At 43.5% G+C, this 133,281-nt stretch overlaps 7 protein-coding genes and 1 pseudogene across 15 annotated transcripts; 3 read left to right on the plus strand and 5 right to left on the minus strand.

Annotated features, from left to right (window-relative positions):
• Positions 1 to 14,324, minus strand: part of LOC135553825 (potassium channel subfamily T member 2-like) — a 98,362-nt pseudogene extending 84,038 nt beyond the window's left edge.
• Positions 14,325 to 19,137: 4,813 nt separating this feature from the next.
• LOC135554490 (queuine tRNA-ribosyltransferase catalytic subunit 1-like) lies at positions 19,138 to 24,410 on the minus strand. The gene is given in 10 exon segments (XM_064986821.1): positions 19,138 to 20,624; positions 20,714 to 20,798; positions 21,187 to 21,281; positions 21,283 to 21,297; positions 21,501 to 21,576; positions 21,707 to 21,845; positions 22,068 to 22,262; positions 22,363 to 22,501; positions 22,769 to 22,837; positions 23,981 to 24,410. Coding segments are annotated over 10 exon segments (1,254 nt in total). The 5' UTR covers positions 24,269 to 24,410; the 3' UTR covers positions 19,138 to 20,471.
• Positions 24,411 to 24,567: 157 nt separating this feature from the next.
• Positions 24,568 to 64,827, plus strand: LOC135554489 (dynamin-2). 9 transcript variants are annotated; one of them, XM_064986819.1, is made up of 22 exons: positions 24,568 to 24,632; positions 24,753 to 25,039; positions 42,995 to 43,068; positions 43,432 to 43,581; positions 43,829 to 44,032; positions 44,688 to 44,786; positions 44,856 to 45,016; positions 45,305 to 45,447; positions 45,520 to 45,655; positions 45,832 to 45,899; positions 46,402 to 46,540; positions 49,298 to 49,384; positions 49,819 to 49,889; positions 51,297 to 51,348; positions 52,769 to 52,780; positions 55,975 to 56,085; positions 57,790 to 57,899; positions 58,102 to 58,216; positions 58,754 to 58,918; positions 59,175 to 59,398; positions 59,733 to 59,975; positions 63,764 to 64,827. In XM_064986819.1, exons 2-22 carry the CDS (start codon positions 24,879 to 24,881, stop codon positions 63,795 to 63,797), a joined length of 2,559 nt encoding a protein of 852 aa, XP_064842891.1. In that variant the 5' UTR covers positions 24,568 to 24,632; positions 24,753 to 24,878; the 3' UTR covers positions 63,798 to 64,827. The 9 variants fall into 9 exon arrangements, with proteins under 9 accessions (XP_064842891.1, XP_064842884.1, XP_064842886.1 ...); XM_064986812.1 differs by lacking the exon at positions 63,764 to 64,827 and adding an exon at positions 60,425 to 63,067; XM_064986814.1 differs by lacking the exon at positions 63,764 to 64,827 and adding an exon at positions 60,425 to 63,067 and having other exon boundaries at positions 58,105 to 58,216.
• On the plus strand, positions 63,984 to 66,008 carry LOC135553826 (uncharacterized). The gene is made up of 2 exons (XM_064985761.1): positions 63,984 to 63,999; positions 64,564 to 66,008. Exons 1-2 carry the CDS (start codon positions 63,984 to 63,986, stop codon positions 66,006 to 66,008), a joined length of 1,461 nt encoding a protein of 486 aa, XP_064841833.1.
• A 1,980-nt stretch (positions 66,009 to 67,988) lies between these two features.
• On the minus strand, positions 67,989 to 69,794 carry LOC135553827 (uncharacterized). Its single transcript, XM_064985762.1, has one exon. The coding sequence runs from the start codon at positions 69,792 to 69,794 to the stop codon at positions 67,989 to 67,991; it is 1,806 nt and encodes a 601-aa protein (XP_064841834.1).
• Positions 69,795 to 70,947: 1,153 nt separating this feature from the next.
• Positions 70,948 to 78,936, minus strand: LOC135554492 (transmembrane emp24 domain-containing protein 1-like). Its single transcript, XM_064986824.1, has 4 exons — positions 78,464 to 78,936; positions 71,779 to 71,876; positions 71,363 to 71,549; positions 70,948 to 71,168 (listed from the first exon to the last, which is right to left on the minus strand). The coding sequence occupies exons 1-4, from the start codon at positions 78,653 to 78,655 to the stop codon at positions 70,950 to 70,952; spliced, it is 696 nt and encodes a 231-aa protein (XP_064842896.1). The 5' UTR covers positions 78,656 to 78,936; the 3' UTR covers positions 70,948 to 70,949.
• Positions 78,937 to 82,284: 3,348 nt separating this feature from the next.
• LOC135554491 (tumor necrosis factor ligand superfamily member 14-like) lies at positions 82,285 to 87,413 on the plus strand. The gene is made up of 4 exons (XM_064986823.1): positions 82,285 to 82,937; positions 84,278 to 84,311; positions 84,862 to 84,948; positions 85,140 to 87,413. The coding sequence occupies exons 1-4, from the start codon at positions 82,737 to 82,739 to the stop codon at positions 85,532 to 85,534; spliced, it is 717 nt and encodes a 238-aa protein (XP_064842895.1). The 5' UTR covers positions 82,285 to 82,736; the 3' UTR covers positions 85,535 to 87,413.
• A 12,963-nt stretch (positions 87,414 to 100,376) lies between these two features.
• On the minus strand, positions 100,377 to 110,599 carry LOC135553753 (uncharacterized). The gene is made up of 4 exons (XM_064985697.1): positions 110,116 to 110,599; positions 109,519 to 109,569; positions 102,779 to 102,845; positions 100,377 to 102,665 (listed from the first exon to the last, which is right to left on the minus strand). Exons 1-4 carry the CDS (start codon positions 110,470 to 110,472, stop codon positions 102,301 to 102,303), a joined length of 840 nt encoding a protein of 279 aa, XP_064841769.1. The 5' UTR covers positions 110,473 to 110,599; the 3' UTR covers positions 100,377 to 102,300.
• Positions 110,600 to 133,281: the final 22,682 nt, after the last annotated feature.

Below are 133,281 nucleotides of genomic sequence, written 5' to 3' on the forward strand. Positions count from 1 at the left end.
TTATACAGTATTATTATGGTACAGAGTATGGAGGCAGCCCCAGCATTATACAGTATTATTATGATACAGAGTATGGAGGCAGCCCCAACATTATACAGTATTATTATGGTACAGAGTATGGAGGCAGCCCCAGCATTATACAGTATTATTATGATACAGAGTATGGAGGCAGCCCCAGCATTATACAGTATTATTATGGTACAGAGTATGGAGGCAGCCCCAACATTATACAGTATTATTATGGTACAGAGTATGGAGGCAGCTCCAACATTATACAGTATTATTATGATACAGAGTATGGAGGCAGCCCCAGCATTATACAGTATTATTATGGTACAGAGTATGGAGGCAGCCCCAACATTATACAGTATTATTATGGTACAGAGTATGGAGGCAGCCCCAGCATTATACAGTATTATTATGGTACAGAGTATGGAGGCAGCCCCAGCATTATACAGTATTATTATGGTACAGAGTATGGAGGCAGCGCCAAAATTATACAGTATTATTATGATACAGAGTATGGAGGCAGCCCCAGCATTATACAGTATTATTATGATACAGAGTATGGAGGCAGCCCCAGCATTATACAGTATTATTATGGTACAGAGTATGGAGGCAGCCCCAACATTATACAGTATTATTATGATACAGAGTATGGAGGCAGCCCCAGCATTATACAGTATTATTATGGTACAGAGTATGGAGGCAGCCCCAACATTATACAGTATTATTATGGTACAGAGTATGGAGGCAGCCCCAGCATTATACAGTATTATTATGGTACAGAGTATGGAGGCAGCCCCAGCATTATACAGTATTAGTATGGTACAGAGTATGGAGGCAGCCCCAACATTATACAGTATTATTATGGTACAGAGTATGGAGGCAGCCCCAGCATTAAACAGTATTAGTATGGTACAGAGTATGGAGGCAGCCCCAACATTATACAGTATAATTATGGTACAGAGTATGGAGGCAGCTCCAGCATTATACAGTATTATTATGGTACAGAGTATGGAGGCAGCGCCAAAATTATACAGTATTATTATGATACAGAGTATGGAGGCAGCCCCAACATTATACAGTATTATTATGATACAGAGTATGGAGGCAGCCCCAGCATTATACAGTATTATTATGGTACAGAGTACGGAGGCAGCCCCAACATTATACAGTGTTATTATGATACAGAGTATGGAGGCAGCCCCAGCATTATACAGTATTATTATGGTACAGAGTATGGAGGCAGCGCCAAAATTATACAGTATTATTATGATACAGAGTATGGAGGCAGCCCCAACATTATACAGTATTATTATGGTACAGAGTATGGAGGCAGCCCCAGCATTATACAGTATTATTATGATACAGAGTATGGAGGCAGCCCCAGCATTATACAGTATTATTATGATACAGAGTATGGAGGCAGCCCCAACATTATACAGTATTATTATGATACAGAGTATGGAGGCAGCCCCAACATTATACAGTATTATTATGGTACAGAGTATGGAGGCAGCCCCAGCATTATACAGTATTATTATGATACAGAGTATGGAGGCAGCCCCAACATTATACAGTATTATTATGATACAGAGTATGGAGGCAGCCCCAACATTATACAGTATTATTATGATACAGAGTATGGAGGCAGCCCCAACATTATACAGTATTATTATGGTACAGAGTATGGAGGCAGCCCCAACATTATACAGTATAATTATGGTACAGAGTATGGAGGCAACCCCAACATTATACAGTATTATTATGGTACAGAGTATGGAGGCAACCCCAACATTATACAGTATTATTATGGTACAGAGTATGGAGGCAGCCCCAGCATTATACAGTATTATTATGATACAGAGTATGGAGGCAGCCCCAACATTATACAGTATAATTATGGTACAGAGTATGGAGGCAGCCCCAACATTATACAGTATTATTATGATACAGAGTATGGAGAAAACCCCAACATTATACAGTATAATTATGGTACAGAGTATGGAGGCAGCCCCAACATTATACAGTATTATTATGATACAGAGTATGGAGGCAGCCCCAACATTATACAGTATTATTATGGAACAGAGTATGGAGGCAGCCCCAACATTATACAGTATTATTATGGTACAGAGTATGGAGGCAGCCCCAACATTATACAGTATTATTATGATACAGAGTATGGAGGCAGCTCCAACATTATACAGTATTATTATGATACAGAGTATGGAGGCAGCTCCAACATTATACAGTATTATTATGGTACAGAGTATGGAGGCAGCCCCAACATTATACAGTATTATTATGGTACAGAGTATGGAGGCAGCCCCAACATTATACAGTATTATTATGATACAGAGTATGGAGGCAGCCCCAGCATTATACAGTATTATTATGGTACAGAGTATGGAGGCAGCCCCAACATTATACAGTATAATTATGGTACAGAGAATGGAGGAAGTCCCAACATTATACAGTATTATTATGGTACAGAGTATGGAGGCAACCCCAACATTATACAGTATTATTATGGTACAGAGTATGGAGGCAACCCCAACATTATACAGTATTATTATGGTACAGAGTATGGAGGCAGCCCCAGCATTATACAGTATAATTATGATACAGAGTATGGAGGCAGCCCCAACATTATACAGTATTATTATGGTTCAGAGTATGGAGGCAGCCCCAGCATTATACAGTATTATTATGATACAGAGTATGGAGGCAGCTCCAACATTATACAGTGTTATTATGGTACAGAGTATGGAGGCAGCCCCAGCATTATACAGTATTATTATGATACAGAGTATGGAGGCAGCTCCAACATTATACAGTATTAGTATGGTACAGAGTATGGAGGCAGCCCCAACATTATACAGTATTATTATGATACAGAGTATGGAGGCAGCCCCAACATTATACAGTATTATTATGATACAGAGTATGGAGGCAGCCCCAACATTATACAGTATTATTATGATACAGAGTATGGAGGCAGCCCCAGCATTATACAGTATTATTATGGTACAGAGTACGGAGGCAGCCCCAACATTATACAGTGTTATTATGATACAGAGTATGGAGGCAGCCCCAGCATTATACAGTATTATTATGGTACAGAGTATGGAGGCAGCCCCAACATTATACAGTATTATTATGGTACAGAGTATGGAGGCAGCCCCAACATTATACAGTATTATTATGGTACAGAGTATGGAGGCAGCTCCAACATTATACAGTATTATTATGATACAGAGTATGGAGGCAGCCCCAGCATTATACAGTATTATTATGGTACAGAGTATGGAGGCAGCTCCAGCATTAAACAGTATTATTATGGTACAGAGTATGGAGGCAGCCCCAGCATTATACAGTATTATTATGATACAGAGTATGGAGGCGACCCCAACATTATACAGTATTATTATGGTACAGAGTATGGAGGCAGCCCCAACATTATACAGTATTATTATGATACAGAGTATGGAGGCAGCTCCAGCATTAAACAGTATTAGTATGGTACAGAGTATGGAGGCAGCCCCAACATTATACAGTATTATTATGGTACAGAGTATGGAGGCAGCTCCAACATTATACAGTATTATTATGATACAGAGTATGGAGGCAGCTCCAGCATTAAACAGTATTATTATGGTACAGAGTATGGAGGCGACCCCAACATTATACAGTATTATTATGGTACAGAGTATGGAGGCAGCCCCAGCATTAAACAGTATTATTATGGTACAGAGTATGGAGGCAGCTCCAGCATTATACAGTATTATTATGGTACAGAGTATGGAGGCAGCGCCAAAATTATACAGTATTATTATGATACAGAGTATGGAGGCAGCCCCAGCATTATACAGTATTATTATGATACAGAGTATGGAGGCAGCCCCAGCATTATACAGTATTATTATGGTACAGAGTATGGAGGCAGCCCCAACATTATACAGTATTATTATGATACAGAGTATGGAGGCAGCCCCAGCATTATACAGTATTATTATGGTACAGAGTATGGAGGCAGCCCCAGCATTATACAGTATTAGTATGGTACAGAGTATGGAGGCAGCCCCAACATTATACAGTATTATTATGGTACAGAGTATGGAGGCAGCCCCAGCATTATACAGTATTAGTATGGTACAGAGTATGGAGGCAGCCCCAACATTATACAGTATAATTATGGTACAGAGTATGGAGGCAGCTCCAGCATTATACAGTATTATTATGGTACAGAGTATGGAGGCAGCCCCAAAATTATACAGTATTATTATGATACAGAGTATGGAGGCAGCCCCAACATTATACAGTATTATTATGATACAGAGTATGGAGGCAGCCCCAGCATTATACAGTATTATTATGGTACAGAGTATGGAGGCAGCCCCAACATTATACAGTATTATTATGATACAGAGTATGGAGGCAGCCCCAGCATTATACAGTATTATTATGGTAAGAGTATGGAGGCAGCCCCAACATTATACAGTATTATTATGGTACAGAGTATGGAGGCAGCCCCAGCATTATACAGTATTATTATGGTACAGAGTATGGAGGCAGCCCCAGCATTATACAGTATTATTATGGTACAGAGTATGGAGGCAGCCCCAGCATTATACAGTATTATTATGATACAGAGTATGGAGGCAGCCCCAGTAGTATTATTATGATACAGAGTATGGAGGCAGCCCCAACATTATACAGTATTATTATGATACAGAGTATGGAGGCAGCCCCAACATTATACAGTATTATTATGGTACAGAGTATGGAGGCAGCCCCAACATTATACAGTATTATTATGGTACAGAGTATGGAGGCAGCCCCAGCATTATACAGTGTTATTATGGTACAGAGTATGGAGGCAGCCCCAGCATTATACAGTATTATTATGATACAGAGTATGGAGGCAACCCCAGCATTATACAGTATTATTATGGTACAGAGTATGGAGGCAGCCCCAGCATTATACAGTATTATTATGGTACAGAGTATGGAGGCAGCCCCAACATTATACAGTGTTGTTATGGTACAGAGTATGGAGGCAGCCCCAGCATTATACAGTATTATTATGGTACAGAGTATGGAGGCAGCCCCAACATTATACAGTGTTATTATGATACAGAGTATGGAGGCAGCCCCAGCATTATACAGTATTATTATGGTACAGAGTATGGAGGCAGCCCCAACATTATACAGTATTATTATGGTACAGAGTATGGAGGCAGCCCCAGCATTATACAGTATTATTATGGTACAGAGTATGGAGGCAGCCCCAGCATTATACAGTATTATTATGGTACAGAGTATGGAGGCAGCCCCAGCATTATACAGTATTATTATGATACAGAGTATGGAGGCAGCCCCAGCATTATACAGTATTATTATGATACAGAGTATGGAGGCAGCCCCAACATTATACAGTATTATTATGATACAGAGTATGGAGGCAGCCCCAACATTATACAGTATTATTATGGTACAGAGTATGGAGGCAGCCCCAGCATTATACAGTATTATTATGGTACAGAGTATGGAGGCAGCCCCAGCATTATACAGTATTATTATGGTACAGAGTATGGAGGCAGCCCCAGCATTATACAGTATTATTATGATACAGAGTATGGAGGCAGCCCCAGCATTATACAGTATTATTATGGTACAGAGTATGGAGGCAGCCCCAGCATTATACAGTATTATTATGGTACAGAGTATGGAGGCAGCCCCAGCATTATACAGTGTTATTATGGTACAGAGTATGGAGGCAGCCCCAGCATTATACAGTATTATTATGGTACAGAGTATGGAGGCAGCCCCAACATTATACAGTGTTGTTATGGTACAGAGTATGGAGGCAGCCCCAGCATTATACAGTATTATTATGGTACAGAGTATGGAGGCAGCCCCAACATTATACAGTGTTGTTATGATACAGAGTATGGAGGCAGCCCCAACATTATACAGTATTATTATGATACAGAGTATGGAGGCAGCTCCAACATTATACAGTATTAGTATGGTACAGAGTATGGAGGCAGCCCCAACATTATACAGTGTTATTATGGTACAGAGTATGGAGGCAGCTCCAACATTATACAGTATTATTATGGTACAGAGTATGGAGGCAGCCCCAACATTATACAGTGTTATTATGATACAGAGTATGGAGGCAGCCCCAGCATTATACAGTATTATTATGGTACAGAGTATGGAGGCAGCCCCAACATTATACAGTATTATTATGGCACAGAGTATGGAGGCAGCCCCAACATTATACAGTATTATTATGATACAGAGTATGGAGGCAGCCCCAACATTATACAGTATTATTATGATACAGAGTATGGAGGCAGCCCCAGCATTATACAGTATAATTATGGTACAGAGTATGGAGGCAGCTCCAACATTATACAGTATTATTATGGTACAGAGTATGGAGGCAGCTCCAACAATATACAGTATTATTATGGTACAGAGTATGGAGGCAACCCCAGCATTATACAGTATAATTATGGTACAGAGTATGGAGGCAGCTCCAACAATATACAGTATTATTATGGTACAGAGTATGGAGGCAACCCCAGCATTATACAGTATAATTATGGTACAGAGTATGGAGGCAGCTCCAACAATATACAGTATTATTATGGTACAGAGTATGGAGGCAGCTCCAACAATATACAGTATTATTATGGTACAAAGTATGGAGGCAACCCCAGCATTATACAGTATAATTATGGTACAGAGTATGGAGGCAGCTCCAGCATTATACAGTATTATTATGATACAGAGTATGGAGGCAGCTCCAGCATTATACAGTATTATTATGATACAGAGTATGGAGGCAGCCCCAACATTATACAGTATAATTATGATACAGAGTATGGAGGCAGCTCCAACATTATACAGTATTAGTATGGTACAGAGTATGGAGGCAGCCCCAACATTATACAGTATAATTATGGTACAGAGAATGGAGGCAGCCCCAGCATTATACAGTATTATTATGGTACAGAGTATGGAGGCAGCTCCAACATTATACAGTATTATTATGGTACAGAGTATGGAGGCTGCCCCAACATTATACAGTATTATTATGGTACAGAGTATGGAGGCAGCCCCAGCATTATACAGTATAATTATGGTACAGAGTATGGAGGCAGCTCCAGCATTATACAGTATTATTATGGTACAGAGTATGGAGGCAGCCCCAGCATTATACAGTATTATTATGATACAGAGTATGGAGGCAGCCCCAACATTATACAGTATTATTATGGTACAGAGTATGGAGGCAGCCCCAACATTATACAGTATAATTATGGTACAGAGAATGGAGGCAGCCCCAGCATTATACAGTATTATTATGGTACAGAGTATGGAGGCAGCCCCAACATTATACAGTATAATTATGGTACAGAGAATGGAGGCAGCCCCAGCATTATACAGTATTATTATGGTACAGAGTATGGAGGCAGCTCCAACATTATACAGTATTATTATGGTACAGAGTATGGAGGCAGCCCCAACATTATACAGTATTATTATGGTACAGAGTATGGAGGCAGCCCCAGCATTATACAGTATAATTATGGTACAGAGAATGGAGGCAGCTCCAGCATTAAACAGTATTAGTATGGTACAGAGTATGGAGGCAGCTCCAGCATTATACAGTATTATTATGGTACAGAGTATGGAGGCAGCCCCAGCATTATACAGTATTATTATGGTACAGAGTATGGAGGCAGCTCCAACATTATACAGTATTATTATGGTACAGAGTATGGAGGCAGCCCCAACATTATACAGTATTATTATGGTACAGAGTATGGAGGCAGCTCCAACATTATACAGTATTATTATGGTACAGAGTATGGAGGCAGCTCCAGCATTAAACAGCATTAGTATGGTACAGAGTATGGAGGCAGCCCCAGCATTATACAGTATTATTATAGTACAGAGTATGGAGGCAGCTCCAGCATTAAACAGCATTAGTATGGTACAGAGTATGGAGGCAGCTCCAGCATTAAACAGTATTAGTATGGTACAGAGTATGGAGGCAGCTCCAGCATTATACAGTATTAGTATGGTACAGAGTATGGAGGCAGCTCCAGCATTAAACAGCATTATATGGTACAGTATAATTTAAACAGTATTAGTATGGTACAGAGTATGGAGGCAGCTCCAGCATTAAACAGTATTAGTATGGTACAGAGTATGGAGGCAGCTCCAGCATTAAACAGCATTAGTATGGTACAGAGTATGGAGGCAGCTCCAGCATTAAACAGTATTAGTATGGTACAGAGTACTCCCCACTGGATGTTGAGAGGAGAGGAGAGGAGAACACATCAACATATTTCATACATTAAACTGAGACCAGGTGAGGTACAAAACACACTGTTCTGATACACAACATTCCTACTAAGAGACGGGATATGGCTACAGTATCTTATACCTAGCAGAGAGGAAGACCCAACATTACACAATACGAACCCGAGTATTCCCCACTGCATGGTGAGAGAAGAACACACCAACCAACAACATGGGCCAGGAGTCTGCCTAGGTTCTCTACCTCCCTGATAATTTGATTTCTGAATGAAGGCCTGCCTCCTCCGTTCAGCCCAGGCTGTTTAATCTGTCAAGGCTGAGATGCCCACCGTGCCTCAGCTTCAGGGCTAAACATTGTGGATGATTCTGCCTGCCAATTGAAAACCTCAACCAAATTAATTCACATTAAAACTGTTTTTTGTTGTTGTTTACTTTGATGCTAATGTTTACCTACTGGGTGTGTTGGAGGTTTACCCAAAACACTTCACATCAATCAGGAAGCTCATTAGAGCTTTGTGGACTCTGACACCCACAATGCCCCTCTCACCTCCACCACCTCCTCTCTCCCTGCCTCAGATCTGATCACAGACTCCATCTGTATCTCTGTATCACTCTCTTTGTACTATTCTGTCCCTCGTATCAACCATTTGTGCTGCATAATTCTCTGTAATGCTGGATTCCTTATTGGAGAATCACATTAGATGAGTTAATTTACAAGATGTTAAACCCATCTCAGATCTAGATATTGAGCAGCAACAGATCACTTCCTCATAGTGATCAGGGAGAAGCAGACTATGAATATTAGCAGTTTCAATGGCTACTAATCATGTTCCGGTTCTTTCATCCTTTTTACTGAAGTTGCTGGGAAATGACTGACAACACAGCTCTTAGCTCCCTCAGTAGATGGCTACTGGAGAACTTATTTGTATTGCGTTTAATCTTTTTAATGAAATGATCTTATTAACACTGTTCTAGCTAGCTATTTGTGTAGGTAGCTATCAAGTAACCCCAATGAGCCAGAAGGAGCTGGAGCGTTGGAAGAGAAAATAGCAGAGATGTGGGTGAGATTGAATGAGGGATGATGGGGGAAGGCGACAGTCAAAAAGAGACAAAAAGCTCTCATTTGTATGACAATACCAGACTTTGCTCCAAGCCCCACTGAGACTGGCTGCTGTGATGAGACTGTCTCATTCCACTCTAAACAATTCAGCCAAGCAAGTCATACTGTGGGGGAGATTCCTTTCCCTCTGTGTGTGTCATAAACTGTGTGTGTCATAAACTGTGTGTGTCTGTGTGTGTGTGTCATCCAACCTCAGACTGGCAAGTGGGTGTTGGAACGAAACATTGGCACTTGAATAGATTGCCATGCCATAGTGAGCGCCAAGTAAGAAGGCTGCACAGACATTATTCTTGTTGTGTATAGACAACCATCAAACAAACACTTGATGAAGTATTTAGCTCTGGGTTGTGTACAAATGGTCCATCAAGTGCTTGATTCAAGACCATCACTGCTGTACTAATGAAAGGAAAATATCCTTGTCACCGCTCACATGGAACAACCAATGAGGGAGCAAGTCCAGCTCCCTTCACCTGACCTATACGATGATGATAGGTCAAACAAGCGAGGGAAGCAATTGTAAAGGTTCACTCTGAGCTGAAAGGCAATAATCGGCAGAAAATAACAAGGGTTTACAGCTGTACTTCAAGCTGTAAACCCTTGTCTGTTGTGGTGATCATTGCATTTCATCTCAGGATGAACGTGTATAATACTTGTGTCATACCTGCTGACAGAAGGGACTGTCTGTAACAATAGTGTTCACTGATAGTTGACAAATGAATCTTTTTAGCATATCACAGCATAAACCATAAAATATCACCACTGCTGTAGTTAAATTCAGAATTCAGAATCCAGACGAGAGGCCTTGAGCGGCCTTGTAAGCCGCCTGATCTCGCGAGCTTACAGGAATGTTTGCTATGAGGCTACTTCAGTGGAAGTCTGAGTAGAGTGTTTGTGGTGTGTGAAGACAAGAGGCACTCCAGCAATCAAAACAAACATGGAAAGGGGAGGAAAGGGGAGGAAAGGGGAGGAGGGAGTTCAAGAAGGGTAAAGTAACGACATGGAACTATGTGTTGAGGAAATAGTGAAGGGGAAGAGGGTCCATGAGCGACAGAGTGAGTGGAGGGGGAGTTAAAGGGCTCAGTAATGTGTGTTTTCCCAGAGCACAATGTGTGTGTATGTGAAAAAAAGATAACTTACGCGTGCAAGATGTGTGAACATGTGTGACTATGTACGTAGATGTGTGAACATTCTCTGGTTGTGTGTGTGTGTGTAAGTATGTGATATGTATGTGTGCGTGTGTGCATATGTAAGCATGTGTGTGAGGATCCTAGTGTGAGTATGTACGTGTTTGTTTGTTTCTGTGTGTGTGTGTGTGTGTGTGTGTGTGTGTGTGTGTGTGTGTGTGTGTGTGTGTGTGTGTGTGTGTGTGTGTGTGTGTGTGTGTGTGTGTGTGTGTGTGTGTGTGTGTGTGTGTGTGTGTGTGTGTGTGTGTGTGTGTAAGTGGGAGAGTGTTGAAGCATTGATTAATAGAGCAAACATTGTGACATGCAGGACAAACTGTCTGTGATTCAGCCTGGGAATTAAGCTGTCTGTCACCATTAATCAGCCGACTCTCCTGCACCGAGTCCATTTTTACCTGGTAATACTCCCACAGCCATTGGGATCAACACCATGAATCAGGATAGGATAAAATGCCCTGCATCCCTCCTTCTCGCTTTCATTCTGTCTCTGTCTTTCGCTCACTTTTTTTCTCACTAACTCTCTCTCACATGACCACACACACACACACACACACACACACACACACACACACACACACACACACACACACACACACACACACACACACACACACACACACACACACACACACACACACACACACACACACTCAAACCCTTACATTCCCATCACCACACCAGCTTCAAACATCATTTAGTCACTTTTCTCTTATTGAAACCCAGTCCCATTGAATAGGAGTGGCACTCAGTTCCAACTGCTGGGTGTGTGATTAGAGGAGGGTTATGTACGTATGTGTGTGTGCGTGTGTGCGTGTGTGTGTGTGTGTGTGTGTGTGTGTGTGTGTGTGTGTGTGTGTGTGTGTGTGTGTGTGTGTGTGTGTGTGTGTGTGTGTGTGTGTGTGTGTGTGTGTGTGTGTGTGTGTGTGTGTGTGTGTGTGTGTGTGTGTGTGTGTGTGTGTGTGTGTGCGTGAGAGAGAGAGAGAGTGTGTGAGAGAGTGTCTGCTGCCACATTCACCAAAGAGGAGTGCAGAGTGAACATGAAGAGATCCCACTGTGTCGCTCTGAGCAGCACTGTGCCTGCTGAAGCATTTGGAGTGATGAGCACCCAGCCATCTCCACTACAGCAGGGAATACATTATACATAAGTAGTACAACAATGTGCTCTCTCTGGGAGCAGCAGTTGAAGCACATCTGCTCAGTGTTCCTGGAAGCTCTCAGCCATGCAGACAATGGAGACAGTCCCAATGTTTATGGCCCTCATGTTCCCCACTTAATGTCCACTTTGTTTCTGTCATATGCATTTTCCATCCTCCTCCTCAGACATTTGGCTACGGTGTTTTAGTTAATACCAAGAAGACTGATCTTCTACTCTTTCCAGGGGTTGGATGGACAGATATCTATGTAGATCACATTCTAACTGCATTCCGAAGAAAGGAAAGGGCCTCACTGTGCTAAAGACAACCTTGACTTTCACCACTGAACTGTAACCAGGATGTATCTTTCTCCCCATCTGAGTGAGGTTACACATTACAAGAGGCTACTGGTGAGAGGATGACCATGCACAGACCACAAGGCCTGTACTTCACACTTAACAATAAGACCTTTGGGAGTTCATGGGAAATAATAGTATTGTAAGTGAAGCTAGGGTCCTTTTCAGCTCTGAGAGACAAATACGATTATAACACCCCATTTGTGACATATCTCAGATATAGTTTCAGTAATGTTATAGCATGACTGTTTATTTTTGCGACCAGGGCCAATCAACCGTAGTATTACTGCCTCTGTAGTATTGGATAATGTTGATTAAATGGAAGCCTTCTTCAACACTTTTTTATTCTGAACAAAAATATAAATGCAACATGCAACAATTTCAAAGATTTTACTGAGTTATGGTTCATAGGAGGAAATCAGTCAATTGAAACACATTCATTTGGCCCTAATCTATGTATTTCACATGACTGGGCAGGAGCGCAGCCATGAGTGGGTCTGGGAGGGCATAGGCCCACCCCATGGGAGCCAAGTCCACCCACTGGGGAGTCAGGCCCAGCCAATCAGGATGAGTTTTCCACACAAAAGGGCTTTATTACAGACAGAACTACTCCTCGGCCGGATGTGGAGGTCCTGGGCTGGCGTGGTTACATGTGGTCTGCGGTTGTGAGGCCAGTTGGATGTACTGCCAAATTCTCTAAAACGACGTTGTCGGCCACTGATGATCAAGATATGAACATTCAATTCTCTGGCAACAGCTCTGTTGGGCATTCCTGCAGTCAGCATGCCAATTGCACACTCCCTCAACACTTGAGACATCTGTGGTATTTTATTGTCCCCAACACAAGGTGCACCTGTGTAATGATCATGCTGTTTAATCAGCTTCTTGATATGCCACATCTGTCTGGTGGATGGATTATCTTGGCAAAGGAGAAATGCTCACCAAGAGGCATGTAAACAAATTTGTGCACCAAATTTGAGAGAAATAAGCTTTTTGTACATATGGAACATTTCTGGGATCTTTTATTTCACCTCATGAACAATGGGACCAACACTTTACATGTGCGTTCATATTTTTGTTCAGTACATATAGTCTTCTTAAATGATGTGATTTTAAACACCCACTCAGGAGGAAGACCACAAGCAAGTGTTTTGGTGCAGGTTAGTGTTTTTCGTCATGAATTTTGACTTTGCAGCTGGCCTATCTATCGCAAATCGCTCAGTTATGCCTCCAGGACAAAACTCAGTCCAAAAAAAACGTGAACCTGCTATTTTGGTCCTCATTTCTCACCTCCCAACCAGGGGTCCAGTTGTGAAATGGTGGATCAGTATTGCATTAGTCCCTATAATGAAATATCCACACCAAGTGTGGCAAGCATACTCCTATTAATAAATATGTATGGGGAAACCATAACAAATACATTATCCTGAAAATGGATGGTTAAGTACAGGTTAACAGACACTCTTGGTAGGGCCATATGTTCTGCTTTTGGAACAGCCCTGACCATACCTAGCCTGGCTAAAGAAAGGGAGCATGATAAGTCAACCCAATCTAAGGCTTGATCAATAATAGATAGGTGGTATAATGACTAAATTAATGGCTGCCAGAGGCTGACATTACTACCTAATTATTAACACTTTCCCAAATATACGTTCATAATTATAAATATCAAAATGGATTTGACATGCCTGACTTCCACCCATGGACAATATGCATAGCTGAAAAAACCTAATGCCTATGCAAGCACACGCATGCACACACACATAAGCATTAACATGGAGTCTGTGCATTTAGTTCAGTCTTTTCCATTATGAAACCTGTTGCTGCTGCACAGTGGCTCGTTGTAGCCTATCCTCTTTCACAGCGCCATCAACAGAGCCAGATCAATAAAAATGACATTATTACAGTAGCATACGTGCTCTTTTTTTGGTTGCGATGGCAACGTAAAGACGAATTTCTTAGCTTAGTGAGGGACTGCAAATGACGATTATTTTAACTTGTGAGCAACTACAGGGTACCATGGGTAGGCTAGATTGTTGTGCGCCAACACAGGTTTCTTCAGGATAAACAAGTTGGAATAGATGTCCTACCTGTCATCAGCCTGCCAGTCACCCAGCAACAGGTCTCGGAACCGGTACCGTGGAGGCAGCGGGAGCACCTCCTTCTCCAGCTCTACCACTACCATGGTCTCCTCCTGAGCGCCGAACACACCAGCGCACAATGCCAGAGATTGAGATGCGAACAAACAGAGACGCTTCTAGAGGGGCTTATCGAAATGAACAATTATTTTGTTATTCAACTTCCAAATAACACATACCTGTATGAGCACCCTAAAATGTTGTTAATTTATTACTGACACAATGTAATATCTTTCTTCTTCCAATGCAACAGGTCGAGGATGCTCCGCCGTGACATGCACGTGAGTACTTTTGGCTTGACAGGATGCGGAGCAACTGGTTGTCTCTTTGAACATCCGCTGGCTCTTTATGGACGCAGCGAAAGCAGACCCATTTGCTCGAACAATTACATAACCTACGAGCAGTAGGTTACAAGCCCAAATCCCCGCAGGGCACATTTTAAATACTGAACAAATCATATTTGCATGAGCTTTATAGTGATGTGTTGTCGTTTTATTGAAGATGCCTTGTTTATTTAGTTCATTTATTCAGGTCATGCTCTAATTCTTGTGAATGTAAGCTCAATAAACCATTTATGAGTCATATGCGATATTAAATTAATCCATTTAAGGACCTAATTTCTCTATAAACTTTCAAATGACTAAAACCAAATCAAAACTGTGTAGAAATGATAATGGACTTATATTCATACTGGACGGTCAGTCAATAAACTGACTACAGTTGAAGACGCAAGTTTACATACACCTTCACCAAATACATTTAACCTCAGTTTTTCACAATTCCTGACATTTAATCCCATTAAAAATCCCCTGTGTTAAATCAGTTAGGATCACCACTTTTTTTAAGAATGTGAAATGTCAGAATAATAGTAGAGAGAATGATTTATTTGAGCTTTTATTTCTTTCATCACATTCCCAGTGGGTCATTAATTTACATACACTCAATTAGTATTTGGTAACATTGTCTTTAAATTGTTCAATTTGGGTCAAACGTTTCAGGTAGCCTTCCACAAGCTTCCCACAATAAGTTGGGTGAATTTTGGCCCATTCCTCCTGACAGAGCTGGTGTAACTGAGTCAGCTTTGTAGGCCTCCTTGCTCACACACGCCTTTTCAGTTCTACCCGCAAATCTTCTATAGGATTGAGGTCAGGGCTTTGTGATGGCCACTCCTATACCTTGACTTTGTTGTCCTTAAGCCATTTTGTCACAACTTTGGAAGTCTGCTTGGGGTCATTGTCCACTTGGAAGACCCATTTGTGACCAAGCTTTAACTTCATGACTGAAGTCTTGAGATGTTGCTTCAATATATCCACATAATTTTCCTACCTCATGATGCCATCTATTTTGTGAAGTGCACCAGTACCTCCTGCAGCAAAGCACCCCCACAACATAATGCTGCCACCCCCGTGCTTCACGGTTGGGATGGTGTTCTTCGGCTTGCAAGCTTCCCCCTTTTTCCTCCAAACATAATGATGGTCATTATGGCCAAACAGTTCTATTTTTGTTTCATTAGACCAGAGGACATTTCTCCAAAAAGTACAATCTTCGTCTCCATGTGCAGTTTCAAACCGTAGTCTGGCTTTTTTAATCGCGGTTTTGGAGCAGTGGCTTCTTCCTTGCTGAGAGGCCTTTCAGGTTATGTCGATATAGGACTCGTATTACTGTGGATATAGATACTTTTGTACCTGTTTCCTCCAGCATCTTCACAAGGTCCTTTGCTGTTGTTCTGGGATTGATTTGTACTGTTAGCAGCAAAGTACGTTCATCTCTAGGAGACAGAACGCGTCTCCTTCCTGAGCGGTATGATGGCTGCGTGGTCCCATGGTGTTTATACTTGCGTACTATTGTTTGTACAGATGAAGGTGGCACCTTCAGGTGTTTGGAAATTTCTCCCAAGGATGAACCAGACTTGTGGAGGTCTACAATTTGATTTCTGAGGTCTTGGCTGATTTCTTTTGATTGTCCCATAATGTCAAGCAAAGAGGCACTGAGTTTGAAGGTAGGACTTGAAATACATCCACAGGTACACCTCCAATTGACTCAAATGATGTCAATTAGAAGCTTCTAAAGCCATGACATCATTTAATGGAATTTTCCAAGTTGTTTAAAGGCACAGCCAACTTAGTGTATGCAAACTTTTGACCCACTGGAATTGTGATACAGTGGATTATAAGTAAAATAATCTATCTGAAAACAATTGTTGGAAAAATAACTTGTGTCATGCACGAAGTAAATGTCTTAACCTACTTGCCAAAACTATAGATTGTTAACAAGACATTTGTGGAGTGATGGAAATACACTTAGGTTGGAGTCATTAAAACTGTAAACTTCCAACTTCAACTGTACATTCATACAAATTCTTAACTGTCTAGCTCAATAATAGGCTAATCCCCAAACATTCAGAGAGCACAGAACATTCCCAAAACAATGGATAGTCAAATATGTTTTGTACATTTTGATTACATGGAAATATAACCCATTTTCAACGTGGCCCGCTGGATCTCGTTGAAGACCGAATGCGGCCCCTGGGGCTATATGAGTTAGACCCCCCTAGTTGTTGGTTTTTACCAAAGTACATTAAGAAACAGTTAAGTTGTATTTGTTCACACTTGTCACGACTTCTGCCGAAGTCGTTGCCTCTCCTTGTTCGGGCAGTGCTCGGCGTTCGACGTCACCGGTCTTCTAGCCATCATGGATCCTTTTTTCATTTTCCATTGGTTTTGTCTTGTCTTCCCACACACCTGTTTTCAATCCCATTCATTACCTGTTGTGTATATAACCCTCTGTTTCCCCTCATGTCTTTGTCAGAGATTGTTTTATTGTCAGTGTAGTGTGTTTGTTGTATAGGTGCGCGTCGGGTCCTTGTACCCATGTTTGTTTGTTATGTACTTTTAGTGTTATGGAGCATACTCCGTGAACTTTATTAAAAGACTCCATTTTACACTCCATTTGACTCTCCTGCGCCTGACTTCCCTGCCACCTTTTACACCTATGCATGACAACACTTGGTCGATTCTGCATGGCATGCCAATTGTTATGCAGGCAACTGTGCAAAATAAATAACTGTGCAGCTGTGTACAGTCATGGCCAAAAGTTTTGAGAATGACACAAATATTAATTTCCACAAAGTTTGCTGCTTCAGTGTCTTTAGATATTTTGTTACTTTTGTTAGATGTTACTATGGAATGCTGAAGTATAATTACAAGCATTTCACAAGTGTCAAAGCCTTTTATTGACAATGACATGAAGTTGATGCAAAGAGTCAATATTTGCAGTGTTGACCCTTCAATGTTTTTTTCAAGACCTCTGCAATCCGCCCTGGTATGCTGTCAATTAACTTCTGGGCCACACCCTGACAGATAGCAGCCCATTATTGCATAATCAATGCTTGGAGTTTGTCAGAATTTGTGGGTTTTGTTTGTCCATCCGCCTCTTGAGGATTGACCACAAGTTCTCAATGGGATTAAGGTCTGGGGAGTTTCCTGGCCATGGACACAACATATCGATGTGTTGGTCCCCGAGTCACTTAGTTATCACTTTTGCCTTATGGCAAGGTGCTCCATCATGCTGGAAAAAGGCATTGTTTGTCACCAAACTGTTCCTGGATGGTTGGGAGAAGTTGCTCTCGGAGGATGTGTTGGTACCATTCTTTATTCATGGCTGTGTTCTTAGGCAAAATTGTGAGTGAGCCCACTCCCTTGGCTGAGAAGCAACCCCACACATGAATGGTCTCAGGATGCTTTACTGTTGGCATGACACAGGACTGATTGTAGCTCTCACCTCGTCTTCTCTGGACAAGCTTTTTTCCGGGTGCCCCAAACAATCGGAAAGGGGATTCATCAGCGAAAATTACTTTAAACCAGTCCTCAGCAGTCCAATCCCTGTACCTTTTGCAGAATATCAGTCTGTCCCTGCTGTTTTTCCTGGAGAAAAGTGGCTTCTTTGCTGCCCTTCTTGACACCAGGCCATCCTCCAAAAGTCTTTGCCTCACTGTGCGTGCAGATGCACACACACCTGCCTGCTGCCATTCTTGAGCAAGTTCTGTACTGGTGGTGCCCCGATCCCGCAGCTGAATCAACTTAGGAGACGGTCCTGGTGCTTGCTGGACTTTCTTGGGCGTCCTGAAGCATTCTTCACAACAATTGAACCACTCTCCTTGGAAGTTCTTGATGATCCGACAAATGGTTGATTTAGGTGCAATCTTACTGGCAGCAATATCCTTGCATGTCAAGAACTTTTTGACGGCACGTGTTTCCTTACAGGTAACCATGATTGACAGAGGAAGAACAATGATTCCAAGCACCGCCCTCCTTTTGAAGCTTCCAGTCTATTATTCAAACTCAATCAGCATGACAGAGTGATCACCAGCCTTGTCCTTGTCAACACTCACACCTGTGTTAACGAGAGAATCACTGACATGATGTGAGCTGGTCCTTTTGTGGCAGGGCAATGTTTTTTGGGGATTCAGTTCAATTGCATGGCAAAGAGGGACTTTGCAATTAATTGCAATTCATCTGATTACATCTGATTACTCTTCATAACATTCTGGAGTATAATAAAATAAAATTTGATTTGAGTATATGCAAATTGCCATCATACAACCTGAGGCAGCAGACTCGGTGATAATTAATATGTGTCATTCTCAAAACTTTTGGCCACGACTGTAGATAAAGGCAATATTCTTAGAGAATTCATCCAATAGGACTACAATATCCCATAAAATAATCTAATTCAAGTGACACGTACACTTAGGTAAAACTGTGTCAAATGTGTTGAGTCATGAAAGAATAACTTGCTCATTACTATTACATGTTTATTATTATTATTTGTTTAGCATTATAAACTAATAACTGACAGGTATTAACAATTACAACCCATGTATAAACTCTGTAGCCTATACAGGGTGGCTTTATTTAAAGATCTTGTCTCTCAACTAAAGGCAACAGGTGCTTTTACAACTGCAACGTAGCCTATTAAATCTTTAATTACATTACATTACAATGAAAAACTGAAACAGAAAGGACCTCAATTTCTAATAGAAAAACAGGAACCAATCAAACAAAATGTTGTTTCTGGAACAAAAACCTAAACATTGGAATCAACAAAAAAATATTGCCTATTGTTTTCCAATGTGTCTTTGATCCTGGTTTGCTTCAATGGCAGATTATGACACCCAATTATTCTCTGTCCTCCGACTGTCTTGACTGCTGGAACTCATTGTATTGGGTGTCATTTTTTGTTTGAGAAAGTAGCACTTCGGAGACACAGAAAATTGTGATCCCCTAAGCAACTTCCTTGAGAATTGGTTTGCCACTACTCTGTCTGCCCTCAGCATGCAAATCTGACTAAACCATACATGCTCTACTTCTCTGCTTTTGAACCAAAGTGGGTGGGTAGAATTCCCATTCCTACCTATGAAACTTCTCCAGCATGTCAACTAAACAGATGGTGTAATCTGGCTCACATGCATTTTCATCAGGTTTAGAATATTTTTGCCCTCTAGTGGCCCAAAGTCAAAAGCACACAAATGTGGGTTCCTGTGACCTCATCTCTTGCACAACAAAACAGAACTCAATTATAGAAATGTATTCGCTTCCTCCTGCTGGTAAAGGTCGATAATAAGCCCTAGGAAATGTTCCAAAATCTCTCTAATTGTTAGTTCATGACACATTTCTGTGTTAGAAGTCATGCATGGAATTTAAAGAGGGTGGGCCGCTGGTCTGTAGCCATGGTAACAACTAAAAGTGTCTGAATATATCAGAGGAGACAGTTCCTGGACTTCAACAACACTACTCTACTCCTACATTTTCATACACTGAAAAGGTCTGCAGAGTGAAAACTGGATGTCACAAAGGTACTGTATGTCTGACAGGAGTTGAAAGCAGTACAATGTAAATTCAGAACTTTCAACCGAATGTTTAGCATATAAATGACAAAAAAGAAACTAACCATACTGTAACAAAACATGAACGGAACTAAATCATAAAGACAGTAAAATATCATTGAACGTCATTGAACCATTCAGGAGTAAGTCTGACAGAATATACAGGCAGAAGCAATTACCCAAGTGAAGCATAAAAGTAGAAAAGGCAATTTCATAACAAACCAAACAATTTTTAAAAAGGAGATCTGATTTCTCATATAAAAGGTCTTATTGGGCATTTCAGAGGAAGTCCCAGGCTGTATAAAGCAGTTTAATTCAATGTGATGTTGACTGTTCCTAGAGCATCTACCGCCCAGCCTGGATACTGTTCAGGAGAGGGGAACATTCTCTTCATGAATGTCCTCACAAAGTCTGGGAAGCGACCATCTATGATGCTCTGTCTCATCGACCGCATCAGAGTGAGCTGAATGCAAAGATAGAGGATAAGGTTGTTATCTCATCTATGGCAAATAGTAACAAAAGGAAACTATTAACCATTATAGAAACACAGACCTGGTAGGAGATGTTGTGGATGGTAATGTGATGCATGGCTGCGGTGTCACTCTTGAACAGAGCATGCAGATAGGCCCGACTGTGCCTGGAGTCATTGGGGAGAAAATGAAAAGTGATAATGTAATTTTTTTAATTGATATATTTAACCTTTATTGAACTAGTTATATTATTTACAATGATGGCCTAGGAACAGTGGATTAACTGCCTTGTTCAGGGACAGAGCAACAGATGTTTACCTTGTCAGCTCGGGGATTCAATCTAGCAACCTTTTGGTTACTGTTCCAACGCTCTAACCACTAGGCTACCCTGACACCCCATGAGAAAACAATGCTCAGAATCATTCAGCCTACAACTAAAAACATCCATTGAAGAGAATTGAGATTTGTAAGCCAGTTTCTCTAACCCCTACATACTCCATTCCTTCAACCCTCCGTATTCTGTCCCTCAGTGTACCAGGGTTAATATGCCTTTACCTCCGGCAGGTGGGGCACTGGCAGTCTGGATCTATTGCCTGTAGGTCCTTGGCAAACTGTTTCTTGGTAATCGTCAGAGATCCCCACGGGACCAGAGGCTGAGCCAAACCTCTGGGATGAAAGGAAGAAGATCACTTCATTATCATCATAACCATAATCATCGATATAATCATTATAAAGAAAGTAGTACTGCTATGGACTAAATGATAAAAGAAGCTATTGGGTTTCTCTGCACTTATGATAAGAATATTTATTTTGAAGTCAATTAATAGAGAGTAGGTGACTCATAATATGTAAGAGAATGGAATACTTACTGCAGTGCGTGTTGGGAAGACACAGTCAAACATGTCACAACCCAGAGCAACACACACCACCAGGTCTACTGCATAACTGTGACCCACAGCAAAACACATGAACCACATACATAGAAATGTCTGTACGGCACGACAAAACATTTGCAACTTATGCCATTTATGGATGTAAATGTGCTGTTATAACATAAGGAAGATGGCAGCCATACCCAACCCCCATGAGGTAGCGAGGCTTCTCCCGAGGCAGGTGGTCTGTGCTGAGTGTCACCATCCTCCAGAAATCATCCTTCTCCTCACCTCCGCTCAACCCACCGATAGCAAAGCCAGGAACATCCCGTTTTGTCATTTCTGTAAAAAGCACAGGAACAGAAAAATATTTTTTACATTTCACGAAATTTGGTATCAGCATCTGCACAGATAATGTATTTTTCATTAGCTCTTCTCCACTGTATTTCCAAAATAAGATGTTAAACTAATTAGCATGAAGACAGAGCAATTTTCTGTGCTGAATGGCTTTGAGGGAGGCTAGTCATCGATAGACATAGATGAAACAGGGGGGGAACATCTTACCGTCTAGACAGGCTTTGCGCAGCTCTGCGTTCAGGCCCCCCTGGATGATGGCAAACAGGTTCTGTCTATCTGGATTCTTATTGGCTGCAATGCAGCGGTCCAGCCAGCGAATCGATCTCCACGTAGCCTCCTCCACCCGCGGCCCAGTCACCGTACTGCTGACCACATCATCCAACTGCATCATGATGTCTGACCCTGGACAAAACAGAAATGGTGCGATATTAAAATTAAAATGAGTGGCTTTACTTTCCAGACTGATTCATTTGGAGTGGATACTGGATTGTGTCCTTCTTACCCAGACTGTTCTGTATGGCGATTGACTGCTCAGGACTCAGAAGGATCTCCTTCCCATCGTAAGGAGATTTGAACTTGACTCCCTCCTCAGTAACCTCAGATAGTTCAACAAGAGACACCATCTGAAAGCCCCCACTGTCCTATGTAGAAATGGTGGGAATTCAAGGAAAATTCCAACCAAAAACTATCTTTTGGTTTGTGTTTCAATATACTGGAGTCCCAAAATGTTTTTCTTGTCAGCACTCAAGTTTTCAAGATATGTGACCTTCAAAATACAGAAATCCTCCTCATATGATGCATTTTGCATCATATGATGCTCACATATCTTGAAAAGCAGACATTTGGGTGAAAGGGACCCTTGTTCTTTTTAGCCCAATTAAGCAGTCAACACATTAGCTGATACTCACAGTCAAAAGGTTTCTTTTCCAGTTCATGAAGCCATGCAGGCCATTTGCTTTCTCAATCAGCTCAGGACCCTGTGATGGGACAGACAAACACCATCCTCACTGTCTGCAGCACACCAGACACTGACAACAAAGAGCTGTCTACAAGGTCAATCATCTTTGATACACAATGTGAATAGCCCTAGCACCACTTAATGTAGCCATTGATAATGACTCTCAGTTCCATTACACATGAGAGTTATTGGACGAAGACGTCTTCTACACAGGGGAGTTGTGTTAAGAGCCCTGAAGCTCAGTCTGAACATTAACACGCATCACTTGCAGTACAGTTTTGGAAGCATAAGGACCTTATATCTTTCATATTAGCAATAATCATTTTCAAAAAACAAAAGGTTAAATTTATACACAGCTTTATAGGGTTATACACAGCTTTCTAGGGTTATGCACAGCTTTATAGGGTTATACACAGCTTTATAGGGTTATACAACACTTTATAGGGTTATACACAGCTTTGTAGGGTTATGCACAGCTTTATAGGGTTATACACAGCTTTCTAAGGTTATACACAGCTTTTTGTCACTGAAAAACACTGTTGGCCGCAACTGTGTTAAACCAGTTAAACAAGTAAGTGTGCATTTGCTCAATTATTTTGATGTGATATGAAAGTAGGGGGATTTATGTTTCTAGAACCGTACCGCAAGTGAGAATCATTTAACGTTTAGATGGAGTATTTGGCTGTTTTGGCTTCCTGGGCAAATTTGCCTTTAAAGTGCAAATCAGCAGTTGAAACAATAACAAAAAAGCCTCTCCACCACTGTTTCACTAAAACGCTGAGGGATGGGGCTGGAGATATGTAACCATTCTCAAATTCATAGACTGAGCTATGGATGCAAGGACTGACCATCCATGATATCAGAATTATAGCTTTGACCATGTTTTGAGGCTATACTGTGTTTGTTTACATTAACTTTGTTTACAAAGATTGGAGTAAAACAAAGTTATATTGTATATATTTTGGAGGTATGACAGTTGAACTAAGCTCATGAGGCATTTATAAATGATGTTCTTCAAGAATCAATGGGTACATATCATTAATGTATAAATCCAAAAATGGATGTAGCAAATTCTGATTGCCCCTTTAAACAGAACATGTAAGGTCCTTGGACTATAAGAGTAACGTTAGGCTCCTTTCTTACATTATTGGGCTACACTTACCGGCCTCATACCCAAGTGGTATGTGTTGCCAAGACAAATCTGACATCCCAGATCATCGAGTTGGTCCACTGTGATTCCCTTCATCGTGCCTTGTGTACCAACAGGCATAAACACTGGGGTGCTGACCGTACAGTGAGGGAGTTTGAGATCACAAGCCCTCGCTTTGGTCACTGGACATTCGGCGATGATTCGGAGAGCAAGAGGAGCAACGATGGAAACGGCTTTCTTGACAACTACGCCTGTTTCAAGGCTGCTCGTTGCAGCTTTTTTGGCTATGGGCGCAGCCATGTTGTTGCACACAGACGACGTCAACAAGCACGTGACATACCGGAACTACAGTAATCTAATATTTGCATTGAGTTGTAAAACAAATATGTCTTCATTACAATATAATTGACAGCAAACTCGTAGAAGCTATCCTTGCATGTCTTGTCATTTAATAATTGTATCATCAAGTATTAATTTGTCCATTGAAGTAATGTCCAGAGGTGAACACACCCCTTTGACGTTGAAAACAACTAGCCAATGAAAGGAGAGTGATTCGAGACGAACAGTGAGATTGACCAATTATTTAATTGACAGGAGGCGGTAGCCTTATCACCGGTTAGGTCGGATGTCGATTTGCCTGACCGGATGGTGGAAGTTTTGTTTTGTGAGTTTTCTATCCGTTTCGTTGACTTTGAGTATTTTTCGTGTTTATAAGAACACATTACTGTAATCCCACTAAATGTAAAGTTACACAATTTGTAAGCAGCATATTTTCCTTTGACAGAGTGAAGACAGGGCGGCTTGGAAGGTGGAATTCAACACTTCGGAGTAACCCGAGCACCTTGCTAACTCGTAACGTTAACGTAGTAGGCTAACGTTAGTTCGGGAGGGGAGCCGATCCAACGAAACCATGGGGAACCGGGGGATGGAAGATTTGATCCCCCTTATCAACAAACTTCAGGACGCTTTCAGTTCCATCGGCCAGAGTTGTAACTTGGACCTACCGCAAATTGCTGTGGTCGGTGGGCAGAGTGCTGGAAAAAGCTCGGTCTTGGAAAATTTCGTTGGCAGGTTGGTGGTGCTCACTCAACTCAATTTGCAAAAGCTCCCTGGAGTCAGCTTTTAGTAAGAAATTTCGCTAGCTCGATAACCAGTTGGTAAAATTGTGAGATGATCCGTGCTCCTAAACTGGTATTTGGTCACATACTCATTTACGCACTTGGCGTAGGCAAACAAAACAAAACGAAAGAGGAGGAACGAAATGTTGACGTTAGATGCGACGTTTGCGTGGCAAGCCAGGGCGGATGACATGTTTCAAAGGAAATCGTGAAAAGTTGTCTGGGGGCACTGGTCTAGGACCAGAAATATTACGTAGTAGTATCTATTTCTGTAAGGAAATAAAACTAAATGCAATAAATATGGACCAAATAACTTTGCTATCCAGCGTTTTGGGGGCAACTTGCTCCTGCAATAGTGTCAGCGGTTGTCAGCAGGGCCGAACACGGAAATTAAAACAGGCTACTTCAGTCGACTGATCAGTAGATTTGTTAATTTAATTATTTGTGTATTGTAGATTGTTCCCAGTACACATTGAATTGTTTTACATTTGAGATGTATGTAATTTATAACTCTCTGGGTGACATGATGACATTACACAACAGAACACAACTAGCTACAGTAGCTGCTTGTTTCAGTCTGGCATGGCTATGTTGGGCATAATCTGTATGGAGTGTAGTCTAGAATTTAGGTATATGAAAAACATTTAGTTGAATATTAGGCTGCTTGTCCCCCTTTAATCCACTTAAATATGATGCTGCACTTGGCAAATTGGGGTGCCACAAAGAGGCCAACAACATTGGTTTCCCAGAGGTGTTTGCATAGGATCGATCTGCTGTTGTGTATAATTTCTATACCCTTATGAATTTTATACCCTTTGCCTGTGAAAAACAAAAAAATATTACCGGTAGTTAGGCAATGTATCCTGCGTAAATACGCTGTATAGTTTTGTGGGGTCCAAAGAACTTGTTTTATAGTGGGTGAGTACATAGATAATAGGTGGGTGTAGTGTAGACTGGAGAAAAATGTATTTTGTGTGATGTCACACTGGTGTTTAGCCCTTGAATGACTCCGTTCCATTACACAAGTCATTGGAGGTTAATATCCCCAACGCTCGGTCTGAACATTAACGCCTTGATCACACTGACAGTATATTACATTTTGGTACACCAGGAGTACATTAATTTCCAATGGAACACTGCGTTTGCCGAAGGTATGCGTCCAACTGTACGCATAGACAGCTTGACAAAAATGTTAGCAGAAGGTGAATGTTAAACTTTTGTTGCACAGCATCCAGATGCTGCAAACCATTTTGCGCCAGACACTGTAGGTGTGATCGAGGCGTAACGTGCATCGCTTGCGTACGGTTTTGGAAGCGTACGGACCTTTTCTTTCATATCAGCGGGAAATAATTTTCTAGAACGAAAGCATAAATTGATATACACCTTTTTAATAGGGTTAGGGTTACTGTTCTCACAACGCCATATCTCCATGTTACAGCGCATTTTTATGTGAGACAGATGCTAATTAGCTATCTAGCTTGCTATGAACACCTGTGTGTGATGGAAGATGGCTGCCAGAAACGTGTTGTCACTGAAAATACTGTCATGTGCAACTGTGATAAAGCCTGCTAAAACATTGTATAGTAAGCGTATGTTTTGCATAGTGAAATGATATTGGTGTAACATTAAAAGTAAAGGGCTTTGTGATTTTAGAATCAATTCACGTTTAGATGGAGTTTTTGGCTGCCAAAGCCAGTCTACCTCTGAAAATAACAACATAAGATCCTTGGACCTTAATGAGTAATGGTAGACTTCTTAAGAGTACATCTTGGGCTAACTGGTGTTCTGCCCTTGTTTCAAAGGGAAACCATGTTGTAGGCTGGTCTCCTGGTCTCCCACTGGTCTATTTATAAGTTCCATGCCACACCCGGAAATCGGCAGCGGGGCAGGACCCACTATGCACCACCTATATTATGTCAGTCTATCACTAGGCAACATTCTATTATTTTCTGTTGCACATAATCAATCGCCTTGGGCCTAATAATTTCCCCCTGTGAGGCTAATGAATGAAAATATGTACTCTATACCTGAGCTGCACCAGTTTTGTTCATTTATAATGCACTGACTGTCCCTATCACTCACTAACCCAGTTTAGTGTTGGCTCTGAGGAGACTGTTGGATAGGATGTGTGTATGATGTATAAACAACAGGTGTGTACCTGGCCCTGTGGGGTCTGTCATCATTTCCAATTTTCTCGCTAGCCTAGTCTGTTTTTAAACAAAAATGATCTATCAGCAAGAAATAGGCATTCAATAGAATTTCATGACTATAGCATTGTGTTCACTCACAGCTTATTGCACAACTCATCATTTCCACTTTAGTGCTACCTCTTTCTCACCCCATTTCATTGTTTTCCCATTTGCCTGTTTGTGTTGTGCACTCTAACCCACAGCCCTCTTTAACAGGCTGGTCCTGTCTCTGTCTCCCACATCAGCAGTGTGTGAGATCACCCTTCATATAAAGACACAAAACAAGCACCCATGAAAGCCGCTTGTTAAGCAGGTTTTCCCAATTCAAAGACTCACTCAGAAGAATATTACACACACACACACACACTTTTTCTAGCTATGCATTGCCTTGCACCTCAAATACATGGAGCATTTCCATAGTCAAATAGGAACATACTAGATGACCACTCAACAAACACATGTAGTTTCAGATGAGGGACTTTGCGCTCAAATAGCACTTGACAGATGTCTGCTGTAATTAACGTTAGTCATTTGCTGCTGACCTCAATTTTCCTGCCAGAAATGACCTCCCACATTCTCCTGTTGACAGCTCTTAGGGAAGTAAGCTCACACACAGGTGCACACTCAAACATGCCTACACAAATGTACAACAAAGCATTTAGAGTTATGCCCATATGAGAGGGACGTGTAAAGGGGGTCAGTGTGATGCTAACAGTTTAGCTTCCTCCACGGTCCGACTGCCCTTGCCTGGCTACCCAGACACTTTGCTCCAGCCAAATGCTACGCCACACCCACGGACCTTAGATCCAGACCCATTGCTGAGAAGGAACTGAGTACCTCTCTGACACTTTACCGAATTTGAACACATTCTGGGCTGTCTGATTGGTCCTGAAACCGATGGGTTGGGCCAGAGCCAGAACACGAGGGTAAAGCAGCTGTTTAAAAATGTGTCATTGGCTTTGATACTCTGATTAGAGACGATCCAATCGATGATGGCTTTGTTTTGTATGAGGCCCCTGGTCACCACAAATGACTTCAGTGATGGCAGTCTCAGACTAAACTATGTAGCGAATCACAGAGCAACGGAACAATTTAGTATGAGTTGTCAGGCCCATACTGGGCTTGAACCTGTGATCCTCTGCTTTGCAACACATGTGACCGCCCTCAACAACCTTCCAACTGGTTATGCCACCCAAAATATATCCAAATTGTATTGTTACCACCACATCATCAACATTAAGGGACATGGGCAGCTGTGAGGAGGAGGTTTTATTCTCCAGGTCTTTAACTGTTTTCCAGAACTTCTTGGTTAGAACCAAAGAGCGAGAATTGCTCCGTAAAGTAACTAACTTTGGCCTTCTGGATGGCCTGAGTGCACTTATTTGTCATTTGCCTGAACGAGAGCCAGTCAGACTGAAGATGCTTTTGCCGAGACTTTCGCCACATGGAATTCTTGAGGTGGAGTAACTCTGCCTGAGCAGTCGAACCAGGGTCTGAATCTGTTTTTAATTCTCATTTCCTTTATGGGGTGTGTTTGTTAACAATACCACTGAAAATATTTAAAAAAAAACAAGGTACAACCGTCTTCGACAGGGAATCAAGTGGATTCTATACAAATTTAGAGTCCAGGTCATAAAGGAAGGCTTGCTCAGTTTTTTTTTTAGTCAAGCTTCTATGGCAAATCAGAACAGGTTGTTTTGCTGAACAGCCATTGCGAACACAGGCTGTAAAACGGTGATCACTAAGGTATCATTGATGTTTTCTGTAATGACCTATCAGGATTATTTGTGAGGATAACACCAAGGAGAGTAGCCATTGGGGCCTAGTGTTTAGACTGTTGGGACAGTAACCGAAAGGTTGCTAGATCGAATCCCTGAGCTGACAAGGTAAAAATCTGTTGTTCTGCCCTTGAACAAGGCAGTTAACCCACTGTTCCTAGGCCGTCATTGAAAATAAGCATTTGTTCTTAACTGACTTGTGTAGTTAAAAATAAATAATAATAATAATACAAATTTGGGTGTTTGGAGTCATACCTTGTGGGATTGGTAATAATCTGAAAGTTGTAGCGAGTCCCATTGCTTTACGAGTTGGTCAGGTGATTTAAGCATGTTCCAGTTAAGGTCACCTAGCAGGACAAATTCAGACTTAGTGTAAGGGGCCAGGAGGGAGCTTAGGGCAGGTAGGGTACAGGTCGGTGCTGATGTTGGCCAAAAACATCCAGCAATAGTCAACGGAGCTATTTGAAAGTTTAATGCTGAAAACCAGAAAATTAAATTGTTTAGGGACACACCTGGTAAAGTTTGCCACTCCACCTTTGGAAGATCTGTCTTGCTGAAAAAGGTTATAACCAGAAAGGTTATAAGAGTGTTCAAAACACTCTTTCATAACCACGTCTCTGGATCGGAGCTGTGAACCTACACTTTCAATTGATACATTTTAGGCAATAAGCTTCTAGTGTTAACGTGCAGAAAACCCAAGCTTTTACGAGAGTAGAAATCAGTGAAACCGATATCAGTGCACAAGTCAGAATTGGGGCTAGCAACAGTAGATGAGCCAGGGTCTACATGCACATTTCTAGATATCATCAGCAGTAATAGTCGGCACGGCAGAGGACAGCGAGAGCTCTGCAATGTTGATGTCTTGTGACATTTGAATGTGCATCAGATGGCAACAAGATCATATTGTACAATTTCATCAGGTAACATGAATATAAAGCCGACAAGAGATGGATAGGATGGGGTGCCAAGAGTCCATGTAACCTGTCCCACGGTTGGGTAAACAAGCAAGTTCATAGTCAACAAAGTGTGCAGGAGTCATGAGGCAAATAGCATAAAGCAGAAGAAAGAAATATATAAGGACTTGGGGCTAGCCGTTGTAAGTTCAGAGTCACTTGCCCCAACAAGAGCTTGAGAGAGTAGCTCTCTGAGTCCAGTAGGCTATAAAAGTATGATAGAAAATAAATCAATAGTAGGCCTATCCTAGTTAATTGAAGTGTTTCTGAGTAAGGCTAATTGACTATCTAAAATTCTGATCAGTCCAAAGTCTGCAGTGTGTGTAAGTGCATGTGTGTTGGAGGTGAGTGAAAGCCTGGAAGAGAGGAGGGGAGTGTGGCGGGGGTACCTATAACAAACAGGGGGAGACAGGCTAGGGCAGACCGTGAACAGATCGCCAGGTGGATTCCAAGCAGCAGTGCAGCAGGCAACGGGAGTAGGTGTCACACCCACTTGGAAGAAGCTTTTTTCGGGAGGCAGATTCCTTGTAGAAAAATGCCAGTTATCTACCTAAAGTAGCTAGCAAGTCTCTGTCCACCAATCTTAACATGGAATTGTTTGGGTCCTGATGCCGATCACTCACTATGGCATTTAGGCTGTTCTAAATGTTTTCTTCTGTTTTGATGTTGTTTTTGGGTATCTTTTTGGTACATAAGTTCAAATCAACATGTATTCGTCATATGCACAGGATACAGCATAAACGGGGCAATACATATTTTTTCTTGTGGACTTCCTCAACACTGCAGTAATAATACCATTACCAGTAAAACTAATACTGTCATTAATAGTATAAAAGTTGACAAAGTAATTTAAAAAATCAAGTAATAACTAAGGATTTATTGTAAGCATTTACAGAATATACTGTGAATTACAAATGCCAGTGTGCTGATATCAAGTTGTTGTGTTAAGAGGTGCTTAGGCTATATGAAGTGTTTTAGCTCTTGGTTTGAGACAGGATTACTTAAAGTATGGCTCTGTGGCATAATGCAAGCTACAGAAGCAAACATACATGACATGTGGGAGAAAGAGAAACCTGAGAGGAAGTGGAGTATTTGACAAATTTTTCTGAATATTCTTTAAAGTAGTGTCATACCATCACAGAAGTTCTTCTGGGGTGAAGATGGTCATTTCTGTCAGTGTAGACACGGAGACATGCCAAAGAAGTATAATGACAGACTGGTTGTGGAGGTTTTTCTCTCTCTCGCTCTGTGTTGGGGGGGGGGACTGGCCGTAGTATATATCCTCTGTCTACAGCAGCAACAATGAATGAGTCCAGCAGTGGGAATACACCCTAGAAATTAGAGCAGCTCTTGTTCTGTCCCGCCTTGGCTGCCTGCCTCCACACTTTTGTTGTGCTAGGTGAATTCCGTTGAGCTCTGATGTCATCTAGCCTAATGGTTGACTGGCAGCCGCTTAAGTCTGACTCTGACTCATGCGTTCCTCTTCCATTGATTATGACGTTTCACAATATGCAAAAGTCAGTTCGGATGTCAGTGAAATGTACCACCGCAAGATATCTTGTACTGAGTGGTGTAGCAGAATTTGAAGTAGGCATTTCATAAGGCAGTCTAATTGAATGTGGACCTCCGTCTTCCAGGTGCCCTGCTGCTATTGACTGTCGCTGGTCAGGAGGGATGGCGTTTGCCCGTGGTATTTTGTTCATGTTGGAGGCGTGATCGACTTTCCTTGTTGTTCCCTGAAACTGACTAGTGGTTGTTTTTTGTGTGATTTTTAAGACATGTTTATACATCGACTCTAATTACGCTGCAGCTAGCGACTGGAATGAGCTGCAAAAAACACTCAAACTGGACAGTTTTATCTCAATCTCTTCATTCAAAGACTCAATCATGGACACTCTTACTGACAGTTGTGGCTGCTTCACGTGATGTATTGCTGTCTCTACCCTCTTGCCCTTTGTGCTTTTGTCTGTGCCCAATGTTTGTACCATGTTTTGTGCTGCTGCCATGTGCTGCTGCTGTGTTGTCATGTTGTGTTGCTGCCATGCTGTGTTGTTGTCTTAGATCTGTCTTTATGTGGTTTTGTGGTGTCTCTCTGGTCGTGATGTGTGTTTTATCCTTTTTTGTTTTTAATCCCCCATCCCTGCAGGAGGCCTTTTGGTAGGTCATCATTGTAAATAAGAATTTGTTCTTAAATGACTTGCCTAGTCAAATATAAAATAAAAACACTCACTCACTCAGCAACTGTGTGTCTATGTACATAAGGACAACCAAAGGGTTCATATCAGACTTTTCTGACACCCAGGAGGATATTTTGAAATGCTGGTTAAAAGCTTCTGTGTGTTTGAGCATGGCAATAAGCTAACTTAGATGACCTAGGTTCCTGTCCAGGGTAGAGGTCGACAGATTATGATGTTTCAACGCCGATACCGATTTATTGGAGGACCAAAAAAACCGATACCAATTAAATCGGCCGATTTTAATAAAAAAAAAAATAATAATAATAAAAAAATAAAAAATAATAAAAATAATAATAATATTTAAAAAATAATAATAATTTAAAAAAGAAATTGTGATAATGACAATTACAACAATACTGAATGAACAGTTATTTTAACTTAATATAATATGTAGATCAAATCAATTTAGCCTCAAATAAATAATGAAACATGTTCAATTTGGTTTAAATAATGCAAAAACAAAGTGTTGGAGAAGAAGGTAAAAGAGCTTTCTTACATTGCAAACTTAAGTTCCTTGCTCAGAACATGAGAACATATGAAAACTGGTGGTTCCTTTTAACATGAGTCTTCAATATTTTTACTTTATTTTTATTTTACCTCTATTTAACTAGGCAAGTCAGTTAAGAACAAATTCTTATTTTCAATGACGGCCTAGGAACAGTGGGTTAACTGCCTGTTCAGGGGCAGAACGACAGATTTGTACCTTGTCAGCTCGGGGATTCAATGCTCTAACCACTAGGCTACCCTGCCGCCCCAGGTATTCCCAGGTAAGAAGTTTTATTTTGTAGTTATTATAGGACTATTTCCCTCTTGTATTTCATTAATATTAGATGTTCTTATAGGCACTTTAGTATTGCCAGTGTAACAGTATAGCTTCCGTCCCTCTTCTCGCTCCTACCTGGGCTCGAACCAGGAACACAACGGCAACAGCCATCCTCGACGCAGCGTTACCCATGCAGAGCAAGGGAAACAACTACTAGAAGGCTCAGAGCGAGTGACGTTTGAAATGCTATTAGTGCGCGCTAACTAGCCAGCAATTTCACTTCGGTTACAGCAGCCTCGTCTCGGGAGTTGATAGGCTTGAAGTCATAAACAGCGCAATGCTTGTCGCACAACGAAGAGCTGCTTGCAAAACACACGAAAGTGCTGTTTGAATGAATGTTTATGCACCTGCTTCTGCCTACCACCGCTCAGTCAGATACTTAGATACTTGTATGCTCAGTCAGATTATACGCAACGCAGGACATGCTAGATAATATCTAGTAATATCATCAACCATGTGTAGTTAACTAGTGATTTATGATTGCTTGTTTTTTTTCAGAAGCTAAGTTTAATGCTAGCTAGCAACTTGCCTTGGCTTACTGCATTCGCGTAACAGGCAGTCAGTCTCCTTGTGGAGTGCAACGGTCATTATTGCGTTGGACTAGTTAACTGTAAGATTGCAAGATTGGATCCCCCGAGCTGACAAGGTGAAAATCTGTCGTTCTGCCCTTGAACGAGGCAGTTAACACACCATTCCTTGGCCATCATTGAAAATAAGAATGTGTTCTTAACTGACTTGCCTAGATAAATAAAGATGAAATAATGGTGTAATTTTTTATATTTTTTTAAATACAGATTTCCGATTGTTATGAAAATTTTAAATAGGCCCTAATTAATCGGCCATTCCGATTAATCGGTCGACCTCTAGTCCAGGGTGAATTAGTAATAGAGGGGCCCTAGCCTAACCCTTGTTGCTCACCTTCTCAGAGAGTCATCTGACATGGCTGCATCTATCAACACCTGTACTCGAATAAACAAATACCACACTAAGGACAATAAAAACGCTATTAGCAGATGCTGCCATTAAATGGTTACTACTCTGCTTTGGGTTTCTGTAGAATGGTTCTGTGTGCTGAATTGCACTCTGTGGTATTAATAAAATCTAATTTTCCATGCTTTTCTCTTTTATGTGTATGTGTGTTATTGGACTATGAATAACTTCATGTAGATCATTGAGGATCTTGTGGTCTCCACTCTGGCTCTCTGTGTGGCTGTTGGACTGTGATGTCATTGTCCCTGGGGGCGGGAGTATGGAGGTCATATCTAGCTGTACAAGCTGGTTGGGGCTGGGCTGTTATCTGATTTGCTGTGCCAGTGCTGGCAGCGGAGTAGAGGAGACTAGTGGACTGTGAACCTGGGAGGTGACCAGGAACTGACTGACTCACATGGTTTGCGAATTGGAAGGTTTTGCCTAAATGGTAACAAATTAAGGGGAAATGATGCAAACTGCTTGGAGGGAAAAGCAATAGGAATGTTGACCATCTAAAATCTGTCTTGTACATCAAGCTGCATCTTTGCAAAAGCTCAGTCACACACTGTCCACTCAGCTTTTGTAGTCTATTTGATTCTTGAAAGTGGACTGAAAGTCTGGCGAGGCAGTCAGACTTGAGGCTGTGAATGTGGGAACCATAATGATAGAGGTCTAAGATGCCACATGAGTTAATCCCACGCCTCTCACCAAACCTCAGACCCATGTTTGTGTTCCACACCCCTCCTGGTAAACCATACAGTGACCTCAACATTTCAGTCTACTACACAGTCATCCACGTACAAAGTCTACTACACTGTTTACTACAGCTTCATCCAGAAACAGTCTACTACATTCATCTTAACCTTTTTGCATCTTAATGAGAACAGAGAAACATTATTAATAATATTTATGAATTGAACATGCTTACCTTTTGTCTTTGTTTAAACATTTTACTATGGAACCGTTTTATATTTAGACCAGGCCAGTCCTCTACATAGACCAGCACACCATAACCAGTCAGAGCTGCAGTAGGTCTATGTGCAAATAGCCATTGCCACATGGATCTGCCATTCACTTTTGAACTGGACTGTGTTTACAGCATGAGCGTTCACTAGTAGATGCACTTGTTTTGAGATCAAAGCGAGAGCTGCATGTTGCCACCTGTGCACATGTGTTCATATTCTTTGCTAGTTAGTGAGTTATTATCCCAGTTATAGCTAACTTTTAGTCAACAATGGAGTGGTTGCTTCATAGAAGAGTTCAAAATGTGTGCATTTCTAGCCATCTTTGAAAAGCGAGTCCATTAAAGAGCTTTGGTCTTAAAGGGGCAGTGTTGTATTTTGAGACTGTATTGAATAAGCTAAGCGGAATAAAAGGCAGAGGGTAGCATAATTTGTCTGATTCTCTGTAATAATGGTATGGGAATAATGCATTTTATTTTCTAAAGGGGTTTCTTGCATCAAACAACACATTTTCAGTCACCTTATCTGAAGGACAAGTGAATAAACAGGTTAATGTAAGGCCCTGCATGTATTTTTCAAAAGTCTCATGGAATGTTCAGCATTTGCTCCACTAAAAGTTTGCAATTATGCTGCGGGACTTGGAGGTAATTTGTGTTTTAGTGCAGTACCTTGCGTCACCACTTCATTGCTCCAGACCAGCGAATGGGGGAGTTAGAGCACTGATTATGCTTTTGGGTTCTACTGTGCTTTTGGGTCCTACTAATGAATGGGCAACATAAACCTAAATGGAAACTGATAATTGTGCACAACTTCAGTATTACTTACTAAAACACTTGTTACACTAAATTTATTTAATTTTGTTGGGATTATTTTGCTTTTACTGTAGGCCACTCCTGACCGGTCATGTTGTACAGCGCCTGAGTGGCGCAATGGTCTAGGACACTGCATAGCAGTGCAAGCTGTTGCAACAGATGCTGGTTAGTGTGCCGGCTTTGACTGGGAGACCCATAAAATGACTGCAGGTTTTGGTATCTCTCCCTCTAAAACAGAAATAATTCTAAATGACAAACTGGCTTTATTTACAAATCACTCCATGTTCAAGAATGGCCTTTTTTCTCTCTCATTTTACGTAATATGAAAACAACTAAATAATATCCAAAATATTGTTATTTTTTTTTAAACAAAGCGACTATTATTAATTTAGAATGATATAAAAGCCTGTTGACTATTATCATAGATTTATTATTATTAATCCTCTTATTAGCAGGACAATATATATTGGTTCCCAAGGGGGGGCATTGCATTGCGTTGCACTCATAATGGCGCTGACTAGGGAAACGTTCCCGTTGTTCTGTTCTTAGTGCCAGTCTGCACTTTCAAACTAAAACAATGTAACTAATAATGCTTTCGTTAATAAAATAGTGATAAAAATACTCTTTCAAAATGCCAACATTTGTTTAGTTATGGATCCATAACGAATTACTATGGGAATAAATATCCCTGAATTTCAGAAATATTGGAACAAAGTTGTCTAATGAAGGTAAACAAATTGTTGTTTACTGTAATATACTCTTTCAAACGCATACGGTCACATTGTAAAGCACCATTATGGATATTAGCAGGGCTATATTTTGGCTTTTAATGGGCAGCGCACAATTGGACCAGTGTTTCTCTCCCTCTAAAAACAGAAATAAATGTTTTGGCATTTACAAATATTATTTTAACCTTTTTTATTCAGATTACAATCCCTTATGTTTTTTTGTTTGTTTTTTTAAATGAAATAACCTCAAATATTGTCATCAAATTGATAAAATATAACGGTCATATAGACCAGCTCCTACATAAAGCGGAGTGACTCACTCATTCATGGCTTTGGATCAAAATAAATAAGTACCAACATGCTTTCTCATAGTCTTTAATAAAGAAATGTTTTGGCCTGGACACCATGTGCTGTATTAAAATAGCTGATTATGGGCTATGCCTTCACCAACACCTCTCAGTATTTTGATATATTGTGGATGGGGGCTTCTGCAGTGCAAAATGCTTTGCTACAGATGCAGGTTCGATACCCGTGCCGGCCACCACCGGGAGACCCCATGAGGTGGCGTTTGGTTTTCATTTAGATTCCTCCAATCCTCTATATGTAAATATTGGTGGAGAGTCATGTTATATTTTTTTATATACTGTAGGCCTACCATAGACAACGTGAGTCTCACTAGTGTTGAGTAATGTGCTGTTAAAAGTGGTGTAGGTCTTATTTATTTAAAGAGCATATTGAAGTTCGAAGCAATAGGATTTGAAGCAATTAGCCTACAACTATTTTAGAACCATTCCCGCTGCTCTGAGACAAGCATGGGGACTGTTCTTGATATATCAATGAGATTTTTATTTTCTCCGAATCTCTGTGTATTGGTTAGACTAGAATTAGAAAATGTTATGTTCTTAGTGTAACCTTTTATTTAACTTGGCAAGTCGGTTAAGAACAAATTCTTATTTACAAGGACAGCCTACTACTCCTTTAGCTAAATTTAGCTAGATTCTATAGATAGTACTGTACTCCAGACCGTCACGTTGTACAGCGCCGTATTTTCCTTTTTGTCCTAATGGAAACCCAGAGTTTTTCTTTTCTTGGAATAGAAACACCATAATATTAATTAGGCAAGTACCAGTCAAAAGTTTGGACACCTACTCATTCCAGGCTTTTTCTTTATTTTGACTATTTTCTACATTGTGGAATAATAGTGAAGACATCACAACTATGAAATAACACATATGGAATCAGTTAAATTCTTATTTACAAGGACAGCTTACTCCTTCCTCCCCGTCAGGGAATTGAACCCCGGTTTCTCGCATGCCAGCACGACACAGGGATTCTTTAGCTAAATAGACCAGTACTGTAGCCTACTCCCGACCATCACGTTGTACAGCGCCAAATTTTTGGTTCCATCCTAACGGAAACCCAGAGGGTTTTTTGTTTTTCTTGGAATAGAAACACCATTTTCAGAAATGTTGCTTAATTCATTTTCTTAATATCATTCACATATACTATATTCTTACAAAAAGGTTTTAAATTCTCTAGTACAGCCACTATTGAAGGCTATCAAATGCTTCTCAAAGATGCCCTCTGGTGGTCAAACTAGCACTAACTAGTGTCAGTCTACTACACAGTCTACTACAGTCATCCAGTGACAAGGAACTAGAAGCACAAACATTTCGCTACACTCGCATTAACATCTGCTAACCATGTGTATGTGACAAATAAAATCTCCTACACAGTCGACTACAGTAATCCAGGGACACAGTCTCCAAAACACAGTCAAGTAGTCTACTGCAGAGCTGAGAATATTTTAGTAGGCCAGTCAGTCTATTACTGTCATCCAGCCTACTACAGTACATAGGCTACTCTGAACCAGACCATGCCGGGCTGCTTCCAGCCTCAGTATAACAGTCAGGGTTGGTTGAAGTTGGGAACAATTTAATTTCTGTTAGTAGATTTATTCCATAGGGATCCTATTCAAACCCTGATCTTGAATTTAGATGGAATTCACCCCAACTCTGATGGCTGTGGAATCCCTGGTAGTGAGAGGCAGATCAGAGGCAGGGGAGTGTTCAATGTTGGTTCTGTCTGACCCTTCTCTTTCATTGTATCTATTTTCTGCAGCATTGAAAGAGGGAGGCTCAGAGACTGCTGGTCTTTGCTTGGCCTATTCATAATGCATAGAATGATACACAATCTGTTCAGCTCCTCTATCATTTACAGCACATCAATAATGGACATGCACCCACATGTCCTCACTTCCCTTCGAGTGGGGGCTTTTATGGCTGTATATCTCTGGATATGGTGTGTGTGTGTGTTGTTAGGTCATGTGTTTCTTCTGTTCACAGGGTGCATGGACTCACAGAAGTATCTTGTTCTGGCTGTGTCTCTGACTATCTGTGTGATACTGTGATCATTTGTCTGTCTTTGTCCAGTTGAACTGATGAAGTGTGTGTGAATGGAGAGGAGGACGGGTCCAGTGAGAGTGGTGGGGATGTATAACTAGTGTAATACATTAGAGGTTGACCGATTTTAATTAGGGCCGATTTCAAGTTTTCATAACAATCGGAAATCGGTATTTTTGGGCTCCGATTTGCTTTTTATACCTTTCATTTAACTAGGCAAGTCGGTTAAGAACAAATTCTTGTTTTCAATGACGGCCTAGGAACAGTGGGTTAACTGCCTCCTTCAGGGGCAGAACGACAGATTTTCACCTTGTCAGCTCACTGGATCCAATCTTGCCACCTCAGTTAACTAGTCCAACGCAATAACGACCTCCCTCTCTCTTGTTGCACTCCACAAGGAGACTGCCTATTACGCAAATGCAGTATGCCAAGGTAAGTTGCTAGCTAGCATTAAACTTATAAAAAACAATCAATCATAATCACTAGTTAACTACACATGGTTGATGATATTACTAGATATTATCTAGCGTGTCCTGCGTTGCGTATAATCTGACTGAGCATACAAGTATCTAAGTATCTGACTGAGCGGTGGTAGGCAGAAGCAGGCGCATAAACATTCATTCAAACAGCACTTTCATGCGTTTTTGCCAGCAGCTCTTTGTTGTGCGCCAAGCATTGCGCTGTTTATGACTTCAAGCCTATCAACTCCCGAGGTGAGGCTGTTATAACCGAAGTGAAATGGCTGGCGAGTTAGCGTGCGCTAATAACGTTTCAAACATCACTCGCTCTGAGCCTTCTAGTAGTTGTTTCCCTTGCTCTGCATGGGTAATGCTGCTTCGATGGTGGCTGTTGTTGTGTCCCTGGTTCAATCCCAGTGAGGAATGAGGAGAGGGACAGAAGCTATAATGTTACACTGGCAATACTAAAGTGCGTTTAAGAACATCCAATAGTCAAAGGTTAATGAAATGCAAATGGTATAGAGGGAAATAGTCCTATAATTCCTATAATAACTACAACCTAAAACTTCTTACCTGGGAAAATTGAAGACTCATGTTAAAAGGAACCACCAGCTTTCATATGTTCTCATGTTCTGAGCAAGGAACTGAAACGTTACCTTTCTTACATAGCACATATTGCACTTTTACTCTCTTCTCCAACACTTTGTTTTTACTTGAGGCTAAATTGATTTTATTGATGTATGATATTAAGTTAAAATAAGTGTTCATTCAGTATTGTTGTAATTGTCATTATTACAAATACTTTTTTTTAATCGGACGATTTTATCGGTATCGGCTTTTTTGGTCCTCCAATAATTGGTATTGGTATCGGCGTCAAAATCATAATCGGTCGACCTCTAAAATACATTAACACTTGGAGAGGTCAGCCCTCTGATCCTCAGCTCCCTCTCTCAACACGTCCTCAGTCTGCTCTGTGTCCACTCCACTTAGGCAAGTCCAGCTCTTGCTTTCCCATTTCCCTCTCCCGCTCTCCACCATTCTCCCGCTCCCCTATTCCCATTCTCCTTATTCCCTCACGCACCATCTCCCTTTTTCTTCCCTCTCTCTCCACCTCTCCCCATCTCAGCCCCTGCCAGAGCTTTTCTATACCGGCATCCCACTCTCCCAGTTAGACAGGCTTTCTCTATGACAAACAAAACACACTACATGATCTGCAGCACATAACATCAGTGCTGAACTCAGGCCATCCAGAATGTTCCCACTGTTCAACAGGTTGAGTCAATAGTGTGAGTGCCTCTGTAATAGTCAACAGTATGGCTCCATCCTGTTTGTCCTGTGTGTGACATATAGCTTCTAGTCTAAAGCAGACTGACTATCTCCATTCCCTCCGGCGTCTTTCTGCATGTGGCGTTAGATGTTGAGTTAGAAAGAGGGAGGTAGGTTTGTCTTAATAGAATGTGCTGTACCAGGCCCAGAGTTCAGTGTTATTACAACCAGATGTAGATGTAGGTTTTCTGTTGCACATTTTATTTACCCTTTTATTTAACTAGGCAAATCCGTTAAGAACTAAGTCTTATTTACAATGATGGCCTACCCTGACCAAACCCTAACCCGGACGACGCTGGGCCAATTGTGCACCACCCTATGGGACTCGCAATCACAGCACTTTAAGAGGGAAACAGACTAAATATACACAAGAAAGAAACAACTCTATGTACAGTTGCACATGGTCAGGCTTGTCTGCACTGTAGGCCCATTATCGTCAGATTAAAGTTCAAATAAACTCAGCAAAAAAAAAGAAACTCACTGTCAACTGCGTTTATTTTCAGCAAACTTAACATGTGTAAATATTGGGGGGGGGGTCAAAATCAAAAGTAAGTCAGTATCCGGAGAGACCATCAGCTGCATTAAGTACTGCAGTGCATCTCCTCATGGACTGCACCAGATTTGCCAGTTCTTGCTGTGGGATGTTACCCCACTCTTCCACTAAGGCACCTGCAAGGTCCCGGACATTTCTGGGGGGAATGGTCCTAGCCCTCACCCTCCGATCCAACAGGTCCCAGACGTGCTCAATGGGATTGAGATCCGGGCTCTTCGCTGGCCATGGCAGAACACTGACATTCCTGTCTTGCAGGAAATCACGCACAGAACGAGCAGTATGGCTGGTGGCATTGTCATGCTGGAGGGTCATGTCAGGATGAGCCTGCAGGAAGGGTACCACATGAGGGAGGAGGATGTCTTCCCTGTAACGCACAGCATTGAGATTGCCTGCAATGACAACAAGCTCAGGACGATGATACTGTGACACACCACCCCAGACCATGACGGACCCTCCACCTCCAAATCAATCCCACTCTAGAGTATAGGCCTCGGTGTAACCCTCATTCCTTCAACGATAATTGTGAATCCGATCATCACCCCTGGTGAAACAGAACCGCAACTCGTCAGTAACAAGCACTTTTTGCCAGACCTGTTTGGTCCAGCGATGGTGAGTTTGCCCATAGGCACCGGTGATGTCTGGTGAGGACCTGCCTAACAACAGGCCTACAAGCCCTCAGTCCAGCCTCTATCAGCCTATTGTGGACAGTATGAGCACTGATTGAGGGATTGTGCATTCCTGGTGTAACTCGGAAGGTTGTTGTTGCCATCCTGTACCTGTCCCGCAGGTTTGATGTTCGGATGTACCAATCCTGTACAGGTGTTGTTACACAGTCTGCCGCTGCGAGGACGATCAGCTGTCTGTCCTGTCTCCGTGTAGCGCTGTCTAAGTTGTCTCTCAGTATGGGCATTGCATTTTATTGCCCTGGCCACATCTGCAGTCCTCATGCCTCCTTGCAGCATGCCTAAGGCACGTTCACGCAGGTGAGCAGGGACCGTTTAGGTGTTTTTCAGAGTCAATAGAAAGGCCTCTTTAGTGTCCTAAGTTTTCAAAACTGTGACCTTAATTGACTAAAGTCTGTAAGCTTTTGTTGTCTTAACGACCGTTCCACAGGTGCATGTTCATTATTTGTTTATGGGTCATTGAACAAGCATGGGAAACAGTGTTTAAACCCTTTACAATGAAGATCTGTGAAGTTATTTGGATTTTTACTAAATATCTTTGAAAAAGGGAGTTTATCTATGTTCAATGTGCACTGGCTAGGACTAATGAATCATCTTAATTGTCAGATAAGTGAATGTATTAAATATACTTCAGCTCAATGTCAAGTATCAAGGCTACTATGGGCGTAATCTTATTTTAGGCGGTATCTTACACATTGACACAGCCAGCTTGCAACACACAATCACTTGAAATATTCTACTGAATGTATGCGCCTCGCCTTGCATCCTCATCAAGAGGCTCTCCCCTGTTCCATCGTGCTGTGAGACCACGAGTGACCGAGTGCATCGTTCTAAATCGCCACATTACCTAAATCTATGTAACCGTGGCAACTAAGTGGCTGAGCAAATGAATTGATCTTCAGGGGCATCAGAGTAATTTGACTTTCTCTGTTTTTTCTGTCTGTCTGGGGCTCGCCCCCTCACTTTCTTGGTCTCTTTCTCTCCCTCACTTAATTTTTTCCTAATTTAATTTCTCTCCTTTTCTCTCTCTCTCAGGGATTTTCTTCCTCGAGGATCAGGCATTGTCACCCGTAGACCTCTGATCCTGCAGCTGTGCTTTAACAAAGCCGGTGAGTCTGCATTCTCATACAACCATGGCCTTATCTGTCCTCATTGCTGCTGCCATGGACCTGCCTCCTCCACTCAACAACACTGTCTGGTGCCTGGTAAAGACTTTCTTCTCTCGCTCTCTGTGTCTCTCTCACTCTCTGTGTCTCTCGCTCTCTGTGTCTCTCTCGCTCTGTCTCTGTGGCTCTCGCTCTCTGTGTCTCTCTCTCTCGCTCTCTGTGGCTCTCGCTGTCTGTGGCTCTCGCTCTCTGTGGCTCTCGCTCTCTGTGGCTCTCGCTCTCTGTGGCTCTCGCTCTCTGTGGCTCTCGCTCTCTGTGGCTCTCGCTCTCTGTGGCTCTCGCTCTCTTTCTCTGTCATGTCTGTAGAGTATGCAGAGTTCCTACACTGTAAAGGGAGGAAGTTTGTGGACTTTGAGGAGGTCCGGGCGGAGATTGAGGCGGAGACAGACAGGATCACAGGCTCCAACAAGGGCATCTCCCCCATCCCCATCAACCTCCGGGTCTACTCCCCTAACGGTAATGCTCACCAACAGTTATACTTTTGGTGTTCATTTTAACATATGCATGCACACGTTCAGTTGGACGTATGCGTACACACACACGCAGGCACACACAAAAGTGCAGCAAACACTTACATTCATGTATCAACCTCTCAAAGAAACTACCTTCCCCATACAAGGACATGTATACACAATGTAACACACAGCATACAGTCTCCATGGCAACAGTCAGAACCTTCCCCCCCCCCCCATCTTGCCCTCAGTGTTAAACCTGACTCTGATCGACCTGCCGGGGATGACTAAGGTGGCAGTGGGGGACCAGCCGCTGGACATAGAGCACCAGATCAGGGACATGCTGTTGCAGTTCATCACCAAGGAGAGCTGCCTCATCCTGGCCGTCACCCCCGCCAACCAGGACCTGGCCAACTCCGACGCCCTCAAGATTGCCAAGGAGGTGGACCCACAGGGTAAGGGACTAGGAGGTGGACCCACGGGGTAAGGGACTAGGAGGTGGACCCACGGGGTAAGGGACTAGGAGGTGGACCCACGGGGTAAGGGACTAGGAGGTGGACCCACGGGGTAAGGGACTAGGAGGTGGACCCACGGGGTAAGGGACTAGGAGGTGGACCCACGGGGTAAGGGACTAGGAGGTGGCCCCACGGGGTAAGGGACTAGGAGGTGGCCCCACGGGGTAAGGGACTAGGAGGTGGCCCCACGGGGTAAGGGACTAGGAGGCGGCCCCACGGGGTAAGGGACTAGGAGGCGGCCCCACGGGGTAAGGGACCCCCCACGGGGTAAGGGACTAGGGGTAAGGGACGGCCCCACGGGGTAAGGGACTAGGAGGCGGCCCCACGGGGTAAGGGACTAGGAGGCGGCCCCACGGGGTAAGGGACTAGGAGGCGGCCCCACGGGGTAAGGGACTAGGAGGCGGCCCCACGGGGTAAGGGATGAGGATGGGCACTTGATTTCTGGGTGGTGTTCATTTGGTGCACCAAATAGACTGAAACATTGACGCAGTACCTGGACTTGTCCAATAAGAATATTGAAGGGAAGGCTGGGTGGATGGTGGACAGGCAGTAGTCAGGATTAATATGATGAGATGAACTGTTTGGTTCTGTTCAGGTCTGCGCACTATTGGCGTGATCACAAAGCTGGACCTGATGGATGAAGGGACGGATGCTAAAGACATCCTGGAGAACAAACTGCTACCTCTGCGTAGAGGTGAGGGGAGACACACACACACACACACCTCATTGACTGCAGAGGGATAAGTGTGCGCTCTCTCTCCAGGTTATATCGGCGTGGTGAACCGCAGTCAGAAGGACATAGATGGCAGGAAGGACATCCGCGCTGCGCTGGCTGCAGAGAGGAAGTTCTTCCTGTCTCACCCGGGCTACAGACACATGGCCGAGCGCATGGGCACCCCACACCTGCAGAAACAACTAAACCAGGTGAGAGATTACTCAACGTTCACCTTTCTGTTATTCTACACTGATGTTTTAGTCTGACTTCCAGATCAGTTTTTTTTTGCTTTCTTGTGAAATCGAGAGACGGCACCAACAGATCTTAAACCAGGCTATAATGTTCCTTGAACTCACTTGCTTTCATTCACTATACATTCTCTCCCCTCCTATTCTCGCTCATTGTATCCCTTCCATTTCTCCTTCTCCCTCTCCTCCCTCACTCATGGTGTCCCTCTCCCTCCCCCTCACTCACGGTGTCCCTCTCTCTCTCCTCAGCAACTGACCAACCACATCAGGGACACTCTGCCTGGGCTGCGCAGTAAGCTGCAGAGCCAGGTGCTCTCCCTGGAGAAAGAGGTGGAGGAGTACAAGAACTTCCGTCCCGACGACCCCACACGCAAGACCAAGGCCCTGCTGCAGTGAGTAGAGGACACACACCACCATAATGAGTAGCTCCAGAGTTGACCCTGACTCTCTGTCTTTCTTCCCAGGATGGTGCAGCAGTTTGGGGTGGACTTTGAGAAGCGTATCGAGGGCTCTGGGGACCAGGTGGACACAGCAGAGTTGTCGGGTGGTGCCAAAATCAACCGGATCTTCCATGAGCGCTTCCCATTCGAGCTGGTCAAGGTGAGCGCTGCGGTCTCAATACTCACTGTCACAATATTTCCACAAGAGAAGTTCATCTGCCTGCTTGACTGTTTTGACTACAGTTGATCGACCTTTTTAGAAGTGTGAATTTCAGAGTGCAGACTGGATTAACAGTGTTTCTATTGTTTGTTCTTCTTCTGTTTTCTTTCTGTCAGATTGTGTTTGATGAGAAGGAGTTGAGGAGGGAGATCAGTCATGCCATCAAGAATGTCCATGGTGTCAGGCAAGTGGAGGAGAGGAGAGGCCGTCCTGTGTCTTCACACATCACCACCACTGTGTTCAGCTCTTTCCTCTTCACTGTCAACCCTCTCTGTTTCCTCCTTTCATGGAAAACTGACCCACAGCATGCTGAGCAATCACAGAGCAATTAGCCTAAAATGCCCACAGATCACTCTCCCACAACTCAAATGGTTGTTGTTGTTCGATGTGAAATCTAAACCCATTTAATTTCGTGTTTGTATGCTGATAACCTTGGCTCTGCTCTCTCTTTATTTCTGTCTGTGAATGTCTGTTTTATTATCTTTTATTAGATTTTTTTAATATGTACTTTTCTCATTTTCTGGACTGACTCGTCTTTATCTGCTTTTGTCTGTTTGTATGCTATCTCTCTGGACAATAACTTGTCTGTCGTACTATTTCTGTCAGTTTTTTGTTTGTTTATCCCTGTCTGTCCGTCTCCTTATCTCTGTCCCCCCCTCCCCCTGTCTGTCTTTGTGCGTCCTCAGAACGGGCCTGTTCACTCCCGACCTGGCGTTTGAGGCCATTGTGAAAAAGCAGATCATTAAGCTGAAAGAGCCCTGTATCAAATGTATCGACCTTGTCATTCAGGAGCTCATCAACACAGTCAGGCAGTGCACCAACAAGGTACAGCAGCCTGGTGTCCAGACTCCCGTCCTGTCCCGACCCAGCCTGGCCACAAGGGGGCGACACTGAGGGGGGCACAACACTGACCCACTCTGCTCCAAAACAGCTGTCCATCCATGGCCTCTATGACCCTTTAGATAGCACAACTAGGGCCCAGAGATTTTCCAGCCACGTCATGTACTTAGTTAGTAAATAAAAACTCCTGGCCCTAATCAGAACGTCTACTGTGTAACCACCCGGGGGCTCCCGAGTGGCGCAGCGGTCTAAGGCACTGCATCTCAGTTCAAATCCAGGCTGTATCACAACCGGCCGTGATTGGGAGTCCCATAGGGTGGCGCACAATTGGCCCAGTGTCGTCCAGGTTTGGCTGGTGTAGGCCGTCATTGTAAATAAAAATGTGTTAATTAAGGTTAAATAAATAAAATAAAAACACGCTATACACACTTGTGTAGATTTAGTGTGGTGTCTGTCCAGAGGACTGGATGGGGCAGATATGGGGACAGTTTGACTCCCCCTCAGCCCGCCACAGCTAGCCTGTGTGCCAGGTGCTGCTGTCGTGTTTTGTGACGGTTGTGGTGTCGTCGTCGTGGAGACGGGATGGTTGGGGATGGCCATTCCCCGAGCATCACTAGTCCCCACATGGACAAGCTGCAGGTCTCATCCGTCTTAAGAATGATACACACTTAGGACTGACATAGCTAGCGTGTTAGTTATGTGGGTACTGTGAGTTGAATATGTGCCCACATATCTATATTATATACCTAGTTTGAGAAGAACTGCCCTGTCAAGAGAAGAGGATGTAAAAGCCTGCAGCTTGTCCTTATCTTCTTGCTTCACTTGGGTTTCTAGAGATGAGATTTCTAGTTTGACAGATAACTAACTAAACTAAGAATCTTCTTGTTTTTCTTTCTTTCCTGTATTTCTCTCTCCTCTTGTTATTTCTGTCTATCCCTCTCTCTATGCTGCCCCCCTACACTACGCTCCCCCAACCCCCCGTACCCCCTCAGAACGGGGTTGTTCACCCCTGACCTGGCCTTCGAGGCCATAGTCAAAAAGCAGATCCTCAAACTGAAAGAGCCCAGCCTGAAATGTGTGGATCTGGTGGTGTCCGAGCTGACCGCGCTCGTCATGAAGTGTTCTGTCAAGGTAACCAAGAGCAGATTCGCCCCTCACAGGAAAGAGGGGGGAAGAGAAGGAAGAGAGAGAGAGTGTTCTGGAGCGTATTCTCTCATCTGTGATTGAATGCCCATCCTTGTTCCCCTCACACCTCTCCTCCACCTCAGCTCCAATCAGCAACCTCTATCCTAATGAAATCCTCCCCCACGCCATCTCTCCTCAGTGCCTGGATTGTGTGTATCCCTCCCTCGCCACACACATCCTCTCCTTTTGTCCAAGCCACACATGTCCAATCAAGCATTGGCTTGCAAATCACGTCCGAATTTTAAGCAGCGCGTCTTAACTTCCTTTCAGCAGCCCCTCACTCGTGCCCTGTTTGATTTGAGCACATTAAGACTGATTCTCCATCTGCCTCCTCCATCCCTCATCCCCATCCCCTCCTCCTCAAGACCCAGACCTCTGTCTACCAGAACATCAGAGCCAATGAGATGGTGCATTGCCATAGCAACAGGGCTGCTCAACAACCATGCCATCTTGTGGATGGGGGGGGAATTGCATTTCAAAGACTCACCACAGTCCATCCCTTTCACTGTCACTCTTCCTCTTGTATTAGTTCAGCTGAAGAAAGGATTTGCCCTTCACCCTTTTCTTCATTCTCCTGATCTATTCTTCACTAACATTAAATAATATCAGCAATCACCTTCAGCTTGGAATGATTGTTTACTGTCACAGGAAAATAGTGTCAACTGTAAGTTAATTAACTTTTTTTAAACATTTTTAGGTTGAATGATCTAATTTCCTAAATGTTTCTAGGTATTTTAGTCATTGATCCATTTAAAGGTTGACTCCAGTCAACTAGAGCTAATCGCCATGACATCACTCCTCATGGTGTCCATCATGGTCATTCCCAGCTGAGGCTGAAAGCGCTGCCCTTATGCCATAGATCACAGACATTCATCCTGTGTGCATGCCCATTAAGGTGTGCGTGTGTGTGTGGTAGTTAATATGATTACTATATTCACTGCTGAGTGTAAGAAACTTTAAGAACACCTTCCTAATATTGAGTTGCACCCCATTTTGCCCTCAGACAGCCTCAATTTGTCAGGGCATGGACTCTACACGTTGTCGAAAGCGTACCACAGGGATGCTGGCCCATGTTGACTCCAATGCTTCCCACAGTTGTGTCAAGTTGGCTGGATGTCCTTTGGGCGGTGGATCATTCTTGATACACAAAGGAAACTGTTGAGCGTGAAAAACACAGCAGCGTTGCAGTTCTTGACACAAACCGGTGCGCCTGGCACCTACTACCATAACCTGTTCACGGGCACTTAAATATTTTGTCTTGCCCATTCACCCTCTTCAAAATCCTTGAACCTGTTTCCTCTCCTCATCTACACTGATTGAAGTGGATTTAACAGGTGACATCAATAAGGTTTCATAGCTTTCACCTGGTCAGTCTATCATGGAACGAGCAGGTGTTCTTAATGTTTTGTCCACTCAGTTTGTGCTTCATCTCCTGTCTGTTGTATATGTAAATGGAAGGTAGGTCTGCCTGGATAGTCATACCAGAGTGTTAGTGTATGCTAGTGATTGTCTTTGTCTATATGGTCAGTGTTGCAGTTGTTTTGTATAACCTTGCAGCTGGGTTCTTACCCCCGGCTGAGAGAGGAGACCGAGAGGATCGTCACCACCTACGTCAGAGAGAGAGAGGGCAAGACCAAGGACCAGGTCAGTGCATTGAGGGCCTGTTTTTACGAGGAGTCTCGGGGTAGGAGTGCTGACGTAGGATCAGTTCAGCCTTTTAGGTCATAATGAATTAGATGATATGGTCAGGGGGACCTGATCCTAGATCAGCACTCCTACTCTGAGATGCTTTTTTTAATGCAGGACCTGACCACTGACAGAGAAACCCTCCCAACAAGAGATTTTTAAGAAATATTATAAATATTATTTAAGAAATATATATTTCTCCATTTGAAATCAATTGTTTGTGGTTGCCTTTCTTGCACTAGTCTTTTCTGTACTAGGACTGGCTTTGCCTGATTGTGATAAGTGATTGTTGATGCGTGGATTGTAAATGACGTCTGTTCAACGACTAAATGAATGTAAATGTGATGTAAAATGAACTCTATTGTCATAGTGAAGCTCTGTCTTCATTCTAGGTGATGCTGCTGATTGACATTGAGCTGTCCTACATCAACACCAACCACGAGGACTTTATAGGCTTCGCCAAGTATGAACCCCCACCACCCTAATACACCACACCCTTTACCCAAGCACCTCTTCCCCCTCTCCCCCTAATGCTCGTGCCCCAGCTCCCAGCTGAAGGTGTGGTTGTGATGTAGTACTGGGCACCAGACTAACTCACTACTGCCCAAAGCCAGACCTGTACTGTTTGCTGAACTGAACTCTGCTGAACATGGATCGGGTAGAGTTCCATAAGCTTGTGTGCCTGACTGCCTGTGCTTGATAGTTATTCCTACAGTAAGTGCCATTCCCTATAGACTTGAAACTATCAATACCTCAATCGCTGTTTGGCCACTTTATCACAACCCCCAAAGACACTCAGAGACCACTGTCGTTATAAACCACAATTACCGCTTCTTTTGTCAGTATTACTGATCCTAACAAGGGGCTGTATCTGTGGATCCTTGATCTACATGCTATAAACCAGTCTGATTGATCCACCATGAAGGCAGATCAATGAATGTGGTTAGAACACTGTAGAACATGCTCTAGGGGAGGCTAGGGGTCAGACAAGGTCCATCTAGCTCTGCTCGATCGTTGCTGCATGTTCCGTCACGGTTAGTTCTGCCTCTAATGAGCTGAATCAAGCATGCTATGTTGTTCACCCTCCCTTTCTGACCCTGTCTCTCTGGAGCTGTTTTTTTGATTTTTCAAGGACCGTTATTTGTTGTGTGCTTAGGGATTGAACTGAGTGGAGTTTTTATCTGTTGACTGCGTTGTTATTACCAATAACATGGTGTTTAGGAATCCTGATTTCCTGCATCTTGCTGATAGGTCAGCCCTAGCCACTCATACTGGATGTCCTGCCAGAGCTTGACATGCGTTGACCTCTGCCCTCTACACTGTCTCCAGTGTAGCAATTACTATAGGATGCACAGCATGTAGCTAGCTGAGTTGAAAGTCTCTTCCATAGAAATATAATGACTTCTGTTTCTATGGTCTCTTCCCTCTGCCTGAGGTATGCATCTGATTACGTAACATAGCATTGCCCCTTGCGGGTCTGAATGCCGTGCGGGTTCCTTTCCAATCATCCGCATGGAGAATGGGTTGATGGATTGATGAGAAGTGTTGTCAGGTAGGTAGGGGTGGTAACTTGTCTCTCGTGGCGTCACTTTCAGTCTTGACTTCAGAAGGCACGATGATGGTAGCCCACCAGGGTACGGCAACAACAGGTGGGCTGTCACGAATCGGATGTCCCTCTTCCTCTCCGCCCGTTCCCCCAGACCCCACTCCCACTGTTCCCATGACTATGTTTGATAACTTGAATTGTAGGACAGGTTTGATAGCTGTTAAACGATTTGATTGATCAATACACATTATTACCCAAATATTGTTGATGCTGATTGTGGTTTTGAATGTGTTTTTTCCGTCTGAACCTGTCCTTTTCTAACAGTGCCCAGCAGAGAAATACACATCAGAACAAGAAGAGGGCCATTCCAAACCAGGTACACTTTGTCCCTCCTCCTCCCACCCTCTTACCTACCCAGCCCTCCCAATCTGATCAACCCCCAGATTAAGCTGCCCCAGACTGACACTTTCCCCTCTATCATATTTACATGGTGTAACATACCTGACCTCTGTAACCTAACCTAGCACTTATTTACTTAAGCATAAGTAGCTTCAAGATAACCCATGCAAATCATGGCCAAATACCATCCCGTCTTTAAGATGTTAATTTTTTTCCTTGGCCACTGTGTTATAAACCTGGCACCTCTCTTCCTGTGTCATCCAAACAGTTCTAAACGTGTTTTGAAGTCTTTATTGATGTGATATCTAAATACCTGAAATCATGTCAGCTTCAATGTCATCAACACTTATGGAGTGCACTTCTCAGGTTCCTAGAAACCTAGTAAGGGTACATATTTTCTAGGATGTACATTACATCCTATAGAAGGTATTTCTAACACTGTATTTCAGCGAGGGGAGAGTTGCCCGAGACTAGAGTCATTCAAGCCCTCCCTGCTTCCCTGCATAGGAAATGAACAGCTATATTTCTACTACAACTATCACTACTTTATCACTATTTGCACAGCACTACAACACAACCAAGGCATGATACCCAACAGCAAAGCAACAATCATAGATTTGTTTTATGTTTTCAACTAACCCAAGCACTTTTTGTATTGTAATTCAGAATGTGCATGGGACCCAGCTTCGCTCAATGAAGCAAACAATATCAAATAACCCATGTGTGGTACTTGAAGGAAATCTAATCGCATGTAACTCTTGTTCTCTTGCTCCCTCTCCTCCATCTCTCGCTGTCTCCATCTTTTCTCTCCTTCCATCTTTCGTTCTTTCTATCCCTCAACCTCTCTCTCCATCTCTCGCTGTCTCCATATTTTCTCTCCTTCCATCTTTCGTTCTTTCTATCCCTCAACCTCTCTCTCCATCTCCATCTTTTCTCTCCTTTCATCTTTCGTTCTTTCTATCCCTCAACCTCTCTCTATCTCTCGCTGTCTCCATCTTTTCTCTCCTTCCATCTTTCGTTCTTTCTATCCCTCAACCTCTCTCTCCATCTCTCGCTGTCTCCATCTTTTCTCTCCTTCCATCTTTCGTTCTTTCTATCCCTCAACCTCTCTCTCCATCTCTCGCTGTCTCCATCTTTTCTCTCCTTCCATCTTTCGTTCTTTCTATCCCTCAACCTCTCTCTCCATCTCTCGCTGTCTCATGGATTCCTTCATTTCTGCCTCTCACCTTCAAACCTTTCATTCTACCATTTCAAACGTTTTCTGTTACCCATTTTCCCACTCTCCCATCTCCCTCCCTCCCTCCCTGGCTTGCTTGCTTCCCCATTTTTCCCTGGTCTATGATTTATCCTGCCATCTTTTGCCCTAACCACTCCCCAACCCCCTCCCATCCCTGCAGGGTGAGATTCTGGTAAGTACCCCACAGATCCAAGCCACACCCTGTTAGGAGTCAGCAGGGGTCACCAGAGCAGGAGAACTGAGGCCAGACATCTGACACTTAGGAAAGAATGGGAGGTTATGGGTATTGGTGTTATGGCAACTTGTTCCAGGTTACTCCTGTGTACAGAACTCCTCTTCAAAACAATGAGCTGTTTTTTTCTCGTCATATCTTCCCTACTCCACAGGGACTGAGAGAGGGCGAGCAGGAGAAGGTAGTAGAGTCTCAAAGTCTCAAGACTTATGGCAAACCAGAGATCAATTAGAGTCGTATCGTAGAGATGTAATTCTCGTCGGCTTTACCCCTTACCCGTAATCGGTAACGGCTTCCTCAATAACATCCGGGTTATGCTCTAATTATTGGTTTCACTTGACAAGACAGCAATTGTCTTTAATTGGACAAGTAGATAGAATATTACTAACATTTACTCTTTACTCTCAAACCTGTTGAAACCAGTTCAGTCCAAGCACAGGCAGAATGGTTTTATTTTTTTGTCACGTTCTTGAACCACACTGAAGTGTAATGTTATGGTTCCCTGTGAAAGACTATGGAAGAGTTGTGAGGATGTGAGAGTGGCTGGTGTCAGTTCTCCTGCTTTTGGTCCTTACCCATGCTGCCCTGTCCAGGGGTTTAAGTAGTGACCGCCTCAGTTTGCCTTGCTGTTGAAGGGTCTTGAACATTCCAGGACTGGGGGGAGGAGACATGAATCACCAACAATCAGACACTAGAGGTTCACATTTTCATCCTTTTGGTGTCATTGAAATCTCCTCTTGATGTTTTCTCTCTTTATAACTTATCGTGGCATGTCAACTTTCCACAACTCAATATTCCAATCATCACTATAACAATATGTTAGTAGCACACCTCACAACTGTCCACAAACCATTCTGTGTGACCTGTGACTGTCATTCCAATCAGGGACCAGAGGGTGGCAGTAGATGGTAGAAGGGCATGGGGGGGCGTCATGATTCAATCAATGATTATAATTTACATAAAATAACTCTGATCAAATCTGATTTTTAAATTTGGTTTAATAATGATTTGGAATGTGTTTATATCCATACATCTAATGTATCAATGTTTGATTTACCAGCTGGTAGAAGACCTAAAATAATGTGTTTACTTTTGACAGGAATTGAGGCAATGATGCCATCAAGTGGCCTAACTTTTCTCGAGTGATAATAACCTGAACATTAGATGTAGCTGAAGATAGAACAGGCTAAATGTCTGTATTTTGTCATCACTGACCTATCCTGCATGTCAGGGCTTCTGTTTAGACAGTGAGGAAAGAAGTGTCATGGCATTAAAAGCATCTCACTATCCCTATTCTGTCACCTCACACTCCTCTTGTCTGTCTCTTACCTTCAACACTTACGACACTGACCACTGACTGCCAGCCAGGTTTAAAAATAAATAAATTAACGTTCTCATTAAAGAGGGGTGTAAAGGCAATTCCTCGCCAAGGCAAACTGAGAATTTAGCTAACTCCTATGTTACAGCCTCTTCCTTTCATTTCTTTTGCAACTTTCCTACTAATTACCCCCCTGTCCGTCCATCCGTCATAAACCCCAATCAGTCTTTAAGACACAGGAGAGGGAGAGAGAGGTTGATGTTCTGTCATAACTTGACAGCATCCTTGTCCAAGCTTGAGATCTGCCGCACATGATGGTTCTTTGAAATGGCAGTAACAATGAGAGCATTACTCTAATACAGGGGTACTACAACCAGGGATCAGCAGCCCCCCTAGGTATCTGATGAGGTACTGCAGGGGGTCCCAAAAAAGGGATTTTTATTTAAAGGTTTTTATGAATATCGCTAGCAACAGAATAAGCAAATGTTGAATTACATGCAGTAGAAAATAAGAGTATATTTCTGATGTCAACTTTATTTTTTAACTCTTAATATAAAACAGATTACACTCATTAAAGATAATTACACTCACTGGTGTATCTGACATAGGCTTTGAAACAGCACCTGTGAATAGACTACCGCTGTGGCAAGTGCTGCTGGCTGCTGCAGAGCTTTGTTGACTTGGACATACATTTTTGTCCAGACATGGCTAAACTTTGTTTAACCAGCGCTAAACCGTTCTTAGCGAAAATGTGTTTGGAGTTACCTTTTCTTGCGAATAGGCTGTTAGTTTACACTTCCTCTTCCAGTTATGTGGGGAGGTCAAAATAATGAAACTATTTACCAAATCTATTAATTTTCAAATGTTATTACTTCTGCTTGACATTATCATTCACCTAATAAGACAAGTCGTGAAAACAATGTTTGCTAACTTAGGATGGGGTTCCTTGGGTTGTCGGTTTGCCTGCGAGGGCGTCCCTGGGCATAAAAAGGTTGAGGACCCCTGCTCTAATACAACTCGTCTACAGAAAGAACCTCTCAACCCTGCCTCATCTCTCTTTCCTCTCTCCCTTCCTTAAATCCTCCTTTTATTTTTTTTCATCCCTCTCTCTCTACCCGTCCACTCTGTGAGCTGTGGCTCAGTCTACCCGTCTCCATTGTCTCTGCATATCGCTGTATTCCTCTCCCACAGTCTGGCCCTCCTCTTGCCTCTCCATCTCCCTATGTCCTGTTCCTTACATAGGTGTTTAGCCTCCTACACTGGAGTGTATGTCTGACGACTCTGCCCAGTTAACCCACTAACCCTAGTCTGTTTTGGCTAACCGGCTATAGGCTAGCTTTTACTGACCCGCTCACTCTAACGTACCACCGCCGACCCTTGATCCCTGCCCCTGTGTGGGTCCCATTTGGTCTGGATGCCCCATCTTAGTTAGTTTTGAGGTTATTAAGGTTTGTTTGAGGTTTCCCCTTCAGTTAGTCATCCTTTCTGAATGATACTTTTGTATGCTTACTGTATACATCAGGGATCATGTTCAGAAACATTGTTGGAATTGGGAATCTTTATACTCAGAATAGAAGAGTTCATTTAGTATGTAGAACATATTAGTGCTTATATTGGTAAGACAGGATCAACCAAACTCACACTGAGTACCCAGGTAAGGTTTTTATTGGTCAGTTAAGTTAGTCATATCACAAGATCTACAGGAGGTAAATCATGAGTACTTTAATGACTTGTTTTCCCTCCATCCTCCTGGTATACCTTGTCCCCCACCACCCCTCGCTCCCCTGTTCCCCCACCCCTATCTCTCCCCTAACAGGTCATCCGCAAAGGCTGGCTCACCATCAACATCAGCATCATGAAGGGAGGCTCCAAGGAGTACTGGTTCGTCCTGACCGCAGAGTCACTATCCTGGTACAAGGATGAGGAGGTGAGTGTCTAACGCTGGGAGAAGTACAACACAAAATAGTACAATACAAACTGGCAGAAAGATTCTGCTACGACTCCATGGGCTGATATATGATCATTGAGCATTGCATGCTCCCTCCCCCCTCTCATTGTCACGGTGGAGAATCAGATCCGGCCAGAGCCTCTCACCAGAGCCCCTGCTGGCTGGTGATGTGTCCTGTGTGTGTGTCCCGACCCAGCCTAACCAATGTGCAGACTACTGTTCAGCTTCAGCCTGATGAACAGGTAGTCTGAACACTGGGCAGGCGGGGGGGTGAGGAGGGGGGAAGGCCCGCGGGGTCGCTCCGGCTGCAGGTCACTGCCCTAGAGACAGGACAGAGGTGGGGGTGGGGGGGCGATGGAGGGAGAGTAAACATTCCTCTGATAAAGAAAGCAACCAAACTCAGACTGAGGTCCAAATATATAACTGTATTGACTAATTTAGTATGTTGATATAATGGAGAGAAGTTGAGCTTACAACTTTTTTTGATCATCTTAAAGTTCCAACAGCCATTACTGTATTTACTTTGTGCACATGAACAAAACAGCAAGGTGTTTTCCCACTCTGACCACACACTACTCTCGACAGTCAGATTTCAAATGCTCTGTAGGCCATATCAAAGGCTGTGAAATATATGGAAAAGACATGTCGATGATACATATTGTATGATGATTTACTGGAACAAAGTTTAAATAATATTAAAGAAATAAACCAAAAGCACTAGGGATCGTCCTTGGAAAGTTAAACATTTACAGACTGATGCATTCGGAAATATAGTCTGACTGTTAAACTTACCATTAGTTCGGTCAGAGCAGCCCAGGCCTTGGCGAAGATGTCCCCTCTCTCAGAGAAACAAAAAGAGCTTCAAAAGATACTGCTGACCAGAGCTGAAGACAAACCTTTAACCTGTCACTCTGACTACGCCTCAAAATAACTGGCACCGTTCAGTTTTGACCAGTCCTCTGTGGTGGAAAGAGCGAGAGAAGGAGAAAGTGCAGAAGAGGAGAAGGAGCGAGGGAGGATGGTGGAAGCAAACTGACGTGGCAGGCGGGTTGAAATGTTCCAGCAGGGATCTGCCTTTGGAATTTGCAGGAAATCGTACTGGGTTACTGGGGGCGGGTTGGGGGGGGGAGGTTGGGGGGGGGGTGTATGTTTGTCTTGGTTTGTGGTTGTATGCCACTTTCATGCGTCTGTGTTTACGTGTTTGCATTTGCACAAGCACATGGGTGTTTGTATGTTTTCATGTGTGTGGTTATATATTTGTGTGTGTGTGTGTGAGACTAGGACATTGGCTTAGAGTGATGTAACTGTTGGGACTGAGCGCTCTCTGTGTTAGTGCAGACAAACGCTTCCAGATGCTTCTCCTCAACAGTGCAAAGCTGGCATCCCTCCCCCATCTCTCTCTCTCCCCAATGCTCCTCCTCTCTCCCTCTCTTCTCACCAGCCTGGTGGTCTGGGTCTTATACAGAGGAAATGCATTCCACTCTCTCTGCTCATTGGTGGAGAAGCCTAGTGTTCTATTCCACTGTTTTTCAAAGTTACCCATGAAGCAGTTTCTTAATGGCTGTCTTCATGGCTTCCTCTTATTTGTGTACTTTAGTGTTTTTAATGGCTTCAAGGATTTGTTACTCGATGTTTTTGCTATGAGTTCAGATCCCCCGCCCCCTCTCTCTCTCTGTGGTTTAGGAGAAAGAGAAGAAGTACATGCTTCCCCTAGATAACCTCAAGCTGAGGGACGTGGAGAAAGGCTTCATGTCCACCAAACACGTATTTGGCGTCTTCAACACTGAATCCAGGTCAGGGAAATGGATGTGTGTGTTGTGTATCCTGTTCCATACAAGTCTGTCATTTCAATTCAGTGAATCAGGAAGTAAACTGACATTTAAATGTTACAATTCTCATCAAGAAGCATGGAGGGAAATGTACTTAGTGAATTGACTGAAATGAAATAGAATTTACACCCACCCTGATTGTGTTTGTGTTTTGCCATCCATCAAGCAGGAATGTGTATAAGGACCTGCGTCAGATTGAGCTGGCCTGTGACACCCAGGAGGACGTGGACAGTTGGAAAGCCTCCTTCCTGAGGGCTGGGGTCTACCCTGAGAAGGACCAGGTACTGAACCCAAACTCACTCAAATAGTCTTTGGGTCGCTTTCCCGAACATAGATGAAGACTCGTCCTGGACGGACTTAAGGACATGCTCAGCGGAGATTCTCCATTGAAAGGGTTTTGTCGTCCAGGACGAGGCTTCATCTGTGTCTGGTAAACCGACCCTTGAAGTTTGAATGTTAGCAGAGGTCAAACGAACGGATGCGTTGTGGTGACAGCCTTTGTCAGTATTTGATGAACACTAGGCATGCACCTATACTTCCTGATGACGTCACTGATGATTGTCCTACTGCTTGTTTCTTCTCATGCACGCCAATTCATGATTCAAGGGAGATTATGAGGTACTAATATCAGAGCGAATGGATGTATGATTCACAATGGCATACATCTACCGCAAATGTATCCCAATGGCATGCAGTAGTATTAGCTATAATGTATTGACCTCAAACACTCAGAGAACAGGTACGTGTGTGGACAGGTACCTGTTTGGACCGGTCACGTGTCCTCACTCAGAAGTAACGTCTCTCTCTGTGTTCCTCAGGTGGACACTGAGGATACGGCCCCATCAGAAACCTTCTCCATGGACCCCCAGCTGGAGAGGCAGGTGGAGACAATCCGTAACCTGGTGGACTCCTACATCGGCATCGTCAACAAGTCCATCAGGGACCTCATGCCCAAGACCATCATGCACCTCATGATCAACAGCGTGAGTGAAAAAGCCTAGAGACAGTCTATACTGAGCAGGCTCTGTCTTATAGCAGGGGATTCCATCACATGGTTGTATGCCAGCTTCGTGTACCATTGTGTTTCCACAAGCGCCGGGGTGTTTGTGTTTTCTAGCATCACTGAAGATTGACTATTCAGGGACTCCATCTTTCCATGCAGACTAGTATGATGTGAGTAGTGAAAGGAGTAGGACACCTCTGTTTCTCTGTAGTCCATGGTCTTCCTCTCCTCCCCAGGCTAAGGACTTCATCCACTCAGAGCTGCTGGCCTACCTGTACTCGTCAGGTGACCAAAACAGCCTGATGGAGGAGTCAGCTGACCAGGCGCAGCGCCGCGACGAGATGCTCCGCATGTACCACGCCCTCAAGGAGGCACTGCACATCATCGGTGACATCACCACCACCACCGTGACGGTCCCCGTGCCACCGCCCGTCAACGACAGCTGGATGCAGGAAGCCAGGTGAGAGGAGTGTGTGTGTGTGTACACATTCACACATACAAAAGGGATTTGTTGACTTTGACGTTAATGTGGTTGAGTGAATGTACCTTAAATTATTTAATTCATTAAATGGAAGATGTTTTACTTCATCCATTGTCACATGTGGGAACTAAAGGGGGTCATGTGGGAACTAAAGGGGGTCATGTGGGAACTAAAGGGGGTCATGTGTAAGAGACTATACAGTCGACCGAAGCTTATTGTCGTTGTGCAGTGTTCGTATAATGTATATTTCATTGTCTGTCTGTTCTTTTTCCATTCCCCACACCTCTTTCTCTCTGTTCTCATTTCCTTCCAGTCCTACCCCCCAGCGCCGCCCCCCGGCCGCAGCAGCCCCTCCCCCAAGCCGTCCTCCTGCAGTGAGTGGCCCAAGGCCGGGACCTCCCCTCAACCCCTCCCCAGCGTTTGGGGGGCCCCCCATTCCCTCTCGCCCGGGCCCGCCGCCCATTAACGCCTTTGGCAGCAACAACCATCAGGACCCTTTCAGTGCCCCCCCACTGATCCCCTCTCGGCCCGCTCGCATCCCCCCTGGCGTGCCCAGGTAAGACCACCTCTCACGAGGGAGCAGTTCCTACCTACCTATATCCTCACACAGGAATAATGTCTCCTCATCGACACTAATAACCTGTGTAACCCTCTTAATTCCTAGTTGAATTGCCAGGTTATCACTAACTGCAGCACCTGGCTCTGACTGACTGTTGATGTCAATAGATGGATATAAGTTTCCTCCCAGTCCCACCTTTCACATTACTACTTTTCTTCACACACTTCTCTTCCTTTCTCTTTCCTCTATCGTGGTTATCTTCTCGGTTTCATAAACCCCATCTCTTAACTCCTCTCTCTTTTGTGCTCAACTCTGTTTCTTCTTCTGTTCTCCCTATCTCTCTCAGTGGGAGTGTTTCTCTCCATTCACGTCTCACAATCTCTCATCTGTTCTCCTGCTCGCTCTGTCTGGGTTTGTTTCATTGCTCTCTCTCTCTCTCCCTGCAGCCGAAGACCCCCTGGCGCCCCTCACCGGCCCACCATAATCCGCCCTGCCGAGCCCTCCCTGCTAGACTAGACTACCCAGTAGAACCAGCCAGGCTCACCTGTGTGTGTGTGTGTGTGAGACTATGTGTGTACTGAGGCCAGAGGGGAGGGCTAGAGAGCAGGGGAGGAGGGGGCCCCTATACAGTATCTATGCACATTGATAAATGCTATTTCAAGCAGACTTATCTAACGTAGTCGACTCAAACTGTTCTCTGATATAAGCTGCTAACCCTCCCTTAGTCTCCTACACATGTGGGCTCTCTGGTCTCCACATTCTAAAGAAGCAAAGGAACCATAACCACTTGAATCCTCAGAATCAGGAGAGATGTAATTACACTGTTTTGGATATTGTACCATTCATTCATCAAGACTTAATCGCTCACCTTTGACCAGCAGGGTGCAGTCACGGCATCCGATGTGGATGGTTACATGGAAGTGATATGCCCCTAAGCGACCTATTTTCTGTGGTAACAGAATTGTTAATTTCCTCTCTGAAAATGTGGCCGACAGCATAGTCCACAACCTTTCTAAACGTAAAAGGCTCGCTACCCTCCCTCCCTCCATCTTTAGACGTGTCCTCACCTCGCGCTCTACTACACCCGACACCTCTGTGTAATATGCACAGACATCCTGTTCATTTTTTTGTGGTTTTTCTAACTTGATTTCATACTGGAAAATAGTTATTGTTATTACGACTACGGTGGTGTTGATTTTATGTGAGTGACTTGTCTGTTTTAATGCCCCTGTATGTAGCTTTAAAACCAGTCTCAAATCACAGCGAAAGGAGGCATAAAAAGACAATTTAGCAGTGCAGGGCTACACATGAGACTGAGAGCAGCCTTCTAAAATGTGCATGTTATTATTGGAATGTCCTGCCACTGCTGAGAAAATGTCATCTAGATAGACCACTTGAAGCACTTCTGTGTACATCCATACATCCAGTGGTAGTGTTGAGGTTGTCATTCATTTAAGATTATGCACAATAAACAGAGAGAGTTGTCAGCACTTTGAGATGATTTCTCCACACATCTTTAAGTATAGAGTTATCCCAGCACCTTATTAAGTCAACCTCACTGAGGCCTTAGCCAACCTTCATTCAAAGTCCCATTGGGGACAAGGACAGGTAAAGGGGAGAGTACAGTAGGTTCTCCTGGAGGAGGGTGAGGGTGGGGAGGCGGGAAAGGGAAGGGGGAGCTATGTGGTTAGAGCTGGAGAGACGGCGGTTTAGGACCGACACTTCTTCCTGTCACAATTCAATGGTCATTTGTCTTTATGGACGAGAGATCCTCCCGGTGTCTTGGAAACACCGTTGTACATAGCTGATGGACAGTCTCAGTACAGACACACAGAGATGGTGATGTCTCCAGTTTTAAAAAGAATGGATGGAGAATGATGTTTAATGGTGTTCATTGAAAACCAAACATTTTAATGTGTAGTAATCGTTATACTAATTGAAGCACTAACACACAGCCGTTATATTGACTTAGCTTGGGATGTAGGGAAATGTTGAGATTTGTAATCTCCAGATCGCATTAATTCATTATTTATAACCCTGGGCATTTGTCATGTATGGTTTTGATAGAAATGATGTCAGCTGTATACTGCACCTTCAGCCTACTACTCCTCTGGAAGGGAGACTGAATGTCTTTCTGGTAGCGACTTCCACTACAGGGTTCTAGTTGGAATAACTGTTGCCACTGGGGAGGGTTTAAATAGGAGTGAAGAGTGTCTCTTCACAGATGGGATTTTCTACTGATGAATATCATTTGATTCCTCTGATGGTAATTTGATCATACTGGGTGAATTTTGGGGGTGGGATGGGGGGGGGGTTTGGAGGGTGAGTGACAAATGGACTACGTTGATGTTTTAATTTGGTGATAAATATTGAGGGTGAGCAGGGGGCTTTTTCTGGTGTACATACACATCCTGCCTGGAGAACCTGTCCAAACTACATAGAGCTCAGTCCAATACCTTGTACCCCTTACAGATTGTGGTACAGGTAGAGGGTGAATTTGGTAGGAACTGTCTAAAACCATATTTTCTGGGCAGAATGTGCTTTTCTTCCCATACATTTCCCATCAGGTCTGTCTACAGTGACCGTGCTGCTAGTGGGTGTCTGACTCTGATCTCAGCTAACTCCAACTAAAGCCTCTGTGAAATGGAGTCTATCCATGCTCCAAAAGGTTTCAATCTCTTGACCAAGTATTGAACCCCTACTAGGAAGAGATTTGGCCTTACATTTATGCTGTCACTCTCTGATGTTGAAGAGTCTTAAGGGAATCGAACACGTCCCCTTCTTATGAAAGTGTCCCTGTCACCTGACGGTACCGGTCACTGTAGCCTGTCCCCTTACACTTTACAGATCAGGAGATGGGATGTAAGATGTTGGTGACGACCTTTTCTCCCTAATGGATACCCCCCACACACTCTCCATGCTCTGTATCTTTCATCTTGTGGGTGGGGGGAACTGACCTGCATCAATCTTTCTTTAGTTTTTGCAAAGCCTTGTCAAGTGCCTCTAGTAATTTCCTGGATTTGAATATACAAATGAACCCATTTGGAACATGAGCGCTAAATAAAGAGGTGTTGTGTACAATAAATAGACTGGTGGTTGGTGTCTCCTTGTGTGGTCCCCCCTCTCTCTCTCATTGGTTGTCCTCATGGTTCTCTCTCCTCTCATTGGTTGTCCTCATGGTTCTCTCTCCTGGTATGCCTTCCTCTCTTCTTCCCCCTCCTTCACTGTGGATGTTGCTATCGTGTTTCTGGGCCAACAGGCTGCTTGCCTTTTGACTTGAGTTAAAAGTGGAATGAAAGTTGTGTAGGACAAGAATTCCTGGAATAATAACTTATTCATTCTTCTTTTTTCTTCCTTCCTGATGTGTCTCTGAATACAAGGTGCACATACTCTACTATACAACTCAATACTCTGCTGTAGTGTTAGTAATAGTGGTGGTGGGTTGTAGAAGGCCTCTGGTGTACAAGTATACTGCTTTTCAATTAAATGTTCAAGTTTATAGTCTAATCAACTTGATTTGATTTGTCTCTTGCTGCACATAATAGATCACATTGCCTGTAGAAAACAGCAGTTATGGTAATAGGAATCATCAGCTAAAGAAAGCAGGAAGATGTACAAAATGTGATGGACACAAACACAATTTCAGGAAGTAAATGTTCATAAGTCTTCCCTTACAAAAAAGGTCTTTGACCCCTTACAATCACCAAACTGTATTACGCATCAAAAATACTTGAATGGGAGAGAGTTATTAATGTTGGTCTGTCGTTATGATTGTCCCTGAACAGGCGGCCTGCTCCTGCTCGTCGTAACCAGTGGTGACCTTGCCCCAAAGCAGGATAGGATTGGGGATGCACTGTCCACAAACCAGCAAGAGAACCAGACCTGCGAAGAATCATAAACCTTGAACACCTTAACCTTAAATATTCTCCAAAGAATATGTTTCGGCGCTGATTAAACTCTAAAAGCCATAACTTAGTTTCTAACATTAAATACCAGAGTTTTTCAATGGCAACTGTCAAACGTACTCGTTTTACAATAACTGATGGCATTTCAGGAAAATCAGCCTCCTTTAAAAAAAATAATCCTAAAGTGAAATGAGATCTCATTGCATAAGCTGTAATAAAATACGGAGAGAACTGTCACGGTAAAGAAGACAACTTTACTCTCACTCACAATCTCATTCAAACTGTTAAAGGCCCAGTGCAGTCAAAAGTGTGATATTTATATGCTTTATATATTGTTCCACACTATGAGGTTGAAATAATACTGTGACAACTATAATAATGCACTTTTAAGTGTAAGGGCAGTTTGAAAAAAACACCTGAAATTTCAGCCTGTCTTGGTGGGATGGAGTTTTAGCCTGCCTGTTGTCATCACCAGGCTGTATATTAGTTCATCCACCAGTAAGAAAGAGACTTCCAAACCTTTCTGCCAATAACAGCTAGTTATCAGTTTCCCCTCCCCGCTCAGACCACTCCCAGTTTCCCGTCCCCGCTCAGACCACTCCCAGTTTCCCCTCCCTGCTCAGACCACTCCCAGTTTCACCTCCCCTCTCAGACCACTCCCAGTTCCCCTCCCCACTTAGACCACTCCCAGTTTCCCCTCCCCGCTCAGACCACTCCCAGTTTCCCCTCCCCGCTCAGACCACTCCCAGTTTCCCCTCCCCGCTCAGACCGCTCCCAGTTCCCCTCCCCACTTAGACTACTCCCAGTTTCCCCTCCCCGCTCAGACCACTCCCAGTTTCCCCCTCCCCGCTCAGACCACTCCCAGTTTCCCGTCCCCGCTCAGACCACTCCCAGTTTCCCCTCCCTGCTCAGACCACTCCCAGTTTCACCTCCCCTCTCAGACCACTCCCAGTTCCCCTCCCCACTCTACTCCCAGTTTCCCCTCCCCGCTCAGACCACTCCCAGTTTCCCCTCCCCGCTCAGACCACTCCCAGTTTCCCCTCCCCGCTCAGACCACTCCCAGTTTCCCCCTCCCCGCTCAGACCACTCCCAGTTTCCCCTCCCCTCTCAGACCACTCCCAGTTCCCCTCCCCACTTAGACTACTCCCAGTTTCCCCTCCCCGCTCAGACCACTCCCAGTTTCCCCCTCCCCGCTCAGACCACTCCCAGTTTCCCGTCCCCGCTCAGACCACTCCCAGTTTCACCTCCCCGCTCAGACCACTCCCAGTTTCACCTCCCCTCTCAGACCACTCCCAGTTTCCCCTCCCCGCTCAGACCACTCCCAGTTTCCCCTCCCTGCTCAGACCACTCCCAGTTTCACCTCCCCGCTCAGACCACTCCCAGTTTCCCCCTCCCCGCTCAGACCACTCCCAGTTTCCCCCTCCCCGCTCAGACCGCTCCCAGTTTCCCCTCCCCTCTCAGACCACTCCCAGTTCCCCTCCCCTCTCAGACCACTCCCAGTTCCCCTCCCCACTCAGACCACTCCCAGTTCCCCTCCCCCACTCAGACCACTCCCAGTTTCCCCTCCCCGCTCAGACCACTCCCAGTTTCCCCTCCCTGCTCAGACCACTCCCAGTTTCCCCTCCCTGCTCAGACCGCTCCCAGTTTCCCCCTCCCCGCTCAGACCACTCCCAGTTTCCCCCTCCCCGCTCAGACCACTCCCAGTTTCCCCTCCCCGCTCAGACCGCTCCCAGTTTCCCCTCCCCGCTCAGACCACTCCCAGTTTCCCCCTCCCCGCTCAGACCACTCCCAGTTTCCCCCTCCCCACTCAGACCACTCCCAGTTCCCCTCCCCGCTCAGACCGCTCCCAGTTTCCCCCTCCCCGCTCAGACCACTCCCAGTTTCCCCTCCCCGCTCAGACCACTCCCAGTTTCCCCCTCCCCGCTCAGACCACTCCCAGTTTCCCCCTCCCCGCTCAGACCACTCCCAGTTCCCCTCCCCACTTAGACCACTCCCAGTTTCCCCTCCCCGCTCAGACCACTCCCAGTTCCCCCTCCCCGCTCAGACCACTCCCAGTTTCCCCCTCCCCGCTCAGACCACTCCCAGTTTCCCCCTCCCCACTCAGACCACTCCCAGACAGTCCTAGCAACATTCTTGGTTGACAAATTGCTCTTTGCTAAGAAGCTGCTTTTGTTTTATTTGAAAAAATTTAAACTGAAAACAATCACAGTAAGGTACTTAATTGTTACCCAGAAATTATTTGATTTTGAGATAAAACAGCTGCATTGGGCCTTTAAAAGCTAGCACCTACCCAGACTGTTCTAGAAGTGTGGGGGATGTATTCTGAAAACTCCAACCCCTCCAGGGGGTTTAGCGAGCTGTAGCCTGGCTGAATTCTGACACCACTTTCAGTACTGGTTCAACTTCTGTTCACTATTTCCATACTAAACAAACATTGAGAAAATGAAATTATTTTTATACTGATAAAATTGTTTGACTGCTCATGTGCCAAATTCGTAATGAAATCCAGTGATTGTTTGTGCTAGCTATCTCCTGGGGCATAACCTCTCCTCTTGGTTTTATATACAGTGCAGTTTTAAAATATGGGCATTTCTCAATAGATTAGTGTCTGAATGACTATTGAACACATTTGTAGAACACTCCTATAAAAATGACGTTTGGTTTATTTAGATGATTCTAAATACATTGTGTGTAGGTGGAACTGTAGATTATTTGAGATCTCACTCATACTGCATTGTGTTCGATGCTACAGTTAATCATTTGACATGTCAGTTGGGGAACACCACATGGGATGATGACAGCCCTTAATATTATATGGTAGTGTATTGGGAGGGCCCCAAAAACCAAACGGTAAGGTGACTATTTGAAGGGATGAGGTGAAGGATGTTAAATGACTTAAATGTAAATGTAAATGTTCAATTAATCAGGTAGTGCTGGGTCCTCCACTGCTGAGTGAGCACAGAAGCATGCAAAGCTTTTAACAGCGAGGGTCATGTCATGTTCAGAAGAGAGCTTCAAACCATGTATGTTCCAGTGGAGGCCTTGCGCAAGGGTCAGTCGGTAGAGCATTGTGCTTGCAACACCAACGGTCGTAGGTTTGAATCCTGCTGGGGCCACTCATACGTGAAATGTATGCACAAATGACTGTAAATCACTTTGAATAAAAACCTCTTCTATATGGCATATGCTGTATGTTATCATTATACAGTTTATTTATACTGTAGTAAGGGTAGTTGTTTGAAGAAGGGCATATACCGGTAATGTGATTATAATGTAGTACAATGTCAATAATAGATCCAACTGATGTCAACTGCAGAACTTTGCGATATGCCTTTAATCCAGGGCTGTTTTATGGTAGCCAATAAGATTGCCTTATTTTATTTTGCTGCACACTTTTGACACTCAAATTTGCACTATTGTACCTGTAATTGAAAGGAATGGATCATTGAGATTTTATGGTTTTATAAATACAATCATTTTTTCAAATGAATGATTGGATCTTGTTTTGTGGTGTTGGAGGTGTATATAACAACTATGCTTGTGGTTGACTTTGCAACATTCTCCTGGCAGGGATCATTTTTTGAATGTCTCAACTCTTTGGCTTCGTCTCACCTGATCTCTGTCAAACACTATACATTTCAATAAAAATGTAATATGTAATTCAATAAAACCATCCCATGAGGACAGCCATTGTTGCATGTAAGACTTCTTTCTCTTGCCTCATAATTAACTGACTGATAACCACTGCAGCTCTTAATGTAAGCTTGCGGGATCAGTGGCTTTGCGAGGCTACTCTTTCTCCAGAATTAATTTATTTCAGAGTAGAATGTTTTTTTTTTGTGTGTTTATTTTTCTGTAGTTGTGTTATAACCATGTCATTAAATAAATTATATTTGTAATGTCACTCTTAAGATCCCATGTTAAAAACATACTACCACATGATATGTTATTGCTTTGGTTTCTTGTTTGATAGATTGACACTAAATTGTCAAAACATCATTATACAGTGTTTATGACTCACATACAAACATGCACTTTTCTGCCACTCAAAAGCTGAATCAAGCTCATCACACACAAACATCACTAAATCCTTACTAACAGTTCCTCATTTACCAAACATCACTGTTGTCAATAGTCTCTCTTCTTCAATCTCTGAAACCATTACTTTACAGTAGGGTCCTGTTAGTCCCAACACCCTTCTATGGCATCTTTGTGGAAGATACCACTGGGAAGGGTGTGGGGTGGTGGAAGATACCACTGGGAAGAGTGTGGGGTGGTGGAAGATACCACTGGGAAGGGTGTGGGGTGGAGGAAGATACCACTGGGAAGGGTGTGGGGTGGAGGAAGATACCACTGGGAAGGGTGTGGGGTGGTGGAAGATACCACTGGGAAGAGTGTGGGGTGGTGGAAGATACCACTGGGAAGGGTGTGGGGTGGAGGAAGATACCACTGGGAAGGGTGTGGGGTGGAGGAAGATACCACTGGGAAGGGTGTGGGTGTGGTGGAAGATACCACTGGGAAGGGTGTGGGGTGGAGGAAGATACCACTGGGAAGGGTGTGGGTGTGGTGGAAGATACCACTGGGAAGGGTGTGGGGTGGTGGAAGATACCACTGGGAAGGGTGTGGGGTGGAGGAAGATACCACTGGGAAGGGTGTGGGTATGGTGGAAGATACCACTGGGAAGGGTGTGGGGTGGAGGAAGATACCACTGGGAAGGGTGTGGGGTGGTGGAAGATACCACTGGGAAGGGTGTGGGGTGGAGGAAAATACCACTGGGAAGAGTGTGGGGTGGTGGAAGATACCACTGGGAAGGGTGTGGGGTGGAGGAAGATACCACTGGGAAGGGTGTGGGTGTGGTGGAAGATACCACTGGGAAGGGTGTGGGGTGGTGGAAGATATCACTGGGCATGATGTGGGGGTGGTGGAAGATACCACTGGGAAGAGTGTAGGAGTGGAGGAAGATACCACTGGGAAGGGTGTGGGGTGGTGGAAGATACCACTGGGAAGGGTGTGGGTGTGGTGGAAGATACCACTGGGAAGGGTGTGGGTGTGGTGGAAGATACCACTGGGAAGGGTGTGGGGTGGAGGAAGATACCACTGGGAAGGGTGTGGGTGTGGTGGAAGATACCACTGGGAAGGGTGTGGGGTGGTGGAAGATATCACTGGGAAGGGTGTGGGTGTGGTGGAAGATACCACTGGGAAGGGTGTGGGTGTGGTGGAAGATATCACTGGGCATGATGTGGGGGTGGTGGAAGATACCACTGGGAAGAGTGTAGGAGTGGAGGAAGATACCACTGGGAAGGGTGTGGGTGTGGAGGAAGATAACACTGGGAAGAGCGTGGGGGTGGTGGAAGATACCACTGGGAAGGGTGTAGGAGTGGAGGAACATACCACTGGGAAGGGTGTGGGGTGGTGGAAGATAACACTGGGAAGAGTGGAGGAGTGGAGGAACATACCACTGGGAAGGGTGTGGGGTGGTGGAAGATAACACTGGGAAGAGCGTGGGGGTGGTGGAAGATACCACTGGGAAGGGTGTGGGTGTGGTGGAAGATAACACTGGGAAGAGTGTAGGAGTGGAGGAAGATACCACTGGGAAGGGTGTGGGGTGGTGGAAGATACCACTGGGAAGAGTGTAGGAGTGGAGGAAGATACCACTGGGAAGGGTGTGGGGTGGTGGAAGATACCACTGGGAAGAGTGGAGGAGTGGAGGAAGATACCACTGGGAAGGGTGTGGGGTGGTGGAAGATACCACTGGGAAGAGCGTGGGGGTGGTGGAAGATACCACTGGGAAGAGTGCAGGAGTGGAGGAACATACCACTGGGAAGGGTGTGGGGTGGTGGGAGATAACACTGGGAAGAGCGTGGGGGTGGTGGAAGATACCACTGGGAAGAGTGTAGGAGTGGAGGAACATACCACTGGGAAGGGTGTGGGGTGGTGGAAGATAACACTGGGAAGAGCGTGGGGGTGGTGGAAGATACCACTGGGAAGAGTGTAGGAGTGGAGGAAGATACCACTGGGAAGAGTGGAGGAGTGGAGGAAGATACCACTGGGAAGAGCGTGGGGGTGGTGGAAGATACCACTGGGAAGAGTGTAGGAGTGGAGGAACATACCACTGGGAAGGGTGTGGGGTGGTGGAAGATAACACTGGGAAGAGCGTGGGGGTGGTGGAAGATACCACTGGGAAGAGTGTAGGAGTGGAGGAACATACCACTGGGAAGGGTGTGGGGTGGTGGAAGATAACACTGGGAAGAGCGTGGGGGTGGTGGAAGATACCACTGGGAAGAGTGTAGGAGTGGAGGAACATACCACTGGGAAGGGTGTGGGGTGGTGGAAGATAACACTGGGAAGAGCGTGGGGGTGGTGGAAGATACCACTGGGAAGAGTGTAGGAGTGGAGGAACATACCACTGGGAAGGGTGTGGGGTGGTGGAAGATAACACTGGGAAGAGCGTGGGGGTGGTGGAAGATACCACTGGGAAGAGTGTAGGAGTGGAGGAACATACCACTGGGAAGGGTGTGGGGTGGTGGAAGATAACACTGGGAAGAGTGTGGGGGTGGTGGAAGATACCACTGGGAAGGGTGTGGGGTGGTGGGAGATAACACTGGGAAGAGCGTGGGGGTGGTGGAAGATACCACTGGGAAGAGTGTAGGAGTGGAGGAACATACCACTGGGAAGGGTGTGGGGTGGTGGAAGATAACACTGGGAAGAGCGTGGGGGTGGTGGAAGATACCACTGGGAAGAGTGTAGGAGTGGAGGAACATACCACTGGGAAGGGTGTGGGGTGGTGGAAGATAACACTGGGAAGAGTGTGGGGGTGGTGGAAGATACCACTGGGAAGGGTGTGGGGTGGTGGGAGATAACACTGGGAAGAGCGTGGGGGTGGTGGAAGATACCACTGGGAAGAGTGCAGGAGTGGAGGAACATACCACTGGGAAGGGTGTGGGGTGGTGGAAGATAACATTGGGAAGAGTAGAGGAGTGGAGGAACATACCACTGGGAAGAGTATAGGAGTGGAGGAAGATACCACTGGGAAGGGTGTGGGGGTGGTGGAAGATGCTACTGGACACTAGGGTTTGCAGACCCTCTTGTCGTCGAAGAGGCGTCGGAGGGTGTAGACCTGTGTGACGGCCACAGTCAGGATGACCAGGAGGCTCATGGAGGACCAGAACGAGACCCTCCACAGATTGTCCTCCAGTAGATAGCGGTCCCGGGCCTCGAAGGCCCTCAGCATGGTCTGAAGCTGCCGGCTCCTCTCCAGGTGCCTGTGCACTGAGTCCATGGTCTCCTACAGGGAGAGGCAGGGAGAGAGACAGTGGGTAAGGTTGGAGAGGATAAGAGAGAACACAGGAATGTATAGAACATTGACAGCAGGAAAGAGAGGAAAACCGTGAAACAGGAGAGACGAACAGGATGAAAAGACAAAATAAAGACACCAGTCCCAGTGGCTGAGTGTTTGGGTGTTCCTCCTGTCCTTCTCACCCTGATGTCTTCCAGTTTGTACTCCACCATACTCTCTGGCTCGGCCATGTCAGCCCACTCTTCATCGCCCCAGGTGTCCCCAGGCTGGCCCTCCACAATCACCTCGAAGAACACCATCTTCTCAGAAAGCTTACTGAAGCTGTTGTCAAAACACAGCCGGTAGTCTCCATCCTCTGTAGGCTCCACCCTGGGAGACAGACCAAAGAGGAAGAACAACATGATGTCAGACAGTGTTCAGACTGTCATATAGAATAGTGTAGGACGTTACTGTCTGTAAGCCAGAGGGTGGAAAGGTGTCTTTTGCATCACCTTACAAAAACTTTGATCCAAACCCCATCGAGCATGGTGAGACCTTCATACCACTCCAGAGAAGTTAGAGGAGGTCAGGGTTGTGTTAGTAGGTTCTGCCCACTCACGTGTGGATGCCGTCAGATGTCCTGAACTCAGAGGCCAGCTTGTATCCGCTGGGGGAGATCAGGGTGAAGCCCACATCCAGGCCTGCACCTGCAATCACCTGGAACAGGAGGGAATGGATGAAATGATATTATAATCTAACTCAAAGTGTTCCTATGAGAATATCCAGTGTTCACGACAGATACTATAGACAGACTGAAATCCACCATGTCTACACACACACCTTCACTTCCATACATACTGTAGACACATGAACACTGTGGTGGTGGTATAGTCAGTGTTGTAGTGGTGCCTGGAGAAGTGATTTTACACTAATTTTGCCCATTTCCAAAATGACGGAAAAGTGCCCTGTGTAAAAAATTGAATGCCAAACAGTGACATACACTCTGAATGGCCTAAAATGATAAATCCCATAATGGTCTTTCACAATCAGGCTAAACCAAGCTGTACCGTGCAAATAAGTTAACAGGCTTATTACTATTGAAACAGATAAATTAGGCTGTCAACTGAGTCAGAAATTCAGTCAGGTTTTTAAAAACATGTTGGCTTTCAAAGTCACACTTAACAGAAAAACTGGTCTGGGATAACTCAATAAAAAAACGTTTTTGAGTGTAGTTACCTTTCAATTCAAGTGCACAAGCACCAAGCACGGTTGTTTGGTTAGCTGTGTTTCTGTAGCACATGATATGGAGTTTGCAAAACAAATGACCACTGAATTGATGCAGGTAATCATGATGTCATTCGACCAGGGAAGCATAGACTACTTTGTAGTTCGTTAACATTTAATTGATAAGGATTTTGGGAAAGCCTCTATGCATTGTTACATTTTTCCTGATCCTTAATTGTTTGAAACCTGGATGTTTTACTTCATATGAGTCATGTCTTACTTTGCTTGAAAGTAGCCTAAAGCCAAAATCCCACCATCGACACGTAGAGGCAATTCCTTTAGAACGACGTCCTCATATGCGTTCTCCTGTTCTATTGCTGTTCTATACATCTTCTGGCATTGTCTAGCAGACATTATCCAAGTCATATTAGCAACTCATGATAACTCTTGCATCTTCAGATCTACATTTCTAACAGATGTTTCCATCTCTGTCCAAGAAATCGCTTTTTAGAACAGTGTTTTCATTCAAATGTCATTTTGGAACATTTGTACATAGGTCTACCTCATAATAGTTTATCAACATTTTAAGCTATAAATTCTGATCTGTTCCATCAGCCTTATTAACTGATATGGCGTATACCTCCACTACACTACTTTGATATGCATTGTGGGGATTAAGAAGTGAGTATACGCAATGCCAAATGAAAAATAAGTGGGTATACAGTGTATACCTGCATATACCTTCCACTACAACAATGTATATAATATTTGTTCCAAGTATTTGCACAGCTCATGGTTCATCCGGTCATTAGCAGTCTCAGATTGCCATATTCAAACTCTACAACACAGTAGATATGAGTTAAAATAGATCCACCAAGTCAGGATCAACCGACAGTAACTTCAGCTAAAGCTACAATCCAACAGCAAGGAGAGACTAGCCAGTACCTGTCTGTTCATGTCAAAGTAACACCACTCCCCAGCACCTGTCTGTTCATGTCAAAGTAACACCACTCCCCAGCACCTGTCTGTTCATGTCAAAGTAACACCACTCCCCAGCACCTGTCTGTTCATGTCAAAGTAACACCACTCCCCAGCACCTGTCTGTTCATGTCAAAGTAACACCACTCCCCAGCACCTGTCTGTTCATGTCAAAGTAACACCACTCCCCAGCACCTGTCTGTTCATGTCAAAGTAACACCACTCCCCAGCACCTGTCTGTTCATGTCAAAGTAACACCCACTCCCCAGCACCTGTCTGTTCATGTCAAAGTAACACCCACTCCCCAGCACCTGTCTGTTCATGTCAAAGTAACACCACTCCCCAGCACCTGTCTGTTCATGTCAAAGTAACACCACTCCCCAGCACCTGTCTGTTCATGTCAAAGTAACACCACTCCCCAGCACCTGTCTGTTCATGTCAAAGTAACACCACTCCCCAGCACCTGTCTGTTCATGTCAAAGTAACACCCACTCCCCAGCACCTGTCTGTTCATGTCAAAGTAACACCACTCCCCAGCACCTGTCTGTTCATGTCAAAGTAACACCACTCCCCAGCACCTGTCTGTTCATGTCAAAGTAACACCACTCCCCAGCACCTGTCTGTTCATGTCAAAGTAACACCACTCCCCAGCACCTGTCTGTTCATGTCAAAGTAACACCACTCCCCAGCACCTGTCTGTTCATGTCAAAGTAACACCACTCCCCAGCACCTGTCTGTTCATGTCAAAGTAACACCCACTCCCCAGCACCTGTCTGTTCATGTCAAAGTAACACCACTCCCCAGCACCTGTCTGTTCATGTCAAAGTAACACCACTCCCCAGCACCTGTCTGTTCATGTCAAAGTAACACCACTCCCCAGCACCTGTCTGTTCATGTCAAAGTAACACCACTCCCCAGCACCTGTCTGTTCATGTCAAAGTAACACCACTCCCCAGCACCTGTCTGTTCATGTCAAAGTAACACCACTCCCCAGCACCTGTCTGTTCATGTCAAAGTAACACCACTCCCCAGCACCTGTCTGTTCATGTCAAAGTAACACCCCTCCCCAGCACCTGTATGTTCATGTCAAAGTAACACCACTCCCCAGCACCTGTCTGTTCATGTCAAAGTAACACCACTCCCCAGCACCTGTTTGTTCATGTCAAAGTAACACCACTCCCCAGCACCTGTCTGTTCATGTCAAAGTAACACCACTCCCCAGCACCTGTCTGTTCATGTCAAAGTAACACCACTCCCCAGCACCTGTCTGTTCATGTCAAAGTAACACCCCTCCCCAGCACCTGTATGTTCATGTCAAAGTAACACCACTCCCCAGCACCTGTCTGTTCATGTCAAAGTAACACCACTCCCCAGCACCTGTCTGTTCATGTCAAAGTAACACCACTCCCCAGCACCTGTCTGTTCATGTCAAAGTAACACCACTCCCCAGCACCTGTCTGTTCATGTCAAAGTAACACCACTCCCCAGCACCTGTCTGTTCATGTCAAAGTAACACCCCCTCCCCAGCACCTGTCTGTTCATGTCAAAGTAACACCACTCCTCAGCACCTGTCTGTTCATGTCAAAGTAACACCACTCCCCAGCACCTGTCTGTTCATGTCAAAGTAACACCACTCCCCAGCACCTGTCTGTTCATGGCAAAGTAACACCCACTCCCCAGCACCTGTCTGTTCATGTCAAAGTAACACCACTCCCCAGCACCTGTCTGTTCATGTCAAAGTAACACCACTCCCCAGCACCTGTCTGTTCATGTCAAAGTAACACCACTCCCCAGCACCTGTCTGTTCATGTCAAAGTAACACCACTCCCCAGCACCTGTTTGTTCATGTCAAAGTAACACCACTCCCCAGCACCTGTCTGTTCATGTCAAAGTAACACCACTCCCCAGCACCTGTCTGTTCATGTCAAAGTAACACCACTCCCCAGCACCTGTCTGTTCATGTCAAAGTAACACCCCCTCCCCAGCACCTGTATGTTCATGTCAAAGTAACACCACTCCCCAGCACCTGTCTGTTCATGTCAAAGTAACACCACTCCCCAGCACCTGTCTGTTCATGTCAAAGTAACACCACTCCCCAGCACCTGTCTGTTCATGTCAAAGTAACACCACTCCCCAGCACCTGTCTGTTCATGTCAAAGTAACACCACTCCCCAGCACCTGTCTGTTCATGTCAAAGTAACACCCCCCCCCAGCACCTGTCTGTTCATGTCAAAGTAACACCACTCCTCAGCACCTGTCTGTTCATGTCAAAGTAACACCACTCCCCAGCACCTGTCTGTTCATGTCAAAGTAACACCACTCCCCAGCACCTGTCTGTTCATGGCAAAGTAACACCCACTCCCCAGCACCTGTCTGTTCATGTCAAAGTAACACCACTCCCCAGCACCTGTCTGTTCATGTCAAAGTAACACCACTCCCCAGCACCTGTCTGTTCATGTCAAAGTAACACCCCCTCCCCAGCACCTGTCTGTTCATGTCAAAGTAACACCACTCCCCAGCACCTGTCTGTTCATGTCAAAGTAACACCACTCCCCAGCACCTGTCTGTTCATGTCAAAGTAACACCACTCCCCAGCACCTGTCTGTTCATGTCAAAGTAACACCCACTCCCCAGCACCTGTCTGTTCATGTCAAAGTATCACCACTCCCCAGCACCTGTCTGTTCATGTCAAAGTAACACCACTCCCCAGCACCTGTCTGTTCATGTCAAAGTAACACCACTCCCCAGCACCTGTCTGTTCATGTCAAAGTAACACCCACTCCCCAGCACCTGTCTGTTCATGTCAAAGTAACACCCCCTCCCCAGCACCTGTCTGTTCATGTCAAAGTAACACCACTCCCCAGCACCTGTCTGTTCATGTCAAAGTAACACCCCCTCCCCAGCACCTGTCTGTTCATGTCAAAGTAACACCATTCCCCAGCACCTGTCTGTTCATGTCAAAGTAACACCCCCTCCCCAGCACCTGTCTGTTCATGTCAAAGTAACACCACTCCCCAGCACCTGTCTGTTCATGTCAAAGTAACACCCACTCTACAGCACCTGTCTGTTTATGTCAAAGTAACACCACTCCCCAGCACCTGTCTGTTCATGTCAAAGTAACACCACTCCCCAGCACCTGTCTGTTCATGTCAAAGTAACACCACTCCCCAGCACCTGTCTGTTCATGTCAAAGTAACACCCACTCCCCAGCACCTGTCTGTTCATGTCAAAGTAACACCACTCCCCAGCACCTGTCTGTTCATGTCAAAGTAACACCACTCCCCAGCACCTGTCTGTTCATGTCAAAGTAACACCCACTCCCCAGCACCTGTCTGTTCATGTCAAAGTAACACCACTCCCCAGCACCTGTCTGTTCATGTCAAAGTAACACCACTCCCCAGCACCTGTCTGTTCATGTCAAAGTAACACCACTCCCCAGCACCTGTCTGTTCATGTCAAAGTAACACCACTCCCCAGCACCTGTCTGTTTATGTCAAAGTAACACCACTCCCCAGCACCTGTCTGTTCATGTCAAAGTAACACCCACTCCCCAGCACCTGTCTGTTTATGTCAAAGTAACACCACTCCCCAGCACCTGTCTGTTCATGTCAAAGTAACACCCACTCCCCAGCACCTGTCTGTTTATGTCAAAGTAACACCACTCCCCAGCACCTGTCTGTTCATGTCAAAGTAACACCCACTCCCCAGCACCTGTCTGTTTATGTCAAAGTAACACCCACTCCCCAGCACCTGTCTGTTTATGTCAAAGTAACACCACTCCCCAGCACCTGTCTGTTTATGTCAAAGTAACACCCCTCTCAGGCAGCAGAAACATAAGGAGGGAAACACAGCATGTTATGCCATATAAACTAGGCCTTAGGCATGAGTCACTACCATTGCCAGTGTGGTGTCATTGTCTTGGTTGAGAGGGTAACAGACGGACAGACAGACAGACACACACCACAGACTGCTGCATAAAACGTCCCAATCCCCACAGTCCTTCAGTTTGCTCTCTCAAGCTGTCATCTCTCTCAGCCCTGTGCGTCTCAGCTGTTGCTGTGTGGATACCACAGTAAGCCTGCCAGGCTCCACACAGACCACACACACACACACACACACACACACTCACACACACACACACACACACACACACACACACACACACACACACACACACACACACACACACACACACACACACACACACACACACACACACACAGTCCACAGAAATGTGTCACGGCTTGGCGGAATGGGTGGTGAGGAACATGACATCCTATCACAGTCATGTGTCTGCCAGAGGGCCTTGGTACAGTGTGAGGATTGGGAACAGGGTTTCCAGTATGTAGAGTAGGCATTGATACCGTAGCATGATGAGCATCACTTCAACTTTAATCTATGAAGAGCCTAACCTGTAGTGGTTTACATTGTTATACTAGTCAACTGACTAACTCTGCAACCGTGTCTTCTAAATGACTAAAATATTATGTATAAATTGTAACAAGGTCGGGCCAGGGATGGCACAGCTTCATATTTAATATGCATTTTGCAGCAAAGCGCATGACTACTAACACACCAAGTAGGCCTACACTTGGTGGCAAGCGCTCTCCTTCTCTTTACATGTCTAGAGGAGAAGAAGAAGCCACAGGCCTACTACAGCTACTATTGCTCAGAGGTTAGTTAGAAGATCTGGCCTTATGCTGACACAGTGGATCCCTTTGTAAACACTTCCCCTGCCTTGACTCTTCATGCCGATGCCGGCAGCTTGTCAAGCTGGCTTTGTCTTATAGACTCCACCTGTATGGAAGGAAGATGCCTTATCTTATTATTTGCATCTGAGCAAAGTCCTTTGGCTGTAACAATAAAGCATCCTGTAACTGACGGACTAATGCATCTTGTAACATAGTTATAATAGAGGCACGAAATTGCACCACACACACACACATACAGACAGAGAGAGAGAGAGGGGGGGGGAGAGGGGGGGATAGGGGGAGAGAGAGAGAGAGAGAGAGAGAGAGAGAGAGAGAGAGAGAGAGAATGACACAGAGATTGTCAGCTGTGTTTTCAATACCACAGAAAACGAAATTGTCCAAGCCTGCTACCTGGTATTCTACTTCCAGGCTTCCGTTCTTCGTAGCTGTTTGGTAGAAACATTCTGTTCTACCCGCCGGGAGTAGAAACGTGAATTCAGTATCTTGGCTTTGTCCCAAGCCTAAAGTGAAGTCCACAGATACAACGAAACAAGACAGCAAATAGAGTCTTCCAGCAACGCTCAGATCAAACATGGAACCCATTTGTAGCCTAGAAGCGACTTTGGACTTCAGTAAAAGTTACAATCACTGTTGACTCATCGGCAGCCATGTATGCTTGTTCTTGTAGTCTAGTAGCTTACTTCGCTTCACTCATACCGCATTGTATACGTACATTTTCCATAGACTGTCAGCGACCACGAGCTGTAGGCTATTTATTGCTTGTGATCAAAGTTAGTCATAGCAGAAATCAAGTCGCCTTCTTCACCGAACAACTAGCTTCAGATCAGTTCTGACCACTGTGCGCGCAACTGAAAGTGAGTCTATTTTATGGCATCTCATCCAACCTACTATATCGATGTTAGACTAGACCACTGGAAGAAACAAATCTCACCCTGTAGCCCTATCTTTTACAATAACTTCTACAAAGTAGCGCGTATGATTGACTGGAAGGGTGTGCAATACCAATGTATAGCAGTGGTGTGAAGTACTTAAGTAAAAATACTTTAAAGGACTAATTACGTCGTTTTTTGTATCTGTACTTTACTATTTATATTTTTGATAACTTGTACATTTACTTCACTACATTCCGAAAGAAAATAATGTACGTTTTACTCCATACATTTTCCCTGACACCCAAAAGTGGATGAATTTACACTCTTATCAAGAGAACATGCCTGGGTATCCCAACTGCCTCTGACCTGGAGGACTCACGAAACACATGCTTCGTTTGTAAATGATGTCTGAGTGTTGGAACATGCCCCTGGCTATCCGTAAATTAAAAAAAAAGAAAGAAAATGATGCCGTCTGGTTTGCTTAATATAAGGAATTTGAAATAATTGATACTTTTACTTTTGATAATTAAGTATATTTTAGCAATGACCTTATGGCAATGACCCTATTTTAAAACTTTTACTCAAGTAGTATTTTACTGGGTGACTCACTTTAACTTGAGTAACTTTCTATTAAGGTATCTTTACCTTTACTAAAGTATGACAACTGGGTACTTTTTCCACCATTGCTTAATATAAGGATTTTAAAATTATTTATACTCTTACTTTTGATACTGAAGTAGTATTTTACTGGGAAACTTTTACTTGAGTCATTATCTATTAAGGTATTTTTTACTTTTACTCAAGTATGACAATTTGGTACTTTTTCCACCTCTGGGGTTAAGTCAGTAACCTCCGGTAGCCGCTAGATTATGCTTGTAGTAAACAGAGATGAATGGTTTATCTTTTGAATGGTTTAAGCTACAAAATATCATGACCCCATCACTGAAAGACATGACTGTCAGAAACAAGTATGTGTCCCTCTACAATGCCCAGAAGCCACTCAGAACAGAGTGGACAAGACCAGACACTACATCAGACTGCACAGAAGATCATACAAATGAAGTTAGACTTGTATACGTATCATTGCCTGATGATCTTCTGAACTTCCCAATACCTTTGATGCATTTCAGTTACTTCAAACCATACTTTCTTCAGGTTGAAATACTTTCAAATGTACTGTCAGACTGATTTGTAATAGACTGTCATAGCCCCATTTAAAACCTCTCTAGGGTAGGGGGCAGTATTTTGACATCCGGATGAAAACCGTGCCCAAAGTAAGGATATGCATATAATTGGTAGATTTGGAAAGAAAACACTCTAAAGTTTAGCAGGCGAACTGATTTAGCATGCGAAACCCAGAGGACAAACCATCCAGGGTCAAGGATTTTCCAATGGGTTTCTATGGGATACCCTTATTATTAGGAACCTGGTTGTAGTTCATATGGCTTCCACTAGATGTCAAAAGTCTTTAGAAATTGTTCAATGTTTTTCTTTTGAGAAATGAAGAAGTAGTCCTATTCATTGTGTATTCAAGTGTCGCTCCAGGTGGACTCTATTGTTTTGGTGCGCGTGAACAGGAGTACGCTCCACGTTTTTTTTATCTGGTATTAGAAACAGTTTATTCCGTCTTAAATCTTATAGATTATTTACGTTTTATGGTACCTGAGGTTGGATCAGGAACTTTGTTTGAAATGTTTGGACCAAGTTTACAGGTAACTTATTAGATACTTTGTAGGCATGTTGGGCGAGTTGAAACCGATGTATTTCTGAATCAAATGTGCCAAATACATTTTTGGAACATAAAGAAGGACATTATCGAACAAAAGGACCATTTGTGATGTTTCTGGGACATTTTGGAGTGCCAACAGAAGAAGATCTTCAAAGTTAAGGCATTAATTATATCGCTATTTCTGACTTTTATGGCGCACCTGCCTGGTTGAAATATCTTTTTCATGGTTTTGTATGTGAGGCACTGTCCTCAGATAATCGCATGGTTTGCTTTCGACATAAAGCCTTTTTGAAATCTGACACAGCGGCTGGATTAACAAGAAGTTAAGCTTTATTTTGATGTATAACACATATTATTTTTTGTAATAATATTTGAATTGAGTATTTTCTAATTTCGCGCTCTGCAATTTCACTGGATTTTGGCCAGGTGGGATGCTACCGTCCCACGTACCCTTTATCAATGTCTGTAAAATACGTTTTCAACTTTCACTTAGAGCTGAAAATGAACGTGACTTCAACCTCCGTAATTATGTCTTTTCAACTTCTTTCCAACATCATTTTGCTCACTGGGCACTCATTTCATACAGTTCTTTTCTTTTCTTTTTTTCTTTTAGCCAGAATTGTCCACTCAGTAACAATTTCCACAGTTTTCCAAGAAGACCTGGATTCCATAGAATCAATAAAAACATACACATCACATAAAAGTTGTCTAGATAAAAACACACATACACAAAAGCATACACAGCATACCCAGTAGTAAACATACAAAAATATGTACACACATACAGCATATGCCATGTACATACCATTTTTAAGGACAACTTGTTGTATGTTTTAGTTATATGACATACAGAATGTTTTTTTAGAAGTGTGCATTATGGCCAGAGAGGTGGTGGGTGGTGCTATGACCAAGGGAAAACGTTGACATTGTTAATGCAATATGCTATTGTTAGTTTTGGATGAGGTTTACTAATTGCCACTGATCTAAAATCAGATTTCTACTGCCCCAGCCTGATCGCTAAGGGGGTTTGGAAAGGGTGTTGATCCTACATCAGAATATGATTTTGAATATAAGTTTAGTTGTAGATTCTTTTCACTAATTGAAAAGTTAAAGAATTGAAAATGACTTTTAGAACACACCTTAGAGAGCATGCTGAAACTAAATATGCCCCTGCTGTGTACCTTTTATCCATTTCCTGACATAGTAAACCCCAATCCATCTCCAAGTGCCAAGCAGAGACGCATTTTTCCAGTCTTTGGTATGGCTTGACCGGGGATCGAACTCCCAACCTTCCAATGTCAGGGAGGGCAAAGCATGATCTTGACAAAGCATGTGGTAAAAAAGTACCATGAATAGTCTTAACAACACAAGAATAAGAATACAATGAACCATATGTTGTTGTTTTTTACAAGAAGCTGCACTGTAAAGGATCATGAGTATATTGGTCTTGTCATGATTTTATTGTTTTTGCTGGTAGAGACAGCAGACCACTCTCTACCAGATCAGATACTCATCATGAGAGTGGCTGAGAGTGAGTGAGAGGAAGTGTGAACAGAGCGACAAATTATTGCGAAACTCGATGTATGCTGTATTAGGCTAGAGTGGGAGGGTGTATGTAGTGTAGTGGGGAGGTGATCATACTCAGTGCATGGCCACTCTATAAGATGCTCATTTGCATTTGCCTCACTCTATCTGACTGATTGAAACTTAACACCAGAGGTAACCGCTCTCTCTCTGTCAAGATTTATTTTGGTAAAGACAGGTTTTGCTTTCTGTGACTGCTCTTTGGGGAGATGGTCGTTTCTGTGAAGGATTTCCACATTTCTCATATCTGGAGGTTTTCTTCCACTACTGTGTGTCTTGTCTTTTCTGCTGACAAGACGACCTGAGGAGTCATACTGTACAAACCACACTAGTGTTTGGTCTTGCTCTGGGAAAAAAATCTCTCTGTGTCTCTCGTTGTGTGCCGGGACCCCTTGTGCGTGGACCTCGCTCGGGTACTACTTGACTACCTCTTGGAGGATCCTTTTTCAGTTCTTTATATTCTCTGATTGGAGAGATCATGGCTGAGGGTGGTGTCCCATACCCCTCCGTGTTCATGGTGGATAGCCATGCAGCCTACCCACCGCTGCCCCCCAAACCGAGACCTCCTGGTCGGGGTGGTGTGGCCCAAAGCCTGCTGTTCTTGCTGGTTGGTCTGGCTTTGTGTGGCTTGGCCATAGAGGCCTGCTTCATCTACCACCTCTACTCCAAACAGGGATCTGTGAGTATTATCACCATGAGGTGGCTGTCTACCCGTCTCCATCTCTGTTCTGTCTCCCTCAACATCTGAGAGTCTCTCTTCACACATCTCTCTCTCTCACAAATCTAGTAACAACTATGTATTCTTTCTACTGTGTTCTTTCATCTCTCACTGTTTTATTTCCCCCAATCTCTGTCTCTCAACCCCACAACGTGTACACTATTCTCAGAAACATCTTTCTTTCATTCCAAAATGAAAGTGAATACATTTCCAGTGTCATTAGTTGATGTGTTATTTCTCTCTCAAAAATAATCTACAACCCATTTGCATCATCATATGGGGAATAATTACTTGATTTGATTTACCTCGTAGTCGCAGTCGACAAGACTGAAATTATGCCGAATGCACAGTTACATTTAGACAATACTTTAAAAACCCAAGATACTACATTACATTGATAAATCATTATTTAAAAAGTCACATTTTGTTATCCAATCTCAATGTATTTTGTTCCTTTACTTCATTTTATTATGGCACTATCCTGGTTGAGAACAGAGTAATGTGTGGTGATATGTCACTTGGAATATTGGAACCTTGCTACAATTGGTTGTTTTGTTAGACTCTAATTGTGAAATAATTTTCCAAGTCTATAGGGAACAGAAACAAATATTAACTTCCGAGTTACCAGTGCATTATTCACAATGTAGAGTTTTTATTGTTTCAATTTTGTTTTACGTACAAACAGGTCTCATGACAACATAGTGAAGTTCTGTCATGGTCAGCAGTTTCTGTCCAAAGTTTGAGTTGGGATTCCCCTTGATATACGCATTAAACAGTTTTATTCATTCTTGTACATTTGGCAACAGTTGAGATGGAGAAGTTTATCAGAATTGGCATCATTTCGGAGAATATGAATGTTCCGTGACGTACCTTGCTGGAGCAGGGGCCAGCATTCTGTGTTCCACAGAATATGTTCGTTGGTCAGGTGTTTGTGGTTATGTTGAGCTTCATGTGACATCATTCCCCTGACCCAATCTGGTGGCAAGGGTGCAATGGTTTATTGGAAGAGGATAGAGCTAACCTAGTCTCGCTGCATGCACATGTACTGACAGGAAGACGGGGGTGGGGTGGGGTGGGGTGGTCTGGGATGGGATGGGTGATCTACTTTGCTTAATTACCAGAAACCATAAGCAGTTCTGTTTATCTTTCCTGCATATCATCTAATAAAATGTAAAGGTCACACTGCTGAAGACCCAAAGAACCACTTAAATAGGAGCAAATGAACATTCTCACACATACCTGTACTGTATTACCACAAACCTCTCTGTTCACTATGATGAAATCTCTATTCTCAACTGCAGGCGGAGTCAGGGTCAGCTGGTATGAGTATCCAAGGTATGTCTGAGACTATATCTTCTTCTCTTGTTCAAACACTGTGACAAAATGACAAGGGACTCATTGTCACACCCTGACCTTAGAGCTTTTTATGTCTCTATTTTGGGTTTGGTCAGGGTGTGATTTGGGTGGGCATTCTATGTTCTATTTTCTATGTTTTTGTATTTCTTTGTTTTGGCCGGGTATGGTTCTCAATCAGGGACAGCTGTCTATCGTTGTCTCTGATTGGGAACCATACTTAGGTAGCCATTTTCCCTCCTTTCTGTGTGAGAAGTTGTCTTTGTTTATGGCACTATAGCCCTTAAGCGTCACAGTCGGTTTTTTAATGGTTTATTGTTTTGTTGGCATCATTTTAAATAAAGGAAAAATGTACGCTCACCACGCTGCGCTTTGGTCCAGTTCTTTCGACGGCCGTGACACTCAGCTTTGGTAGAAGAAGACACTGTATATATTGTATCCCGACTGAGTATTTTGTACACATTTGATAAATGCATTTCTGAATCATTCAATTTCTCACATCACATCAACATTAACTTTTTTCCCAAAACAGACCAAGAGGACATTCCGAATGAGGTTCCCCCAACTTCAAGACCAAACCCTATTGTGTTGCCTTCAAAACCTGTTGCACATCTGACAGGTAAGACCATTACCACCAGGCCATTTATACAACCCTTTATATTAATATTTGGTAATGACAGAAGAGGGTGAAATAGAAGTATGTAGTAGTACATCAGATAGTATGGTGTTTGAAATAGTACATGAAGATAAATTCAAATGAGCTCTTACAACAGAACTTTTCCCACATACTGTCCTGTATTTGTTCTCCAGCTGGACCTCAAACACCCCATGAAGATGGAGTCATGGTATGGAACATGCAGGCAGACCCAATCCTCCATGAAATGGAGTACAAAGATGGGAAGCTTGTCATCCAGAAGGAAGGCTACTACTACGTCTACTCTAAGATCTTCTTCAGTGAGGTCGATGTTGTGTTCACACACTCGGTCTGCAGAACTACTCAACGGTACCTTAGTAAGGACACTGAACTCCTTCAGTCCAGGAGATATTACCCCAAGTTTGGGAAAATTATGTCCACATCAAACAGCTACCTGGGAGGGGTGTTCCACTTCTTTGAAGATGACTCCATCTTTGTCAAAGTGAAAAATGTCACTCAAGTTCGGATACAACATTCCACAGAGAACGTGTTTGGTATCTATATGATATAATACGGGTTGATGATGAACATACTTTTTTTTAGATAGCTGGCTGATTATCATTGGTTTAAGGCATAATAATGCTGTAGGCCAATTTACATGTAATATTGCTACGCAAGGCCTTCCCCCTCATTTTCTTTAAACAAATCCTTGCATCAAGATGCAATTCAATGTGTGGAAAATGTACTGTTGAATAAAAAGCCCCTTTATAATAAAGCCATAATAACGCTTGCCATGTGCCATACACTAGGCTACAGTTGAGCAGAGGCGTTTTTAGGATTTCCACACATGGATTTTTTTTAGCAGGGTCGTAAAATAATCGGCCTTTGAAAAAAGGCGTGTCATGCAGTTCTACATCATTTACATGAAAGACATTGGTTGAATCTTTTTATTACCACACAACTGACTGAAATGGCTGGCTACTCTGACACTGACAAACTGAGATCAATCTGGTCTTGAATTCAAACAAACAATAGCCCACGCCAATGAAGCGACACACAGATTGTACAATATTAGGAGGCAATATATATATATATATATACTGTATATAATGGTTTACAGTAGGTTACTAAATTAAATGTCGAGTGGAGGGCCTCCCGGGTGGCACAGTGGTCTAAGGCACTGTTTCGCAGTGCTAGCTGTGCTAGCTCTGTCGCAGCTGGCCACAACCGGGAGGCACATGGGGCGGCGTACAATTGGCCCAGCGTCGTCTGGGTTAGGGAGGGTTTGGCCGGTAGGGATATCCTTGTCTCATCGCGCACTAGCGACTCCTGTGACAAGCCGGGTGCAGTGCACACTGACCAGGTTGCTAGGTGTACAGTGTTTCCTCCGATACATTGGTGCGGCTGGCTTCCGGGTTGGATGACGCTGTGTTAAGAAGCAGTGCAGCTTGGTTGGGTTGTGTTTAGGAGGACGCATGGCTCTCGACCTTCGTCTCTCCCGAGTCCGTACGGGAGTTGTAGCGATGAGACAAGACAGTAACTACTACCAATTGGATACCACGAAATTGGGGTAAAAAAAAAACATGTTGAGTGGCACACTGATTCACCTAATGATGAAGATGAAGCCATATGCTTCTCACTGTGAAGGCTGATGCACTAGCTGTGGCAATAGCCTATCTCAAGATGAGCTACTTTGAAAATCAGTGCTGCTGTTAGCTAAAAATTGGGAGTTGTTATTAAGAAAAACAATTTATTGGTTCTAAAGACAGATTTGGTCAGGAGGTAACACATTATGTTGCCCTCATGAACAAGAACAAAAGAACTGCATGAACATTACCTCTGTATGCTAGTGTTCAATGCATATTTTTATTCTTTATTCTCTTATATATTATTCTCTTTATTCTGTTATATTGCCCTGATTAAAAATAATATGTCCATAATAGTATAAGGAAATACATAATATAGATATAGGGAAAAATATTTAGATATTTAGATAATTCGAAATATTGACAAGTAGATATATTCTACGTTTTTGAAACAATTTAAGAATACCTGATATTCAGGTAAATTGCATGTAAACCAATGCATAATGATAAGGTCAAATGTTGGACTATCTTTTTCCATCTTTGTATACCCTCCATAAAATGACCAAGTAATTAACTAATTTCAGTACCCTCAACATGTTGTATTTCACCTTTTGGTGTTTTATATTTATTTAACATTTTATACAAATGTAAAGTGTGTAAAGTACAATTGTCCTCCATATTCTGATAAACAGGACTTATCAACTTCCATATATAGTGAGAAATAAAATAAAATGTGTTTTTTTCTTCTTGGATGCTAATGCTATGCAAGCAGTAGGCTATAGCTGTAACACATACTGGGTATTTTGTATATTCTATCCTGCAAATATTAAAATAAATAAATGTTGAATTTTTTATCTTTCTTAATATTCTGTGTGAGCAATATTTTTTACTTTAATTGATCCACAAAAATATATGCATGCAGGCATGTAATCACAAACAGACATACAGAGTCATCGTGTAACTAAAGGGCTTCTGTGCTGGAATTGAGTCTAGAGCGTGGCTTCAGTAGCAGCGGATGCTGCACCCACTCAGTTGCATTTTAGACAGTCAGCCTGCGACCACACGAGGTGAAAACCACTTCTCTTTTCACCGTCCCCCATCCCTACCAACCCCCTGCAATACAGTGTCTCTGCTCCATTTTACTGACATATATGAAAAATACCACAGAGGTCTCAAATCAACAGTAATAGATAAGAGTAAGGTATGCGACCTGAGTATATGACAGTATGTGACCTGTGTTCTCATAGAGATTGTTATCTTGTTTCCCTGACCTGATTAACTTGTTTACTGGTGACATAGGTGATAAGACTGCACTGTGCAGGTTTTAGAGCAATGCTAAACACATTTGATCACAACTTTGATATTACTTCCCTACCAAAAGTATCTGACCTCATTGATTGAAAACACGTAACAAAATGCATTTCCAATGTCTTTCCTAACCGGCTCTGCATTTTGTATTGGATGTGTGTATTTTGTTTCCATTCTGCAGGGCTCATTTGTAAAAGAGACCTGGATCTCAATATGAATCCCTGTTAAATTAAAAATGTATACCATGCAATCACATGCATTCACACTCACATTATACAAGTACTGTACCTACAGTTCCAGTCAAAACTTTGGACACACCCACTCATTCAAGGGTTTTTCTTCATTAAAACAATTATTACATCTACATTGTAGATTAATAGTGAATACAACACAACTATGAAAAGACACATGTGGAATCATTTAGTGACCAAAAACGTGTTAAACAAATTAATTTGAGATTCTTCAAAGTAGCCACCCTTTGCCTTGATGACAGCTTTGTACACTCTTGGCATTCTTTCAACCAGCTTCACCTGGAATGCTTTTCCAACAGTCCAACTCATCCCAAACCATCTCAATTGGGTTGAGGTTGGGTGATTGTGGAGGCCAGGTCTTCTGATGCAGCACTCCATCACTCTCCTTCTTGTTCAAATAGCCCTGACACACCCTGGAGGTGTGTTGGGTCATGGTACTGTTAAAAACAAATGATAGTCCCATTAAGCTCAAACCAGATGGGATGGCGTATTGCTGCAGAATACTGTGGTATCCATGCAGGTTAAGTGTTCCTTGAATTCTAAATAAATGACAAACAGAGTCACCAGCAAAGCATCCCAAAACCATCACACCTCCTCCTCCATGCTTCACGGTGGGAACCACACATGCGGAGATCATCCATTCACCTACTCTGTGTCTCACAAAGACACAGCAGTTGGAACAAAAAATCTCCAAACGACAGATTTCCACCGGTCTAATGTCCATTGCACATGTTTCTTGGCCCAAGCAAGGCACTTGTTTTTATATGTGTCATTTTTCTTTGTAGCAATTCGACCATTAAGGCCTGATTCATGCAGTCTCCTCTTAACAGTTGATGTTGAGATGTGTCTGTTACTTGAACTCTGTGATTCATTTATTTGGGCTGCAATCTGAGGTGCAGTTAATTGCGCATTTCTGAGGCCGGTAACTCTAATGAACTTATCCTCTGCAGCAGAGGTAACTCTGGGTCTTCCTCTCCTGTGTGGGTCCTCATGAAAGCCAGTTTCATCATAGTGCTTGATGTTCTTTGTGACTGCACATGAAGAAACTTTCAAAGTTCTTGACATTTTAAGGATTGTCTTAAAGTAACTATTACAGACTACAACGGGAAGCACAGCCGCGAGCTGCCCATTGACACGAGCCTACCAGACAAGCTAAATTACTTCTGTGCTCGCTTCGAGGCAAGTAACACTGAAGCATGCATGAGAGCATCAGCTGTGTGATCAGGCTCTCCGTACCCGATGTGAGTAAGACCTTAAAACAGGTCAACATTCACAAGGCCGCAGGGCCAGACAGATTACCAGTATGTGTACTCCGAGCATGCGCTGACCGACTGGCAAGTGTGACATTTTTATCCTGTCCCCGACTGAGTCAGTAATACTAACATGTTTCAAGCAGACCACCATAGTCCCTATGCCCAAGAACACTAAGGTAACCTGCCTAAGTGACTACTGACCCGTAGCACTCACATCTGGAGCAATGAAGTGCTTTGAAAGGCTGGTCATGTGTCACATCAACACCATCATCCCAGAAACCCTAGACCCACTCCAATTTACATACCTCCCCAACAGATCCACAGATGATACAATCTCTATTACACTCAACACTGTCCTTTCCCACCTGGACAAAAGGAACACCTACGTGAGAATGCTATTCATTGACAACAGCTCAGTGTTCAACACCATAGTGCTCACAAAGCTCATCACTAAGCTAAAGACCCTGGGACTAAACACCGCCCTCTGCAACTGGATCCTGGACTTCCTGACAAGCCGCCCCTAGGTGGTAAGGGTAGATAACAACACATCCGCCACGCTGATCCTCAACACGGGGGCCCCTCAGGGGTGCGTGCTAAGTCCCCTCCTATACTCCCTGTTCACTCATGACTGCATGGCCAGGCACGACTCCAACACCATCATCAAGTTTGCCGATGACACAACAGTGGTAGGCCTGATCACCAACAACAATGAGACAGCCTATAGGGAGGAGGTCAGAGACCTGGCCGTGTGGTGCTAGGACAACAACCTCTCCCTCAATGTGATCAACATTTACATTTACATTTACATTTAAGTCATTTAGCAGACGCTCTTATCCAGAGCGACTTACAAATTGGTGAATTCACCTTCTGACATCCAGTGGAACAGCCACTTTACAATAGTGCATCTAAATCATTAAGGGGGGGGGGGTGAGAAGGATTACTTATCCTATCCTAGGTATTCCTTGAAGAGGTGGGGTTTCAGGTGTCTCCGGAAGGTGGTGATTGACTCCGCTGTCCTGGCGTCGTGAGGGAGTTTGTTCCACCATTGGGGGGCCAGAGCAGCGAACAGTTTTGACTGGGCTGAGCGGGAACTGTACTTCCTCAATGGTAGGGAGGCGAGCAGGCCAGAGGTGGATGAACGCAGTGCCCTTGCTTGGGTGTAGGGCCTGATCAGAGCCTGGAGGTACTGCGGTGCCGTTCCCCTCACAGCTCCGTAGGCAAGCACCATGGTCTTGTAGCGGATGCGAGCTTCAACTGGAAGCCAGTGGAGAGAGCGGAGGAGCGGGGTGACGTGAGAGAACTTGGGAAGGTTGAACACCAGACGGGCTGCGGCGTTCTGGATGAGTTGTAGGGGTTTAATGGCACAGGCAGGGAGCCCAGCCAACAGCGAGTTGCAGTAATCCAGACGGGAGATGACAAGTGCCTGGATTAGGACCTGCGCCGCTTCCTGTGTGAGGCAGGGTCGTACTCTGCGGATGTTGTAGAGCATGAACCTACAGGAACGGGCCACCGCCATGATGTTGGTTGAGAACGACAGGGTGTTGTCCAGGATCACGCCAAGGTTCTTAGCGCTCTGGGAGGAGGACACAATGGAGTTGTCAACCGTGATGGCGAGATCATGGAACGGGCAGTCCTTCCCCGGGAGGAAGAGCAGCTCCGTCTTGCCGAGGTTCAGCTTGAGGTGGTGATCCGTCATCCACACTGATATGTCTGCCAGACATGCAGAGATGCGATTCGCCACCTGGTCATCAGAAGGGGGAAAGGAGAAGATTAATTGTGTGTCGTCTGCATAGCAATGATAGGAGAGACCATGTGAGGTTATGACAGAGCCAAGTGACTTGGTGTATAGCGAGAATAGGAGAGGGCCTAGAACAGAGCCCTGGGGGACACCAGTGGTGAGAGCGCGTGGCGAGGAGACAGATTCTCGCCACGCCACCTGGTAGGAGCGACCTGTCAGGTAGGACGCAATCCACGCGTGGGCCGCGCCGGAGATGCCCAACTCGGAGAGGGTGGAGAGGAGGATCTGATGGTTCACAGTATCGAAGGCAGCCGATAGGTCTAGAAGGATGAGAGCAGAGGAGAGAGAGTTAGCTTTAGCAGTGCGGAGCGCCTCCGTGATGCAGAGAAGAGCAGTCTCAGTTGAATGACTAGTCTTGAAACCTGACTGATTTGGATCAAGAAGGTCATTCTGAGAGAGATAGCGGGAGAGCTGGCCAAGGACGGCACGTTCAAGAGTTTTGGAGAGAAAAGAAAGAAGGGATACTGGTCTGTAGTTGTTGACATCGGAGGGATCGAGTGTAGGTTTTTTCAGAAGGGGTGCAACTCTCGCTCTCTTGAAGACGGAAGGGACGTAGCCAGCGGTCAGGGATGAGTTGATGAGCGAGGTGAGGTAAGGGAGAAGGTCCCCGGAAATGGTCTGGAGAAGAGAGGAGGGGATAGGGTCGAGCGGGCAGGTTGTTGGGCGGCCGGCCGTCACAAGAAGCGAGATTTCATCTGGAGAGAGAGGGGAGAAAGAGGTCAGAGCACAGGGTAGGGCAGTGTGAGCAGAACCAGCGGTGTCGTTTGACTTAGCAAAATGGTTGACGAAGTCATCTGCAGAGAGGGAGGAGGGGGGGGGGAGGGGGAGGAGGATTCAGGAGGGAGGAGAAGGTGGCAAAGAGCTTCCTAGGGTTAGAGGCAGATGCTTGGAATTTAGAGTGGTAGAAAGTGGCTTTAGCAGCAGAGACAGAGGAGGAAAATGTAGAGAGGAGGGAGTGAAAGGATGCCAGGTCCGCAGGGAGGCGAGTTTTCCTCCATTTCCGCTCGGCTGCCCGGAGCTCTGTTCTGTGAGCTCGCAATGAGTCATCGAGCCACGGAGCGGGAGGGGAGGACCGAGCCGGCCTGGAGGATAGGGGACATAGAGAGTCAAAGGATGCAGAAAGGGAAGAGAGGAGGGTTGAGGAGGCAGAATCAGGAGAAAGGTTGGAGAAGGTATGAGCAGAGGGAAGAGATGATAGGATGGAAGAGGAAAGAGTAGCGGGGAGAGAGAGCGAAGGTTGGGACGGCGCGATACCATCCGAGTAGGGGCAGTGTGGGAAGTGTTGGATGAGAGCGAGAGGGAAAAGGATACAAGGTAGTGGTCGGAGACTTGGAGGGGAGTTGCAGTGAGGTTAGTGGAAGAACAGCATCTAGTAAAGATGAGGTCGAGCGTATTGCCTGCCTTGTGAGTAGGGGGAAGGTGAGAGGGTGAGGTCAAAAGAGGAGAGGAGTGGAAAGAAGGAGGCAGAGAGGAATGAGTCAAAGGTAGACGTGGGGAGGTTAAAGTCGCCCAGGACTGTGAGAGGTGAGCCGTCCTCAGGAAAGGAGCTTATCAAGGCATCAAGCTCATTGATGAACTCTCCGAGGGAACCTGGAGGGCGATAAATGATAAGGATGTTAAGCTTGAAAGGGCTGGTAACTGTGACAGCATGGAATTCAAAGGAGGCGATAGATAGATGGGTAAGGGGAGAGAGAGAGAATGACCACTTGGGAGAGATGAGGATCCCGGTGCCACCACCCCGCTGACCAGAAGCTCTCGGGGTGTGCGAGAACACGTGGGCGGACGAAGAGAGAGCAGTAGGAGTAGCAGTGTTATCTGTGGTGATCCATGTTTCCGTCAGTGCCAGGAAGTCGAGGGACTGGAGGGAGGCATAGGCTGAGATGAACTCTGCCTTGTTGGCCGCAGATCGGCAGTTCCAGAGGCTACCGGAGACCAGGAACTCCACGTGGGTCGTGCGCGCTGGGACCACCAGATTAGGGTGGCCGCGGCCACGCGGTGTGGAGCGTTTGTATGGTCTGTGCAGAGAGGAGAGAACAGGGATAGATAGACACATAGTTAACAGGGTACAGAAGAGGCTACGCTAATGCAAAGGAGATTGGAATGACAAGTGGACTACACGTCTCGAATGTTCAGAAAGTTAAGCTTACGTAGCAAGAATCTTATTGACTAAAATGATTGAAATGATACAGTACTGCTGGAGTAGGCTAGCTGGTAGTGGCTGCGATGTTGACACTACACTAATCAAGTCGTTCCGTCGAGTGTAATAGTTTATTCTACAGTGCTGCTATTCGGGGACTAGCTGGCTAGCTAGCAGGTTGATTGCATTACGTTACTTTAAAAGAACGACAATAGCTGGCTAGCTAACCTAGAAAATCGCTCTAGGCTACACAATTGTCTTAGATACAAAGACGGCTATGTAGCTAGCTAGCTACGATCAAACAAAACAAACCGTTGTACTGTAATAGTTACTACAGTGCTGCTATTCGGGGGCTAGCTGGCTAGCTACGTTAGAAGAACGACAATAGCTGGCCAGCTAACCTAGAAAATCGCTCTAGACTACACAATTGTCTTAGATACAAAGACGGCTATGTAGCTGGCTAGCTACGATCAAACAAATCAAACCGTTGTACTGTAATGAAGTGAAATGAAAATGTGATACTACCTGTGGAGCGACGCGAATGTTGACCGGGTAGTTGGAGTTCAATTCGGTAGAGGTTGGCTAGCTGTTGGCTAGCTAGCTAGCAGCATTTCCTACGTTAAGGACGACAAATAGCTGGCTAGCTAACCTCGGTAAATTAAGATAATCACTCTAAGTCTACACACTCTAAACTGCACAATTATCTTGGATACGAAGACAGCGAAGACAACTATGTAGCTAGCTGACACTACGCTAATCGAGTCGTTCAGTTGAGTGTAATAGTTTCTACAGTGCTAGTGGACAGTGGATGTTAGCTAGCTGCTTAGCTAGCTGCTGGGCAGATACGTTAGGACGACGAAATACGATAATTCTGCAATTGTCGTTGATACAAAGACGGCTATGTAGCTGGCTAAGAAGAAATTGCTAAGATTAGACAAATCAAACCGTTGTACTATAACGAAATGTAATGACAAAGGAGACAAAGGAGATGATTGTGGACTACAGGAAAATGAGGAATGAGCACGCCCCCATTCTCATCGATAGAGCTGCAGTGGAGCAGGTTGAGAGCTTCAAGTTCCTTGGTGTCCACATCACCAACAAACTATCATGGTCCAAACACACTAAGACAGTCGTGAAGAGGGCATGACATAGCCTTTTCCCCTCGGGAGACTGAAAAGATCCTCAAAAGGTTCTACAGCTGCACCATTAAGAGCATCCTGACTGGTTGCATCATTGCCTGGTATGGCAACTACTCGGCCTCCGAACTCAAGGCACTACAGAGAGTATTGCGTATGGCCCAGTACATCACTGGGGGTCAAGCTTCCTGCCATCCAGGACCTTTATACCAGGCGGTGTCAGAGGAAGGCCTTAAAAATTGTCAAAAACACCAGCCACCCTAGTCATGGACTGTTCTCTCTGCTACCGCACGGCAAGCGGTACCGGAGCGCCAAGTCTAGGTCCAAAAAGCTTCTTCACAGCTTCTACCCCTAAGCCATAAGACTCCTGAACAGATAGTCAAAGGGCTACCCAGACCCCTCTTTTACGCTGCTGCTCATCTCTGTTTATTCTCTATGCATGGTCACATTAACTCTACCTACATGTACATATTACCTCAATTACCTTGACTAACTGGTGCCCGCGCACATTGACTCTATACCAAAACCCCCTGTATATAGTCTCCGTATTGTTATTTTACTGCTGCTGTTTAATTATCTTCTTCTTAACACTTCTTAAAGCATTGTTGGTTTATGGCTTGTAAGTAAGCATTTCACTGTAAGGTCTACCTGTTGTATTCGGCGTATGTGACAAATAAAATTTGAGTTGACTGTCATTTCTCTTTGCTTATTTGAGCTGTTCTTGCCATAATATGGACTTGGTCTTTTACCAAATAGGGCTATTTTTTGTATAACAACTCTACCTTGTCACAACACAACTGACTGGCTCAAACACATTAAGAAAGGAATACATTCCACAAATTCACTTTTAATAAGGCACACCTGTTAATTGAAATGCAATCCAGGTGACTACCTCATTAAGCTGGTTGAGAGAATCCCAAGAGTGTGCAAAGCTGTCATCAAGGCAAAGGGTGGCTACTTTGAAGAATCTCAAATCTAAAATATAGTTGGATTTGTTTAACACTTTGTTGGTTACTACATGATTCCATATGTTATTTCATAGTTTTGATGTCTTCACTATTATTCTACAATGTAGAAAATAGTAAAAGTAAAGAAAAACCCTTGAATGAGTAGGTGTGTTCAAACTTTTGACTGGTACTGTATATGTTCATACAATCACTCATTCACACACACTCACACTCTCTAGTGCAGCTTTTTTTGTAGTCCTGAGAACATCTTTGTGTCTTTGTCTTGCTCTTTCCTCTCACCTCTGTCCTATTCTAAGAAGCAGCTCTTTGAGGTCTCCCCCAGTGCAGGCGTGTGTTGTATATTAGTAAACTGAAGAGGAAGTGGAGGTGGGGGTTCTGGGTCCTGGCTGGGGGCGATGTAAGCAGCTCAGTATATCTGTTGTTTCGCTGATTCATGGCCTTTCCCTCTCTGGAAGTTTCCAACCCATGTACTTGGGACAAGTACATTTATGAACCAAGTAGGGTGCGTGTGAAGGGGGGTAGATGAGCAGCTAACATGATATTGAACCCATCCCCCTCAGTAATCATCTCTACAATGATCCAAATGTTTGTTTAATCAAACATACTTGTGTCACTGTTCTGGTATGAACTTGGCTGGTGTTTCTACAGGTCGAATTTCAATCATAAGAATGTCTAATTCTGTGAACATAAAGTCCCAAATGGCATCACATTCCCTATATAGTGCACTACTTTTGACCATAGGGCTCTGGTCAAAAATAGTGCACTATATATAGGAAATAGGGTGTAATTTGGGACACATACTGATTCAGGCCTTAGATTAAAACAGCATGTTGAGACATGTCATAATGTTACAGTGTATGACTGTGTCCATACTTGAGTCATCACCACATCTTCAATCATCAGTGGTCTAACCAGGCCCTGTAACTCTATGGTAGAGATGGAAAGACAAAGATGACTGTATGAGATGCAGTTGGATTTTCCAGTTCTTACTGTTCTTGACTACTTATCCTGTTCTTAATGGCTCAGCTAAGCATGTTGAAAATGTAGGCCTGTAGCAGCCATTTCATTTGAAGTCATCAACCAACCATGAAGTGGAACATTTATGAAGGAATATCTATACAATAGGCCTATAGCAGTTTGAAGAGGAAAACATTCACATTTGTCTGTTAGTTTTATGGATCATGTGTTTCCTACAACCTTTGGAAATACCTGGGTTGAGAAAGGTCTTGGTTTGAGTAATGTCAGTGAGAAATGTTGTGAGACTCCAAATAATAAATGTGGTCCTACTTAAAGCTAAACACTGCTCCCTGGTGTCTCCTTCAAATACAACAACATCTTATTCTATATGGAACCAAACAGAGACTGGATTGTTGTATCCAATTTGTGTTGGCACATATTCCATTTGAGTTAATATGTACAGTAAATTTCTGCGCTGTACTGTTTGGGCTGACCCTGTAAAACAACACATTTCACTGCACCTATCCTGTGAATGTGACAATAAAAAAATATGTTTTTGTGTGTGTGGGGGGGGGGGTCCTCAACTTTGAACATTTGACTTGAAACTACAGGTGTCAGTCAATAGGACGTTGGACCACCACAAGCTGCTAAAGCCGCCAGAACAGCTTCAATGTGCCTAGACATAGGTTCTACAAGTGTCTGCAACTCCGTTAGAGGGATGCCACACCATTCTTCCACAAGAAATTCCTTCATTTGGTGTTTTGGTGTTGTTTTATTTCCTCACTTACCTATTGTTCACCTAATACCTTTTTTGCACTACTGGTTAGAGCCTGTAAGTAAGCATTCCACTGTACCTGTTGTATTCGGCGCACGTGACAAATCAACTTTTTTTTGATGGTGGTGGTGGTGGAAAACACTTTCTCAGGCACTGGTCCAGAATCTCCATAAGGGTTCAATTGGATTGAGATCTGTTGACTGACACACACACACACACACACACACACACACACACACACACACACACACACACACACACACACACACACACACACACACACACACACACACACACACACACACACACACACACACACACACACACACACACACACACACACACACACACACACACACACACACACACACAGTATCATTTCACAGTTGGGTTGCAAGATTTCATATGCTCTCTCCAGAAACATTGTCACGCGAACTATGAATTCTGGATAATCATATTTGTATGTTTCAATATAATTTTCCATTGACTGGTAGAGACAGAGCGTTAGAAAGAAAGAGCGTTAGAAAGGAAAGAGAGAGAGATAGAAAGAGAGAGAGAAAGAGAGAGAAAGTGATAAGAGCAAATAAACATTTTGAGGAAAATGTCATGATGACGTCTTAGTGCGAGGAAATAAGAAGCAGAGGCAACGCGGACTGCATCCGTACCGAAACACACAAAACACTCTCTCTCTCATGTGGACTTGCCCATACCTCCTGTCTTTAACCTCACATCTGGCAGTGGAAAGTCATCACATTAAGAAACGTGGTTTAGGCTTCCTCATGAAACCTTTCCAAGGAGTGGGTGGACGCTAGCCTCTGATCTCTGTTTACGTGAGACAGCATTCTGGATAAACTCAGAGCGTAATCGGAATCTGTGGTTTTAACAGCTAATGTTACAATGATTAGAAAGATGTAAGGTTATCGTTGAAATGGAGAAAATAAAAAAAATGAAAACCCCAACGACTGGAAAAAATGTGTGTTGTGTCTGGGTTGTGATGAGTCATGCTGTGCTACACAACACTTTCTCTCCCTCCTGAAAGGATATAAGTAGATAATATCACTCATTTGATGTGTTGTGTGATACCTCTGTGACAGTTTACAATATAAGCCAATATAAGATATTCTTTACTCAGCTCTCAGCCTCTGAAGGGTCTGTTCCTCGACAGCATAGTTAAAGGGAGGGCCCTTGAATGTATTATTCAACCAATGTGTGGGGGACACACTGTAAGAACCTCCTACTTTCACTTGATCTCTGGGGTCTCATGGTTCAGTAAGTCCCACAACTATACAGATGTAGGATCCTAATTTGAGCCAGTTGGTTACAGCAGGAAAATAATCCATTAGCACCAGGAAATGTGAATTATTATGTGTATTATAATTAATGGACATTTTTGTAGGGGTACAGTGCATTCGGAAAGTATTTAGACCCCTTGGATTTTTTCATATTTTGTTACGTTACAACCTTATTCTAAAATGGATTAAATCAAATGTTTTTCTCATTAATCTACACACAATACCCCATAATGGCAAACCCAAAAAGGGTTTTTAGAAATTTCAGCAAATGTATTAATAAATCAGAAATACCTTATTTACATAAGTATTCAGACCCTTTGCTATGAGACTCTCGTCATTCTTCAATGGAAGAAGTTTGGAACCACCAAGCCTCTTCCTAGAGCTAGGCTCCCGACCAAACTGAGCAATCGGGGGAGAAGGACCTTCTTCAGGGAGGTGACCAAGAACCCAATGGTCACCCTGACAGAGCTCCAGAGTTCCACTGTGGAGATAGGAGAACCTTCCAGAAGGACAACTATCTCTGCAGCGCTCCACCAATCAGGTCTTTATGGTAGAGTGGCCAGACAGAAGCCAATCCCCAGTAAAAGGCACATAACAGCCCGCTTGGAGTTTGCCAAAGGGCACCTAATGACTCTTAGACCATGAAAAATAAGAGTGTCTGGTCTGATGAAACCAAGATTGAACTATTTGGCCTGAATGCCAAGCGTTACGTCTGGAGGAAACCTGGCGCCATCCCTACGGTGAAGCATGGTGGTGGCAGCATCATGCTGTGGGGATGTTTTTCAGTGGCAGGCACTGGCAAACTAGTCAGGATCGAGGGAAAGACGAACAGAGTAAAGTATAAAGAGATTCATGATGAAAACCTGCTCCAGAGCACTCAAGACCTTAGACTGGGACGAAGGTTCACCTTCCAACAGGACAATGACTCTAAGCACACAACCAAGACAATGCAGGAGTGGCTTCTGACAAGTTGAGTGGCCCAGCCAGAGCTTGTACTTGAATCCGATCAAACGTCTCTGGAGAGACCTGAAAATATCTCTCCATCCAACCTGACAGAGCTTGAGAGGATCTGCAGAGAAGAATAGAATAAACTCCCCAAATACAGGTGTGCCAAGCTTGTAGCATCATACTCAAGAAGACTCGAGGCTGTAATGGTTGCCAAAGGTGCTTCAACAAAGTACTGAGTAAAGGGTCTGAATACTTAAGTAAATGTGATATTTCCGTTTATTTTATATACATTTGCAAACATTTCTAAAAGCCTGTTTTTGCTTTCTCATTATGGGGTAATGTTTGTAGATGTCACGGTCATGATAATGGACGGACCAAGGCGCAGCGTGTGTTGAGTTCCACATCTTTATTTGCAGTGAAAACTTAAACAAAAAACAATAAACACACAATGACCGTGAACTATGTGGTGCAGAATGCACTCACACAAAACAATATCCCAACAAACACAGATGGGAAAAAGGGCTACCTAAATATGATCCCCAATTAGAGGCAACAATTACCAGCTGCCTCTAATTGGGAACCATACAAACCACCAACATAGAAATACAAACGCTAGAACTCAGAGGGCTCTCTATTGTTAGGGCGTGACAGTAGATTGATGAGGGGGAAAACAATTTAATCCATTTTAGAATAAGGCTGTAATGTAACAAAATGTGGAAAAAGTCCAGGGGTCTGAATACTTTCTGAATGCACTGTAGATACAATTTTCTTAATGGAAAATCAAGTCTGAAATTTCAGTGTAGAAATGACAAACTTTAGAAGCCTTTTTAAACCTCAAATATACTACAAGTTATTCTACAACAGGGGGATCAAATGATGATCCTACATCTGTAGTTCGATTTTACCCTTATTTCACTGTGTTGGTAATGATTCACATCTGGTGGTTTCACATCTGTTTATAATAGCTCTCACCCCCCCCCCCCCCCCCCCCCCACAGCGTTGGTATGACACAATTAGACTTAAATCTATGTGTGCTTTATTTCATATAATTTCACAACATGTCATGAATTAGTCCACATTTCTGTCATTTTGGCTTCAACAAACAATAGTTGAAGGTGAAATAAAAGCCATATACAAGTCAAATACTGTACTTCATTTATTTGTTTGGAGAGAAAACAATCCAGTGCTTTCTTAATATAACAGATTGCATTCCTGTTTCCCAGCGGGAACTTCCGTTGTGGAATTCGTAACAACGTACATTTTATTCTAGTTTATTTGGCGCTATAAAGTCGGTTTCCATCCAATTTGCGATAGATTTTCATGCTAATATTCTAAAATCTGCTAAAACGATATGTACATTCCCCCGCCAAGGATGTGTCCATCAAACATACTTTTTTTGATGGGTAAAAGGCTGTGCTTGAGGACGTAGTGCAGATAACAATAACTTCTGCCGTTAAATTCCCATGTAGCCTACCGAATGGAAAATGGGTTTCCATCGCATTTTCAACTCTACTGATGGAGTAGGAAATGTGCACTCTGATCTTGGAACATGCGCTCGAGCCAACAGCTCGCAGATACAGTGCGGTAGGCTACCAACATTATGCGATTATTGGATAAGAGCAATAGTATTTGTATTTGTCAAAAGGCAGCCAATAATCGATCATCATGTCACCAGAAGAAGACCCTCGATATTTATTGGAAAGGAGCATCACCATGCACATTCACCACCCTGTGAAGTTCATCATAATGTATGTAATCTGTAGCCTAATGAACTGCATGCTTTCCCGAGTCGTAGTGGGAGAACCACACCTTTTATCATGGCGTGACTCCAAGTTTACTTCGATATAATGGTTATTACATCAATATTTGCGCATAAAGGTGTTTCCACTGCCATTTCTCGCATAACTAATTTTACCGACACAAAAAGATCCCACCTTGTATAGCGTATTTTGTTTTGTCTACATTTGGAAGGTTTACCGAAACATGTTCTGTTTTCATCAGGCATGTCATTAAATGTTTTACCTGACGTAATTTACTCGCATAAAACGATTGAATGGAAACCTGGTTAGTGACATACATTCATTGATTATCTCTACATCTCATCCTACAACATACTCAAAATGTCCTTCAAAATAGATATAGAAAATAAATAAGAAAATAATAATTAGATAATATTGTAATAAGACATAAATATATTTTAAAAATAATATTTTAAATACAAAGCAGTACGCAAATATTAAAGTAATCATTAAAGATATGTTGATACTGTGCATTCTCTCAACAACTCTGTGCACATGACTTGATAAAACAATCCCCTCATTCATAGCTTAAAAAACAATATTTACCGGAAAAACATACTAACGATAATCCTGAGCGATAAAACAGTGCTGCTTCATCCAAGAGAGAAACATGCTAAAGTAACAACCCATAACCCATGATGACCAATACTTTTAAACATATTTTTCCAACATTACAAGACGCATTATTATATTACATTTTTAATCCCCCTTCCCTGCAGGAGGCCTTTTGCATTTTGGTTAGCCCTCATTGAAAATAAGAATTTGTTCTTAATTGACTTGCCTAGTTAAATAACGGTTAAATAAAAATTAAATAAAAAAATCAGTAGAATTCTGGAAAGAAAATCCTTGCAGCTGAAAACCAGTTGGAAGGCTAGGTAGAGGATAAAGGAGTGGAATAATCTTCTGTGATGAGCAGGGAGTCGGACTGAATCAGTTTCAGTCAAATATACGGTGTCTCCCACATGATCTTCACCACTACTCCCTCTCTCTGACAGGTGGTGAGATGATGGGTTGATCCCAGTTAACTCCAGATCCCCAGGATCTATTCAATCAACCCCTACCAAATGACTCCCAGATCTAGCCCCCAGCATGTGTCTATGAAGACAGGAGTGTCTATATCCAATAGAATCTACAGATATAATTTTGGACCTATGATGCCCAGGTATGTGGCGGTGTAGGTGGTGTTGATCCTGGCACCAGGGGAGACAGTGACTGTGAGGGTGTCAGAGGCTGCTAGATCCACAGCCCTGCCCAGGAACCCTGTGCTGAGGGAGGTGTTGGTTATCCTTACTTCCAGCAGGACTCTGTTGGGCTTGTTCACTCTCACTATGTGCTGTCCAGACACCTCTGGTGTCTCCAGAGTCACCTGAAGATACAGGAAGTAACAACCATCCTGGTTGATGGTCAGGGATCCGCCCTTTAGGGAGACAAAATTATTTGCCTTGGACTGCGTCTTCCACTTGATCCCACTTCTCGCCACCGAGACATCATTATCTGTGGATGATAAATTGAAAACTGGCATCAATAATGTGACTAGAATTGGAATATAAATTAATTGTGACTATATCTAAAAATTCAAAGGGACTGAACCTTCTAAGAACTCTCACCATCTATACTTGTGGGTTCAAAGGTGAGCATTTGCCATGGCACTCTTTGTGGCTCCAGGGGTATGCTCTGTGGAGACAGAAATAACTCGTCATTAGTCACTGATCTCTCTTCTCATTGAAGTAATGGTGGGCATCCAAGCAACACGAATTTAAAAAAAGCCAATTAGTCAAGTTAATTAACCAAGTAGACCAGACTAGACTAAGCTGCCATTGCATTGGTGTCAATAGTAAATGGCTTGAGTAGAGGAAATGGCGGCTGTGCTTGAACCTGAAAGTGCGGCAAGTGAAGTGCGTGACAATGAATAGAAAATTGTGAAATCAAAGAATGGAACAAAATTAGCAAAAGTTGTAGTAGAAGACAACGACCGGTCCAATAATGCATTTCTTTTTGGACTGAGTTTTTTGGACAAGGAGATTAATTTGGGAAATCCATTAGTAATATCCATTAGTAATATTTGTAATATGTGAAGAAAGCAGTGGGAAAGGTGGATTCAATCAAGGTGACTAGAAGTGGCCTTGTTTGTGTTGATGAAGAACAGAATAAATGCCTGCCAAAGGAGTTATAGCTGGAGTCTGTGCATGAGTACCTTAGTCAGAAAATCCCAGGAGTGGTCAGTGCCCATCACCTGACCCATATGGTAAATGGAAGGAAGGAGGAAAGCCTATCAATATTATTGTTGTTTGAGGAGACTCTATCTGAATATGTGAAGATTGGATACAGTATGTGAGGTACGTGGTGAGAGCATTTTGTGTCAAACCATTACAGTGTGGAATTTATAAAGGATATGGTTACGTGTCAAATCTTTGCAGATTGGAGAAGTATAGTATTGAAGAATCTGTCAATGGAAAATGTTGCAACTGTGGTGGGGATCATTCTCCAGACTTACTTGAGTGCCCTGTTAGGGTGAATGAGGTGGAGGTGCCAAGATCAGGGCTGATCTCTTATGTGGAGGCAGTGAAGAGAGTTGAAGGAGCAAGAGGCCACAGTGTTGAAGATATGGAGGTGGATGCATTCCAACCAGTTGCTAGTGTTTTAAGTCAATTGAGTCATCTGGATACACTCATTGTGAAGAAAGTGGATTTTTGTGGCATTTATAGCCACAGTGACAAAGTGTCTAAGAAGTCCAAGAAGCTGGACATCATTATATCTGCAGCCGAGAAGTGTTTGGGGCTCCAAGACTTCATGGCAGAAGCACTGCAAGGACTATTGTTGCTAGTAAATGTATCTGCCCTCACAGGAGTCTTTATAGCCTGTGTAGGGACCTGATTGGATTTTTTTACAGAAAAGCAGGTTGATTTTGTTTAATTAATTTCTTTTTTGATAGATTGTAAGATATTTGATTTATTTTTAACTGAACTATCCTAATTTATCCACCATTTTTGGTATTTGTTCAAGAGTGCTTTTTGTCCCTGAAGAGAATTTGGAGATGTTGTACTGTATTGGTTCTGAGCACATTAATGTTTGTGGGCAACCATTTTGAGAACCATGCTGACTTTTTGAAGAAGAGTTTGGGGTGAGGTCAAATGTGCTCTGAAGGTATGTTTGTTACATTATCTGTATCAATACTGATATACAGTACCAGTCAAAAGTTTGGACACCCTACTCATTCAAGGGTTGACTATTTTCTACATAGTTGAATAATGGTGAAGACATCAACACTATAAAACATGGAATATGTGGAATCATGTAGTAACCAAAAAAGTGTTAAACATATCAAAATATTTTTGAGATTTGAGATTCTTCAAAGTAGCCACCCTTTGCCTTGATGACAGCTTTGCACACTCTTTGCATTCTCTCAACCAGCTTTACCTCGAATGCTTTTCCAAGGAGTTCCCACATATGCTGAGCACTTGTTGGCTGCTTTTATTTTACTCTGTGTAGTCTAGTAGCCTAGTGGTTAGAGCGTTGGATTAGTAACCGGAAGGTTGCAAGTTCAAACCCCCGAGCTGACAAGGTACAAATCTGTCGTTCTGCACCTGAACAGGCAGTTAACCCACTGTTCCTAGGCTGTCATTGAAAATAAGAATTTGTTCTTAACTGACTTGCCTAGTTAAATAAAGGTTTTTTAAAAACTCATCCTAAACCATCTCGAATGGGTTGAGGTTGGGTGATTGTGGAGGCCAGGTCATCTGATGCAGCACTCCATCACTCTCTTTCTTGGTAAAATGGTCCTTACACAGCCTGGAGGTGTGTTGGGTAGTCCTGTTGAAAAACAAATTATAGTCCCACTAAGCACAAACCAGATGGGATGTAATGCTGTGGTAGCCATGCAGGTTAAGTGTGCCTTGAATTCTAAATAAATCACGGACAGTGTCACCAGCAAAGCACCCCAACACCATCACACCTCCTCCTCCATGCTTCATGGTGGGAACAACACATGCAGAGATCATCCTTTCACCTACTCTGCATCTCAAAAATACATGGCAGTTGGAACCAAACATCTCAAATTTGGAGTCATCAGACCGAAGGGAAGATTTCCACCGTTCTAATGTCCATTGCTCGTGTTTCTTGGCCCAAGCAAGTCTCTTCTTATTATTGGTGTTCTTTAGTAGTGGTTTCTTTGCAGCAATTTGAAAAATGAAGACCTGATTCACACAGTCTCTTCTGAAGAGTTGATGTGTCTGCTATTTGAACTCTGTGAAGCATTTATTTGGGTTGCAATTTCTGAGGCTGGTAACTCTAATTAACTTATCCTCTGCAGCAGAGGTAACTCTGGGTCTTCCATTTCTGTGGCGGTCCTCATGAGAGCCAGTTTCATCATAGCGCTTGATGGTTTTTGTGATTGCACTTTAAGAAACGCTTAAAGTTCTTGAAATGTTCCACATTGACTGACCTTTATGTCCTAAAGTAATGATGGACTGTCATTTATCTTTGCTTATTTGAGCTGTTCTTGCCATAATATGGACTTGGTATTTTACCAAATAGCACTATCTTCTGTATATCTTCCATACCTTGTCACAACACAACTGATTGGCTCAAAAAAAATCCACAAATTCACGTTTAACAAGGCACACCTGTTAATGGAAATGCATTCCAGGTGACTACCTCATGAAGCTGGATGAGTGAATGCCAAGAGTGTGCAAAGCTGTCATCAAGGCAAAGGGTGGCTACTTTGAAGAATCTCAAATCTAAAATATATTTTGATTTGTTTAACACTTTTTTGGTTACTGCAAGATTCCATATGTTTTATTTCATAGTTTTGATGTCTTCACTATTATTCTACAATGTGGAAAATAGACTAAATAAACAGAAACCCTGAGTAGGTGTGTCCAAACTTTTGACTGGTACTGTATGTGACAATATTAAAACTGTTCTATTGTTCTGTGCTGCCACTGCAATAGTGGATTTATTTTTTAGTTGGCTGTTTTTTAGTTGGCATTGGGAGAGCAACCAGTATAGTGACTCAGACCTCCATTAAGGTGATTGTTTATTCTGTTGTGCGTTTTATATTTCAGTGAAATATCTACTGTTTATTTATAGTGTCCAACAAGTAAACCTAAACCTCTAAGCTTAACAAAAAAAAATATATCTGCCTTTCTACTGTTTTCCTTCAGTGGGCATAGCAGAACCTGTGGTTATTATATTACTTATATCTAGATATTACATATCCCTACAGAGTTTGCTGTCACTTATACAGATATAACAGTAAGTACAGTTATTTTAACAGTAATGTTCCATATAGGGCAGGGATGTGCAACTTTGATGGGGAAGGGGGCCACACACTATCTGACCTGATCATGATGGGCTGCAGTGGCTCGCAGGTCTGCATACCCACACCCATATCCACACACACAGTCAGAGCTGGCCCTAACCTTTTTGGGGCCTTAAGTGGCATTTTATTGTCTGATTGCTGACATTCTCTTTACCTGTCTAGAAGTGAGAGTACCATGTGAGTGCTCAGTTGGGGAATCCATATTTTAATTAAATTGGAGAGGATGGGGTTAGCATCAAACGATTGGATATAATACTTTCTTGTGCACTGCTCAGTGACGCAAACAACAACGTTTCCATCAGAAACTATCAGAAACTATTATGGATTCCAACACATGCTGCTAAAACATGTACGAAACTATTACGATACCATCCATCCAACACCGGACACATGCTGCTAAAACATGTACGAGCGTTTCTATCAGAAACAACACCATCCAACACCGGACACATGCTTTCTATCAGAAACTATTACGGATACCATCCAACACATGCTGCTAAACATATTACGGACACCATCCAACACCGGACACATGCGCTTTCTATCAGAAACTATTACGGATACCATCCAACACATGCTGCTAAAACATGTATCGAAACAACGTTTCTATCAGAAACTATTACGGACCATCCATCCAACACCGGACACATGCTGGTAAAACATGAAACTATTACGGATACCATCCAACACATGCGACAACGTTTCCATCAGAAACTATTACGGATACCATCCAACACGGACACATGCTGCTAAAACATGTGCGACAAAACTATTACGTTTCCATCAGAAACTATTACGGATACCATCCAACACATGCTGCTAAAACATGTTTCCATCAGAAACTATTACGACCATCCAACGCTTAAAACATCTATCAGAAACTATTACGGATACCATCCAACACATGCTGCTAAAACATGTACGACAACGTTTCCATCAGAAACTATTACGGACACCATCCAACACCGGACACATGCTGCTAAAACATGTACGACAACGTTTCCATCAGAAACTATTCCACGGACACCATCCAACATCAGAAACTATTACGACACATGCTGCTAAAACATGTTTCTATCGAAACAACGTTTCAATCAGAAACTATTATCAGGATACCATCCAACACTGCTAAAACATGTACGGACACATGCTGCTAAAACATATGCGACAACGAAACTTTCCATCAGAAACTATTTCTATCAGAAACTATTACGGATACCATCCAACACATGCTGCTAAAACATGCTGCTAAAACATGACGACAACGTTTCTATCAGAAACTATTACGGATACCATCCAAAACATGTACGACGGACACATGCTGCTAAAACATATGCAGAAACTATTACGTTCCAACACATGCTGCTAAAACATCAGAAACTATTACGGATACCATCCAACACATGCTGCTAAAACATTTCTATCAGAAACTATTACGGATACCATCCAACACATGCTGCTACATGTAATGCTGCTAAAAACTATGACCATCCAACACGGACATCAACGTTTCTATCAGAAACTATTACGGACACCATCCAACACATGCTGCTAAAACATGTACGACAACGTTTCTATCAGAAACTATTACGGATACCATCCAACACATGCTGCTAAAACATGTACGACAACGTTTCTATCAGAAACTATTACGGACACCATCCAACACATGCTGCTAAAACATCCAACACATGCTGCTAAAACATGACAACGTTTCTATCAGAAACTATTACGGATACCATCCAACACCGGACACATGCTGCTAAAACATCCATCAGAAACTACGGATACCATCCAACACCGGACACATGCTGAAAACATGTACGACATGAAACTATTACTCCAACACATGCTAAAACATGTACGACAAAACGTTTCTATCAGAAACTATTACGGATACCATCCAACACATGCTGGATACCATCCAACCATCCGGACACATGCTGCTAAAACATGTACGACAACGTTTCCATCAGAAACTATTTCCATCAGAAACTATACCATCCAACACATGCTGCTAAAACATGTACGACAACGTTTCTATCAGAAACTATTACGGACACCATCCAACACCGGACACATGCTGCTAAAACATGTACGACAACGTTTCCATCAGAAACTATTACGGACACCATCCAACACATGCTGCTAAAACATGTACGACAACGTTTCTATCAGAAACTATTACGGATACCATCCAACACATACTGCTAAAACATGTACGACAACGTTTCCATCAGAAACTATTACGGACACCATCCAACACATGCTTCTAAAACATGTACAACAACGTTTCTATCAGAAACTATTACGGACACCATCCAACACCGGACACATGCTGCTAAAACATGTACGACAACGTTTCCATCAGAAACTATTACAGACACCATCCAACACCGGACACATGCTGCTAAAACATGTACGACAACGGGTCGGCGATTCCTCACAAGCTCTATGGAATGCCCTTAGACCCGGCTAATTAATACATTAAATAATAATAAAGGTGTCTGGATTTGGGCTCGATGTTGCATGCCTATCACATTTAGGAATGAATTTCAACTAGTTGCCTCCATTAACACTTACTAATGGAGTATGCCACACGTTCATGATCGAAAAACAGAATCAAGCCTTGATTATTTGAAACAGCTGTGTAGTACTAGGGCAAAAACCAAAATGTGTACCTGTGGGAGGACCCCGGACCAAGTTTTAGAAACCCGGCAATAGATAATTTTGAATGCATCTTGGAAGGGACCTGAGCCTAGGCTAGGCCATACCTCGTCAGTTTTAGGAAACCCTGGTCTATTGTATATCCTATTGGCAGGCCATGTATATGATGATGATGATATATGATGATGATATGATATATGATGATGTATATGATATATATAATCATGTATATGATGATGATGATGTTATGAATACTCTCTGTCTTGGAGGGGGCAAAATGAACCAAACGTTTGCATGGGACATGTTAAAACTTGTTTAGAGGTTGGAAACATCTTTAAACCTGTCTTGTGGTTAGCTTACCAGAGATGAGTCTGCTGTGGGTTTTGGAGCTGAAACTATTTCTGGCAGAGGCTGGGGGAGGGAGATGGGAAATATCATGATCATTGTCCTATCAGTAACTTGGAAGTAACTACATTTTGCCTGAGAAAGACATTTGTATTCAGCTCTACTCTAGGCTTTATGAAACAGTATTAATATGATATACACAGTGATCATTCAGTAGCACACACCCAGCCCTTTCATATTGGAGAACAGGGTTCTGATGTTACCAGTGCTAAACCACACATAGTGATGCGTTTCCCCCACCAGCTGTGATGCTACTGAAACCACTTCAGAGGCTTGTACTCAACAGGTGCAACAGGCAGGTGTTACCACAGCTACAATACACCGCTCAATTGACACGCATTGATCCAACTTCAAGATCTCATCTTAGTTTTACACAAAGTGAGCTACAATACATATCTCAGATTTAATTCAACTTGATTTCACTAACTATGTCCCTCCCTAAGTTGTGATGGTCAGGGACTCTTTTTTCATTAAAAAAACTAGCAACAGCATTACATAGTTAACACACACCAGAGAGTGTGTAAGTGTGTGTCTGCAGGTTAGCAGTCTTACCAGTGCGTGTGGCCTGGTGATGACGAGTAGGGTGATGGAGACCACGTGGCTGACGGTGAGGAGACCGACCCAGAGAAGGAGTCCACTGACCAGGCGCCGCTGGCTCCCCTGGGCCCCCGGGCTATGATGGTGGTAGTTCTCTGAAACCTCACAGCGATCCATTGACTGCTGAGGCATCATCAATCTGCAACGTCCGGCCGTGGGGGGGGAGAGGCTCGGGTAGAGCAACCTCAGTCCCCTGAGATGCAGCAGAGGGCGTGCAGGAAGAGAGAGATGGAGCCGCTGTGTGTGTTTGTCCTCTTGGCTTCCTCTGCTGTGAAACCTCAGAACACTGCTGTGTGTGTGTTGCGTCTGCATCCGACGAGGACGTCTTTATGTCTGTGTTCTGCTCTGTGTTCCTCTGTAGCTGTCCAGGACAGGAGGCAGGTCGGGCTGGTACTTTCCTGAGTGACTGAAGGAAAACAAAGATAGATAACTCTTCACATACGGGAATGGCCCTCCTACTATTCACACTAGTCTCAGAGACAAAGAGGAACACCACTCACAACCAATGAGAAAACGAGGGCGTGATAAACATTGACCTTTAAGTGAAAATGAGTCATTCACATCCTTCCCCTAAATAGATTTTACAATGTGATTTGTCAGCTACTACTATAAACCAAATCGAACTGATTTTGATAGTGTTTTGGCACCGTTCAATGTGAGTCCATTCACATCCCTGATGTGTCAGTGTGTTATTCGCTTTCTTTTTCTATTCTCTTTCTCTTTCTGTGTGAAAGTACTGTAGTAAAATCCAGGTCAAGTCAACATATTCAAACCCCACTCTTCAGTACATTAATATGATAACATGTCACAAGGTTGTGTTTCAAATGTTTGCATCTCTAAAATCTCCCAGTCTCAGCTGCATGCCAGGCTGTGCTGTGCACCTCTTATGGTTTCACTTTGGTGACTTCACTATTTGTGTACAACCTGGTTAGTGACCTGGTTAGTGATGACAAAGGCCAAAACAACACCTACACATATGATGATTAGATCGACATTATGGAACAAAAACACTTCCCTAAGTGAAAGTTGGATACTACTATCCGTTTCTAACGTTGTTTAGGTTGTAAAGGAAATAGCTGACCTTTCCTTTCTTGTGGCATATGAGCAATAGGCTTTGTAATATAGTAGCACACAGGAATGCGGGTACAATAACCATGTTTATCTGACGTAAATGGTGAAGTGCAAAGTACAGATGATGACATGTAGTAAATAGTAACAGAGCAGCCCTCAGGCACTACGGGTAAGTATATACATGACTTCTCCCTTTCTTTGGATCATCTGTTTCTCAAAACAATGTTCTTTCAACTCAGTGTTTCACATTGCAAACAATATGCAAACAAGTGTTGCTTTTTTTGTTGGTAATATAGACATCACAATAGTCATGACATTGTTATTATTAATGTCTTGTCGATGTTTAATTTTTCTATTTTTTTTGTTGTTTGTTTTTCAACCGTCTCTGTTTGAACTACAAAGCATTCTGATAGGTCTTCCATAACGAGTTGAATTCACTGGTGTGTCAGTGTTTACATTGTTGCTTTACATTGTTTGTTTTGGTGTTGTTGGTGTTGGAGAACACACAGGTGAGTAGTTTTCTTCCAGGCTGACACTTGTTTCAGGTTCTCTTTCCACTGGATAAGGTAAGTCCATTATGGTTTCTGAGTGTCTCTCTGGGTTGTTTCATGTGTTTTTAACAGGTGTCTCGGGTTCCTTCAGTAGATTCTCTTATTTTGTGTTTGTACTATATATGATCTTGGCTGGTCATGTTTTCCAATTAAAATCGCTGGTTGCTATTTGTTGTCTTGTCTGTTCCTGACTCGTTCTCCTTCCTTCATGACCAAAAGCTAACATGTGCTTTGGTCAAGGTAGTGTTTTGTCTCTGTTGTCTGCTTGTGAGCCTGTTCCTGATATGCTGATAGAGTCCTGGATTTAACAATCTCTCTGACTTAAAAAAACTTTGAGAGACATTCTCCATCCAGGGGTGTTTCTTTACTCAATGAGAGCTAAGTATTCACTATGTAACAGCCTTATTCTAAAATTGATTAAATCAGTTGTCCTCATCAATCTACATACAATACCCCATAATGACAAAGAAAAAATATCAAATATTTTTGGAAATAAAATTAAAAACTGAAATCACATTTACTTAAGTATTCAGACCATTTACTCAGTACTTTGTTGAAACACCTTTGGCAGTGATTAAAGCCTTGAGTCTTCTTGGGTATGAAGCTACAAGCTTGGCACACATGTATTTTGGGAGTTTCTCCCATTCTTCTCTGCAAATCCTCTCAAGCTCTGTCAGGTTGGATGGGGAATGTCGCTGCACAGCTATTTTCAGGTCTCTCCAGAGATGTTTGATCGGGTTCAATTACAGGCTCTGGCTGGGCCACTCAAGGACATTGAGTCTTTTCCCGAAGCCACTCATGCGTTGTCTTGGTTAGTGTATTTGTCCATTTGGAAGGTGAACCTTCGCCCCAGTCTGAGGTCCTGAGCGCTCCAGAGCAGGTTTTCATCAAGGATCTCTCTCTACTTTTCTCCGTTCATCTTATCCTCGACCTTGACTAGTCTCCCAGTCCCACAGCATGATGCTTCACCATAGAGATGGTGGCAGGTTTCCTTCAGATGTGACACTTGGCATTCAGGCCAAAGAGTTCCATCTTGGTTTCATCAGACCAGAGAATCTTGTTTCTCATGATCTGAGTCCTTTAGTTGCCTTTTGGCAAACACCAAGTGGACTGTCATGTGCCTTTTACTGAGGAGTGGCTTCCGTCTGGCCACTCTACCATAAAGGCCTGATTAGTAGAGTGCTGCAGAGATGGTTGTCCTTCTGGAAGGTTCTCCCATCTCCAAAGAGGAACTCTGGAGCTCATTCAGAGTGACCATCAGGTTCTTTGTCACCTCCCTGACCAAGGCCCTTCTCCCCCGAATGCTCAGTCTGGCCAGACGGCCAGGTCGAGGTGGTTCCAAACTTCTTCCATTTAAGAATGGAGGCCACTGTGTTCTTGAGGGCCTTCGATGCTGCAGAAATGTTTTGGTACCCTTCCCCAGACCTGTGCCTCGACACAATCCTGTCCCTGAGTTCTACAGAAAATTCCTTCGACCTCATAGCTTGGTTTTTGCTCTGACATGCACTGTCAACCTCGAGACCATATATAGGCAGGTGTGTGCCATTTCCAAATCATGTCCAATCAATTGAATTTACCACAGGTGGACTCCAATCAAGTTTTAGAAACATCTCAAGGATGATCAATGGAAACAGGATGCACCTGAGCTCAATTTCGCGTCTCATAACAAAGGGTCTGAATTTGTTATGTAAATAAGGTATTATTTCTGTTTTAGTTTTTTCATACATTTGCAGGAATTTATAAACATGTTTTCGATTTGTCATTATGGGGTATTGTGTGTAGATTGAGAAGAAAAATTAAATTAATCAAATTTAGAATATGGCTGTAACGTAACAAAATGTGGAGAATGTCAAGGGGTCTGAATATTTTCCAAATGCACTGTATGTGGGGTGGCAGGTAATCTAGTGGTTAGAGCGTTGGGCCAGTAACCGAAGGTTGCAAGATCGAATCCCTGGGCCGACAAAGTAAAAATCTGTTGTTTTTTCCCCCTGAACAAGGCAGATTAACCCACAGTTCCCAAGCCATCATTGTAAATAAGATTTTGTTCTTAACTGACTTGCCTAGATAAATAAAGGTACAAAAAATAGCTTTTTATAACAGGTTCTTCAGTCTGAACTACTCTCTCAGCTTGGCCGTTTGACTGTGGAAATCTAGGGCTCGACGTGACATGATTGAACTCTTAGCTGGTAGAAAACTCTTGACTCACAAGACATTTCTTGACTCACAAGCTGTCTTCCATTGTTGGGGCACAAAACGTTGATCACCCCATGCCTTGCAAAGATCGACTTTAGTGCTGTAATTATGTGTTTACTTGCTGTCCCACTGAACTTGGAGATTTCTGGGTATTTTGTAGTAATCCACACATAGTAGGAATTCTGTGTCATTGTAATGGAAGAGGTCTACTCTAACTTTGGCCCAAGCTCTCTCTTATATTGGATGGGACATGTGCAGACTGCACATTTTGTTACATCTTCAATCTATTTAGCCATGCCTGGCCAGAACAGAACTGCCCTTCCTCTTTCCTTACATTTTACAATTCCCATGTGTGCATCATGGATTTTTCAGATTTCTTTCAGTTGGATTTTCCAGAATCCTTGGTTTGCATCAACCACTGAAAATACCTCTAGCGTTGGGTATTTCAGCAACTACCTCTTCAATGGTACGTAAAAGATAATGTTCTCTCTTGATGGCTTTAAGATCCTGTTGGTCCATGCTTCCCCATATTTTGTTTGGCTTGACGATTGTAACCAAGCTGTTTGTTCTTTCAGAAGGCTCAGTTTGCCTAGCGACAACATCTTTTCCATGTGGTTCAGTTCCTTTTCAAGTTTTTATTTTAGTGCTACAGGTACCTTTCTGGGGGAGTGAACCACTGGTGAGACGTCTGGGTCTATTTGTATGTGATGAACTCCTGGAACACATCCAAGTCCTGTGAATGAATCTTCATATTCACTCAAAATTTCAGTCTCTGTCCTTTGTTCAAGCTTGAATATCCTCTGTATTAAGCCAATTTGCAGACAAGCTGATCTTCCAAGTATTGCAGTTGCATCTTGTTCTGTCACTTGAAATTCCAGTTCAAACACTTTCTCTTTGTGTTGTTATTTATTAGGGATCCCCATAAGCTGCTGCCAAGGGAGCAGCTACTCTTCCTGGGGTCCAAACACATTAAGGTACTTAAATCACACATAAAACAAAATATAAAACAGTACATCATAAAACATTATTACACCACTACATATCTACAATACAAAATGTATAAAACCACCATACAACAATATTACAATGTACGTGTGTGTGTGTGTGTTGTGCATGCGTGTCTTCCCAGTCCCCGCTGTTCCATAAGGTGATTTTATATATTTTGTTGTAATCTTATTCTACTGCTTGCATCAGTTACCTGATGTGGAATAGAGTTCCATGTACTTTAGTCATGGCTCTATGTAGTACTATGCGCCTCCCATAGTTTGTTCTTGACTAGGGGATTGGGAAGAAACTTGTGAGGCGTGCATGGATGTCCGAGCTGTGTGTAAGTAGTTTAAACAGACACCTCGGTGCATTCAGCATGTCAACACTTCCAACAACAAGTAGTGATAAAGTCCATATTTATGAGAGATTTACATGCATATTATTAATGTTAGCGCTCCGTGTACATGTAATGCCCTGTTCTGAGCCAATTGTAATTTTCCGAGGTCCCTCTGTAGCACCGGACTACATGACTGAACTGTAGTCCAGGTGTGACAAAACTAGAACCTGCCTTGTTGATAGTGAATGCAGAGCAGCACTTTATTATTGACAGACTTCTCCCCATCTTAGCTACTGTTGTTTTGACCATGACAGTTTACAATACAGGGTTACTCCAAGAAGTTTTGGCACCAACTTTGATAAATTTCCACATGATTTATTACGGGATTTAGTGAATTATTTGTCCCAAATATAATGCTTTTAGTTTTTGAAATATTTAGGATTAACTTATTCCTTGCTTCCCATTCTGAAACGAACTGCATCTCTTTAAGTGTTGCAGTGATTTCACTCACTGTAGTAGCTGATGTGTGTAGTGTGAGTCATCCACATACATAGATACACTGGCTTTAATCAAAGGCTTCCATTAGAAAACACCCTCTGTCTTCTGTTGGACAGGTAACTCTATCCACAATATAGCAGGGGGAGTAAAGAGATAATACAAGTTTTTCCAGCAGCAGACTGTCAAAAACCGCAGTGAGGTCTAACAAAATAGCTCCTACAATCTTTTTATTATCAATTTCTCTGAGCCAAACATGAGTCATCTGTGTAAGTGCCGTGCTTGTTGAATGCCTTCCTTATAGGCATGTTGAAAGTCTGTCAGTTTGTTTACAGTAAAATAGCATCGTATCCGGTCAAGCAGGCTGATTGGTTGGCTATTTGAGCCAGTAAAGGGGGCTTTACAATTCTTGGATAGACCACAATTCTTCACCTCTTCCACTTTATGGATTTCAAAATTAATGTTTGTTCATAATTTGATCAGTTATACTTGGATGTAGAGTATCAGTGCTTGTTTCTGGCATGTCATGCCTAAGTTTGCTAATCTTGCCAATGGAAAAAAATCATTAAAGTAATTGGCTATATCAGTGGGTTTTGTGATGAATGAGCCATCTGATTCTATGAATGATGGAGCTGAGTTTGTCTTTTTGCCCAAAATTTTATTTAAGGTGCTCCAAAGTGCTTTATCATTCTTTATATAATTTATATTTGTTTAATAGTTTCTTATTTTTACTCAGTTGGATAGGAAGAAAATGATGAGAGATATTAGAAATGTGAGTTGGAGAATGAGGAAGTGAGAATTGTATAAGGTAACAGACTTTCTCAGGAGCAAGAATAACATTGGCTTTGAGAAAGGGACAGGAGGAATCTTGAAGCTATGTCTTAGTTTATGGGGATTCCAAATGTGATGGAATGAGAAACCAGAGCAGTTTCATTGGTTACATAATCATACCTTAGTTCTGTATTCATGGTTGATGTTGTCACGGTTCATGAATCCACTGCCTCCCTCTCTCTTTCTCTTTCTCTCTCTCTCTCTCTCTCTCTCTCTCTCTCTCTCTCTCTCTCTCTCTCTCTCTCTCTCTCTCTCTCCAGTGTTTGTGTGGGTGTGGTTCCCAATCTCGGCCTGATTGTCTGCGCCAGCTGGAACCACTTATCTTCCCTTTATATGTTCTGTTACCAGTGTTTCTTGTTGTCAGATCGTTGTTTCTTCTCTGAGGTTGTGTCGTGTGTCCGTGCTCTTCTCTTGTGTGGATTATCTGCTGTGCTCCTTCCTACTCGTCCGGACACACTCCCCTGGTTTTCTCAGCACGTTATCATCGGAAGATGCGCCCGAGTCCCTGGGTCGGATTCCGTCTGAGTACAGTCTGTCTGTCATGTTGCTGCTGTGAACTACATTCATTAAACCATCGTTGCTTGCATCTTGCATCCGCCTCTGTGTTGTTACAGAACGATCTGACCAGACCATGGATGCAGCGAGTTCAACGAGTCTGACCCAATTCCTTTCCCGCAGTATCACGAGAATGGATCAACCATAGGAGAACATCTCCAGCACAGGTCGGGCAGTACAAGCCCTTTCGACGCAGGTATCCCAGCTGACCCAACAATTGCAACATCTGAGGGGTTCCGCTGCGCCACCTACACCGGCAGTTCAACCCGCCCCGCCAGAGCCGGATTCCCAGCTAGAGCCACGGCTACCGACACCAGAGGGTTATTCAGGTGATCCTGACTATTGCAGAGCTTTTCTTACAAGATGTTCCATGCATTTCTCGTTGCAGCCACGGACCTTCAACCGTGAACAGTCTAAGGTAGCATTCGTACTCACACTGCTATCAGGCAAAGCGGCTCTCTGGGGAACGGCGGTGTGGGCGAACCAGGACCCATGCTGCACCTCTTTCCAGACACTCTCCGAGGAGATGAGAAGGGTCTTCGATCGGGCCGTGGCGGGTAGGGAGACGGCCAGACTACTCGCTGACCTTCGCCAAGGAGACCATTCAGTATCGGAATACTCCATCCAATTCCGCACTCTGGCCGCAGAGTGTCAGTGGAACGAGGAGGCGCAGTGGGACATGTTCCTGCATGGGCTGGAGGACCGGATCCAGAAGGAGATTTATGTTCTGGACCTTCCCAGGAGTTTAAATGGACTAGTGGAACTAGCCCTGAGGGTCGACGCTCGTCTGAGTCGTATTGCCCGCCGAGCATGCCCTAACAGACCGTATAACGACACAGAGGGCTGGCATGCCAGCGGCGGGAACACGGCCAGTTCAGCCTCCGCTCACGAACCCATGCAGCTGGGGAGAGCTCGCCTCTCCCGGGAAGAGAGGGAGAGGCGGAGATCCCAAGGACTCTGTCTCTACTGTGGTAGAGCGGGCCACTTTATCCACTCCTGCCCGGTAAAAGATCAGGCCCGGTAGTAAACATGAGGCTACTATCGGGTGGTGTCACCACAGAGAAGACCTCATCATCTACTCTCCTCCCGGTAAGACTAAGATGGGCCACCCACACGCACGACACCCAAGCCTTACTCGACTCAGGAGCAGAGGGTAATTTCATGGACTTCAAGCTCGCTCACAAACTCCAGGTCCCTATCACCTCACTCACGCACAAGATATCCGTCAACGCTCTCAATGGTCAAGAACTCCCCAACATTTCTCACACCACTGAACCTATCACACTCATCACTTCTGGCAATCACACTGAGACACTATCATTCCTACTCATGGACTCACCCCTTGCACCATTAGTTCTCGGCCACCCTTGGCTCACCCAACACAACCCCAGAGTTGACTGGGGTCATAACTCTATATCCATGTGGAGTAACAAGTGTCTTGAGTCCTGTTTAGTGTCTGCTTGTTCGTCTGTGTCTGATTCTGTGTTTCTAGAGGAGGCAGTGGATTTGTCTAACGTGCCCGTTGAATACCTCGACCTGAAGGAGGTGTTCAGTAAGTCCCGTGCTGCTTCTCTTCCTCCGCATCGTCCCTATGACTGTGCAATAGAATTATTGCCAGGTGAGTCTCCGCCTAAAGGCAAGTTATATTCACTCTCTGTTCCGGAGAGGGAGGCTATGGAGAGATACATCTCTGGTTCTCTGGCATCTGGATTTATTCGTCCTTCCTTTTCTCCAGCGGGGGCGGGGTTCTTCTTTGTGGGGAAGAAGGACGGATCTCTGCGTCCTTGCATTGATTACCGTGGGTTGAATAACATCACAGTGAAGAATACCTATCCCTTACCGTTGATGTCCTCAGCCTTTGAAAGGTTACAGGGAGCATCCGTGTTCACTAAGTTGGATTTACGTAATGCATATAATTTAGTTCGCATAAGGGAGGGGGACGAATGGAAGACCGCGTTTAACACCCCCAGAGGGGACTTTGAATATTTGGTCATGCCTTTTGGGCTATCAAACTCCCCAGCGGTTTTCCAGGCACTCGTCAATGACGTGCTGAGAGATATGATTGATCAGTTCATATATGTTTACCTGGATGACATACTGATTTTTTCTTCTTCTCTCCAGGAACACGCTCAGCACGTCAGACGAGTGCTTCAGAGGTTGTTGGAGAATGGACTTTTTGTCAAGGCGGAGAAATGCATTTTTCATGCACAATCCGTTCCATTCCTAGGTTACATCGTCTCGACTGAAGGTATTCGCATGGATCCTGACAAGGTTAAGGCTGTGGTGGATTGGCCAAGCCCAGATTCCCGTAAGGCCCTACAGAGGTTTCTGGGATTCGCCAATTTCTACCGGCGTTTCGTTCGCAACCTTAGCCAGATAGTCGCTCCTCTTACCGCCTTAACCTCCCCCAGAGTGACGTTCAGGTGGTCCGATACAGCCGAGGCTGCATTCGCCAAACTCAAGAGCCGCTTTGTTTCGGCTCCCATCCTCATAGCTCCCGATCCCTCACGTCAGTTCGTGGTGGAGGTGGACGCTTCAGAGGTGGGGGTAGGTGCGGTACTTTCCCAACGTTCCTCTTCTGACGACAAGATGCACCCTTGCGCGTTCCTTTCCCATCGGTTATCACCTGCGGAACGCAACTACGACATTGGCAACAGAGAGTTGTTGGCAGTGAAGTTAGCACTGGAGGAGTGGCGCCATTGGTTAGAGGGTTCGGGGGTACCTTTTATAGTTTGGACCGATCACAAGAATTTGGAATATATCAGAACCGCCAAGCGACTCAACTCCAGGCAGGCGCGGTGGGCACTCTTTTTCGGACGTTTTGACTTCTCTCTCTCGTATCGCCCGGGTTCCAAGAATGTCAAACCCGATTCCCTTTCTCGCATTTTTGACCATTCCGAACGCCCATCCACTCCCGAGTGCATCCTACCCGGGACCCTAGTGGTCTCCACACTCACATGGGAGGTTGAATCGAGGGTCAAAACAGCCTTAGAAGGGGTCACGCCTCCGCCCGGTTGCCCGCCTAATCGGTTGTTTGTGCCGGAGGGGTGTCGGTCCGATGTTATTCGGTGGGGGCACTGCTCCAACGTAGCGTGTCATCCAGGAGTCAGCCGCACTAGCTTTTTGGTTAAGCAACGCTTTTGGTGGCCACTGATGGCTCGTGACATTCACAGTTTTGTCTTGGCTTGCTCGGTTTGTGCCACTGGGAAGACTTCTAATCGACCCCCAGATGGGTTACTCCAACCGCTGTCGGTCCCTTCGAGACCCTGGTCCCACATCGCGCTAGATTTTGTTACCGGCCTCCCGCCCTCCCAGGGCAAGACGGTTGTTTTGACCGTGGTGGACCGGTTCTCGAAGGCAGCTCATTTTATTCCCTTGCCTAAATTACCATCTGCCAAGGAGACAGCGGTAACTGTCGTGGATCACGTCTTTCGCTTACATGGCCTGCCAATGGACGTAGTTTCTGACCGGGGGCCCCAATTTGTGTCCAAGTTTTGGCAAGAGTTTTGTAGGTTACTGGGAGCGAGTGTCAGCCTGTCTTCAGGGTTTCATCCCCAGAGCAACGGTCAAACGGAGAGGGCCAACCAAGATTTGGAGAGAGTGTTGCGATGTTTGGTTTCTAAGAATCCCTCTTCCTGGAGTCAACAACTCTCTATGGTTGAGTACGCTCACAATTCGTTGCCAGTGGCAGCCACGGGTCTCTCTCCGTTTGAGTGTAGTTTAGGTTACCAGCCACCTATCTTTCCCAGTACGGAGTCCGAGGTCACTGTTCCCTCCGCTCACGCTTTCATCCAGAGGTGCCGTCACGCATGGAGCAGAGCCCGTGAGACTCTTCTCCGGGTGGGGGCGCGCACCAAGGCTAAGGCCGATTGCCACCGGTCGAAGCCTCCGGTATACGTCGTTGGCCAAAGAGTGTGGCTTTCTACTAAGAACATTCCACTCCGATCCGTTTCGAACAAGCTTGCCCCCAAATTTATCGGCCCGTTCAAAGTCACCAGGATCATTAGTCCGGTGGCGGTCCGGCTCAAGCTTCCTCCGGCGTATAGGAGAATTCATCCTACCTTTCATGTGTCTAAAATAAAACCTGTGTTTCAGGCACGCATTAACCCGCCGGTCCCGGTTCCCCGCCGCCACGACTTGTTGATGGGGAAACCACCTTTTCTGTCAATCGTATTTTGGACTCTAGAAGGAGGGGACGCGGATTCCAGTACCTGGTGGACTGGGAGGGTTACGGCCCGGAGGAGAGAAGTTGGGTACCTGCTAGGGACATTCTGGATCACTCCCTTATCGATGATTTCAATCGACAGGTAAATTCGCCTGGGAACGCCAAGAGGCGTTCCTAGAGAGGGTATTGTCACGGTTCATGAATCCACTGCCTCTCTCTCTCTCTCTCTCTCTCTCTCCAGTGTTTGTGTGGGCGTGGTTCCCAATCTCGGCCTGATTGTCTGCGCCAGCTGGAACCACTTATCTTCCCTTTATATGTTCTGTTACCAGTGTTTCTTGTTGTCAGATCGTTGTTTCTTCTCTGAGGTTGTGTCGTGTGTCCGTGCTCTCCTCTTGTGTGGATTATCTGCTGTGCTCCTTCCTACTCATCCGGACACACTCCCCTGGTTTTCTCAGCACGTTATCATCGGAAGATGCGCCCGAGTCCCTGGGTCGGATTCCGTCTGAGTACAGTCTGTCTGTCATGTTGCTGCTGTGAACTACATTCATTAAACCATCGTTGCTTGCATCTTGCATCCGCCTCTGTGTTGTTACAGATGTACTACACAGCAACAGATTACTTGTATGGACGCTTCGAACGTTATGAATTGTAAATAAAATGTATCACTAGCTAGGTTTCCATGGTATTGGCGACAGATTTTCATGCAAATATTCTAAAACTGCATAAAAACAATATGTGCATGAAATTGACTTGCTGCAGATGTCTCTGTGTACTGAGGTATTGCACATATAAATACCTGTTGCGGTTCAATTCCCATGTACGCATTTCCATGTACACGCTACAGATTTCCTCACATCGAAAATTGCGTTATATAGCGAGTGTGCCACTCTGGTATTGGCACGTGCGCTCCAGCCAACCGAGCTATATACGTGCTGTTGGCTAGAGCGAAGAGCGCACATACAGACCATTGTCAAATGGCAGTCAGGCATCGATTATCGTGTCAACAGAAAAAAACGGTATATTTATTGGACTGGAGAATCAAGCTCATCACTTTTCAATTTCACCACCCTGTGAAGTTCATCATTTGTTAAGTCTGTAGCCTAATAAACTTCATGCTTTCCCGAAGAGTGTAGTGGGAGGACCACCAAAAATGTCATCGCGTGACTCCAAATTTACTTTGATGTGATGGTGATTCTATCAATATTTGCGCATAAAAGCGTTTCCAACGACATTTATCGCATAATTTATGTTTACGGACACACAAAGATTCCACCTTGTCCAGCATATTATTTTGTAAACATTTTGGAAAGTTTACAGAAGAATGTTCTGTTTCCATCAGGCGTCACATTCTTTTATGTACTTTACTCGCATAAAAAGGTTAATGAATAGTTATTCTGGAGTGCGGCATGTGGTGTTAATTTTCCCTTGTTCCCTTCTTTTTATGACTACTCTCCGTGCCGTGGCCATAGTTGATTATGTTGCCAAGGTGAGCAGGCCCATTGGGAGGTGGGGCAGAGAGTCCTGAGTAAAAGACACATTATCGATGTCAGTTGGCGCTGAGCTCAAATGTGACCTTTGGTAGTACATGGTTACCTGTACAAGGCCAGAGTACCTTTTTATTGGTCCGTGCAATCTGTTTGGGACGTTCCTACCCCATTGAAGTTACATTTTAAATGGGTAAGGGTTATGGTTACGTTTAGGCTAGGGGTTAGGTTTCGGGTTTATGGTCGGGACATTCCAAGGATACTGGATTAGCACTGACCCTCTTAGTGGGGTGGACTGACATTTGATGAGTGTCATCTGAGGTGTGCTGTACTCAGGGTTCGGTAGATTTCTTTCTAAATGTAATCCATTACAGTTACCTGTCACAAATTGTAATCAGACATGTAACTTTTGGATTACCCAAACTCAGTAACGTAATCTGATTAGTTTCAGTTATTTTTGGATTACTTTCACTTTAGAGGCAATAGAAGTCAAAAAGGTGTGTCATCAAAGTGGTCTCTGACTTGTGGGCTGACTCTCCCAGTTGGAACAGATTCCAAGAACACAGGATGAGATGTTACTATCCTTTGTGCAAGCACTTCCAAGAGTTAATGAACAGAGAGCGTGGTGAAATTTGGGGAGCGCATCGTCAGTAGTGTACCTTTGGTTCCTAGGGTGTTTCGGCCTTTCACACTATACACCCTCCCCAAAGGCGGCCAGCGACAGGGTGATCAATCCTACGCTTGCGTCCCATTCCCAATTAGTCATAGGAGTTGCCTTGTTGTTGATAGCCAACATCCCATGGGACTATGCATGGCAGGGGCGTCCTCCTCCCTGAGTCAAGCATTGTTGACCGCATACCTCCTGGCCCTCTCACTTCGGGGCCCAGCTGGGGTCTTTCCTCTTCATCCAGAGCCACTGACTGCTGCCTTCTGCCGCCTCTGATACAGCTTTGATTGCCGAACGCTGGCTCTGGCCCTTAATTCCCAGGTCTCTAAACAGTCTGGTTGTAGATGTTGCCACAAATCCTCTGCAGCCCACCTCCATTGGTCGGACTTCTGTGTTCCAGCCATGATGCCGTGCTTCGGCAGCTAGATCAGCATAGCGCAGATGTTGTCGCTCATAAGCCTCATCTACTGAGTTTTCCCAGGGTACTGTGAGCTCAATGATGAAGACCTTATTGAGTGAACGGGACCAGAGCACCATGTCATGACTTGTGGGCTGACTCTCCCAGTTGGAACAAATTTAAACTTGTACTTTTTGTCAATGCTGAATTTAATATAATTGAGAACACAATACCAGCCAAAATGTTTTTTCTTTATTGATACTATTTTCTACATTGTAGAATAATAGTGAAGACATCAAAACTATGAAATAACACATATGTAATCATGTAGTAACCAAAAATGTGTTATAAAATATCCTTTGCCTTGATGACAGTTTGCACACTCTTGGAATTCTCTCAACCAGCTTCACCTGGAATAGTTTTCCAACAGTCTTGAAGGAGTTCCCACATATGCTGAGCACTTGTTGGCTGCTTTTCCTTCACCCTGCGGTCCGACTCATCCCAAACCATCTCAATTGGGTTGAGGTCAGGTGATTGTGGAGGCCAGGTCATCTGATGCAGCACTCCATCACTCTCTTTCTTGGTCAAATAGCCCTTACACAGCTTGGTGTTTTGGGTCATTGTTCTGTTGAAAAACAAATAATAGTCCTACTAAGTGCAAACCAGATGGGATGGCAGAATTTTGTGGTAGCCATGCTGGTTAAGTGTGCCTTGAAATCTAAATAAATCACTGACAGTGTCACCAGCAAAGCACTCCCACACCATCACACCTCCTCCTCCATGCTTCACGGTGGGAAGCACACATGCAGAGATCATCCTTTCACCTACTCTGCGTCTCACAAAGACACAGGCGGTTGGAACCAAAAATCAAACATTTAGACTCATCAGACCAAAGGACAGATTTCCACCGTTCTAATGTCCATTGCTCATGTTTCTTGGCCAAAGCAAGTCTCTTCTTATTATTGGTGTCCTAGAGTAGTGGTTTCTTTGCAGTAATTCGACTATGAAGGCCTGATTCACTCAGTCTCCTCTGAACAGTTGATGTTGAGATGTGTCTGTTACTTGAACTCTGTGAAGCATTTTATTTGGGCTGCATTTTCTGAGGCTGGTAACTGTAAATAACTTATCCTCTGCAGCAGAGGTAACTACGTCTTCCTTTCCTGTGGCGGTCCTCAAGAGAGCCAGTTTCATCATAGCGCTTTATGATTTGTTTGTCTGCAATTTTCCATGTTGACTGACCTTCATGTCTTAAAGTAATGATGGACTGTCATTTCTCTTTGCTTATTTGAGCTGTACTTGCCATACTATGGACATGGTATTTTGAACCAATTAGAGCTATCTTCTGTATACCACACCTACCTTGTCACAACACAATTGATTGGCTCAAACGCATTATGAAGAAAATATATTCCACAAATGAACTTTTAACAATGAACACCTGTTAATTGAAATTCATTCCAGGTGACTACCTAATGAAGCTGGTTGAGAGAATGCTAAGAGTGTGCAATATATTTTGATTTGTTTAACACTTTGTTTTGGTTACTACACAGTTATTTCATAGTGTTGATGTCTTCACTATTATTCTACAATGTAGAAAATAGTAAAAAAAATAAAAAAGGTGTGTCCAAACTTTTGACACGTACTGTATGTTTTTGCATCTTTTATGAATTTAAAGGTAATCCAAGTAGTAATCCTCTCTAGTTCTTCAAAAGTATCTGTAATCTGATCACAATATTTTTTACTGCTAATGGAACTGATTTATTTTTTATTAATTTTTTGTAATCAGATTACACGTAATAAACTACTCCCTAACCCTGGCTGTACTAAGTAGCCTACAATAGATAGGTGTTAGGTGTATAGTGGTTATCACTAGGGAGTGTCACTGGATGCAATTAGAAAACTATTCTGGGTGGGAAACTAATTTCCCCCGCACATTGTGTAGGCTATATTTTAAGTTTTGTTCTCAGACATGTAAGCCTGGTTAGCGAGCTTAACTTTAATCACTGCTAAAGCAGTGGAGGCTGGTGGGAGGAGCTGTAGGAGGACAGGTTCATTGTAATGTCTGGAAGGGAATAATGGAATGGTATCATATGGAAACCACAAATTTGACTCTGTTCCATGTATTCCATTCCAGCCATTCGAATGAGCCCGTCCTCCTATAGCTCCTCACACCAGCCTCCACTGTGCTGCAGGCTTCTCATTTCTCCTGGCCCACCTATCACACAGTAAATTACTTTCTACAGCCATCTAGTGGCCATCAAAATTACTGCTTACTGCTTTAGGCTCTTCTATTGAAGACAGACAGTGAATGTATAACTTTCTATCGACAGTGCCTTGCGAAAGTATTCGGCCCTCTTGAACTTTGCGACCTTTTGCCACATTTCAGGCTTCAAACATAAAGATATAAAACTGTATTTTTTTGTGAAGAATCAACAACAAGTGGGACACAATCATGAAGTGGAACGACATTTATTGGATATTTCAAACTTTTTTAACAAATCAAAAACTGAAAAATTGTGCGTGCAAAATTATTCAGCCCCTTTACTTTCAGTGCAGCAAACTCTCTCCAGAAGTTCAGTGAGGATCTCTGAATGATCCAATGTTGACCTAAATGACTAATGATGATAAATACAATCCACCTGTGTGTAATCAAGTCTCCGTATAAATGCACCTGCACTGTGATAGTCTCAGACGTCCGTTAAAAGCGCAGAGAGCATCATGAAGAACAAGGAACACACCAGGCAGGTCCGAGATACTGTTGTGAAGAAGTTTAAAGCCGGATTTGGATACAAAATATTTCCCAAGCTTTAAACATCCCAAGGAGCACTGTGCAAGCGATAATATTGAAATGGAAGGAGTATCAGACCACTGCAAATCTACCAAGACCTGGCCATCCCTCTAAACTTTCAGCTCATACTAGGAGAAGACTGATCAGAGATGCAGCCACGAGGCCCATGATCACTCTGGATGAACTGCAGAGAACTACAGCTGAGGTGGGAGACTCTGTCCATAGGACAACAATCAGTCGTATATTGCACAAATCTGGCCTTTATGGAAGAGTGGCAAGAAGAAAGCCATTTCTTAAAGATATCCATAAAAGTGTTGTTTAAAGTTTGCCACAAGCCACCTGGGAGACACACCAAACATGTGGAAGAAGGTGCTCTGGTCAGATGAAACCAAAATTGAACTTTTTGGCAACAATGCAAAACGTTATGTTTGGCGTAAAAGCAACACAGCTCATCAACCACAACACACCATCCCTACTGTCAAACATGGTGGTGGCAGCATCATGGTTTGGGCCTGCTTTTCTTCAGCAGGGACAGGGAAGATGGTTAAAATTGATGGGAAGATGGATGGAGCCAAATACAGGACCATTCTGGAAGAAAACCTGATGGAGTCTGCAAAAGACCTGAGACTGGGAAGGAGATTTGTCTTCCAACAAGACAATGATCCAAAACATAAAGCAAAATCTACAATGGAATGGTTAAAAAATAAACATCCAGGTGTTAGAATGGCCAAGTCAAAGTCCAGACCTGAATCCAATCGAGAATCTGTGGAAAGAACTGAAAACTGCTGTTCACAAATGCTCTCCATCCAACCTCACTGAGTTCGAGCTGTTTTGCAAGGAGGAATGGGAAAAATATTCAGTCTCTCGATGTGCAAAACTGATAGAGACATACCCCAAGCGACTTACAGCTGTAATCGCAGCAAAAGGTGGCGCTACAAAGTATTAACTTAAGGGGCTGAATAATTTTGCACGCCCAATTTTTCAGTTTTTGATTTGTTAAAAAAGTTTGAAATATCCAATAAATGTCGTTCCACTTCATGATTGTGTCCCACTTGTTGTTGATTCTTCACAAAAAAATACATTTTTATATCTTTATGTTTGAAGCCTGAAATGTGGCAAAAGGTCGCAAAGTTCAAGGGGGCCAAATACTTTCGCAAGGCACTGTAGTTCACTTGCTGGGGTCCAGACTTATCCCATAACCTTTGAGTCTGACATTTGAACAGAAAAAGCAAAGTAAAGGTAGACCTGCAGGGGCAGATTGACCATATGGCATTTTGGGGAAATACAAGTTGTGCTGGTCAATTTTTTTGCCTATTGGTCCTGTCTAACTTAATTTTTTCTTCTTCACCTCTACAGATCAATGGTTGAGGGTTTGAAGCTCTATTCAATAAGACAAGGAGGCAATGACACAGACCTGTCAGCCTAAATATTTTGCTGTTAGTTCCTTATTTTATTTTCATTTCTTTTCTCACTTTTGTTCAATCATCTTTTCCTCTCTCACAATACTGTAGTATAGCTGAGAATGTTACGTGAGAGGAAGTACCCTTGCATGCTATCGGGCTCCTAGCCACGGCTGACTGTAGCATTGCTGAGAATGTTACATGAGAAGAAGTGACCTTGCAGAAACATATTGGCCTGCGTGTGAGTAAATGTGTTTGATTCATGAACATAGCTGCCTTGTTTGATGTTTCCTGTGCAAGCAGTTGTAGACCAATCATGTAGAACTACTGCACGAATTTGCAGTTATTTTGCCTTGTGTAGTCTGTCTAATAAACCTTAATATACAGTTCTGAAAAGAAAGAGGTGACCATTTCTGTACCTCCCACCAGGTGGTGGCAGTCTCCTACCTCTTGTACCTGCTATACCATACTGTTGTCGTGACGTTGTATTAGTTAATATGACGACTGTTGCTCATCGAATTATTAAAAGTTTCTAATTGAGTGATTAATTAACCTCTTGAAACTCCCCATCCTGGATCCGGGATTGTGACTAAGCCTCAGGCTCATTAGCATAACGCAACGTTAACGATTTCTGAAAATCGCAAATAAAATGAAAATAATGTGTTTGCTCTCAAGCTTAGCCTTTTCTTAACAACACTGTCATCTCAGATTTTCAAAATATGCTTTTGAACCATAGAAATTGACTAATTTGTGTAAGAGTATGCAAAGCTAGCATAGCATTTTGTGTAGCATGTAGCACGCAACATTTTCACAAAAGCCAGATAACCAAATAAATAAAATCATTTACCTTTGAAGAGCTTCTGATGTTTTCAATGAGGAGACTCCCAGCCACATACCAAATGCGCAGTGTTTCCTGAAAGCGTCTGTGTGTAGGAGAAATCGTTCCGTTTTCTACATTGCGCCTGGCTACCGAAACGAACCGAAAATGCAGTCACCTACAACGTGAAACTTTTTCCGGATTAACTACATAATATCGACCGAAACATGGCAAACGTTGTTTGGAATTAATCCTCAAGGTGTTTTTTCACATATCTCTTCATTGACATGCAGTTCGTGGAAGCTTGCTTCTCTCTCTGTGCCCCATGGAAAAATACTGGCAGGTGACTTTTGCGCACCAATTTCGGCGCAGGACACCGGGCGGACACGTGGTAAATGTGGTCTCTTATGGTCAATCTTCCAACGATCTGCCTACAAATACGTCACAATGCTGCAGACACCTTGGGGAAACGACAGAAAGGGCAGACTCATTCCTCTTGCGTTCACAGCCATATAAGGAGATCATGAAAGACAGAGCCTCAAAAATCCTTGTCATTTCCTGGATGCCAAGTCATCTTGGTTTTGCCTGAAGCTCACGTTAAAGGGCACGCACAGAGAAGATATTTGTATTTCTGGACACGTCAGAGTGTTTTCTTTCGAACAGTAGCAATTATATGCATAGTCGAGCATCTTTTTGTGACAAAATATCTTGTTTAAAACGGGAACGTTTTTCTTCCAAAAATGAAATAGCGCCACCATAAGTGTAAGAGGTTAACTGAATCAAGCAATTATTAACTCATTAACCTAGGGCACCACGGGAAAATAAGTTTTTATTGAGTTTCTATTTCCCAAATTAACTCAAAGAATATCAGAATATCAATTTTACAACAGCCGCTAATTAATCAGTTACCTCTACAATCTCGTTCTGAACATCGTATAATCCGGGAATCTGCCCGGGTCTCACCAATGAGTTCGTACCACACCAATCTTAGTTGAATATGTATTTACTAGAAAGCTAAAATGATGATAAAATATACACATACACAAAAACACAGTCTAGGCTATTGATTAGAACTGAGTATAACGGGCCAACACACTATGGTGCGTGTTACCCAAAATGGGGATTTAAAAGAGAGAGAAAAAGAGAAAGTACACGAGAGAAATATACATTTGGGTGAATTTGTCAGCTATGCTTATTCTAACCCTAGCCTTGCCCCAAACTGCCGCTCTTATGGGTCAGAACATAAAGATGTAATTAGGTGGGGAAGGTCTCTGTGAATTCTCCGCGTGGACCGTTCAGGCTGCTCATAGACGCACCTCCCTGGTCATCCTCACGATGTCAGTATCCTTTTGGCTTAGGAGTCTGTTTCCTCACCCTTGTTCTGGAAGGGCTCTTCGGAGGACAGACCGCTCTGTAGCTCAGAGCTCACAGCATTGGAATGAAACAGTGTAGATACCACAATTTGATGGGAAGTGGAAGCTAGGTGGTTCGACATGAATTCACCTGCTTAGACACAGCTACTCATCCTTAGCTTGGGTAGAAAAATATGTCTTTGTCTTCAAACTTGTGTTGCGTTTTGGGTTCGTTTACTTTTTAGACCTCGGCTGCAGCTTGGGTCACGTAGTCTTCTCTGTAAATTCTTTACTCACAGGTTTTATATCCTCGTGTCAGAAGTGGGCATAACCGCCGTTAGGGCCCTTCTCTGGGCATACCAAGTTATGGGCAAGGTCTAGATTTTATTCAAATCCAATTTTAGACAACTAACTTCACATTTCATCTTTACCAAAACATTCTCTTTGATTTGGACATTTTCCATACAACGTACAATGTATAAACATCAAACATATACTAATTAAACTGTTGACGTTACAATGTTTCCGTAATAATATTTCTATTAACCTTTAATAACAAAACAAAAATGACATACATTTTCATATTCCATCTATCGTCATGACCACCATTGTGGCTGACGGAAACCATTGTTCCAAAGTCCCATTATTTAATGTTTAATGTTCTGAGGCTGGTTCTCCATAGTAACAGGACCAAAGGAATTTGTCTGTGGCCTGACATTTACCAGGGGCGTGAGGGGTCATAAAACCCCCACATCTTCAGACCCCTAGATCTCTCCTCCTCTGTTGGGGTTGAGAGAATCTGTAGGGTTGTGGTCTCCTGTAACCTGGCCTGATCAGGACAGTCATGACACTGTGTAAGGAAAGATCTGAGACTGATCAGAAGGTATACATTTGAAGGAATTCTCATCTACAAGACAGTCATAAGATATATGCTAATAACTGTGTTATACCTATACAAACCATTTTAGCAGAGACATTCAGATTTGGAGATGTCCATTGAATAGGTGGGTAGGCATAGGGTCTACTGCATGGTCTCCCATTAGGCCTTCACTGACCAGGAAAGTAACTGATGCTAGAGATACATCCATTTATTTGATCAAAGGAAGGATTAGATATTGTTGGGCAAATTATGACATTTGAAGTGTAAAGCAAAGGGGCAATATTTTCTCTCGTTTTTCATTTTTCTAATTTAAGTAGGCCTGGGAAACATAATGGAATCTCTCATTACACACAAATCTACTCACACATACTTCCTCTGACACCACAACACAAACGGCATACATCCACATCCACACCCACATAACATGCACACACGCATACTGACACCATACACACACGCACACACACACACACACACACTCATGCTGCTGCTACTGTCTAATCTAACCTGTAGCTTAGTCACTTTACCCCTACCTTTATGTACAGTACATGCAGTAGCTACGTCAATTATCTCGTACCCCTGCACATACAGTAGACTCGTACTGGTACTCCCTATATATAGCCGTGTTCTGTTCTACTCCCTATATATAGCCGTGTTCTGTTCTACTCCCTATATATAGCCGTGTTCTGTTCTACTCCCTATATATAGCCGTGTTCTGTTCTACTCCCTATATATAGCCATGCTATGTTCTACTCTCTATATATAGCCATGTTCTGTTCTACTCCCAATATATAGCCATGCTATGTTCTACTCCCTATATATAACCATGCTATGTTCTACTCCCCATATATAGCCACGCTATGTTCTACTCCCTATATATAGCCACGTTATGTTCTACTCTCTCTATATAGCCACATTATGTTCTACTCTCTATATATAGCCACATTATGTTCTATTCCCTATATATAGCCACATTATGTTCTACTCCCTATATACAGCCACATTATGTTCTACTCCCTATATATAGCCACGTTATGTTCTACTCTCTATATATAGCCACATTATGTTCTACTCCCTATATATAGCCACGTTATGTTCTACTCTCTATATATAGCCACGTTATCTTCTACTCTCTATATATAGCCACATTATGTTCTACTCCCTATATATAGCCACATGATGTTCTACTCTCTATATATAGCCACATTATGTTCTACTCTCTATATATAGACACGTTATGTTCTACTCTCTATATATAGCCACATTATGTTCTACTCTCTATATACAGCCACATTATGTTCTACTCTCTATATATAGCCACATTATGTTCTACTCTCTATATATAGGCACATTATGTTCTACTCTCTATATACAGCCACATTATGTTCTACTCTCTATATATAACCACATTATGTTCTACTCTCTATATACAGCCACATTATGTTCTACTCTCTATATATAGTCACATTATGTTCTACTCTCTATATATAGCCACATTATGTTCTACTCTCTATATATAGCCACATTATGTTCTACTCTCTATATATAGCCACATTATGTTCTACTCTCTATATATAGCCACATTATGTTCTACTCCCTATATATAGCTACGTTATTTGTATTTGTTATTAACTGTGTATTTATTCCTGTCTCACTGTTTCTAGTTTATCTTTAACTCTGCATTGTTGGAAAAGGACCCTTAAGTAAGCATTTCACTGTTAGTCTATACCTGCTGTCTAAGAAGCATGTGCCAAATACAATTAAATTTGATTACTAACCTAATTTAATACACATACCACAGTTCATCAAAGCACACTGAAATAAAAATTAATGCAATTAAATAAACATTTATATATTTCTCTATACTCTTAATTCTCTCTCAAATATAGTATTGATTCGAGCTTAACATAGATGTTAACAAATAAAACAAACAAAGCTATTAGTATGAAACAAAGTAAGATAATTAAATTGTATTTGTCACATGCTTCGTAAACAACATGTGTGCACTAGCAGTGAAATGATTACATACAGGCCCTTCCTACAATGCAGAGTTAAAGAAAATAGAGAAATAATAGAAAAGTAAAACACATAATAATAGATACGCAATGAGTAACGACAATTTGGCAATATACAAGGGATACCAATCCTGAG

The sequence above is a fragment of the Oncorhynchus masou genome, chromosome 14, assembly GCF_036934945.1.
Source record: "Oncorhynchus masou masou isolate Uvic2021 chromosome 14, UVic_Omas_1.1, whole genome shotgun sequence".
NCBI classification, from domain to species: domain Eukaryota; kingdom Metazoa; phylum Chordata; class Actinopteri; order Salmoniformes; family Salmonidae; genus Oncorhynchus; species Oncorhynchus masou.

What these genes read in the sequence shown, in the direction of transcription:
- LOC135554489 (XM_064986812.1), top strand. Translation starts at nt 24,879, where the DNA reads ATGGGGAACCGGGGGATGGAAGATTTGATCCCCCTTATCAACAAACTT. An exon ending in GCTGTGCTTTAACAAAGCCG is followed by an intron (nt 43,069 to 43,431) that starts GTGAGTCTGCAT and finishes TCATGTCTGTAG; the next exon opens with AGTATGCAGAGTTCCTACAC. An exon ending in ACTGCTACCTCTGCGTAGAG is followed by an intron (nt 44,787 to 44,855) that starts GTGAGGGGAGAC and finishes CTCTCTCTCCAG; the next exon opens with GTTATATCGGCGTGGTGAAC.
- LOC135554492 (XM_064986824.1), bottom strand. Translation starts at nt 78,655, where the DNA reads ATGGGTTCCATGTTTGATCTGAGCGTTGCTGGAAGACTCTATTTGCTG. An exon ending in ACATCTGACGGCATCCACAC is followed by an intron (nt 71,550 to 71,778) that starts GTGAGTGGGCAG and finishes TCTGTCTCCCAG; the next exon opens with GGTGGAGCCTACAGAGGATG. An exon ending in ACAAACTGGAAGACATCAGG is followed by an intron (nt 71,169 to 71,362) that starts GTGAGAAGGACA and finishes CTCTCCCTGTAG; the next exon opens with GAGACCATGGACTCAGTGCA.
- LOC135554491 (XM_064986823.1), top strand. Translation starts at nt 82,737, where the DNA reads ATGGCTGAGGGTGGTGTCCCATACCCCTCCGTGTTCATGGTGGATAGC. An exon ending in TCTACTCCAAACAGGGATCT is followed by an intron (nt 82,938 to 84,277) that starts GTGAGTATTATC and finishes TCTCAACTGCAG; the next exon opens with GCGGAGTCAGGGTCAGCTGG. An exon ending in AGCTGGTATGAGTATCCAAG is followed by an intron (nt 84,312 to 84,861) that starts GTATGTCTGAGA and finishes TTCCCAAAACAG; the next exon opens with ACCAAGAGGACATTCCGAAT.
- LOC135553753 (XM_064985697.1), bottom strand. Translation starts at nt 110,472, where the DNA reads ATGCAGACGCAACACACACACAGCAGTGTTCTGAGGTTTCACAGCAGA. An exon ending in TCACCAGGCCACACGCACTG is followed by an intron (nt 109,570 to 110,115) that starts GTAAGACTGCTA and finishes TCCCTCCCCCAG; the next exon opens with CCTCTGCCAGAAATAGTTTC. An exon ending in TGAACCCACAAGTATAGATG is followed by an intron (nt 102,666 to 102,778) that starts GTGAGAGTTCTT and finishes TATCATCCACAG; the next exon opens with ATAATGATGTCTCGGTGGCG.
- LOC135553827 (XM_064985762.1), bottom strand. Translation starts at nt 69,794, where the DNA reads ATGTTCCTCCACTCCTACACTCTTCCCAGTGGTATCTTCCACCACCCC.